Source organism: Diplotaxodon limnothrissa, linkage group LG22, assembly GCF_057381915.1.
Source record: "Diplotaxodon limnothrissa isolate DT_005_m linkage group LG22, D_limnothrissa_male_GT1.1, whole genome shotgun sequence".
Classification (NCBI taxonomy): domain Eukaryota; kingdom Metazoa; phylum Chordata; class Actinopteri; order Cichliformes; family Cichlidae; genus Diplotaxodon; species Diplotaxodon limnothrissa.
Window position 1 is genome coordinate 20,544,191 of NC_140616.1, and position 113,159 is coordinate 20,657,349.

Sequence of the window (113,159 nt, forward strand, 5' to 3'; positions counted from 1 at the left end):
ACCCAAAGCTGGAACTAATATATAAAGAGAACAAACATCGAGTTCCAGAATGTTTGAAGAAAACAAAAAAACCCCAAAAAAACCCAAAAAACCAAGAACTAAACAAGTTTTTTCAGTTTTTGATAAAATAATCGCTGTTCTGTTTTATCTATTTATAAAACGTACATATCAGTGTAGCTTTTATATTTATATTTAAGTGACAGGTGTTTCCTGTCTGTGGTTCCGTTTAACGAACGTTACGCTTCATCGCTGTGGGCGGAGGCTGAGACTCACGAACTCCTAGTAACGGCCCTGGATGTGCGCGCGTGCACTGTTTGTGTGTGTATATGGGTGCATGCTTGCGCGCGCGCCATGGCGTTTAAGTACCCTGGACAGCGCCGTGCGTTGTGCACAGAGGAACTTCAGCCGAACGCTCCTTTACCACAATAATCTCCAACCAGAGAGCCAACGCTTCCCCCACCTCCTTGTTTAAATAGTTTGTTAGCCGCTTCTGTAAGTTCGCTCCTCTTCTCTTTACGCTTGGATACACGTTTTTCGCCTCTTCCAGTCGGATATGAAGCAGTAGAGCAGCGCCGCCCTCGGAGCATCGAGAAGCGGACTCCCGCCTCAGCGCCTCCCTCCTGCTGGAGCTGGAGAGATGCCCGGGGCAGGATGTGCTCCAGCCGCAAGATTCTGTGGAGCCTGCTCCTGCTGTCCTTGGTGGAGGTGGGCCTGGGTGTGGCGAGCATCGTCCTGGGAGCGGTGGGCATCAGCTGGGTCCGGGGCGATCATAAACCGCAGCAGGGAGACGCTTCTCCGGTCTGGAGTGGACTCTGTGTACGTCCTTGGAGCAACTCTTGTCGCTACTTTTTGTCTTTGTCTCACTTTCCCAGAGGATAAGTATCTCCAGGGATCGTGCTGAAAGATGAGACCGTTAAAACTCGAGGGAATTACCTTGCTCTTTATAGAGCCTGCTAGAGACAGCATGCGCTGCATGTCTGTAAGCATTAGAATATCAAAATAAGGGAAACATATTCTGGTCATATAAGGGCTAAAGGACTAGACTAGAACTTTAATATATTTATACACCATAAATTACAGCACCTAGGTTAACACTGATATTTAAAATGTGCAGAAAATCAAAGAAAAATCTGAAAGATTTTTGTATTTTTCCCTCTAAAACTTCTCAAAAAACTAATTGACTTCAAATATTTTTGTCTTATTTAAGCTCCTATCAAATAAATCCATTCTGCTTACAGAAATTCTTTGTTTGAAAAAGTGGAATTTCTGTTCATATTTGTGGTTGTTTTCAAACTTTCAATACCTGGTGTGGTTTTGCTGACACAGCTTCATATGGTATTTGCCTATAAAAGCCTGGCAGACACACAGCCATTTGGCCTGGCGCACTGGAGCTAAAGATTGGCTTTATTAATTGATGCTTGATTTACTGCTCATTGCTTGGAAGGGTCGGAGCTTTTAGACCCATCTACATCCTCTCAGTCTATTGAATGTGTCTGCTCCTGTTTCTGTGCTGCTCTGAGCCTCATTGTCTCGATTTTGCCACAGAACATTTAAAAAGTTTGTTCCTGGCATCTTAAGCAGCCACATACCTTGAATCATCTACTTTACTGTGACAGTCGCTCCAGCGGGGGATATATAGTCTATCTGTCAGCAGTTATAGCTGAGAATTACTATAAATGCCAGGAGCTGAAGCACTATGAGTCATACAGAGTCATCTATAACATTATCATCGGTGTGAGACGGCTGCTTTGAAAGACTGCTTAAGTGTAAATATGTGGGTGTGCATCAGACAGAGGGGAAAAAAAGCATTTACTGATATATCACAGTATATAGGTTCCATATCTGGGCGTGAGTGCACTTAAAGTGCGCGTGATTCCAGCAGTGTAGATGAAGTTCCTGCAAAGATGTTATGCAACGGGTCGTCTGTGAGTTCAACCACGCAGCTGTTGAGCTCTGTCTGCTGAGTCAGCCACCCAGCTGTCCAAGAGTTTCAGTCTTCTTTCGGGACCTGGAAATTATTGTAACCCACTGACCAGTGACTTTAGAGGACACTGACTCTCCAACCTTTGGTGCCTTATTGTGTTGAAACATTGTGATTAATAATTTATCATTTCTGCAACTTTGGATTAAGTTTCAGAACAGTGGAGCAGTTTGGGTTTTGGTTTGTTTTCTTTGCAATGAACAGCAAACCTGAATCGTGAGAGTTTTTGTGAAACAGGAGAATTGTCTATTTAAAAGATCTCCAGTTTTGAAAGCAGGCAGAGCCCTAAAATGATAAAATCATATATTCTAATCTATCTACTGTCTAATTACCTGATTAGGTGAATAGGGCAGTATAGTTATAAAATTGTAAGAATGTTTTTACAGTGAAACAATTTAATGACCTAAAGTACACATGAAGATGTGTGTGTGTGTGTGTGTGTGTGTGTGTGTGTGTGTGTGTGTGTGTGTGTGTGTGTGTGTGTGTGTGTGTGTGGGTGTGTGTGTGTGTGTCAGCTCAACAACTTGATCCATAGGTAGGAGACTTTATAAAGAGCTGAAAGCTCTTGAGGGACTCTAATAAGTGCACCTGGCTCTTAGAAATATTTATCCATCCATTTTCTTCTCCTTATCCAATTATCTAAGGTTGGGGTGGGGCTGGTGTTTATCCCAGCTGCCATAGGGCGAGAGGCGAGGCTAACACGGAGAGGCTGTCTAGAAACATTTATATATTAAATAATAATAACCAGACAGTGTAAATTATCCTGAAATAAAAAATAAGAGGACGTGTCTCCTTTTTCCACCAACATCCCTCTGGAAATGTTATTTTTAGAGGGAGAAAACCACACGTGGATAACTGATTTCAATGACTGTTATTTTCAGCATTTCCCATTGTTGCATCAGGGACGGGTGCCATAAAAAAAAGAAACAGCTAAAAATTTCTCATGACAAACTAACTTGAACTCACAGAGGTGTTAATTTACTTGCTGTCTTTCTTTGTTTCCAGTTTCTGGTCTGCGGGATGTGCGGCGTGCTGTGTGCTCGAAAGAGGACTGGCCTTATTGTAAGTACATACATACTGAATGAGCTCAGTTTATTTCTCCAAGTAATTTCCTTTTAGTTTAGTTAGTGATTCACATTTCAGCAGTTTGTACTGAGCTATTTCCAGGATGGTACCAGTTTCTAGGAATTAGGCAGAGACACCAGGAAATAGTTCAAGAAGGCCTGTAGCCTTTGCTAGAGGTAGAAGGTAGATTTTGTTTTTTTTAGCTTTGAACTGAGCCAGGTTGTTTTCTTGTTTCTACCTTTTATACTGAGCTCAGTCAAGCTAACTGTCACGTGCCTGGGAGCCTTTTTCATTCAGTATTTGCTGGAATTATGATGCAGATGTCTTCTGTTGTGGATGTCAGATGCAAAGTCATCTGTATCAGGAATACTGAACGCAAAGCATACACAGAGTCTGCATATTCGACAACGAAAGAACACCTAAAGGTGGGGGTGTGTGTGTGTGTGTGTGTGTGTGTGTGTGTGTGTGTGTGTGTGTGTGTTGCAGCAGGTGCAGTCAGTATGCTCTGAGAGAGACATCTGAGGAAATAAGAGGAGACAAGCAGTCACCTCTCTTCCCTTTCTGTCACTCTTTCTGTCTTTTTTACAGTCTCTCAGTGTCTCCCAGTCCTGGTGTTTCTCTCTGACTCCCTGTCTCCTGCAGGGAGGAGACTAATGATGGATCAATGTCAGCGCAATCTGCTGTAACAGAGACATCCCTCAACCTTTCTTTCCCCCCATCTCACCCTGTCCAACTTTTGTCTCCCTGTCTATCTCCTCCTACTCATGCTTTTCCTTTTTTTCATCACTATATCTATCCATCTGCCTCTTCCATTCACTCTGTCCCAGCCGTTATGTCGACGCTGCGACTCTCTCCATTTTTCTCTCCATCTTCCTCCAGCGCCCTCCCCATGTCTGCCTGTGGGGTGATGATTGCATTAGGTTGGTTTGGCTCCGGACCCCTGCCAGCCACTTTCCACACTTCCCTGGGTAACGACTGAAATACGAGATGCCGTTTTCCATGTGGTTAAAGGCACTAACGGCATCTGCACAGGGAGCGGTGAAAGAGGGCTTGCACTCCAGATGGAATACAAACACATTCACAATTAGTGGGAAGTATATGAATCATCTGGATTTTATTATCTTGATAAGAAGGTGATGGAAGTCTAACTGTTTTCTCATCAGATTCTACCCAGAAACAAATAAATAAAAAGATGAAAAAATCAGATTCTGAAACTGGGATTTAGTTTTCCTGGTCCCGATCACAATTTCCGGAGAAGTAATCTGTAAAATGCGATTCATTAAACACACAAATCAGACACACACTTTAACACAGACACGCACACACAAATACAGCAAGTGAGTGATGCAAGCATATTTACAAGCCGCACATCGCTCCTGGAACAGGCAGTCGGCTTTGAGAGTGATCCTATTTTATAATGGCGAATGAGATTTATTTTGACTGATAGGCATTACTCATCGCCGCAGCCTCGTTCCAAAACAGCAGAATGATGGAGATGGAAGCTCAGTAGTAATTTGTATATCTCCAGTCTCATCGCATTTTGTCACTTGGTTTACAGATTGGTTGATAAGGTCTCAATTTTGCGGCTCACCCCCCTTGTCTTTCAGATGATCCTCTTTTCAGCGTGCTGCATCTGTGGTCTCATTGCCGGGATCTTAAACGTCCAGTTTGTTCGGGCACTGAACAAACGGCCGGACAAGATGCAAACAATTCACCTGGCTGCAATGACTCTGGCTTGTCTAGGTAAAGATAATAACAAGGACGCAAGACGTAACACAATCTGATGTGACGCAATTGAAAACAACTCATGTCTTTGTCTATTTTTCATCGTAAGATAAGAACGTTATTAGTCTCTGTTCAAGTATTTGAAAGGGACTAAATGTGGGGGTAAAGATAAAGCATTTCTTTATTAGTCACCTGTCAATACTAACAGTATACCAAGCATTTCTTATTACTGCTAATCACTTTTATCTCAACACTATCTCAACAACTCTCCAGTGCTCCTCCACCCTCCCCAAAAAAGCTTTGTCAGTTTTATTCAGAGAAGAAGTGCCTCTTCATTTCTTTTCTGAAGGTCTGCCAGCGTACTAGTCGCTCCATGAGGTTGTGCTTGTGGCTAAATGTTGATGCCAGTGTTAAAATGGATCCTTTAGTAGGTATGTAACAGTTTTAGCATGCAAACCACATTAGGGACATAATATTTGCTAGTTAGCGATACATCAAAGTCATTTTGGCTTAAAGAAATTGTCAGGGATTAAATGCCCTAGAAGTCTCTGAATGGGGCCATAATTTCAAAAGTAATCAACCAGCAACTGAGTCCATAAGCCCATTAGGAGAGAATTTACCGAGGACATAAATCAAGAGCGAGGTAGTTTAATTTTCTCATAGATATTATTACACACACACACACACACACACACACACTCACAACTCTGAATTGGATAAGTGGAAGAAAATGGATGGCTTGATAACTAAATAACTGAAATCAAACGAGGCATTGCAGCGTCGGCTTTACTTGTACCCGAAGGCTACGTCCATCTTTTATGCAGTCCATATACAGACTTTGGCTGAGACATAGGACTTCATAAGTGAAACTCTTTCCATACTAGCACTAAAAAATAGAAATCAGACGATCATCCAGTACAGTATGTTTTATCCTCTGGGGACTGAGTGTTTTTCTGTTCACTTCTGTGTAAAATTTCCTTTTCCGGTCTTATCCAGGGATCTCGACCTGTACCTTATCCACGTGGCTGACTTGTCGTCTGGCAAGCTCGGAGCAGCAAAGGATGTTCTTGGAGAGGGAACACTCGCTACATCATTCCCATGAGATGACAGAGAAGGTAGTAAACTGCATGACTCATCTTTAGCTGCTGTCGGAAGTTTTTTTCCTAAGCAGGTTTGTGTTTGTGTGTCTCTAACAGGAGGTCCTGGACAACTCCAGTAATGGTATTCCTCAGATCTCCTATAATGGACACACCGCGGCATCTCCTTGAGGAAGTTTCAGCAGGAGGTGACTTGCAGACTTAAACAGAAGCAGTTACTAAAACTCGTGCTGTCACGCAGCTAATGCAGCTTGTAGTAGACTGCATTTAACTGTATCCTGACTGCAGGAACTGAACCAAATTTGTCGCCTTGGAACCCGTTTACCTGCTGCCTGATGAAACGGAGAGCATGAAGGAGCCGTTTGTGCTTCTGAATATTATGCAAACATGGGTTCAAATACCTTCGGTTTAAATCTCACCAAAGCCGGGATGGTGAGCTGCGGATTGGATGACAAATGAAGCGACAGACATCTGCGTGAAATCCTCCAATTTGTGAGCGTGAAGGATACATTTCATCCAGTCAGATCAAAGCGATGAGCACAAACCAAGCATGCAACTGATTCACTTGTTTAGAAGAGCTATTTCAGTCTCATCGTCCTTATTCTCTCTCTCTCTGTCATGTTATTGGTTTATGGAAACCAGATCTTGAGATAGCCTTTGGTAAACTGTATGTATCATCTGATAATGGAATGCTTTGAGAGAAAAGTTACAGTGATGCACAATGTACTGTATGTATCCATGCTTGTAAATCAAACATATTTTTATAATGCTTCTTATAAAGTTCATTCAATTAAAGTACGACTAATAAAAGAATTGCACAGTCTTGCATGTTGTTTTACTGTTGCTGTGTTAAATACGTGTTAAGATGAATCTGGTTTTATGATCACAGTTTATGCAGATTAGCCTTTTTTTTAATTATACAGTTGCCAATTTGTGTGTTTATAGTACATGAACACACATGTTTGTGGAAGTGTGTTTGTGTTTGTGAAGTATGTGAGGTTTGAGTAAAAATGTGATGGGAGTGACTTTTCAGTTTGTAAGCCAGATTACAGCATTTTAATCAATACACTACATCATTGTAGGTGATAGTAAGACCCAAAGGTTAAAATAACACACTGAAAAATCGCACACTATGAAGAACCGTATTTAAATGACTTAGTCATATTAACGAGATCCAGGTGTTTTTTAAAAACAAAAAAAAACAAAAACACACACAGAGCAACCATCTCACACCTTGCGGGCTGTCTTCAAGCTCAGGTCCTCTTGAGCTTGAGGGTCCTGCGCAGTATCTTTGCTGTTTCTAGGACTGTGCTCTTCTGTACACAGATCTCGGGTGTTGTTCCTGGGATCTGCTGGAGCTACTTGCCCTGTTCAGAGAGTCACTGCACAGAGTAATCCGATTACCACTGGGACCACTGTTACCTTCACCCTCCACACCCTCCGAGTTCCTCTCTCAGCCAGTGGTACTTCTCAAGCTTCTCATGATCCTTCTTCCTAATTGCTATCGGTATACAGCCGTCTTCCTCTGTTTGTCCACTACTACTGGTTGGTTAGCCGTCACCAGTTTGTCTGTCTGTATCTGGAAGTCCCACAGGATCTTAGCTTGGTCATTCTCGACAACCCAGGGGGTGGGTCCCATTTTGATCTTGGGACTTCAAGGTGATACTCAGCACGGATGTTTCTGTATCCTATGTCGGCCACTTGGTTATGGCATTCCACGTGTGCCATGCCTGTTAGCATCTTGCATCCTGCTGTTATGTGTTGGATTGTCTCAGGGGCATCTTTATACAGCCTGCACCTGTGGTCTTACCTGGTGTGGTAGACCCCCTCTATGGATCTTGTACTTAGAGCTTGTTCCTGTGCTGCCATTGTTGGTGCCTCTGTGCTGTTGCGGTCTTTCAGTCCAGCTTTGTCTACCACTTGTATGATTTCTGGATTTCAGCCACTTCCTCTATCTGTGCATATGCAGTGCCTGTCCTTCCATGATGGTCCTTATTTTTTGTGTTATACCTCATCAGTCACTTATTGCAATAGTAGTTGTATCTTGTGGATGTTGGAGCACTGAAGTTCAAGTTTTGATGTTAGTCTAAATGCTGGGTGTCAAAGAACCCATAGGTCCCACATCTTCATGTAATCCCTGTGTAATACCATCCACCAGTTATCTATTTTCTCTTGTAAACACATGCCTTATACTTGTTCTTCTTTCATTTTATGTGCCATTTTATTTATTGAGTTATTTACAAACTATGTACTTATGCACTATTTCCTCTACCATATTTGTCCCCAATATATTTAACATTTTTAATTTCTTTATCCAGTATGGTTCTTTTATAACTAAGCTATTAAATAATGATACAATCAGTAAATAACAAGGGAAGTTATATTGAAAAATACATAACAGGGGAATTTATAGAGATTGAATTAAATACAAAGAAAATCACAATATCCATGTTGATATCCATGGATATAATGACAATAATATATTTGTTGGGTTGAATTTTAGATTTTAGCAGTTTCAGTCCTTCATAGCATCATCAATTCAGAAAGCCACTGCATTCTTATGAGACCACAGTTTAAGGCAATGATGATGCTGTTCAGGGTTCCCACACTTGTCGTAAAGTTAAGTAACAAAGTAAAGCAGTTTCATAGCACCCGTCAGACCTGCAAGCTTAAAATGCTTCACAGAGGAGGAAGAGCAATAAAAACCTGTTTCCTCCACACACACATGCTTGCACACAAACACAGCTGTGACCTGCTATGAAGATAAGCTCTGACAACGTCATTGCTGCTCAGCACCTCATTACAGTGTTTGCCAACTCCTGAGAGAAGCTCCAAACAGAGATGTGTGTGCATCTGCGTGCATTTATGCATGTTTGTGTGTTGACTGGGGCCCACAGCAGCAGAAGCCACAGGGAGCTAAGAAACCATGCACTATTTATCACCGTGACAACAGACAGGAAAGGGCCATGGCTCCTAACAGAGCACCGGGTCTGCGATTCCTGTGAGAGTGTGTGTGATAAAGAGAGAAACGCTGAATCATGTGACCTCCTGCGGTGCTGCCCTGTCAGAAAACAGTAACACTAGATTCATCTGTGCATGTGTCAGGATATTTTCAGTGCATGCCTGTGTGTATGGCTGGACACGCTGCACTAGTTGCACTAATTGACACCTCAGGTCACCCTAATGATCTTAATGTGGCTCTGCAGGTGAGAATGGGATACAGAATCAATGATCATCTCCTACCCCACGAGCTCCCTAACAGCATCCCTGCTAGGACTATCAGGGCCGAACTTGTAGATTACATAACAAAGGGCATCAGGTAACTTACGTAAGCATCATAACAGCTATATACAACAGCAAAGCTGCATGGTGTTCATTTTAATTTGCTAAAATTTTGTCATTTTGTCTAAAGTTAAAAGTGATGCTGGCAAATGTCTGAGCCTACTTCTGCAGGAGGTTTCTTCCTGTTAAAGAGGAGTTCTTCCTTCCCACTGCCGCCAGGTGTTTGCTCAAATGAAACACATTTATCTGTGGCTGCAGTTACTTTGCAGGGCTAAATTTTATTTATAAATTTAAAATGTGAAAATGAAATAGCCACTCAGAATAAGTTCACCATGTTACACAGGACATTCATTATTTAAACTAACAGACAGTTTGGCCACATGCAACATTTAAATCCATCAACATGTTATGCCAGGAAACATTAAAGCATTACTGCACGCAGACTAGCCATGTACAGCCATTAAGTCTGCAGTCGCTCATTTATAATCGTTAAAGAGTGTAAAAGTGTTTTGATGATGATTCAGTCTGTGCTCTGCAGACAAAAGGGGCAGTGAGTCATACAATTCTTCATATCTTCTAATGCTTTCAAGGATTTTACAATATTTCTGTGTCTAAAAAAACAATTAAACTTATACTTTTTGACAACCATTACTTAAAGATAGTGAATGGGACCTAAAATAAACTATTAAATAAGCTTGCAGTATGAAGTTTGTGGAGGGCGCTTCTCTTCTTCACCAGCAGGGGGCAACAATAACAAATGTTTTTAACAGCAGTTCAACAATCCGCAAAGCGGAAGTCACCTCTTGTTTGTCTTCCGGTCTTTCTACGCAGCATGGCGAATTTGGAGCATGGTGAGGACAATCCAAAACATGTGAGAATGTCCGGTGAAACTCCCGACGTGTCCGTCCCGGACCAGGCGGCCCAAGAGACCCCAGCACCGGTAAACACTGCTGCCGCTCTGCCGTTATCGATCCCGTCGTTCGCCGCTGCCTCCGAGCTGTTGTCAGCGCCTTACTCGTGTCTGGTCGTGAACACCCACCGGAGACACATCGCCCTGCCGCCCGTGTATCTAAACAAGAAGAAGACGGGGATTAAGGAGGAGCTGGAGGCCGAGCTGCTCAAGTTCTCTCAAAGGTGCTTCTTTTTTTTTCCCCCGCCGACGTTTTTATCCAGTCAATGAAGCATTTTGAGCCGGACAGTCCACTTTCCCACGAACACAAACACGCACACGAGCTGTGATGTCCTCTAGCCGCTGAGTTTTCGTGTTGCTGTCTCCTGTGTTGTGAAAGAACCTAGTAGCTACTCATGAAACATCCTGTTAGGTCCTTTATCGGACACACACCTGCTGACGAGGTGGTGCTTTTAGGGGTTAAGAAGGTGGTGTTGGGAGGCTGTCACTGAAATGCAGACTTTTAGCTTTAATTCAGGGCATTGATTGTCCGGAAAATACAGCCAATGTGTTTTTAAATCCTTTACAGTCAATGAGTGCCTAAAGTCTAAAAGTCATGAACGTCACATCACCAACTGCTGTTTCTTCCTTTGAGAAGCTCTACCAGGTCTCTACTGCAGCCACCAGTTGCTGCTTATTTGTGGGCAATAACTGCATTCAGTTGTTTGTTCAGTAACTGAAAACTTGCTGTATTTAGTAGAGCTCAGGTGACTGACTTGGCCATTGACGATTATCTCTGCTCTTTGCCTCGGGAAACCCTTGGGTTTGTGTGCTTCGGGCCATTGTCCATTTGCACTGTGAAATCAGTTTTGCAGCATTTGTCTGAATCTGAGCAGAGACGATCGCCAGGTCGTCCTGCTGTCACATCATCTATAAACACCAGTGATCCGGCTCCACTGGCAGCCATGCATGCTCATGCTTTAACACTTCCTCCACCGGGATGACGGATGATTTTTCTCTCTCTTATAGCTTTACTTTGGTTTTTCAGCCTGATGAAGATCATCTTTGTATGCACTGATATCTCTATGGGCCACATAATGATAGTTCCAGTGAACAGCTACAAAATACAAGTTTAAAATTCTTTATCTGCTTAATTTATTGTTTAACACAGAGAGAGCAGGCCTCTCCTGGCTAAAAACAAACACCTGTTACTGTCCTGTTACTTGTGAGCCTCTGAAACTTGGATTAAACAGTTAATGTAATTATTTTGTTAAACCCCTTGAGTTAAAGTTTATAATCTGAACTTGAATCACATCTTAATTGTTTGTTTTAGAATCCACTGTGGTGCTCTGCGGAGGTAAAAGTACCAACAACGTGTGATTGTCTGCAAAATGTATTTTATGCATGAATCACTGCGTGCGGCCTTTTTAAATCCTTTCATACACCAGTCAGCTTTTAAAAGCATTAAAACCAGTAATGGTAACGCAAAAAGGTTTGGTCTTCTCCTTTAAGTAAAGCATTGTCAGTTTAAATAAACTGTTAATGGACGAGATGACCCTGTTACTGTTGTCTCTTTCAGTCTGAACGGAGTCCCCTTGGCCTACGACAACATCAGGATAGTGAGACACCTCGGAGACATTTACGACGACAGCGGCTACGTCCACGTGGACGTGGAAGCCAGCTTTATTGTTTTTCAGCCACAAAAAGGACAAAAACTACGGGTGAGATTTACATTCACATTATTTAGTAGAAGCAGAGAAGCTGACGGGACCTTACCTGACATAGTGTCTGTTAAGAGAGACCTGCACTTTTCAGTGTTTACTATTGTTATAATATACAAGTGACATATTAAAACCTGGGGCTTTGAGGCGTACCTGTACTTTGTGGGAGTGATAAATTGCCTCTGATAAAATACAATAACTAACAGCGTGTATCACGTATTCGTCTGTTTGTAGGGTAAGGTAAATAAACTGGGAATAAGCCACGTGGGCTGCTTGGTGCACGGCTGCTTCAACGCCAGCATTCCCAGACCGAATCTGGTTACTGTGGAAACATGGAGAGACGCGGGGCCGAGGATCGGATCGGAGGTGGAGTTTGATGTGACAGCGCTCGACGCCGACACTGCTGGGGTGCTGCTGATCAGAGGACGACTGGACAAGACCAGGCAAGTGTGCAGTATCAGTGATGATGATTTTAGTAGCTTCGGGGCAAAGCTAAAGGCCTCAGTATGCTCGCCGCTTTGTGGCTGCCGGTAGCATCATCACACCAGTAGTCACTGCAGTTTTTTCCTGAACAATAGGCGAGCAACTCAGACCTTCACATCAGCGCTGGTATGGCGCTGGCCTATATTGATTGTTTTTGTCTTTGTGTGCCTCAGGGTGCAGGAGCTGCTGGCCATGTGTGAGGGCACAGAAACCAGTGTGCCTGCAGGCGAGGAGGACCCAGAACCCACCCAGGATGCTTCTGAAGAAACCCCGAAGAAGAAAAAGAAAAAGAAGAAAGTCAAAGAAGAGGAGATAGAAGAAGAGATACCAACCATATCTGCATGCCAGCTGGACAACGGTGTAACACCAGAGCCGAATGGGATGAGGGATGAGGTAAACGGCAATGAAGCCGCAGAGAACAAAAAGAAGAAGAAAAAGAAGAAGGAAAAACGTATAAAAGAAGAGGAGGAGGAGATGGATGTCTCTCAGGTGGCGGTCCACGGGAGCGACTCCAACGGTTACATTAGTGACAAGCCAAGCAAGAAAAGGAAACGTGAATCAGGAAACGATGTGACATCATCTTTTAGTGAAGATCCCGACCCGGTGAAACCAAAGAAAAAGAGAAAAGTCAAAATAGAGCAGCATGCCTAAAAAATGGTATCTTTACAAATTAAGTGAAACATTTGGAATAATCAAGGACATACTGAGTGTGTTAGTGACAGCGACGGCCCTGGAGGAATATCCTGACGTGCCTTAATCATTAAAGAGCCTGGCTGTCATCCCAAAGTTGGCTCCTCGCCTCATAAACATAATGTCGGACATGCAAGAGAACATGGAAATGAGAGATCAGGAGTGGGCTTGACAGATTTTCCTCACTTGTAGTTCCAGCCTTCGCCACATGGTGGAGCCAAACTGCTTCTTACAATCAGTCTGGCAGACAAAAATCCAGAGGCAAAAACTCACCAGCAGAGACAGTTTGATCATCTTTTGCTTTGCTGCTGTTTATATGTTTTCTCCTGTTCAGCATTTAAGAAACAAAAGCCAAACGACTAATGCTGCCCAGCTGACTTCTAGACTTTGGCTCATGCTTCCATACAGGTCTTTAACAAATTGTTCTGATTGTGACTGCAAAGCAAGGAGAACATGTTTTACTTAAATCCACAGTATTCAGTGAAAGGCCTGGAAATGAATCAGGCACAGTGACAGTGAAGCCATGGAATATTACTTTCGTGTCGCTCACTTCCTTTTGTCTTTAAATGGATTTTCTTTGACCGAGAGCAGAAATTAGCTGACAATAAAAAAATATATTATTCTCACCCTTTTAAAGAGTTCTTTATTTTGATATTTTGTCATGATGTCTACTTTTCAGTGATGATTTGACACACCTGTGCTTTGTAAACACACTCCTGAACAGCGCTTCGATTTCAGAGAGACAGAAATTCCTGTATTTTTGCAGTGTGCCGTGAAAAGTTTTGCAGCAAGCTCTTTTGCTTTGACCGATGGGAGTCGAGTGATAAAAAGCTGAGAGATAAGACTAAAGATCTAAGTGTTTTCTTTACTCTCTCTCTCGCTCTCTCTCTCACACACACACACACACAGAGTGAGGGAGAGAAATCCTCCTGCTTTTCAGTGGGGAGTCTAATTAGCTGCTAGGTGCTAAGAGTTGGAGAGCTTATCGGAAACTGCCTAAGAGGAGAGATAAGGGGATGCGATTAACTTGGCTCATTTTCATCAGTCACACCTGATCTTACTTTTCTGTCATCTGCATGAGCTGCACCATCTGTGTGTGCATCTTTTTTGGGTGGACAGATCGGAGAACACTGCAGAGAGCCATTCAAATAGGTCTTAAAAAAAAGGGCTGCTTGTATCCAAAGCATCCAGTCTGACAAGAAACAACAGCAAAACTTCATCGTGAACTTTTTTTAAACTGTTTATCAATCATACACTAACAGGAAAAAAAACATTAATAAGAAAAACTTGCGAAATATTTCCATTCCATTTTTCTTTTAAATCTTCAGCTGTCTGTACACAGTGTTGCTTAATTTTATTGAGGCTTGCAGAGATGTTTTTAAGCACAGCTCTCTCACAGCATTTCAGTCAGGTTCGGGTTGGAGCTTTAGTTGGAGGAGGAGAATCAAGGGTTTGCAATGACCGGGTCCTTTCGTTGTAGATTCACTGCTGTGCTTGGGAACATTGTCCTGTTGCATGAATCAGACCGGCTCAAGTTTTAGCTGTCGGACAGATGGTCTCGCATTTGACTCTAGAATGTCCTGTCTCTGCAAAACAAGCCCAAATCAACACGTCTCCACCTCCGTGCTTGACAGCTGCTACTGTATTTGGCTTTTGGTGTTCACCAAATGTGGCGCTGTGCATTATGGCCAAACAGCTCCAAATGGAGATATCTCAAAATCTCAAACGTTTTGTTGTAGGCTCTGGACTTTTACTTTTACCTTGATTCTTTTCTTTTTCAGCCATTGCTGTACTTTTAATCATCGTCCTGTTGCTTTACTAGTCAGACAGATGGTCTCAAGTTTGCTTCTTGAATACTTTGGTCCACAGAGGAGTTCATGGTCGACTGAGTGACTGCCAGGTTTATTTGGTCTTGTCTGACCAAAAGGACTGCTCCACTATTCCTGTAGTTTGTTCAGATCCAACTTTATAAACCCAAACCATGATGTCATGTTCTTCTTATAGAGAAGTTTCTTCTGGCAAGCCTTCCAAACAAACTGTGCTGTCATAAACTTTAAATTTTAATTTGCAAACTGAGATTTGTAGAGTCTGAGATGTAGCTCTACCTTTTGGTTTTTTGTAATTTTTCTGAGCATTGCATGGTCTGATGCTGGGATGAATTTGCTGGGATTAGCAATTGTCTTCAATGTTTTCCACTTGCTAGTGATCAGTAAACTAGGTGCACTTGATTAGCTGCACTCGCTGCTTCTTACCTTCTTAATTCCTATGCTAGCAGTAAGGACAGACCTACTTGTTGACAGAACTGCACAAAGTCACGTGAAAACTTTCTGTCTCACAAGACTGTACCTCACTAATGGTTAACAAGAAAAAAGAAAAACAAACATTTCAGCATAAAAATGTCAGTTACCAACATAAACCATCATCTCCTCAACAGACACAATAAAAACATTAACTCAAACTGTTTGAGGTGTATATGTTGGCTTCCTAAACTGGCACTCAGTCATTAAAACTGTGAGAAACCCTGCAGGTTAAGATAGCATGTCTAAAAGTTACAGTTAAAGACATTATATCATCTTTGTTTAACCTGTGCAAGAACCAAAGTCTAGGAGAAAAGGAAAAAAAAACTGGCATTTTACAGAGAATTATGAGTATCAGACTATTTCTTGGCTGGGATCAGCTACTTCCTGGAGTCTCTGCTGGTTCCCTAGCATTTAATGTAAGCCCAGAAATAGTTCACATTTTTAAATACTTAATCGGGGCATTAACCCTTTACATCCAAACCTCAGCGAAAGGGTAAAGGGGGATATTTCACAACATTTCAAGCTGTTCCTTGAACGAATTGTCAGAATTCCTATTTTTTATGACTTGGCTTGAAAAGAAAATCTTTGATAAAGACATTTTTTACAACTTATCAAGTGTGAGTAAGTAGATAGCGTTGACCCAAAATAACCCGAGTGTTTCGTATATTGAAACACGGGCACACAAAATGCACACATATAAATGCTCACATTACACATATTTCATTCCTCTGCAGAAAAAAAAAAACAACTACTCCATTTAAGTTTTCACCATCTTGCGTTCTTGTAATCACACAGTCATTACAGCGTTCCCAGAATGCCGTGGATGACCTCAAATTGCACAACTGTGAAAATACGCAAAACACTTGTAATCTTAAAGACATTTAGAAACAATTATGTGAGAAGTTCAAGTGATTGTTCGCTGCAATCCGTCCCCCCGTGACGACCTTCGTGCGTCTTCACTTTCATTCGCCCAGTTCCAACCCCAGCCCGGGTGCACTTCTTTTGCACCTGTACCCTCCCCTCCCTCCATCTTCGCTCATTCCTCTTGTCATTCCTCCTATCACTCCCTAAAGCTGACTGCCCCCCTTTCCTGCTTTACCTCTCCTTCTTGGCCTCCTCCTCCTTCTCCTACTTGTCTCCCTGATTTATACGAGGCAGTGTGCAGTTCACACACATTCCACTTCTGACACCCCTCAGCCCACCACCTCCCCCTCCTGCAACTGGACTCTCATATCTGTGCACGGTCATTTATCTTTGTGATCCTCGGATGGGAAGAAGAAGAGGGAGGGTGGGAGAGATGAGACAATAGGAGGAGTGTTGTTTTTGCTGAGGAGGCCAGACTGTCTTTTCATATACTTCATAGACTTCTGTCAGCCTTGATAGGAGTACTATCTGAGTATGTGTGTGTGCTTGTGTGTAAGTGTTAATGAGTGTGTAGGCTGGCTGCCGGCCTCTATCTCCTGTGTCAAAGTTTCCAGGCCTGGCGGCTCCTCACCTACATGAAAGGCCCAGTAGAGTCTTTATGGAGAACAAACGGCACTCTGACGCAATTCTCCAGGTTCGGGACATATGCACACACGCGTGCATGCATGCACACACACACACAACCTGTGCCATACATTCACTGGCTCGCTCGCTAATTCAGTCATGCAGACACACCACATCCACAACCCACAATCCACAAATCCCCATCCTTACACACCTCTGTTGGCCAAGTCTAATTAGTTATGTGGTCGGCACTCTGCTCTATCCCAGAGCCCCAAATGGCAGCAGGTCATAAAACCTTAAGTGTTCCACCAGTCAGAGCCGTGCAACTGTGGTCATATATCCTCCCAACACGACTCAGGCAGGGCCGACTTGTATCAAAGCCCATCTCTCACAGGCCTACTGACATCCATGAAATCTCTTTATGGCATTTTCAAAGGCATTTCTGGGAGATTTTTTGTGGCACTTCTGCTTTGCGTCTCTGCTTTTCGTGCTCGCTCAGGTAGGCGAATAGCCCGCGCTCGCGCCACAGTCGCACCGGATCAAGTGTTCAGATCTTCCTCGAGGGATCTGCACACAAACATATTCAAGCATACGCGCACACACTACTAACACCCAAAGTAAACATCACATATGGTTGGTGACCAGTTTCACTGCCATGCTTAGTTTGTTTTCTTTGGCGCAATCCTGTCCTTAGTAACCTTCACAACTACAGATGTCTACAACTACATTTTGCTCAAGGGAGTGGTTTTGTGTGAGAAGCTGTCTAAAATGAAAATTAAAAAAAAACCAATGTATTTTATTTTACAATAAAACAGAAAACAAAATATTTAAACTGAGAAAATGTGCCAATTTAATAAAAAAAAAAAAGCTAATTTGATGGCAGCAACATGAGGGGGTAACAAGAGGCTGAAAAAGTACTAAAAAAGGAACAGCTGGAGGAAATCGTATTATGTTTATTGGCACCTGATCAGTAACAAGATTAAGTATAAAAAGAGCATCTTAGAGAGGCAATTATAGAATAATGTTACCCTGGTGTCTCATTGTGTACCATTCATAATATCATACCAAGGTTATGAGAATCTGGAGAAATCTCTGTGCTCAAGGGACAAGCCCAAAAATCAGTATTGGAAGCCTTTGATTTTTGGGTCCTCACACTGCACTGTGTTAAAAATGAAAAACACTGCGCGGGCTCAGAAACACTTCCAAAAATGACTGTCATGGAAAAAATGGACACCACATCCTCTGGATTAAAGAAAACAGGGACCATCCCGCTTCTTATCAGGGCTAACTTTCGTAACTTTTGGTAACTAACTTTGACTAACTTTGGTCTTTCTGATGGTATTGGGGTTCATTACTGCCTTTGGATTTGGCAGCTTGCACATCTGGAAAGGAACCATCAATGCTCAAAGGTTTTAGAGAAACATATAGTCACATACAGATGCTGTCTTTTTCAGTCAAGGCCTTGCAAACATTTAGAGCATCATTAAATAAAAATAGGATAAAGAAGACTCAGGACTGCTGAGCGTTAGCTGATTTTCTTGCTTCAGTGTTTAATGAAGGATGTTCAGTTTTAGAATTCACAGAAAGTATAAAAATGTGTAAGCTTGTTTCTTTTAACCCAAAAAGAACAAGTCATTGCAAATCATTTGCAATGACTTGCAAATGATTTGAAGCCATATTTAACTGAAAATGGTTGAGACGCATCACATGTTGCAACCTATATGAACTGAATTTTATGCAACACCTTCCAAAAAGGGTTGGAAAGGGCAAGAAAAGATTTTATTTGAGTGTCTTAGAGCCTGCACAGGGCTCAGTATAATCAGGAGGTAATGGGAGGCTCATAGGCGTCTAGACAGTGTCCAGAGCAGACAGACTATAACTCCTACACCCAAAACAGTGAGAAAAAAAAGCAGGGAAAGGACAACGGGTACATACTGGGAGTTACAGTTAAGATTAAAATGAAGTATGCTGCTATTATGGTGATCTGCAGATACAAAGATAATTAAAAGAAAGAGGCTATAACATATGAGCAGATGAGAATTACAAAACAAGCTGAATTTTAAAATAAATCTTTATCACTCCTTATACCTTTTGTATATAGATTTAAAGAAAAGCAAACATGGAGAGGAGTTATAAGGGGAGGGGTAAGGAGAGGAACACACACAGCATATCATCAGACATTCAGCCCAACCTCCCGAAACCACAGAAAAATAAATAAGCCAAGAGGGGGAAAAAAATTTAGGACTGGAAAAAATGATCTCATGTTTAGTCACATAGCTTTTCAGGACAATACCCAGGACGCAACTAAATGTTTTATTATTGTATTTTAATGACGACCTTGTCAAACTGCAGATGAGACTGAAGGCACTGCTGGGCAACACTGAGATGGGAGTAAGATGAAAAGAAAGTGAAACCTGGGTGGCCTGTACTGCTGGTGATGCGTGCATTTAGAGCCGGATTCTGGAAAAGCACTTACAGGAAAAGTATGTCCCCTGATCAGTGAGCCATCTTCTGACTCTAATGTGCAAACAAATTTTGATTACAGAAAACTAAAAAATACTGCAGAAAGATAATATAGCTATTAAATCATTGCCACTATGATTATGGTGCGAAAAGAGCAAGGATCAACGCATGCGACAGGTGCAACAGCAACTACCGAACATCTCTTTAATAACAGGATGAAGTCGTGTACATACAGGCTGGAGAGGAGTTTTTCTTTTTTCCCCAAAAACAACAACATAATTATTTGTCTTCTTTCACTTTTATTTTAAGTCTGCATCATGGTGCAAGCACATTTTCAGAAGATGATGTATATTCCCAAGAACTGAGGTAAAACTGGAAATTACCAGCCTTTCCAGTGTGTGTTCTCTCAACTTCCAAGAAATCCCAGGCACTCATATTATTCATACTGAGTAAAAGCATTTCCATCTTTTGAATTTTGCCCAGAGCAGCAAAGTGGTGCATCAGGACCATTCTGTTCAGAGTTTGAATGTTCTCCCTGTGTCTGCCTGGGCTCTCTCTGAGTCCCTCGGCTCCTTCCTGCAGTCCAAAGACAGGCGTGTTAGCTTAATGGGTGATTGTAAACCGGCTCTAGGTGTGAATTTAGTGTGAATGGTTGTCTGTCTTTCTGTGTTAGCACTGTGATAGACTGTCCAGGGCGTATCCTGGAAGAGGCTCCAATCCCTGCCACCCAGATGGATGGATGGATGGATGGATGGATGGATGGATGGATGGATGGATGGACAGATGGAGGGATGGATGATGGATGATGGATGGATGGACGGACGGACGGACGGATAGACGGATGGATGGATGAATGGATGGACGGATGGATGGATGGACAGACGGACAGATGGATGATGGATGGATGGACAGATGGATGGATGGATAGACGGATGGATGGACGGATGGACGGATGGATGGACGGACGGACGGACGGACGGATGGATGAATGGATGGATGAATGGATGGACGGACGGACGGACGGACGGACGGACGGACGGACGGACGGACGGACGGATGGATGGACGGACGGACGGACGGACGGACGGATGGACGGACGGAAGGATGAATGGATGGATGGATGGATGGATGGATGGATGGATGATATATACTTGCACAAACACATCTTTTAGTGAACTGTCATCATTTGTGATAGACTAGTGACACTGAAAACTTTCCATGCTTTCTTTTATATGCATACATATACTCTTGTAGCAGATGTTCCTTTGAAACACAGACAACATTTCCACTAATGAGGTCAGTGCATGTGCAAATAATCCCCGCGAGTCAAAAGCTCCGGCTAAGTTTCAGACAGTTTTTGTTATTTTTGTACCCACATGATGGCTTAGAGAGGGGATATCCTTAATATGGTCATTTCAGACACACAGCTTTGCCTGTGAGAACAGCAGTCCCACCAACTCACTGTTCAAACCTTCTGTTTGCTAGGAGCAGCAAATCCACGTGAAGCTGTGCTTCTCAAACGTCTCATCTAATCACTAATAGAAACACTTCAGATAGGATGCAGATGACCAGGAAAACAAATATGGAGTAAAAAACAGTTTAGTGAATATAATATTTTTGAATGGAAAACAAAGAAAAACAAATCTGCAGATATTTTTGTGTTGAGCAAAAGTGCACTTAGAGATAAGCAAAAGGTGGCCTGAACCCCTGCTCCTCCAGTCCACGTGCTGGAAGACCGAACCCCAAATTGGATACATCTCTGTGTGAAAGTTATGTAATGCATCAACAACACAGGAAAAGTAGAGCAGTATCAGAGAAGAGCTATCTGACACTGCATAAAAACACTGAAAAGACTGATGCTGTGTTCCTTGCTAAATGTTAAGGTAGAGTCCTGTGGAAAAAGAAATCACAGGACTGGTCTGCAAACCTCAATGGTGTGAAGTAATGTTGTAAAAAAGAGTGGGCAACAATTCCTTTACAACAATGTGAGAGACTGATAGTCCTACAGAAAATGATTACTTCAAGTTATTGCTTGACATTTTTTCTGCATGATTGTATCTGATGAAACTGGCTGGAAGCCCAGAAGTGCTAACAGAGGTGTAGCTCATGCAGGTCTGCCTATTATCAATAGTTCCCCTGGGAGATTAAAAATGTTATTTATTTGTGTGAGAGTTACTGGCATTTCTCTTTGGTGCTGTGCATATTTTCAAGCTTGTTCGTCCTACAAAAAAAATCCTAATCTGTGAAACACTCAGAAGTTTTTCTACTAACCTGTTCCACATAAATAATCTTGGTGTAAAGAGGAGAAAACAATGTCTCGAGCTACATACAAACAAACCCAGACAAGGGCAAACCCAGAGTGCCGAAGCACATACTCGTTCTGCTACTATCTACGTTGTCATCATCATCATCATCATCATCATCATCAAAGAATAACATCTGTTGCCTAGGAAACTCAGACATCTGAGCACACGGGCTGAAGGTTGAGAATATGACTCTTAAAACAAATGAAACACGGCACCCTAAAAATACACAGTAAAGAGTGGGTGAGAGTAAACACAGACATTACTCAGACAGAACGGGTGTGGGGAGGGCTGGGGAGGGCGAGGGGGGGAGGGGAAAGGTGCTGACATGGGTGAGGGTGGATAGAGGAGTCACGTGGTGAGTGAGCTTGGATTAAAAGAAGGAGGGTTTTTCAGAACAGAGTAACTGAAGGCATGCAGCGGTTTGGCGAATGGAAGGTGTAGATCTGGAGGAGGAGGGGGAGGTATGGGAGGGTGGGGTTAAGAAGATATATTATGTGGTATCAGGGTTTGTCCAAGGCATGAGCCCTATCTTTCACATGGCCACCCAGCTGTCTAAACAGCCCGTGACTGGTTGCTGGCTAAAGGGTCCGGCCAATGGGAGGGGGGAGATGTAGCAGAAGGTGGAGCGAGTGAACAGTTGAGTCAGCTTCAGGATGTGCAGAGAGCCAGAGTGACACAATGAAGACTAGGCACACAGGTCAGGAGTTAAACTCATCTTCCTCACTCCCTCCCTTTCACTTTGACTCTCCTCCCTCTCAGATTTTCAAATTTGAAAATTTGCTTTATTAGTATGTTATGAAATGTTTGGCAGAAACACGATTTGCAGGGTGGGTGAAATTATTCTTTCACACACATGAGTGTAATCCGCACACAAACTGAATAACAACTTTGTGCCTCTGTAAGTAAGAAACGGTGAGTGTCTCAGCATGGATGTGTATTAAATCACCGTTGTGAAAACAAGCAATGAAACAGTTCAGCACAAAAAAACCTGAGAAAGAGACACGGAGAGAGACAGAAAGAAACAGAGCGAGAGAGAGAGAGGTGTCTAGTTTCAGATTTACAGTGGTGGTGGTGGGCGAGATTTGGCCATGCTCTTACAGCACACAGAGGACACAGCCAGAGGAGGAGGAGGACAGATTTACATGGTGAGGACAGCTATGGCTGCTCTGGAGCGGCCATAGCTCCAGAGCAGCTCCAGAGCAGCTTAAAAACTAATATATGGAAGCCATCACCGTGTAAAAATACAACCAAGAAATGTCACCCTCAGAAGTGTGACTTGATGAAATGTGTGATTTCTTAACTGACATGAAACAAAGTATGTTCCTTTCAGGGTTCCCTCTTACATTTACTGCAGTATTATGTTGATTTGCGGACCCCTAATCCGTTAGGATTAAGTGTCGAGATGCTCTTTCTGTGGGGGCCGAGCGACTGTTCATTTACTCAGCACAAACTCCGCATTGATTTCACAAATACTTCAAAATGCGTTAATGAAATTCACGGCACAGTTATACAATCGCTGAAAAACCACCTTCTTCGACTGAGCATCCAGACTTTGTGGAAAGGATTTGGTTTAACACTCAGTTTGTATCTACTAAAACGCCGACTATTTACTTCCATAAACATTTAGTCACACCACAAACTATCATTAATTTCACCCTGTGTAACCAGTAATAACAGAGCAGAGCAGGAAATGAACCATTATGAGTGTCTGTGTGAAGGTCTGTCCTGTCTCACACAAAGTTGGGATAAACCCTTGTAGGTGTGTGTGTGTGTGTGTGTGTGTGTGTGTGTGTGTGTGTGTGTGTGTGTGTGTGTGCCTCTTTTGGGGTTTTACTCCTTATTTAAGACCAATATTTACAAAGTAGCCCCAGGGTGAGATTACCTCATATTCTCCCGCCCAGCTGTGCTTTCTCAGCGTTTCCACCACAACCAGAGGAATGTCCCATCATGTTTATCTGCGTGCCAGGAAAACACAGAAAGAGAGGAAGAAGAGGCAGCAGAGGGAGATGGAGAAGTATGCTTAGGTTGGAGTGTGTATACATGACAGACACTTGTACATTCACACTCTTGGGTATGGAATAATCACACAAGAATGCATAAAAAACTTTAAATAAAAAAAAACTTGTGAGCATGCTCTTGATGTCAGTGTTAACTCAACCAGGAGGACATTCAACATCCTACTGGAGGATTAGCTGTGTTAATCACACTCTTGGTGTTCTACTTTCATGAGAAAAGTCTAAATGCCCACTATGGATTCAAGGTGGGTAAGGTTAAAGTGAACTTAAAATCTATGACAAATATTTATTTTTTATATTCTGCTAGTAAGATGGGAAATATGTGTAGCAATTTTTTTATAAACATTTTATAAATTTTATAAACAAAATTGGAGTTGCTACAATTCTAACAAGCTTAGAAGTCCATATTTGATACGAACACCTTTATTCTTCAACACAGTCTGAACTCTCTTAGGAAAGCGTCCCTTTAAGTAGTCTTCAGGAATAGTTTTCCAGGCTCCTTGAAGGACCTTCAAAGCTCTTCTTTGGATGTTTGATGCCTTTTTTTATGTTCTCTGTCAAGATGATCGCACACCATCAGTAATGTTGAGGTCTGAGCTGTGGGGAGCCTAATCCATGACTAATAGTTTTCCAGTGGGTGTTTTTATTTCCAGGTATGCTTTTACTGTACTGTCAGTGTGTTTAGGATCATTGTCATGATGAAAAATGAAACTATAGCTAGTCAGATGCTTTTGATATGGTATTGCATGGTGGATCAAACCTGATCTCTAAGTGCAACCCCAAACCATGACAGAGCCTCCACTGTGGTTTACAGATGGCTGTAGACACTCCCGTTTGTACCTCTCTCACGACCTCCTCCTGACTTACTGACAAGGATTTGTATGAATAATTTCAAGTTTGTAATCATCACTCCATGAGACCTGTTGTCACTGATTGATAACGTGTCTAATGAGGCTTCAGCAAACAATACTTTCTTAACTGTATGAATTTCAGAAACTGTTCATCTGCTGCTGAAGAAGTTTTAAGCCTGCCACATCTTCTTGTGTTCTTCTTTTGCTCTTTGGGAATCAACTTGTTGCTCAAAAAATACAAATTGTGTTACCTTTGGCATTTTTATGTAGATTCAACTAACGAAATTGGAACAAAGTATGTGTTTTTGCAAGAGACTGCTAGTGACAAAGGATACAATTTAAAATTGGCTCTCTGCTATGTTGTCTGTTATGTACAGACACAACACGGATTCTTCCTTGAGTTAGATGCCTTTTATGCTTCAGTGACTCTTAAATCAGTGTTAAATAGTTAAAACAATAAAACACGCAAACAAACATTCATCAGAAAAAGTGGACAGAAGAGAAAATTAGTGGGAATAAAATAGTGAATGTCCAAAGAAAAACTTTGAAAGTCCACTTTAAGAAATCAGAAGAAAGTCTGGCTTCTTGGAAGAAAAATATAAAAAAAGAGGGGCAGCTTGAGGTCTTTCAGACATAATCAGTGCTCAGCGATACTCCTGAGATGCAATTCTGGGATCCAGAATAAAACCAAACTTTCCAAGATGGAAAAAGAAAAGAAAACTAATTAAAGATTAGCTCATTTTCAGATGATTCATAAAACATCTTATGAATGTTAGGCTGATATAAGAAATGTCGCTGGAACAGCTTGTCAGCATATGAGTTTGCTGCAAAAACACCGGCAAAGCTGAATTCAGCAACTTTCAGACCAGCGCATTCACTTCCCGACACCACAATAATTCCTGTTGCTAAATATGCACATGCAGGTGACCCTTTCTGCTGGCAATTCATTTATGAGGTAAAAGGTAAAACAGCAAATGGACTGTACTTATATAGCACTTTTCTACTCAGCTGGATCTGAATTTATGCTCTTGGTCTTTGTGGCTGGTTAAGGTAATATCACATTAAGCTGGAAAATTTTAAATGATCAAGAAAAATAAAATAAGGGATTGATGCGCCGTTCAAGTGAACGCTCAGATAATGTCAGTGAAAAACACTCTAAACTCACAGAAGTAGGAGTAGAGTAAAATAATGATTTTACTCTTGGAATTTGGGTTATTGCTGTGAATTTATTTAGGTTAGCTGAATACAGTCTGACAAAAATCATTATTTTTAGATCATAAACACAGCAAGGAGCCTCTGGCTTTAAAGCCTCCATCCTTTTGTCCACCCTTATACCTCCATATCTCCAGGGTTTCTCCTATAACCCTGAGCTATTCAAGATATGCTAAGGTAACGTGAATGAGTAAGTATAAAACTGATCTGCAACTTTTAAAATGCCAAAAATGCTGTGATTAAATCAAAGTCATAATGTTATCAATACAGGCATAAAAGGTGTCTGTATAAGTTACAAACCACAAGTGTGCAGTGCAGTAACCTGATGAGTTTATTGGAATTACCTTGCCTTAAAGTGCATTATTTTCTGAGAGTGCAGTGTTTTAGGCTGAGCAGTGGCTCTCTTGTTGGTCCCTGCAGTGTGGACACTGTCCTGCCATGGGAACGGACAGTTATTTGCTTTAATTTGCAACAGAAAAGCTTGTGGTGTGTAGTGACTGTTAGAGAATGTTCTGTTTGGCCTTCTCCTGGCTGGTTTAAGTGATAAAAGTGTCATTATTTAGCCTCTGAGGCAGAGGAGAGAGTGCAAACAAGACTGCATGACCCTCTGTTAAGAGCCCTCGTTCTTCAGATGCTCATTAAAGGCCTCCAGGAGGACAGTGCATCAACTGGCAGGGCCGTCGAGCTTGCCTTTTTTTTTTTTTAAGTCTTTCTCATCCCAGTCACCGGTCGACTGACGGCAAAAATGGGCTCAATTAAGAGCAAGAGGGACATGAAAGATGTCGCGCTGTGAGGTGGTATAGGCGACTTATTAAAACAGCAGGAAGAAGCTCTTGGACTTGGGCCCAATAGGATCTAACCCCGTAGCGCACTGACCGGATTTGGAGAAAGTTGGATTTATCTGATTGGGCGCTTTGGATTCTGTGTCTGGTGAACGACTTTAGTCCGTCTGAGCGCTCTGATTGGAGTCAGTTTCTTAACAGAAAAACAAAAGAGAGACTTTCTCTCAAACTGCAGCGCATTGAAGATGGAAATGCAGGGCCGATTTATTGACTCCACGGTGATGAACATTAATGTTATGGAGTATCCCCACAAATATGCTTTAGCACCAAAGCAGCAGGTGGATGCTGCTCCATCCTGTCCAATCAGCCAAAGACAGTTAAACGAGCCTTCCTGGAGCCGGGAAGCAGAGGACGGTGTGCGCACTGCTCAGGTGGCGATGTGCTCGCCGAGATACTACAGCCGCGGGGCCCGGGGGAACACGAAGGCCAAGCGGAGGAGGATCATCACGGTGGTCCAGCGGCAGGCGGCCAATGTGCGGGAGAGAAAGCGAATGTTCAGTCTGAATGAGGCGTTTGACGAACTAAGGAGAAAAGTTCCTACATTCGCATACGAGAAGAGGCTGTCCCGTATCGAGACGCTGCGTCTGGCCATCGTCTACATCTCCTTCATGATGGACCTGCTGGAGAACACCTGAGACACAACAGCTCAGCTTTATCTATGGCAGACTGAACTAGACTGAAGGCGCCACTCAACCCACCAATGACACGGACATAAATGAGCAGCTGACTTTCCGTGTATGGACCAACAAGAGGGATTCTATTAAGAAATGTCAGATTTTTTGTGGCTGTAAAAACACATACATCGCTGGAGAAAGCTCACTAGGTCAGTGAGAACCGAGATTTCATTAGTTGCATGTGAATCGATGTTGCTTGAAAATAAAAGTACCGCTATGGTCATGTTTGTGTTCTTTGCCTGGACTGCCACGACAAAGAAAGCAAAGTGAAATTTAATTTTGACTAACCTTACTAAAGTTAATAAGACCATAATGTCCGCTTAAATGGACAGTTTACAGCCAGTGTTGGATCAAAACATATTTACACTGTCGCATTTAATAAATCCGTTAAGAGGAGATACACATGAATGTCAGCATCTTATGGTTGTTGTTATACAGCTCTGAAGCGGTGTGGTTTTCAGCACCGTGGAGAGCTACAGAGGCACGCGCCTCACCTGGCCACTTGAAGGGTGTGGCAAAAAAAAAAAAGCAACTCGAGGTTTTCCTCACTCAGAAAGCGAGAGCACATGAATCATGATTGTTTTCTCCTTGATGGCCAAATATCCTCAAAAGAGTTTAAAAGTGGATCTAAATCACAAATCAAGGGCTCACGGCATGAAGCTGCAGATTATCTTTGTCACTAAGGTGTAAATTGAGTTATTCACGGAGGTGAGATGACGGTAAACTGAGTGACAAAAACACCACCCACACCAGATGCCCTCTTTCAGTCCTGGATTGATGGTAGAGGCAAAGCTGTTTAGCGCTGGGGGACCGTGTCTCCACAAGAGAGCGGGGCTGGGCCCTCTGTGGTCCTCTTGTGTCATCCTTCCTCATCAGAAGTGAGGCTTCTCGGTGGGCCATTCACACCACAGACTACCTCCAAGAAGTTGCCAGGTCTAGTTTCAACCACATGAAGACGTATTTTTAGTTTTTTGACTAGGATATTAGATCACAGCAGAGCAGGCCACGGAGCTGGGTGGTCATGTGTAGGTGTTTCGACTCTGTGTGAGCCAGTGAAGTGCTTTTTTCCTCTCTCCTCGGTCCATCTTTATCACGTCCGGTATTTGCGTTGTGCTCCAGCCGAACACCGCCTTTCAGCGTCCCTGCTGTGAGCACGGATCCGCCCTGAGAGCTCCCTGTGACGGGCCGTCTTTTAAACCTGAGCCGCGGTGCCGAGATCCCTGCGGGAGTCAAACCCTTTAAGTGCATACCTCAACCGCGAGGCCGTTGACGGCAAAATAAACACACAGGTCTACTAGAGCAGCGACCTCCTGCTGTGACAGCCTCATGTGTTTTTCAGTGGGCCTGATCGCTGCTCCCTTGTCAAACGCCTGCACAGAAACACTTTAATGTTTAAAACTAGAGGAAGAGTTCTGTTCTGTGTCATTGGCTTTGAATTGTTTTCAGCAAGAGGGGGAAAGCATGAAATTTCCACACACGATGACACAGCGGTAAAACTGCTGGGCGATTTCCATTTGTAAGTTTTATTGTCAGTGACGCAAACAGTGGATAGTCTGTGCAGCAAATTTGGAAAAACAACAAAACCTGCTATTCACACTTTAAAAAATCGAGCCTGAAACTAAATAATAAATAACACAAGAAAACAACAACAACAGGTCTTTATTTAACACTGAGCAAAAAAAAAAGAGCCTGGACATTTAATGAGGTCTGCTCTAATTCAATGTAAAAAATAAAAAATAAAAAGTAAATAAAAAAATAATAATAATAATTATTATTATTATTCTTATAACTCCGCATCTGTAATAAATGCGGTGTGTGTGTGTGTGTGTGTGTGTGTGGGGGGGGGGGGGGGGGGGGGGGGGTGGCATTGTGCTTTTGGGGAAGAAATAATTTGGGGTGGAGCAGAGACAAATAATTTATCTCTATGACAGGTCTTACAGTGCTTGCACAATGATCCAATAGCAAACACTGCCCCCACTACATCCTTCCAGTCTCGAATAAAAAACACTCCATCTCTTAATTCCTAATATTATAGCAAGAACTCTCTTTTTCTGCGGTATTATGTTACAGCCCTCCCCACCCAATCACAGCAAGCCCCAAAATCCTCCTGCCTGCTCCCCGTTATAAGAACTCGGGTCGTCCCAGTCTGGCAGACACCTCTCCCATTCTGTGGCGCACGAGATTTACCGTAATACCAGCTCACACACGCTCCTGTTACCTCTCGTGTTTGTTGATGTTGTGACCGCTTCAGTGGATTTGAGTCAGGGATTCGTGACTCTCTGACAGGACACAGAAAACCTTTCTGAAAAGACAATGCGGGAAGACGACTCCTCCCCAATGGATAGCGCTGGTAACAGTGAGGAGGAGACCGACCGACAGCTGCCGCGGAGAGGCGCGAGGAAGAGGCGGACGGCGCGGAGGAGCACGGACGAAGAGGAGGAAGCGGACGTGGAGAGCCCAGGTCCGGTGAAAAAGAAATGCAGGAAGAGCGGAGACGGAGGAGGAGGCAGCACCGGGAGCGGCGGCAGCGAGGCCAGCAGTAGCCCAGCGCGCTCATTTGACGACCTGCAGACGCAGCGCGTGATGGCCAACATCCGCGAGCGCCAAAGGACGCAGTCCCTCAACGAGGCATTCACGTCGTTACGTACGATCATTCCCACCCTGCCGTCGGACAAACTCAGCAAGATCCAGACCCTGAAGCTGGCAGCGCGGTACATCGACTTCCTTTGCCAAGTTCTACAAAGCGACGAGCTGGACGCGCGAGGGACCAGCTGCAACTACGTGGCGCACGAGCGCCTGAGCTATGCGTTCTCAGTCTGGAGGATGGGGGGCGCGTGGTCCTTGTCGACTACGTCCCACTAGAAGGGCTGCTCTTGGTGGCACAGTACGGTAGGTTGAGCTCCTTTCACTTTTCATCCAGCAGGAACTCGAGCCGTGCCAAAATGTTCCGGTTATGCGCATTTTACGCACAGGCCCAAGATAAACAAACTAATGTATAATCCTCCAGTAGGTCGCTGTAGTTTTTCTGTCTCACTCTTTTAAACTTCCTCTAATATTAATTAGGCTTGATTAATTTCATTATGAAAGAGATGTCAACTACAACTTTATGCGCCAACAGACCAGAGTTATCGCTGTAAACATGGCATTCTCATATCATATTATAGCTACAAAGAAATAGACATAGCATTTCTTCCACGAAATCCAAGCTTCATGTTTATTTTCTTCACCTAAGCCCACAACCAGGTTTTGTCATTTACATACATGGCCAACACGCACCAACATCTTGTTTTCACTTGTTTTAACCAGAGTATTTCTTTCACAGATTACTCAGACTGAGGAACCAGTGGATCAGACAGACTAAAATAGGCCAAACACACCTGGGCCCCAGTCTCGGCTGCTGTGCTTCAGGCCTCAGAGGAAAGCAGCTTTTTTCATATTTCCCTTTGCACGGACTGAAATGTTTGCAAGGGAGCACTTAGGACAGACAGGACGGATATGAAGAAAGAAAGACCACTGCGACTATGAATGTTGTAAAGAAAAAAAACTGACAAACGGCTCCGTTTTGAAACACGAGAGAAAGATGACAGACCATTCCACATTCCCTGTGACACCGCATCACAGAAAATGAAGTATTTTGTATTTATTTTTCTACACAGGTCGGAAACTTCTTCCTCCCCCTATTTCAAATAACGGTTATTTATTTTTGCAGTATCACAGAATTCCAAATGGACCTAGAGTCTTTGCATTTTGAGTGTTGTAAATATTTGGTAATATCTTAAATAAAATTATGAAAGTATTGTACATTCTTCTGGTCTGGATATTCCTTGAAGGTCTAACTAGAGGCTGCGTCAAATAAATTTCATGCCCATCAGCTGAATTTAGAAGCCTCTGTTTTTACACAGAAGAATAAATGTCACTTTTTTAAAGAAATGTTTTTTATTTATTTATTTTTTTGTTAGGGGAAACATATTCAATTTTCATGGTCTTTGTACTTTGAGTCTTTGTAGAGAGCTTATTTTCTTGCTTGATGTTGAATCCCCATGTAACCAAACTACAGTGGAGCGGGGCAAAAGAAAACATCTCATTCCAGTGGCTTATTTCGTAGTGATTTCTTGAGCTTGGGGATCTGGGAAAGTCATAATTAGCCAATGGTCTGTTTGAACAAGGTGAATCTGGAGCTGTGGGGGGCATGCATGATATTCCCAGATGTCCACTGAGCTGCAGGTCAGCATGGGAGTCTCCTGCAGGTGCTGCAGCAGTTATACCCAGAGAGGCTTGACAGATTGATGGGGTGGAGAGAAGTGAAAATGCAAACAGAATAGGCTGGATGGAATTTACAAATACCAACAAGTTATAGTCCACATAAAACACATTGGATTATCAGAGTATTTCTTCTTAACAACAAAACAGCTGATAAAATTGGCCCAAACTGTAAACGTGATTAATTAATAAAACTCCATGTAGCTGTTAAATAACAAAAGCCAAAAAACAAACAAACAAATTGCAAATTATGTGAAAAGGAATAATCGTGGGTTTTTTAAATTATTTTTATTATATTTTTTGGATGGTTTACCACAAGTTTGGACAGAAATAATCTTTCCACCTAAATGCTGAATGTGATATGTCCAAATACCAAATCAGCATCTGGGCTGTTACACACCATTAAAGTCAAGAAGGGAAGGACTAGATTATATTAAGACAAGAAGACTACATGGGAAGTATCTCATTGGCTGATGCTATATCTACCAAATATAAGTCCTGACTGAATGCTTCAAGGCTACAATTTCCCATAAAATAAAGTAGGATTAGGCTATTTTATGAGTGCAACAGGAATATCACTTTGAGATGAAACACACCGATGTCATTCATGACTCACTTAAGGGAGTTCTCTATCTCTCTGTAGGGTTGTTAAGAGATGATGATGGGAGCATCGCTGTGTTTTTGTATCACGGGTTGCGTGCGGAAGGTAAAGCCATCTGCGCTGACCCAAAGCCCTCGCCAGCCACCGGGGGGAATCGATTCCCACCCTTAGATCACCGTGGACGTGTTATCTTAAACTTGAGGCTGTTGCTCTGACACAGAGGAATGTCACCTCTGAGGCTTCAAAACACACACGTGCACACAAACACATATAGGTTAATACACACACACAGGGAGATTTCTCACGCCTACCAAACAGGGAAATACATTTCACACAGAGAAGGAGAGAGAGGGAGAAACTAATCGGGAGGGGGGGGGCTCCTGAACCTCAGCTCCTGCTCGACTTTGATGTTTGAAAGTAATGGGATGACCGCTTGTTATCAGTGTGAAGGCATCTGGCTCTCTAGTTTTAAGTGTGCTATGATTTATAGGCTCTTTGAATACTGACACACACACGCACTCGCTCTCTCTCTCTCTCATTAATCACCGTTTATATCTCCTCGCTTTGAGCTTGCAGTCCTTAAACTGATCTAAAAGCCAAAGGTGCAGGCCTGTGTGTATTTTAGTAACGCCAGGAGCTGTAAATCTTTCCAAACATGGATTTCTCACTGCTATACATGGAAAGCAAGACCAGGTAGTTTAACAGTGGTTTACTTGTCTCCTTTACTTCTTTTAGTGTTGTGTCTCCTTCACTTCCCATCTCTCTGTGAAGTTCCCCATTATGGGGTAACAAGCCCTGGTTTACATTAACCCTCAACACCACAAAAAGACAAGGTGGAGGGGGAGGAAGTTGGGTGAGACAGACGGAGGGGGGGCGACTCAATTTCTAAGTCTGGTTTCCATTAGAGCTAATTATCTGTGTTTCATCGCAACCTGAGGCAGTTAGCATGTGTGTGTGTGTGTGTGTGTAGGTGTATATATGTATTTGTGTGTATGCTGGAGTTTCTTTTTTACTTGTGCTCTGTTGCGTTTTCGTCATATATCTCAAATTAAGATCTGCATAGCATTCTCTGACTCTCTGAAGTGAAATTAAACAAATGGTGCTTTGCGTATCACTCCAACCCTCCATGTCTGCTGGTCAGTGATGTAATATATCAGTAAACTGGACAAAAATAGAGTCCATACACTTCTTTGGTTTTTGCTATATAAGAGTAGTAATGAGCATTTTTAGATTTATTATTGCTTTAGAGTTGCCCTCCTCCTCTGTGCCAGACTTTGTTGTAATCTTTAAAGTGGTCTTGAGCAGTAGGTCTTCAGGCTTTCTGAAGGTCTTTCAAAGTTTGTCTGTGGACATTGGCTGCTTTTTCACTCATTTTTAGTCCAGTTCCTGCATCTTACCATTTTCAGAGTAATGTTTATTTGTTTGTTAAGCCACTTAACACTGACTGATGAATCATTCAGACATGAAAAAAGCACCTAACTCAAGGGATGAGCCAGCGTTTTGTCTTCACACAACACACAGCTTAGCAAAGAAGCCTCATCAGAAATGGAGGACGTCCGCACAGAGGAACGACAGTGAGTGTCAGTCATCTGCAAAAAATGGCGGAGGCTGTGGCATGGTTTGTGGCTGCAATTCAGCTAGTGGTTTTGGAGATTTTGCCAAACTGATAGAATTATGATCACAGAAAAGTATTGACAGATTTCCACCATGCAAAATCATTTGGAAAGTGTTTGATTGGCTGGAAATTTTTCTGTTTGTGAATGATCCCAAACACAGATGCTAATGCAATAAAAGCATATAAAGCGTATAGATGTATTGGTATTCCCAGATCCTGGACCTCTACATTTTTAGAGCAGTGTGAGATCATCTTGACAAAGAACAGAACTAAAGGCAGAAACATCAAAAGAGAGAGCCTAGAGAAGTATTCCTGAAGACTATGACAAGAAACGACAAGAAAGGCTTCCTAAGAGAAGTCAGACTGTGTTGAAAAATAAAGGTGGTCATACCGATTATTGCCTTTCAAACTGTTTTTGCCTTATAAACTGTGTAGCTTCTATTCATGTTTTCACATATTTTAATAAACTGTTGCGTCTATTTTCCATTTTCATGGTAAAATATAAAGAAATAAAGGGTGGATCAAGAGTTTTGCACAATACTGTGCATCTTGTCGAGGAGCGCAGTCTGAAATTTACCAAAGAATAATAAAACCTTCTTAATATTTTAAACTTCCCATGTGTTTGTTATTAAAACAATGTATTCATCTAAGTCAAATAAGAATGCATTAAGTCAAAAATGGTACTCAGTTTTCTTCTGTTTATTTATTTATTTTGCAAAAGAATTTAAGTTTCCTTGTCATGACGTGACAATGTCTCTGAAGTCAGAAAAGAGAAAAATAACCAAATCCTATCTGGCAGGAGGACGAGATGATGTTGAGGTATATAATAAAATGGTTTGTTGTTTTAATGGTACAGGAACAGAGAGTGGCAGGAAGTCCGGGTAGAAACCGTTAATAGAATGAGCTCTAATTCGCACACGTTCCCTGAGGTCGGTGCCAACTGCACCCATCAGTGCTGACCTGTGACCTCTCAAACTGACCCTGTCCCCAGAATGCTGTGACCCCCAAGCTGGACCACGGGCCACCAATTCACCTCCACAAAATGCCCCACTCAGTTCTCTAATACTTGTCAAATGCAGCACAGAGTATGAGAACAGCAAGAAAGATGGAGTCTGGATTACAGTGGGAGGTGAAAAATGAACACGCTGATAAAGCAGTGAGAAAAAGCAAAAGAAGAAGAAAACTCAAGAGGGAAAAAAAAGTATACGCATCCTCTCAGCTCTCTTGCCTAAGGCTGTTTATCTTTCAGACTGAGTTAAACATAAGCCTCTTATAACTCTCCACATACCAGTATAAACATAGGCTCTTTATCAAAGGGCAGCACGACTCATTCAAACATATAGGCTCTTTGTCCTAACTTAATTTACTGCACCCTATACAAAGATCCTTTATTGGATTTAAGCTTTCCAAATGTTTAATGGGGAACTTTGGTGGTGGTGGCGGGGGGTGTCTGTTGATGAAGGTTAAAGGGGCTTCATATGTTTACGTTAGAAAACCACAGTGGTTTCTTATCATGCACAGATCTGTGGACTATCAGTACTGAAAAGGCCCAGTTCAAGCACAACACGTTGTGTGTTATTTCCACAGAGAGAGGGAATTGTCTGACACCACATAGGGCCATTCACACAGATGGGATTGTGGCTTTCTGCAGGGGAAATGCATGTTTCCTGGCTGCGTTAATAGCAGAGATGATAGTTTCAACTCTGTTCACAGTAACCAAGGCTTTTCTGATGCGCAACAGAGTGTTGCATCATCCCGTCTTATATAAAGTTTTCGAGCTTTTCCTCGTTGCAGGCAATAAGCAGAGCGCAGCCGTGGTTTACTAGCGTTCTGGGGGCCCTGTCATGAGTCAGTATGTGCGTGCACACATGCAGAAGGGCAGAGTGAGGGATGGCTTGGCAGTAAGATCGACTCCTGCTTCGGGTGTTGGTTTAAGGAGAGCTGTGCTGGGAGAGAAATAAGATTTTAAAATCTGCACGGCGTTCCCACTGGTGTTCACTGTGGGGTGGTCTCTCTTGGTTTCTTTCCCCACTTTTCAATATTTCTATCTCCTCGGTCCCTCTCTCATTACTTTGAGGTGGTCTGTTTCTGTCTTTCCAGCTCTCTCCAGTTCCCTCTTTCCTAGCCCAAATCCCCTCCACCCACCCCACTCCTCCCTCCTCTTGGTCATATTTGCTCCTTTGATTACTCCTTTTATCATCAAATCATCTCTCTCTCTCTCTCTCTCTGTGCTCTCATTTCCTCGTCTTTCTCAAACTCCTTCCTTTTCTCCTGATTTTGTTTACTGGCATGCACAAAGACAAAAACATCCATCAGGCCTCTATATTTGCTGGCTAAAAATTTGCGTGTGTGTGAGTGTGTGCGCACAAAGCTGGAGAATGTAGGTGAAAGGAATAAAACCACAGCGAGATAAAGAGAACGATTCAGGGACTGCATGAAAACAAAGTCTTGCTGATGCAATGATTATTGTGGGCCAGCATTTTTTAGCCAATTGTGCTCTGAATCTGTGTGTGTGTGCTTTACTCTGTTCAGTATTAGTTTAGTATTGTAATTTTGCTCTTCTGACTGTTGTTTTTCTGTCTCTGCCTCTTCTCCCCCCCCCCCTTCTGTGATTTTATAAGCCTGGAGGTTGGTGTCATATGACCTATTTGCATGTTTTTTCAAGTCCAGTAAAACTGGCCTGAATGCCCCATAATTCTGTTCCCCCGGCTGCCTGGTAAAGGTAAGTGCCAACTTTCAAACCCTCCCCACCCACCCACACTCTTTCTCCACACACACACACACACGCTTAGACACACATGGGTAAACTCTAGACATGGCATACCAACAGGAAAAGTGTAAAGTAACACCGCCTCTTAAAAAGGGGTGGCAAAAGGTCCTGAGACTAAAAGTAGAGTAAAATGCGAAGACAGACATATTAGAGAAACCGTGTGTGTGTGTTTGTATGTGCGTGTGTTTCGAACAAACTCATCTCAAGAAATGATGGCATAGTAAAAATCCAGGCAGTGGGATTACAACAGGCGAGAGTAGTAAAGTTGTGTGTGTGTGTGTGTGTGTGTGTGTGTGTGTGTGTGTGTGTGTGTGTGTGTGTGTGTGTGTGTGTGTGTGTGTGAGTTATAAATAGTTGGATCATCTGGAGTACATTAGAGGTACAGTGTTTAAGTGAACAGGTCCGCTACCTGCAGCCACAGAAACCTCAGAGGAGACGCTGCCAAGCCCTAAGCTGGACACACACGTGCACACAGCAAAGCATAAAGAGAAGAAGAGAGAAAAAGAAGGAAATTAATGAAGAGAGGCAAATTAATTTAACAAAATTAAAGGGATAAAGCAAAGAACTGATCAAAATAAAAAGGTGGGACATCTGAGAGGGAGAGTCTTACGCAATAACAGACCGTGACTGTTGTTAAATCTCGGCTCTGTAGCTTTAAGGTAAACACGGGTTATTAGGAAAGGCACCGCTGGGATATCAACTCTCCTATTAAAAGGTGGGCTGGTGTGAATGTACAGAGGGAGGAAAAACATCATGTCTGAACAAGGTTGTTTAGCTTAGAAGTGGCTAACACTTCCCAAGGCCACACACATGTAATCAGCACCTGCATGGACTAAGGTATACATCCTCATTTTTATCCCATACTTAATAAAATTGCAGGTAAAGAAGCTTAAATACTGATATAATATAGATCCACACTGTTAAAACTTTTTAATTTTTCATATGGTCTATATTTGGTATATGAAATGTAAATGTTTCCATTTGCACTTTATAACCTCTTTTTAAAAATAAATAAATAAATGCTGTCTCTCCAAAGCGTTTTTGGAAAGGGGGTGTAACTTCTCAGTTTATCCCCATTGCACTCCATTATAAATCTACAATAAAGTTTTTTTTGATCTTTAAGAAAATCCTCAACTTGCTGCGTATTGTTCCCAACTTTTTCCATAACCCCTGCAAAAAGCTCAGGAAGCAGACCCTCCCCCCATAGCACATTTACACACTGAAACCTGAGCCACAGGAAGTGGTCCTGCACAGCATCATGTCAGGGCGTACAAATTATTCACCATTTAAAAAATGCACTTTTTCTCATCTCCTGTATTTTCCCTACCTTGCACCCAATACTCCTGCCTTGTCTCCTTCTCTCCGTTTACTGGATTTAATTTCTGGTCCTCTAGAGAGTCACAGTCAGGGAGACAAACAAGCTTTGCTACCTGTGATATCTCAAAATGAGCTGTGCTCTGACTCAAAACGAACCGCCGTTGCTGCTGTTGCTGTGGGTGTACAGGCCCCCAAAATTCCGGGAAATATTCTGCTCTGGTGTTCCCTGAAGACTTGTGGTATTCCTGCCCACAACGCTTTTGTGGAATTTCCTAAATGGATATAAAGCAGGTTTATTTGAACTCTTCTGAACAGTGAAACATTCACAGATCTACCTTATCGCCACAGACGTATTATTTTACTGTATAAACCAAACTGCAAAAAGGGTGAGGGGGAGACTAAAAAGAACTTTTTTGTACTGGTAGGATGAAAATAGAGTTGAAAAGACAATAAAACCACCCGGCTGAACACAAAGTGTGGGCGAATGACATTGTAAAAAATAAGCTCCTTTTAGTGACCTCACCGCTTTTCTTAGCACGTCCAGTCAAAACAGGATGAAAAATACCTTTTTTTCTTTCTTCCTTTAAAAAAAAATATTATTAAAATTAGATACAGAGAGTTTTTACACAAGCCTGATTTTGACTATAAACTGATGTGGGATGAAAATGGTAAAACTGAAACTAGCAAAAATGCTTGGTGGTTTAAATGCTGGTTTAAACTCTCCTGTTATTAAAAGGTGCTAACTACATTTTTGTGGTAAAAAAAGGGACCTTTTATTCTTATTTTCAGATGCATATAATCCTTGGACTCTGCTGCAGTCTGATTCACTCTTTACGTTAAACCTTATTTATCTGTCCCTCGCAGCCACTACTCACTGTTTGAAAAAAAGGTAACTTTCATGTGATATGCTGCCTTTTTGCAAACAGGAGGTTTGAATAGCAGGTGAGTGGGACTTGTACCCACATAGCAAAATCGGTATGGCCCCGATTTGGCCCACACAATGTGCTTACACATGGCCCACATACCACAAAGAATGACGGCCCTTTGGTGGCCCAGATCTGGTTTGCCAGAGGTGGCCCACACATGGGCCATCACAAGGTCAGTTGCAGACACACTGGTGGTCCTGTGCTGGCCCATGTGTGGATTACATCTGGCAAATCTGGGCCACCAAAGGGCTATCATTGTTTGCAGTATGTGGGCCATGCGTAAGTTGTGTGCAGCCACGGGCCAGTTGCAGACACACTGCTGGCCCTGTGCTGGGCCAGATGTCAGTCTGATGTGTACTTTAATCAAGTCATGTAATAAAAACATGTGCTGGAACATAATAGCAATAACATCATGAAACTCTGTTCAGACAGTGAATGGGACTGATTCTTTTATAGCATTTTTCTACCCTCCTGGATTATTTAAAGTGCTCTATACAATATGCCATATTCACCCAATCTCTCTAAACTGAGTGCTTCCTAACTACATTCATACTCTTGACATGCAGACAGGAGGAACCAGGGATTGAACCACTAACCTTCCGATTAATAGGGGACCTGCGCTACTGCCTGAGCTACAGCCACCCAGCGGTAAACATCAGTAAACCCTCACTAGGTTTGGATAAAGTGTACACTCACAAACCTGCTTTTGAAACATTGGCTACCATAGCAGTATAGTATTGCAATATGACATTTGGATCTTCTAACTAAAATAGGAAAATAGGAACATAAATAGTGCCATCCAGACCTGGCCCACATCTGGTTGACATACACTCTGCCATGACACCAGTCAGTCAGAAGTGCCAGCTTGATACCAGATCGGGGCTATACCTGCTTGCTATATGGGTAATTGCGTTTTAACATATCTGCAAAGTGCCTGTTACTAGACATCTTTAAAAAATGCTCAATACATGTTAGCAAGAGTAATTTTTAAATGTGACCTCCTCCCAACCTGTAATGCCTTTTGGTGAGTATGTGGCATTCTCAAGACCTCTGTGCAGCTCTGTGATGTAATTTTGGAGCCTGCTCTCTGCGCTGAGGTGGCATGTGGCTTGTTATTCTGTCTTTGTGCAATATCAAACCAAATGTTATTCAGTGAGAAGTATATTTCCCACGAGGACAGTGAACTAGCCAGCTTATGTTGTGTATGCCTGCCATGGCTACTACTGGACCACGGGAATGTGCACACAGCATTAAAATGAATGCGTTGTTGGCCATTAGGAAGTCTCCACTCACCTCATCCTGCCAAGACTATGACAGTGTGGATTATTATGCTGAGGTTAGGGGGGAGGAGGTCGTGTTAAGTGAAGTTTAGAAGAGCACTGACCAAGCACACTTTTCCCTCAGGCATGTGGTCAAGGGACAATTGAGGGCATACACACGTACGCAAGTGTGCGCGCACACACAAACAGCTTCCTCATGCACACATTCATACCCACAATCTGATTCTGAAATAAACATCTTGCCCCATAATACCCCTGGGCTAGTTGGCCCATTGGCCCATCCTGGTGACCCTTGTTACCATGGTGATTAAATATTGGGAGCCCTCATCTGCAAACATTTAGCCAGTGTCACCCCTAATCTTCCTCATGTCACCCTGCCACTATAACCTACAGGAGATAGCAACACACTACCAAACCAACCAAAACATGCAACCAAAGATCAGCATTGTGCCGCAAAGTTCATCTTCCCCCATCACTATAGACAAGTGCAAAACATTTAAGAACAATATATGTAAAATGTATTTGGAGAGACAAAGTTAATATCAAAGGTATGGAGGGCCAGGACTGCCAAATTAATTCAATTAAATACATTACTAAATGGTTAAATGTGGCCTTGATTAATTAAAACTGGAAATCAATTATTTATAAAATGTTTTAAATGCAACTCTTTGAGCTTCAATTCATTATTTATAGATTTAATTAATTAATTACATATTTATTTAAATAGTTAATGATATATTTAGTTCGTTCATTTTGGCACTTGTGACCCTCCATACAAGGGTGTCTATGGACATTTTATAGTGTCATTTTTGACAGAAACAGTAATTAACAGTAATGTTTTTATTCAGCAACAAAGACATATATCACATATCTATATCAGATTATTTTTTTTAGTCATTACATTACCATTGGCTGTCACATTCCACCTCCTAACCTTTGAACTATGACTTCCTCTAGGCCAAACCATCATGAGTGCCATGGCTCGGGTCACTTGATGGCTTACAAAAAAGAGCAGGAGTGTACTATACTTATTAAGAAGTTAGCAAATCTTTTTTTTTTAAGTAATAATTGTCAAGTTGTATGTGACTACACAATAAGGTTAACTGATAAATGGTCCTTGGTCCTTTCTGCTCTTTTGTAGCTTTAGTGCAATTTTTTCCCTCAACCTGGAAAATCTAGTCTCTCAGAGTCAAAAGTATCTGAGCTATAGCAAGCTTTAGCTTTAGCTTTAGCTCATTTGGGTGTTGGTGATTCAGCTGTCTCATTAGCTTTTTAGTTATGAACATTTTTAGTGTGGTTCTTCTACACTTTAGTTTAGTGAACTTTGTATCTTCCTCACTCACAGTGAAAAACTGACTGATACCCACAGCCAAACGTAAGTGTGTGAGGCGCTGTTTATCTGCACCACTGTGCATGTGTATGTAAAGTACCAATTCATAATCTAACATATGTAAGAATGCCTGACTGGTGGATTTGTGCGTCTCTATTAGTGACACTGTGTATCATGTTTAAAGATGTAAACATAAAAAGGTTTAGATTAGTGTTACAGATTTGGGATAACCTCAGCACAGCTAGCAGCACCAGCTTTGATTTCTTCCATGTTTGTGTCCACATCCTGTTACAGAAACATGCTTGCAGGTGGCAGTTGCTTGCTTATATTCTAGCTTATTCAGACAAATCTGACCTACAGCCAATTCTTTTTTCTACATCAAAGTACCTCAGAACAGTGCTGGTGAGGATAGCTGTCATCTGTTTGCTTTCCCCCTTGCTGGTTTACAGCTTCCATTTACAGATAGAGCAGTGGCACAGCCATCTGTCAGGGCAACAGCCCCGGGTAGTGGGGTGGTGTTAGAACATCTTTGAATCACTAAATGCTGCATTATCATTAATGCAATAATAATAATTAGAAAAGAAGATTAATTTGAATAATAAAAACTATGAATAATACCTTGACTGACTAATATTTCTGTTGCAAACTAACACAGTTTCTCGCCTGTCTAGAAAAGATTGAACAAAACCACTGGAGGGAGGAGGACATAATGAAAATATTAAGGTATATTACACCTGATGCTACCCTTGCAAACAGTGCCACATGCCAAAAGCAACGTCACATCTGCTAGTGTGCTGTAGTGTTGTTTCAGCCAGACCTCTTGAATGGGCGATCATGAACATATACAGTAAAAGATGATCACTGTGATTCAGTGTAATCATATACTAGAACTCACTAGTCCATGATATGCCTGAATTCAGTGAGTCAAATGCTTTTGTTCAAATGCAGAGGAGATTTAAAAGGAAAGAGAATAACTAGGAAGAAGTATGTTGACTGTTAATGACAATAACTACCTTTTCATGGTATCTATTTATGGGATTGATTACCATTTTATTAAATGCGTCAATGTTGTTTTCTACAAACGATCAGCAGGTGATTTTTTTCCTGCAGTTTTCATTTGTTGTTCAAATTTTACAATGTGAATGAAATGATTTGTGTAGGTAACTCATGTGTACGGCAGAGGTGTTCCATCGGGGCACGCAAGGAAAGCAGTGCTTGCCTGACACTTATAAACAGACGCCAACTAAAGATACCAAAGTAAAGTGACTGCTCTCCTTTTCTCTCAGTCTTCTGCCATGCCTGTTCCCATGCATCCTTTACATTACTCCCATCTTTTGGCTGGAGTTGGCTGTTGTCTCTGGAAGCAGGATTAACTCCTCTTGCATATAGAGTGACTAAAATCAGTGTGGGTAAGTGGTCTCAAAGTTAACAGCGGCTGGTGTTTGTCAAGCTAAAAGGCAGCAGCTTCTTCTATTTTTTGTAAATGCATATTGTGAATAAACCTCTGGTCTTTGATGGGAAACTGATGGTAGATTAACATGCTAGACAAGGTGCTGTTGACTGCTTCCACGTCTCTGAGATCAGTTACCATCTGCTTTGTGTGGAAACAGAAGAAGCATTAGCAAGAAAATAAGCACTCACATTTATCATTTTAACAGATAACTATTCTCTTAATAACCACCTTGGCCAACATTTGTGACTTTTAAAAGCTTGTTTAGCCTGTTAGTAATGAAACCTTTAATGACAGAGAGATGAGCTCCTAACATGTCGAGTTTAAAAAAAACAAGAAGTTAAAGAGATGCAGGCTCCACAAACAATTTCAAATTACCAGAAAAATTACTCAATTTCCCAAATGTACAACGCTGTTTTGATACAGCTAGTTATACGCCAACTTAATTTTCCAAAAATATTTGAAGCCTGCTGTTGATATAAACAGTTAACAACATCACACAGTCTATATTAAATATTTTTAATATACTTCTCAAAGATATTTCTGTGTTTCTGACCCAGTTAAAAGCTGTATTTGTTTATGGGTTTGTTTGTTTTTTAGAAACATGTGACTCTCACATTACAGCTACATGGTTTGGGACAGCTACATTACAAACATGTGATGTACTACTGTGGAATAAACAGAATAAAAGGTGTCTACAGCAGTAATAGAAATTATCCATATAACACTGATGTTCTGATTCTGTAGAATAAATACTTTTACTTTTGATACTTTATGTAAAATTTGCCAATAATACATATTTATGCATAGTGAGGTGTTTTCTTTATGCTTTATTGACACTTTTGCTGAAGTAAATGTTGTTCTTGTTCTTGTTCTTGTTTGTTTTTTAAATTTCACCACTCATCATTGTCAACTAATAGTAGATTTTTAGATTATAAACACATAAGTACATAAGCAATTCTTCCTCAGAAGTACAGAAAGGAGTAGACATCCTGAAAATGCGCAGCAAGAGGCTGTCAGAATTGTATGTTTTAATGAGGTCCAGAGTGGAAGATTGAAGGAAAGTTTGTTTGCTTGTCTGCTTGTTTATATTGGAGGTGGGGGTCCTCACGGTTTGCCTTCGTGTAGAAGTCACGGCACACCCCTGGTGTACAGGATGATTTATTTGACACTGGAGTTTCCCCCATTGGAGTTTAACTTGGGTTGACGGTGACATCTAGTGGTAAAGATGCAACAACGTCAATTAGACGCTGCACATGCTGTAGTTTCTGAAGATGCCTCGGTTTTTATGTTTTTTGAGCAAGTGCATTTCATGTGTTTGATGCAAAATCATGAAACAAAGTTACTTTTTGTATTGGCCTTATTATTATTATTTTTTTTAAAAGCCAAGCCCTATGATGCAAACATGAGCATACCTCCCAAACAGGTTGATCAACAAGTGATTGTTATTTTTGTTACTGCATATGATAAATAGCCTAATATTAACCTAGGTGTATCTACACCTTGCAAAGGCACCATTTAGTTCATTACCTGTTTTGATTACAACAGCGGTGTAACTCATAAACCAAGGGTATAAAGTCTACTGTTATTAACTTTCACTGTGCCCGTGTGAGACTGAGAGCAAGCAATCAGCTGACAGAAACAAGAAACAGTAAAGGGATTTAGAGACATAAGAAACATGAAAGGCTTAAGGAGCTCTCTCTTATGTGTTGCTGTGTATTAAAGAATGGATAGTCCGACGTGTGCTCTCTGCTCTCGTGGACCTGCAGGCACCTGTTTTGTCTTCTTTCACCCTTACCTGCTGTGTGACTCAGATGTGGCTGTCACTTCGGAGACAGGTACTGTGACCTAGAACAAAACATAGATCTCTATTGCATCCATCTTTTTTATTCACTCTGAGATCCTTTGTCTCTGCCCCTTTGTACAACCTCCTCCAATGTCCTCTCTTTGCCAGGCAATGTAAGGTAGAGCACAGGTTAATGAAGATCGCAGTTGGGCAATGAATTATGCATTGGTACCATGTTTGCAGGTAGCCACTGCCAAACACGTGATCAAACTGCACACTGATCTTTCTTTGTTATCATGTATTTGATGAGGTTGACTGCCAGGCATATTATTAAACCATACATTTATTAGGGTTAACATACTGCAGTAAAAAATTCTTCTATTTATTAGAGCACTGGAGAATCAAATCAAAACTACTAAATACCACTGAGTGAAAGAAAGTCATGCTAGCATTTAATTATTGACGTTTCTTTAAAATTGTAGCTATTTTGACATGAAATATTATGTAAAACTTGTTACAAATAACATTAAGGAAGGTTTGGCTGTTTCAGGTGCAAAGCCTTAATTAACATTATTAGTGGCACCTCTGTTTACCTACCATTTTCATGTAGTGAAAGAGGTCTGTTTATGTAGGTGGAGCCATTGTTAACTGCTTTGTGTTTTACTGGGTGGTGCAAGCTATGACCTCTGTACAGAATCTTTTGCAGTAAATGAACTAATGCAGTGCCAAGAAACAGTATTTGCCAGCTTCCTGATGTTTTCCTGTTTTTTGCACATTTTTCACACTTACATTTTTCACGTTATTAAACAAATGTTTATACTGATAAAAAATAATCTTAGTAAACCAAACAAAATGCAGTTTTTCAACCAAGATTCTATTTATTAAGGGAAAAGCTATCTAAGCCATGAACTGACTGTGATAAACTAGATTTTCTGGAAAGCTGAGTTCAGTTTAAGTAGCCACATCCAGGCTTGATTACTGCCAGACCTGTTGGGTCAAGAAATCACTTAAATAGAGCAAGTCAAAGTGGAGTAGGCTAAAAGATTTAGAAATACAGCACTTACTGCCACAATCTTAAGAAGCAGGTGAGAAACAAATTCATTGACGTCCCTCAGTCTAGAAAGGTTTACAAAGCCGTTTTTAAAGCTTTGAGACTCCAGTGAACCACGACGAGAGCCATTATTTAAAAATGGTAAAAACTTGGAACAGTAGTGAACCTTCCCAGGAGTGGTCAACCTACCAAAATTACCCCAAGAGTGCATCGATGACTCATCCAGATCACAAAGAACCCAGAAAAACATCTAAAGAGTTTATGATTCAACAATAAGAAAGAGCGTGGGAAAAAATGGCAACCATGGGAGAGATCCAAAGAGAAAACCACTGCTGACCAAAAAGAAGTCAAAGGCTTGACTCACATTAGCAAAAATCATCTTCATGACTTTTGGGAAAATATTCTGTGGCATTACAAGAAAAAGAGCTGAACTTTTTGGAAGGTTTAGATTTGGTTTCATTTGGTGTAAAACTAACACCGCATTTCATAATAAGAACATAAAACAGTCAACAGTCAATCATAGGGCTGGTAGTGTGATGGTCTGCTGATGCTTTAGGCTTCAACGACTTGCTGTAATTGCATTTACTGGAAACTGTTAATGCTGTTGTTAACTTGATGATTATTTTCTCTATTTCATAAGGCCTGGTGCGAGATAACAAGAGATAAAAAAAAAACATTGGCTGAAAATGACTTACAGTTTGGGTACAGTCTGTCAGAAATTTGTGAACTAATAATTTATTTAGGTCAGCCAATCGTGATTATCGCTGCATGTGGCGTCATCGCCTCCCAGCCAATGGCGTGACCACGTCCAGAAACGGGGCACCCACGACGTAAACCTTGCAAACATGGCGACGCTCCGAAGACAGTACGGAGATTGGAAATACGACCGATTTTAACCAAGAAAATCACCTCCTCTTCGCATGTTACAATGTGGTGGGGTTAGCCAGAGCCGCCGCAACTTACAGCCTTTTAGACGATGTTTGCAGAGGTAAGTTATCTCCCGTGAAAAAGTCTCGCGCGTGTTGGTACAGTAGTTTGTGGCTGACATAGCTAGTTAGCTTGGAGCAGCTAGCGCCTAGCCCCGCAGGTAAACACGGGAGCCGGGAGAGAGGACTGTTCGCTGCCGCTGTGTTTTCACAAAGCATGTCAGCTATAAGTGGCAGTCAGCGCGGGATTACACCGTTAACGCTAAGTTAATACGACGGGCTTAGGATATCCGCACTGTCAACACTGCGCTGGAATTAGCTCGACACAGGCAATGTCGGTAGTCTGCGTTTATATTATGAATGAAGATACTCACAAACGAATTTCTACATTACAACGAATACAGGTGAGCTGGGCGTTAGATTGGCTGACGGCTAGAGAGACTAACTAAGGAAAGTTACATTTTTGTATCGGCGCAGTTGCGGTCCACTGTTGATCAATCTGCATTGGATGCAAACATTTATGTCGATAATAAACGTGTTGCGCTGTTACACCTAGATGCAGACAGTGTGAATGGTGTGGGAAATCAATTTTCAGGCATTAATGACTGATGTCAAGTTGAGATGTAGTGGATAAGCTTGTCAGTCATACCGGCTTCTTCCCTCCTTTCATACACATCTAAACGGCCTAACGCAGGCTTGTCTTGAAATATTAATAAAGGCCATTGTTGTTGATCAGTGGTTGCAGAGATTTTTTTTTACATCTCACGGGATGCCCCCCAGTTTAGCGACCTGAAAGGACAGCTAAAAGAGCAGACTGCCCACCTCATCTGAGCTGCAGGTGAGGTGGGCAGTCACGTGTTACACTTAGTTGGCTTAGTTGCTATTTGGAAATGTTAGTCTCTGGTAACCTTAGTAAGAAATCAATGAAAGATATCGCTTTGTTTTATGTAGTCCTTTGTAGTTCAGTTGCTTCTGTGAGTGAGTGGCCTGTCTACACAACTTGATCAATTCACCTTTGTATATTGAGTTTGATGGGAGTGCACGTGTGCTCGTCCACAGCCACACAGCGTTATCTCTGTGCTTTTTAGCACTTGCTAAACCTCGTTAAGCTCCCTTAATCAAAGCTTGGTAGATATTAAGTCCAGCATGCTGTCACATCAGGCCTGCTAGTGTATCTCCTCTTCCTTCTACGTGCTGTTCAAGTTGTTTCCCTGCCAAAGAGGCTCACAGCTCTCATGAATTAAGCTCTGTTCAGACCTGTCTTTTCATCCAGACAGTGTGTCTAGGTCATGCCGAGACACGACGCAGCTCACATGATTAATCAGATTTGGAGTTGTTAACAGTCATGATTACTGCAGCGCCTCGATAAGGCTTAAGTTCAGTTCCCACCGCATGCTCATTGGTTGTGTGTTACAGTTTCAGTTCTAGTTGGGTTACTGCCAACCTGATGATCGCTACTAGCTGAATACATAATGAGTATAAATAACCAGTTATTGCCTTCCTGGAGCTGCTTCTCACTGGAAGGTGAAAAGTAGCAGCTGGGGACACTGTTTGTGACAGAGGAGGGGTGTGGCTTACTTTACCCTCCCCAGGGTAATAACAGTATCAAACCACAACTCAGGGGAACTAGACAAAACAAGCTGGACCATTTGCTCATTCAGTTTTCAGGGTCATTAGTATGCTGTTATTAATTTGTAATAAAGTTCAAATCCTGGAGAGAAGTGAACTACAACATTTCTTGTCCTCTCTGGAAATTAACATCATTACTACTTCTGCCTTTTTGATCCTAAGGTTAATATAGCAGCTCTTTGCATTTCAGTGGTCCTGGTGGATTAGGCCAGCACGATCAGTCAGACCCATTTACTTTCTCTCTCTCTCAGGCATGATCTCCCACAGGAGAGCTTTAATGGGCCTAGTTAACCTTTCACCTAATGACTACACTACCCAGGGTTTGCAGCTAAGCACTTGAGGACTTACATTGATCACAAAAATAGAAATATCCACCCTTGAGTAGTTCTTCATGCGTGTGTGTGCACGTCCATGGTGGAAAGTTAGGGAAAAAATATTCTCAGACACACTGATAAGAGGCTACGTGTGAATATCTGAATGTGCCTGGAGTCAAGGGCATCCAGAGCGTTCTTCAAAACACACTGCCTCTGTGTGTTTTACTCCTTTTAAATTCTAGATTGTCTTCTACTTCTTTGTAAGTAAATTTGTAAGAAATATTAAAACACAAATATATAGATTCATTTCAAAATATTAAATTGGTTATATTAAAGTTTAGAAAATAAAAATATGTCTTTGTTTGAAGCCTAGTAAAGTCCACAATTATATTTTTGTATTTGATCCTTGGCCAGCATATTCACACAGGTAATGATTTTTATCCCTGAGCATCCTTTCAGGATGATGAAGCAGGTTTTGACAGATGTTTTTAAACATGTCTTCTGAAATTCTCTTTGAAGCCATGCTGTAACATCCAGCCACTAACAATTTGAAATGCATGAGAGCGGTACTTCAGTGCCCATCTGCATCTGTGATCTCGCCCAGTGCCTTTAATACTGTCACTTTTGTGTTAATGAGTGTCTGTTTAGTGTGTATTGCATAAGGAATTGCCTAGATATTCAGATGTGAGGATCCCTGATGGGCTTGGGTGTTAATCACTGGAACAGATGGTTCATGTTTTAAGCCCTGTGTAAGCTGTAATGACTCACGAGTGTCAGTTATCATCTCTTCTACAGAGCCAAGCCTCCACAGTCTCATCACACAGTCCTACTGATAGCGTGCACATTCACTGCTGCTTACTAGCACCACTGACGTCAAACATATACTTGCATTTCCCTTTTGAACTACATTCAGTCTCTTTCTCAGGAGTCACAGAATTTTAAAGGGTGTAATTGATCAGACTGTATATGCTTCAGTACGTCTAAAAACACTCTTTCTCATAAGTGTACACATTACTTACCTTTTGTGTTATTTATTAAAAAACATGTTTAAGATGATTAATAAGATGATTTGCCTAACTAACTGCTGGATGCTGCAGTAAGCACAGCATAGCTTGTGGTTTGCTCTGGTGAGTACAGTTACATATGTCCCTGTTTTGGTCCTATTTTAGTATAGACAAAGCACAACACTTTACACTCTGCACCAGCTGGAAGGAAAACACAAATAAATATTATATGTATCTAGGAGCTGAAATGCAAATGAAATGCTTCTAGCTAGCTTCAGTTACGTCTTATGTTGGCTCCGTGTTGACAAGCTGCTGTAGTTTAGTGAAGCCACTTGATAGGGAGGCACCTTCACCAAATACAAAGTCAGTGGAAAGTTGGTTGCCCCTCCACCGTTGGCTAAATTTAGTTGCACTCTGCCTTTATTCAGATGTTAGTCACAAGCATTAGCTTTGCTAACTTTGGACCCGGATCTTGTTTAGCAAAAATCTTTAACAAAATCCATAAGTTACTACTACACCATCACACTGTTAGCGTGTGTGATGGTGATGTATTATAATTGTTCTTTACTACCATCAGGCTGAGGATGTAGATTATGGTAGTAAATATGACTTTGTTGGTTTGGCAAAAAGTTTTCAAACTCTCCTGAAAATGTACCTGCTTGGTTCCCTGTGATGTAAGTGTGGGAGGAAATTGAACAACAGTTCAGACTGTTTCTTTGTTTGCACGGCGGTTTAATTTGGATCTCCTTTAAATGATAAAAGGATTCTGGCTATATGTTATAGTTCTCTTGGTTGTGTTAGATATCAGGACACGTGGATCTGTTTTTGATGGTCACATTTTGTGGCAACCTTTCTGAAAAGCATTCCTCTGTGTTGCTACACTCCTAGTTAAATTGTAATAATGGTTCTCTCTGCTGGCCAGCCCTATTTCTCCTCCCAACCCTGCAATCAGTGACTTTGTTCTCGCCCTTTATGACTTAAGGAAGAGGGTTAGTCTAGCCAGTTTGAACACATTCTGCAGCCTGGACTTCAGTTTATTCATATAAGTTTGAGACATTTTATTATAGTCAATGTTCGCAGTAGTTGATTTCTTTACATCCATATAGATCAAAATTGTGCTTTTTATAATAGAGGCAAGAAATTGAGGAAAAGGTTGGAAATTGTCCTTCCTGTGTTTGTGTAGTCAGTTAAGGTGTTTCAACAATAAGAAAAACTGCAATGTCTTATGCAACCGAGATAGTGAAATTATGTCACCCTTGGTACAAGACAGGGTGAAATATAGGGTGGAGAACTGCATGTACCCAACAGGGTTATTACACTGCATATAAATGTCCTCTAATACTTCCTGCCTCTCCCATAACCACATTTGTAAACAAAGTGACAGGCAGGTATGCAGCATTTATTCCAAGGCACTCTCAAAGATCCTGCTGTTCTGTTAATGTGACCCATATGTCTTGGCCTGCACACTGTCAGTGCCTGTCTAGTTGACTCTGATGAGTAAGCAACATCAGGGTCAGAAGGTCCTCAGTGACAGCCATCAGCCTCAGGTTTTAATTTATCCTATTTACTGTGAAACTAGCCTCAGCTGATGTGGTGAGGAGGGACGTCACAAGTTCACCTCAAGTCAGATTTACTTATGTAACACTATTCGTGCGCATATGCGGTCCAAAGTGCTTCAGAGTAAGACTTTAAAAATGCTTTGCTTTAAGATCTGAACCAGTACTAGTGAAGTTATTGTTTCAAATTGCCCGTTATCAGCTTTTTCAAACCTGATCCAACTGAGAGGCTGTGTTTGTTCTAGTTTTATCTGCTCCAGTTCTGGACCAGGACAAACAATTATGGCCAGTTTTAATAAAGACGTTCATGCTGACAAGGTCAAGTCAGCAAGCAAACCCATCTGAACAATAGCAACCAGTATTAGACTGCTTAAATTTATAATCTATAAATTCAGAGATATTGTATGAAGCAAGTGGGCATTGCATTCTAAAATGTACATATTTCACATTTTTTTAACATGAAAAACATTCATAAACATATTGGGCTCTGTAGTAGACAAAAAAGAGAGTTGTACATTGTACTCCTCACTGAGCATTCCTGCGTCTAGGAACTTTGCTTTGAATGAAAAGAAGCTTCATAATTGTCTTTAAACCTATCATGACTCAGATGTTAGGATACCTGTCCCTTTCTTCTTCTTCTTCAGGCCTGTCCCTGTGGGGACACCACAGCAGATAATCTGCTTCCATCTCACCCTATCCTCAGCATCCTTTTTAGTCACACCAAACCTTTGCATGTCCTCCTTTACTGCATGCAGGAATCTTCTTCTTTTCCTCCCGCTTGGCAGCTCTGTATAAAATTTTAGCATGTTCAACTCTGCCACCTGCAGTTCGGTCTCCTGTCTTTTTTTTTCAGTGCAGCCATCTCCAAGTCGTACATCATAGCAGGTTTTTATGACATCGCTGATGTCATAAAATTCACTGGCTCTTTCCTTTTTCTTTTTAATTTATTAATTTAATTTATTAACTTATTTTTAATTAGAGTTCTGCCATACAAACAAAAATGTCAGGCTGAAGTTTGAAATATCCTCCTGTTTCCTCTAATTACCTCGTAAGTACACCTTGCAATAATGTGTGTACACTTACCTGTGTGCTCTGGGGCTGCATGTGCGACATCAAACTATAGCGAGACAGATTAAATTTATTATGAATGATATTGAGTAATGCATCAGTGGGGAAAAAATACCTCTCTATTGCCTATAGCTCTGACCATTGTTGGTCCTTAACGTCATAATCTGTCAATGCATCACAGCAGCTCCTCCACAGTAGCTTGAAGCTTGATTTATAGTCTTGAACTCCTCCATCGAGCCAATATTGCAGTGGGCAATGTGCTGGTGTTTGTGTATTCTTCTGCTATTACAATTGTCACAAACGTAATGAATATTGTGCGGTTTGTTTTGTTGTCGTTGTTTTAAAACTGAAATGCATAAAACCGGTGACACCAGTGCTAATTAAGTTAATAAACAGATTGGTGCCTCACGGTCTTCATGGGCGGTGGCTGTAGCTCAGGTGGTAGAGCAGGTCTTCTGCTAATCGGAAGGTTGGTGTTCATGCAGCCTGCATTTGTTTGCATGGCACAATATGCTTGGGCAAGATACTAACCCCAAGTTGCTCTCCAATGTGTCTGTCAGAGAATGAATGTGCGTGAATGAAAGCACTTACATAGAAAGAGCATAGAAAAAAGTGATTGTGTGAATTGGTAAATGAGTCAATTAGTAAAGTGCTATGATGAGTAGAATAGTGTAATATAAGAACCAGTCCATTTACCGTAGATATAGCATATTTTTACTCCTAAATTATAATGGTAACAAAATGTGTAACTGGATATTATTGAAAGACCTAACATAGCTTTCATATGTGTACTTTTCACATCAGGCTACAGTGTAGAGTGTACATTTAAGCCAGTACTGTAAATTGAGGTTCATTAATTCAAACATGTTCACTCCTCTTTTATCATCATTTATCTAGATCACCGATTCTGTTCATAGTTGTTATGGCGTAGTCAAGTGGCGGAGGATTTCCACTTGGGTGGTCTCAGAATCTCGTCTCTGCTTTTCGCAAATGATGTGATTCTGTTGGCTTTATCAAGTGGTGGCCTCCAGCTCGCACTGGAGCAATTTACAGCTGAGTGTGAAGCACCGGGAATGAGAATCGGCACCTCCAAGTCTGAGGCCCTGGGGCAGACCTAGAACACGCTGGAGAGATTATGTCTCTCGGGTGGCCCCCGAGCACTTTGGTGTTCCCCCAGATAAACTGAAGGTCTAGGCTTCTGTGCTTGGACTGCTGCCCCCAGAACCAGGCCTTGGATGAACTGAAGAAGATGGATGTTTGGATAGCTAAGTTATCTTTTAGCGTTAAGCAAGAAAACTGTGCATTTGCATGTCTGTGGAGCCACAGATTACTCTTCATTATTCTTTTCATTTGTCCATATGCCTTAATAGTATTTGGCACTAATTAGTAGGGCTGTGTGATATGACCAAAACTCATATCCCGATATAAGACATCTGTCGTCCGATAACAATATAAATCACAAAGTTTTAACATTTTTTGTAAATTCTGTGAATCTCGGGCAGCTCGTCTTGCGTGAAGTGTTTCCAGCTGGGCGTCGTGTACCTGGAGTCGAGTGTTTTAACCGATGCATTAAAGGATGCATTTTTAGACATACGTTGTAACGGCTGCCGTTTTCTTTGTGAGTATTTATTACACAGCGTAAAAGCCTGTTCTAACGTTTGAATCTAAGGTTTATTTTTCAGCACCTGACAGCTCTTTTTTGCTTCTCATCCGTAAATACTCTGCATACTCTTTCACGTGATTCAGTTTATTTTGAAAAGTCTCATCAAGATCTTGAGCTTTATTGTGAAAGGTTTATGTGGAACATAAACAAGCAGACACGCGATGGTTTTACCGTCGTTGTTGCTAACGACAACACATAAAAACAGGCGCTTGCCTGTCCGTAGTGTGGTTATATGAAATATGAGCGAAAGAGAGAACTTTAAGAAATTAATATAGCCACTACAGTGACAATCAAAACAATGAAAAACATTGCGGTAAACAGTTTATTTTGCGACACCACGAAACAAACGATAGCATAAAATGAAACGATAGATGTTTTTATATCGTCATCCGATATATATCGTTATATCGAACAGCCCTACTAATTAGTCTAGCTCTGTATCTACACAGTAAACTGACTGGCCTCTGTTTATGGATGTGACACTGTTGGCAGCTAGTCTAATGTGTGTCATCCGACTGGTGGCAGTCGACTGTAACAGTGAGAACAATGTCTCAGTGTCCAAAGGAAGCTCTGTGTGCTCCTCTCTGGCTCCGTCACAGGATTTGTTTATCTAAGGAACTCTAACATGAACGTAAGGCAGCCGAAGATCATCACCACTGATCGTGATGCCTGTCAGTGACTCTATCTGATGGCTTCACAGTGAGAACATTTTTGAAGGCTTTTTTTTCCTTGAACATTTAAGGATCCTTGTATAAGCAGCTGTAACTCATAACAACACATTCACAGCTATTTTCTAAGGTGCCGCGGCCTGGTTTAATATGTGCAGCAGACCCCTCCTGAGGTTTCATACCTGCTATCATGACCTTAAGCATACACTTAGGGGACATAACTTATCAGTATAGCTTGTGTTTTCATTTGTTTTGTTTTTTAAAAAGCTTCTTCTGTACCTGTTAATATGATAAGGCTAAAAAAGGAGATACTCAAGTAACTATGGGCTAAAGTTGGAGCTGGAAAAGGGTTGAAACGAGCTCTGTTTCCTGTACTGACAACAACAGGAACACCATAGGATGTGATTGTACAGGATTATACACACACACAGTTTCTGTCTGACACTCTTTTATGTAATGTCTTCCTGCGCAGACATCTCCCTCCCCTCTGCTCTGTGGAGGACCATTAATGGTCATTATATGTGTTTATAGAATATTATCATCAGTCTAGCTGAGTATGGGGTGAATTGAATTGTGTATTGAGTATGTGTTTTTTTTGTCTTGTGTGTTTCAGGCCAGTCTGTCCATCTGGGGATGGGGGGGTCTTGGAGTTGTGCTGTTCCTCGTCACTTTTGGACCCTTTGCCATATTCTACCTGGCCTTTTATATCTTCTGCTTCATTGGAGGGTGAGCAGTGAGACGTTTGAAGCCAATCTAACCTCTTTAAGCTTCACAGTTAACCACAACACATCAGGAGCTTGGCTCATAAGTTTTTTGCTGATTTCTAAATTACATTTCTGTTTTGCAGGGGCTTTGCGGTCACTTTGCTTTATGGAAAGATTAACTCGGAGAAACACCTGGAAAAGTGCGAGCACTCGTACTTACCACCCACACAAATTGGTATACTGAAGGTAAAATACACGCACTTCGACCTCGCCTGTGCAAACAGATGACCCGGCCTGCCAGATGTCACGGAGGTCACTAAAGTTTTCTCTGATTACTTTACTCCTGTCTCACTGTGGGTTATGTTTTGTCTCTTTCAGACGTTGGATGAGATGAAGCTGGAGATGAAGCCTATAAAAATTGACAGAAGACTCACAGGCTCGAGTTTCATAGATGAACCACTACAGCAGGTGTGTGTTTATGTGCCTGTCTTTGTGATAGGTCTTGTGATTCCCTGTACATGTGTTTCATAGGTAGGGAAGCATAGATGACCAGTTTTATCGTATGGCATACAACACATGGCCAAAGCTCTGTGTCAGTACTAATTGTATTCATTTCTTTATAAGCACACCTTGCCCCTTTCATCATGTCACTACCACAGCAAGTGCATGTTTACATTTTATAAGATGATTAGCTAATAATTTGCAAGAAATTGGTTGAGTTTTGATAAGTATTATTTTCTAAATTCAAAATTTTATATTACTTGTAATGCCTTGATAGCACTGCCTTTAAAGGAGCTGGGTCTAACTTCAGAAAATGACACTCATGATCATTAAAGCTTCTTTTCCACTAGCATCTACTCAACACTGCTGGACTTTGCTCTACTCAGTTTTGGTTATTTTCTATTAAATTTGAGTACCACCTCAATGTAGGTAGAGTTGTTACAGCAAGGTGGCCCAAACATCCTGCGATGTCATTTGATAATTACACAAAAACGGAATACATGAAGATGTTATACGTGCTGCTCGGTGTATGGCTTTTTGTCAGACTTCCTAAAATTAGAGAGCCAAGGAGGCGGCATGCATGTCCATATTCCTCAGTGCCAGGTTTGATTCTTGTGAAGGAGTCATGATTCATGCAGTGACGCCACTCCATTCAGTCTGTTGATGTCACATTTTTGGCTCAGCTCATTACATTAATGTCTCCAGCCCACTAAAAAAAGGGCCTATTATTACCTGAGTGAGACTAAGTGTCAAAAATCATTATAAGGAATTACATACAAATTAGCCCAAAGGCAGTTACAGGAAACTGAAAGAATTATGGTAGAACACTTTTTTTTACTTGTTTAACATTCAGACATTTACAATAAAAAGTTTTAGCTAATGTGGGTTTAAGAGAGGTTTAATCAGTGCCCACCCAGCTAAGAGTGGGCAGTGCACTTGTGATAATGGGACAGCAGCTACAGGGAGAAGCTTAGAGAAGGTCCCTGCCTGACAAATGCTAATACTCCAGACTTTTTGGATTCCGGCTCCTTTAAATCTCTGTCTGACCCATCAGCTCAGCTGGCCCAGGTCAGTGACTTAATGGCATCAGAGAGAAGTACTGGCTGTCAAACACTGCATGACCCAGTAACGTCTGCATTTCAGGTGTTTTCTTCTGTGAGCTCTGTGTCTTTCTTGTGATGTATTGTTTTGTCAGAGCAAAATTCATTTTTCCAACATGCCAAAAGCAGGAAAATGTGACATGATTCAATTATAAAATGACTTAATTAAATTATTTTGTGTACCAGTGTCGTGCTTTGTAATAGAAACCATGTTGGTGGTACATGTTTCCAGCGGCATTCTTCACATTAAGCAGAATGAAGCTCCTCCGGTGTTGTTAAACGTTTATTTTCTGGCACAGCTTGCAATGTTTTGTCTTTATTTCCCCAGTTTTTATATAAAAATCCTTACATCTGTCACACAGTGACTTTTTCACAGTGAGATTCTTTTTATTGTTTTATTAGACAACTAGTCTGACATCATTGGAAACTCTGTACGATTACACCAAAGCTCTTTGTGTAATTTGTCCTTTGTAAACTGTGGACATTGCAGACTGTGACATGTGAGACATGTGATGCAACAGTGTATGTACTGTTTTTGTTTTTTTTTTAAACTCATCTTGACACATTTGCAAGTTGATCGTCTAACTGATGGTTCCTATGCAAGCATTGCAGAATGGAAAGAACGACTTTGTGGCTTGTGTTTATTAGTCAGTTTCTCTTTCCATGCCGCTCTGTGATTACCACACTTGCAGCAGAAAACTTTTTAGCACGTCCTCAGCAAAGCGGTGTGGCCGGCAGAGTTAAGTGCAGACACAGCAGTTAGTGCCGGTCAGATGACGCTAACGGCTCTAGCATGGCATCTCCTCTCTCCTTGCCCGTTTCTAGGAATTCTCATTTATCTTTTCAGTTCCATGTGAACCTTGAGATCTTGCACAGAGAAATGTAAAGTCGCACAATGCTGAATCTTGCGCCCTGAAATAAATGTGTGGTCACTATTTTCTGACACATTGTCTGGGCATTTTTTTCCCTCTTGTATGTGCTCACATAAGCACTTTTTTCATTAGTCACAGCTCCCTCTCATCCTGTATTGCACTGATTCATATTGTAGCTTCAGCTGATGGGACTTCCACACCCTTTCGTTTTAAAACCTGTAACTTTTTACGTGGTTTATACTTGGCATCCACGGCTCCAGTCAGAAACATTGCTGGTGTAGTTTTAGTTAGAAAAGTCCTGGTTTGTGTTTTATTGCAGAATTGGTGTCCTTTTTTTTTTTTTTTTTTTTTTTTTTGGTAAATGATTTCGCAGACAATCGTGTCATCAAGGAATTTTAGTGTTTGATCTTATCGGTCAGGTTGAGGTTTGGACTTTCTCTGACTTTCTGTCCTGTTGCATGACCCAGTTTGATCCAGGCTTAAGTGGCTTAGTTGTTGGACAGATGACACCTTTAACCAGAATACTTGGGCATGCAGAGGAGTTCACGGTCGACTTAGTGGCTGCAAAACAAGCCAATATCATCACCCCTCCACCACTGTGCTGACACATGGTATGAAGTGTTTGTGCTGATTTGCTGTATTTGGTTTTCGGGGCCAAATGTCTCCACTTTGGTCTGGGCTGTTCAAAGCACATTGTTCCAGAAGTCTTGTGGTTTGTTCAGATCCAACTTTGCAAGCCTAAGCCTTGTTGCCTCACATGGCACTTGATTAGCAGCACCTGGGTGTTACTGACCCTCAATAGCTATGAAAGCAGTAAAGTTGTACTTAGTTTTTGGCAGCTGTGAAAATTACCTTTTGCACATGACTGCTTGTTCCCTTTACTGTAGCAATATATACAGTTATTCACATTGCAGTCTCTCCCAATCTCTTTTATACCACCAAAGCCCTGTTTTCTACCAACTGAGGGGGTAATGTGGTCTGAGTTCAAGTGGCATAGATATTGTCATCAAAGGGTGAATAAAACTGTATCTGTATCCATGTACTCCCATCTGTGCATCCTTAAGAGAGTATAATCCCGAGCCCTATACTTACAGTAACACTTTCATCTCATTTTTGAATTAAACAAAGAAGTCTTCAGTCTTCCATTAATGTTGTGTCTCTGTAATGTTTTGCACAAACAGCCAGCCCTCTGCTTCCTGTTTACTCAGCTCCTGTGTAATTGAGCTGTCGTGAGATTTCTGCTTACCGGCAGTTTATCAGTGGAGATTATTTCAGAAAATGTGATTAAAATGGTCACCTTGGCATTTTGACTTTTAATCACTGTTCTTATCTACTTCCATGTTTGTTCGATGAATCAGAGGGTTATCCAGGTTTGTGTTGACAATTCAGTCAGATCCCTCTCTCTAGTTCTCACTTCACTCAGTCTGAATTGTCTTTACAGAATTTTGCCTAACTCCTCACTTTTTCCTTATGTCTCTTTAGGTGATCCAGTTTGCACTGAGAGACTACATCCAATACTGGTACTACACCCTGAGTGAAGATGAGTCCTTCTTACTAGAGATCAGACAGACGCTGCAAAATGCCCTTGTCCAGTTCTCCACACGGTAACACACACACACACACACACACACACACACACACACACACACACTCAAACGCATTATATGTCTAATATATTTAGCAAAAAATCAAGCAATCTATATTTTGTGTATATTTGTATGCAAAGGTCCAAAGAGGTGGACTGGCAGCCTTACTTCACCACTCGCCTGGTGGACGACTTTGCCACACATTTACGTGTTTTCAGAAAAGCCCAGGATCGCCTCGGTGACAGAGAAGACAAACTAAGTACGTGCATACATCACACTCCCTGCACTTATTAACGTGTTTGCCATGTCTTGAGAGCTGTTTTAAGAATAGTGACGACTGTAACTAAATAGTGATTTCTGAACAGGGGACATAACAGATGATCTGATGGAGTCTTTCTTTGAGGCTGAGGTGGAGATGGAAAGGAAGATTTGTCGAGATGTTGTGTGCACCTCACACAAAGATGAAGAAGGTAAACACGCCTCTGTTTCTGGCCTTACATTTCACAGTTATGAGGAACTTTTTTGTTCTAGCTTGTAACCCTGTTCTGCATGTGTGTGTCAGGGTTTCTTCGGGACTTGTGTGAATTGCTTCTGTACCTGTTACTACCTCCTGGAGACTTCCACAATAAGAATATGAGATACTTCCTAAGGGTGAGTGCATGAAAAAAAACTAGTGTGAGGTGCAAATAAGAGATAAAAAATGCATATGTATGCCATTAACCAGTGTTTGTGTGTTCATCACAAAAAAGCCACATGCCAAATGCTGCCATGTTGGTTGCCAGGCCGCCACGGCATCCCCCTGAATGTGCTGTACAGTGACATGTTTGTAGTGTAAATTACAGCGAGCATGCCTGGAAATACACTGTGGTGTGTTTTTTAGGAGGTGCTAGCGCGTGGTGTGCTGCTTCCTTTGATCAACCAGCTGAGTGACCCAGACTACATCAACCAGTTTGTCATATGGATGGTGAGGTTTAACACCACCCCAAACTGTCCAAGAAACAGTTTAATTTAAGGGTTGGGAGACCAAATGAGATTTGGTGCTGGTGTTTGTAGCTGTATGTCCTGTTTTATGTGTAGATCCGGGATAACAGCTGTAACTATGAAGCCTTCATGAACATCCTGAAGTTAACAGATAAGCCTGCTGAGCTGGAGGCCGTTAGAGACAAGGTGCTGGAGGAGCTGCAGTTTCTCCGCTCCCTGGACACTGCTGGAGACGGTGGGCGCTCGCTTTTTTCTTTCCATTTGCATCAGACACACACACTCAAAACTGATTGTTTTCATTCAGTAACTACAGAATGTTAATTGAAACAGCACACTGCTTTCCTCTTCTGCCCTGATGGCTTTTTGTTTCTCTGTCCTTCAGACATTAACGTGATCAAGAACCAGATCAACAGTCTTCTGTTTGTGAAGAAGGTGTGTGAGACCAGGATCCAGAGACTGCAGTCTGGCAAGGTGAGAAACTGCAGGGGAGTAAACATGCATCGCACAGCCTTGTCTGCACAGGTGTCAGCTGGTTTTGCTCAAAGTCCGCGTTGGTTATGTTAATGCTTTGCTGTCTTCTTCTTTACTTATTCGGTTCCTGTGTTGTGTAGGAGGTTGATGCCTTTAAGCTGGCAGCCAACTTTGGAAAGCTGTGTGTCATCCCGCTGGATCACATCCTCGTCCACAACATAGCCCTGCAGTTCTTCATGGGTAAGTGCATCAACACCTCACGTATCACATAGACGCCAAAGGTCACTGTAGTTATAACTCTGAACTTTTCTGTTAATCATATGTTTTTTAAAGCCCTAACACATGAATGTTAGGGCTTTAGTGTAGGACTCCAGCCTCTGTTTTTTTTTTAGACATGCTCTTTTGCTGTCGCTTATGTCGGTGTGAGAATCTTTAAAGGTTGGAGAATTCCCATTAGCCTAAACATAATGACAAAAACAATACAATACAATACAATACAATACAATACAACTTTATTTATAGAGCACATTTAAAAACCAACGATATACCAAAGTGCTTCACATAAAAGAAAATAAAACATAAATACTATAGGACCATAACAAAGTACCAAATGTGCTAACAGGTCAATGTCACTAACACACAAGAATAGCATAAAATGCATATCAAGTAAAAACATGTTAAAAGCACAAAGCCATAAAAGATATGTATAAAAGGGAAAATAGAGTAAGTGTAGGAATCAGATACAGGCATTAACGAGCAGGAAAGGCAAGGTTAAATAAAAAGGTTTTTAACCATGATTTCAATGATTGGATAGAATCGGATGCGCGGATGGCAATAGGAAGGTTATTCCACAAATCGGGTGCAGCCAAGGCAAATGCACGGTCACCTCGGTTCTGACATAAACGGTAGTAACCAGACCGAAAAGCAGCGCACATTTCAGTGCTTTATTTCGGTGCTTTTTTTTTTCCTGAGATGTCATACACTTTGGATTCTAGCCAATCATTTTACCTTTCCAAGGATAGTAGGCGGGCCCAGGTACGTACGTTCTCTTAGAGCAGAGCTACAGATTAAAAATGCCCAAGGCGAAGCGGTCAAAAGTCTGGCTGTACTTCACAGCAAAAGATGCAAACTCAGCAGCCTGCAACAAGTGCTTTAAGATGTTACCTCCTTTGCACAGTATCACCTGGAATCTGATGAAACACCTGGCGACGCATAGCGTTTTTTTAAAAGTCGAGAAATGCACCGTATTTGATACCTTGCTGCAAGACCTCACACCGAGTGCGGGTGTGGTGCCTGTTATCGGACCCGGAGTTAGCAACATCCCCCAAAAACCCGAAGAGGAGAGTCCTGGCCCCTAGCCCTGTCAGTGTAGCAGAAATGATGACGGATGATGATGGCAGCAGCAGCCGTTCTTCTCTGCGTGAGTAGCTTAATGTTGTTCGTGTGTAATTTACGTTGAGTAGGCTAACCACGTTATTAAATTAATGCACGTAAGGTGAACTAGCAAACACCGTCGTAGTTACATGCGGCTGTCTTCCTGTTTGATGGCAGATGCTCCCTTCACCCTGGCAAAAAAGGCTAAAATGACCAAAGAAAAAGTGGAAAACAGTTAAACATGAGAGGTTTTTGGACAAAGTTTGTGTTCTCCATTCTTTAAGCACCGGTTCGAGCACCGGTTTACGCACCGGCACCGTTTCAAAAGTAGCGGTTTGGCACCGGTATCGGATAAAACCTAAATGATACCCATCCCTACTCTAGACTTCAGCTGAGATCTTGGCTGCACCAAGAAACAAAAACAAAAGCATGCTAACGTTTATGCTGCCTAAAATGTTTTAATTTGTGACACAGCATAGGAAAAGTCAGAATGAAAATCCCACCTGTGCACAAAAACAGCCAAGCAATGCTGCAATTCTAAACAGTTGGACTCTCCGATATCTCCAATATCATAACTTCACCGTCTCCAAATGTCTCTTAGAACTGTCTGACAATTGATCAGTGTCCGATCCATAAACTGTCAATAAATCACTCGCCTTTTTTGCCCCAAATGCTCAATCAGCAAACACTCAGCTGTGAGTAATCTAGAAATTTTGAGGGAAAGACATTTTGTGCTATAGCTTGGTTTTCAAATGCCGTGTAACATTTTTGTACATAGATCAAAGCAAAACTCAAAACTAAACAAGTAGAAGTTTGATATCATAACTTGATCTTTAGAAACGAGGCTGCCAGAAACCAGAGGCTGCCAAAAATACTGAGTATAAAACTTACTGGCCGTGATTGCCGTGTATGTATGTGTAGCCAGAGTCTTAATCATAAGCAGACACCTGTGAGTATATCATATGCATCATATGATTTAGGAGACTAAATGCTGTCTGTCTGTTGACCCAGACTTCATGCAGGCAGCGGGGGCCCAGGCCGAGCTGTTCTTCTGGCTCACAGTGGAGGGATACAGGGTGACGGCGCAGCAGCAGCTGGAGGCCATGCAGAGCTGGCAGAAGGACGGCAAGAAGCAGCCTAGTGACACTAAAGGGCTGCTGAAGGCAGCTGCACTGGGTGTCTATGAACAATACCTCTCTGACAAGGTAGCTGAAAATGTCATGCATCCACAGCCTCCTCCGATATTTTAAGCCAGACTCATTTCAGCTATATTTTACACAGTGTCTGAACTTCTCTTTTAGAAACAGGGACGTTTATTTATAGATAAATTTAAAGAGCTGTCTTTCATTTCTGTAGTTATAAATGTGAAAAGTTAACCTCTTTGCTCTGTCTGCTCTAACAGGCGTCCCCCAGGGTGCAGGTGGACGAGGCATCACTAACAAGGCTTGGGGAGAAGCTACGGAAAGACGACCCCACGCCAGAGATATTTGATGAAATCCAGAGAAAGGTTCCCCCCTCCCTTTGTTTTTGTTTTTTTTTCCTGCTTGCGCTGCATTTTCCCCCCCAGTCTAACAAATACTACTGCTTGTACTTTACAACAGGTGTATGACATGATGCTACGCGATGAGCGGTATTACCCGTCCTTCAAGCAGAGCCCTCTCTATGTCCGCATGCTTGCAGAGCTGGACATGTTGAAAGAGCCAAGCTACCGAGGGTCTGACGATGGTGATGGAGAGTCCTTTAATGGTTCTCCAACAGGAAGCATAAACCTAGTGAGTCCTTTTCATTTAATATTTATGGGTTATCTGTCTGTGCTGTTTATTATTATTAGTTTATGATGATTTGTTTCCTGTGATTTCAGTCTTTGGATGACTTGCCCAATTCCTGCCATGATGAATCTATGCACCTTCATGCCTTCATCTCTGACACAGGTACGCCAACCGAGTGGTTTAGTTTTATATTCTTCTAACATGTTGAATTGTGTGTGTGTGATTTTTCTTTTGGATATTGGGTATCTGTTACTTCCTTTTAGTCCTTCCCTGCATGTTTTCTATCAGCATTTCACCTCTAAGCTCGTTTCATCTGCATGTGCCTGCTGTTTCGTGCCACATTGTTCCAGTATTCTTTATTTCTATCACTCCATTACCTTCACTACTTTTCTGTTTTTCCTTTTTCCCCTCCTCCCTCCCTCACCTTTCCTGCCATTCTGTTACACTTTTCCTCCCTTTTATCCCATTCATACACACTTTTCCCCTCTGCTTGCTCTTTTACTGCCCTATATTACACCTGCAACACTTCCCTTTTGCCCACTTCCTGTCTTTCCGCTGCTCTTTTCAACCCATCCCCCATTTTCCAATTCCCTATGTTGGATGTATTACCGGATCGGGTAGCTGATGCTTGTCTCCCCGGCTTCTGGGGTGCTGCAGGGGTGTGCAATGACCACGGTAAGACCTACGCACTGTACACCATCACTGTGGTTAGACGCAACCAAGATGGCAGTGAGGATGCCTGGAAGACCTACCGCCGCTACTCAGACTTCCATGACTTCCATATGAGAATCACTGAACAGGTGTGTGTGGGACTTAACTCTATTACACCACTTTTACACGGTTTAAAGTAAAAAACAAAGGCCGGTGGTGCCTGGTGGCTGACGTGACCGTATCGCCATATTGATGGCACAAGAGAAAAAAAATGTTGGAGGCAAGTTTGTGAGCCTAAACGTCAGACTCACTGGAATTACTTATAGACACACTGACCTCATTATTTCTATCATAGAAACTTTGGCCTGGCATCCAACATTGTTACGATAAATGTAAACGTGACAGAAAATAAGGGAAAGTCATCAGCTGCATTTTCTTCTTCTGAGTCTCAGTTTGTAATCTTGCTCTGCTTTAGTTTGAGAACCTGGCATCAATCCTCAAGCTGCCAGGAAAGAAGACCTTCAATAACATGGACAGAGACTTCTTGGAGAAGAGAAAAAAAGACCTCAATGCTTACCTACAGGTAATGTTGTTATGTGATAGTTTATATATGTTATTCTTTTTTATTGTCATGCATTTTTCCTTCCATTAATAGTTCTTGGTGCGCATTTGTTGCAGTTGCTGCTGAACCCAGAGATGGTGAAGGCCTGCCCAACTCTGATCCCTTACGTGTATGACTTCCTAGAGAACAAGGCCTATAGCAAGGGCAAAGGAGAGTTTGCACGGAAGGTATTTCCTTTTCTCAAATGCAAATACCTGTTTAACTGTTGTGCAGTTTTTTTTGTTTTTTATTTTAATTACTACATATATTATAGTAGATGTTATATGTAGATATTGTGTTATAACGTTTTAGTATGTTGGAGAATCATTCATTACTGATCAGCTGTTTATTCACCATGTGACTGGCATTTTGTCTATAAAGTACATTTTCTGCTTTTGTTTTATTCCCCCATCAGATAGACACATTTGTGAACCCTCTGCGGAGCTCCATGAGAAACGTGTCCAATGCAGTAAAAGCCTTCCCAGACAGTTTAGCAGAGGGAGTGACCAAAGTCTCCGATAACATGGGCCGCATGTCAGAAAAACTGGGTCAGGATATCAAACAATCCATACTGAAGGTAGAACCGTTTAATACTGCAAGTGTTTTGAGTTAACGTTGTGAAGCACGGGCTTCGCTTGATCCTCTGTAGTCGTTAATCTAACCTCTGATTTTCCCAGGTGCCTCCAATCCTCCCCAAGTCTGAAATCGACCCTGAGCACTGTCGAGTCTCTGCTCAGCTCGATGACAATGTGAGCAAAGTCCTTCCAAAGTTTTCTTGAAATGCCTCAGAGTACAAACATCGGCTCATCAGTTAAATGTGATGAGAAACTGCTTAAAAAGTTCCCACTAAAATGAGGATTTGAAAAGCTTTTATCCTTCTGCCATTATCTTTGCTGTTAGGAATAACCCTGTAGATTTTAATTCAGCATTCTTTGCGTTGACATGTCTCTGCAAAAGTCTCTGATGTGAGTCAGTGTGCTGCTGTTTCATTCCTTTAACCGTGCTTTAAATTAAACTGCTTCCAGGTGGATGATAATATCCCACTCCGGGTAATGCTGCTGCTGATGGACGAGGTGTTTGATCTCAAAGAGAAGAACCAGTGGCTGCGCAGGAATATTAAGAACCTTCTGCAGCAACTCATCAGGGCCACATATGGGGACACAATCAACAGGTGAGTGTCACATTAAACCTGCAAAAAAGACTGACATACAGTTAAAGGTGGGAAAATGTTATCACTTATACAAATAGTAGTTTGAAATATTTAAAGTTTGCTTCTTTCTGTAGGAAAATCGTAGATCATGTGGACTACCTGACGTCACCAGAGCAGGTGGCAGATTACGTCAAGAGGTTCAGGTAACTCATCGCCTTTTGTTTTAAAGACCTCTGATTAGTCAGAGGAGTACTGTATAACTTTTAGTGCTCCGCCTCCGAACAGGGATTCCTACTGGCCCAATGGTATTCTAGCTGAGACCCCGCCCCGCCGGGACAAGAACATCCGCATGAGGACACGAGTAGCTGCCAAAACCAGCCTTCTGGGAATCATGCCAGGTGAAAACACACACACACTCACACTTTATAAAGCTAGCACCTAGCCATAAATAGAGACAACCACATCTACTTACTCATTATCTTTGAAGCATTCATACTTAAAATGAAAAGCAGTTCTCAGTCCCTGCTTGTCCCACTGAATATGGAAGTAAAAGCTGTGAGGAGGGAGGAATCTGTGACATCTTTCTGGGTGTCACCAACAGCTTTTTAATAAAGGGGTTTAATCCACTGCTCTTCTGTGTACTACCACTCCAAACTATGACAAACAATTTCGATGTAAGACGATATCTGGTATGTGTGAAGAAACGATTGAAGTACAGCACAATAGTATTCTAGTTTAGGAGTGAATCTGGAGTAAGTTAGTGAGAACCACCCAGAGACTGACCTCTGTATGATTTGTCCAAGTCTGCTTTTAAGAAATGACTGAAATGAACTCACTGCCCCCCTCTTGTGTCCAGGCGGTATAAATGCTGTTTAACCATCATTTGTTCAATAAGCTAATTATGAGTCAGCGCACTAGAATGAGGCAGAGAAAGCATATTGGAAAACTGAAAGGGTGACATCAAACTAGACCATTTTTGCCAGTTACACACTTTCCTTGATGGTTTGCACCTCTGATAAAGCACAGAGCTAGAAATATATTTGTACACAGAAAATACAAGAATTGAGAGGCTGTATTATCAGGTGTCTATGTGAAGGTAGCCAAGCCCTAATGCGGTGCAGTGAGGACATCTGTATGACTCATGCTCACTTTTCTTTAGTGCCATATCTTTACTTTGTTTCTGCTGTCAGACTAAAAATTCCAGTAATATTAATGCGAACCAAAGGAAAGGTGGAATTCTTTGCAGTGCTGTAAACTCATACAAAAAATCAATTTCATTCAGTTTTAATTATTAAGCGCCAAATACCTGTCGCCTTAAAAGTAAAGATGCTGAAGCGTTAGAGAGAACAATAAAAAACAACAGAAAACTCCCCCTGAGCAAGCATTTGGTGACAGTGGGAAGGAAAGACACAGTTTTAACAGGAAGTAACCTCTGACAGAACCAAACTTGTTCACGCTGCTGATATCTACGTCTCCCTCCCCCTTCTTCCTCAGATGAGCTGAAGCACATCATCGGAGCCGATACCACGAGGAAGGGCATCCTCCGCGTCTTTGACATGTTTCAGTACCAACCCATGAACCGTCGCCTAGTCTACGTTTTCCTGGAGGGCTTCCTGGAGACCATGTTCCCTCAGTACAAATTCCCCGAGCTCTTTGTCAAGCTGCACTCCCGTTCGCCACGCATCCATAGATACAACCAGAAACTGAAATCCACCTCCCTCAAGAGGTGACAGGAGAGGACAGAGGCAGCAGGACAAGGGCCGATAAGATACACAGACTTGAGAGCTGAGGATGTGAGTGGCAGTGGTGGGGATTGATATGACTGTTGTTGAGGGGGGTGTGTGTGTGTGTGTGAGAGAGAGAGAGAGAGAATTCTGCCCTTCCTCTTCCCTCACACATTGCTGAAGGTGAAATCACTCTATTTTATCTGGCTGATTATTTCTGTCAAGACAGAAACGAAGGATGTGTAACACTTGGACACACGCGCAAACACAAATCTCATAATTTGCACCAAGACTGAACTTGGCTGTGTTTTCTTTTTAGTTCCCCTGCTCCATTTGAGACTTTTTTTGTTGTTGTTGTGTTGAGCGTCATTCTGGGCCAGCTGATGCTGCTTTATCATGGTCCAGAGAGCCCAACCACAGGTATCGTTGTTTTTAAACTGCAGGACTCAATAGCATTAGACCCACACCTTGCCTTACCTTCCTGCTTCTATCTGTTGGCCAGTGCGGTCCTCCTCCACGTCAGCGAAGTGGCCGCACAGCTGTAATCAAACCCACCCTCATGCTGTAGACATCTAAGCTGCAAAAATCACTTGCAAACTGTGTTTTCGCAACCAAAAAACGTCGATTGCACTGGGTTTAAGAGCCGCTGTTTTTAAAATGTGACAAATATCCTTTTTTTTTCTCTCCTCAGCCTCAGTGCTTGTCTTGACTTTCTTCCACCCTTTCTCTCTCTCTCTCTCAAGTCTTAGATCACCTGTACTTCCCTCGATCATCCAATCAAAGAACCCTTTTTAATGCTACTCTCATATCCTGCAGCAACCAAAGCTCATGCTGTTCGTATGTGTGTGTACTGTTCTGACATTGGGGAAACATTACTGTGTTTCATATCACGCAAAGAAAAAGAATGCAACGTTGACCTTTAATGACCCTTAAGGTGAGGCTGTGACGACACACTGAGGTGTGTTATTGTCAGGAACTATTCAAGAATGTACTCTCTGGTCTGTTCTGTATCTGGCTTGAGCAGAAGTCTGTGTGTGTGTGTGTGTGTGTGTGCGTGCGTGCGTGCGTGCGTGGTTAGCACAAAGATGCAACCCTCTTCTGTCAGAAACTGTGCCAGTGTGAGCTAGGGGAACCAGCCTTAAGTCTATATACAGTGTACACTGATCAAGAGATGCACGCTAGAGGTAGCTCTCCTTCACATGACTGAACATAACAAGGAAATCAGGACAGAGATATGGAGATGTGTCCCTAACCACCTTTGGTCAGAGGAAAAACGACTTGGATTTGGTGCAATATTTTTTTCTTTTCTTTAAGGCATGTGCATTTTTGAATCATTGTATTACTGAAAATTATTTTAATAGTAGAAAAAGCGAGAGCTCTTTTCCCAGAGATGTCCTCTTACCCCCGACAACTTAACATTCCGTTGTTATAAAAGTACAATGTTTAATTTTACAGACTTGTTTTATAAGTCTGATTTTTCTTTTTTAGATTTGTTTCTTTTTTTTCTTTTCGGTGTGCAGGGGGTTATTTTCCCATTTATCCCCAGCTGACTCTTGCAGAAATAATCAGAGATGATTATTAGACTGTGGCGGGGGGACAGCTACTTCAGAGGTGGCCTTGAACAACTGCTCTTTCTTTCATGCATTGAAGCCTGTGAAGTGTGAAAAGAGGTTTGTTATTATGAACTGACCGCTGAAAAGACACCACCCCCCCCCCCCCCCCCCCCCCAAAAAAAAAATTGGGTGAGACAGGTTCACAGAAGAGCTGTGTCTTGTGACCACTAGAATCACTACTAATAAGCACTTACTGTAGCAAGTGTGGGAGTCCCACTCCCCCATTGACTAAACGGCGCCCCATTCTGCTGCAGTCATTGGACGGAAACTTCCTCGTCTGCTGTGATTTGCTTGCACCGAGCTGCCCCGATGGACTCTGATTGGCTGAGCAGGACAACATGGCTTGGACTGGACTGGAGCCTCGCTTACTGGGAGGTGAATAATGTGTCCCTTATGATGGCGAAGGCGGTATCACCTTTAACTTTCTGCACACCTCTCCATACAGGAAGGCTCATGTTTTTTTTAACCCCAGTATATATGAATATGATAATGAAAATTGTGCATATCTGTGTACAGTATGTGTTAATAGTGTGCCTAAATGTACTGTCAACTCTATTTTCATATTTTTCTTTAACCTAAAAAAAAAAAAGAAAACATCAGGATGTCATGATCATTTTAAGCAACTGAAAAATGACTTTAGGGTGTTTTGGTTTATTTTGGCATCATGCTTATCAAAATTTTCCTTGTGAGCATTGTGCTCAGAACAGTACAACACTAATAAAAAGGTAACTCCGACTAACTGAACAACAGTGTGTAAGTATTTGCTTGCAGCATTTCTTTTTTTGTAAAGACTCCATTCAATTGGAAACGGTATGTAACTGCTATTTTTTTTTTCACACTGCTGAAGGGTTTCCTAACAGCTTCTGGAAGATCAGTCACATGAGGCGGACTTATTGGTGCTCTGGAAATTGGAAAGTCCTGCAACAGGTGTGAAGAGCTTCTGTGTGAGCTGCTATAGTGTGATAAGTAGAGATGGACCGATCCGATATTACGTATCGGTATCGGTCCGATACTGACCTAAATTACTGGATCGGATATCGGAGAAAAATAAAAAATGTAATCCGATCCATTAAATATCACGAAAGCATCTCACAAAACTTGCAACACGCTGTAACTCACCTCAGAACGTTAGCACGTCGGAGCAGTATGCATCACGTGATAGAGCGGCTGTGGCATGCGGGACCTGTCGGTGGTCTGGATAGCATGTGGAGCTTCGCTAGCAACCCGGCATTTCATCTCCGACAAAGTTATCCCCGAGAGAAGTAAAGCAAGTGTGTAAGTCCATCTCTGAATGTAAAGCATTCCTGCGTTAAGCTTAACAAGCGATATATGGAGCGACTGCCTCTCCTGCTGCTACTTCAATCATGAAACTGCTTAATGATCAGCTGATCGGCTTTTCTGTCGCGAGTCCGTGTCTCTTGTTTGTTTTTGTCCCACTTTGCACCAGAAAGAGGAAACCAGCGGCTGAACAACAGCAGCACGTTTAAGCTTGATAAGCTGTTGTTAGAAGTTATTTAATATTACTTTCTACTCGAGGATCTTTTTCTACGTAGCTGACGGCTGGTAACTGTGCAGGGGCGGATCTAGCAAAGTTTAGCCAGGGGGGCCGATAGGGCATGAACAGGGAAAAGGGGGCACAAAGACATACTTTTCTTTCTTATTCTCATTTAAAACGTCTAGCTTTTAATAAATAATTATCTGACACCCAAAGTTTTAATTTGATGTAAAATGAATAGAAGTCAATTACTGTATATAGTGACTATTAAGTCTAATATATATACCCTAGTAAGCTATAGTACTTTTTCCTTTGGGAAGGTACCATCTGTGCAGTCTGCAATTTTGATGAAGAAAGATGTTGAATCTATTTAATATTTCTTGAAAAATAATTGATTTCTGTGCATTTTTTTTCACACTGCATCAAATTAAGGTTGATTACGTCGATTAAGCATCATGAGGTGGAGCGTGAGGGGTGGTTCCCTATTTTTTATTTATTTATTTTTGTTGTTGCTGGGAGTTGGAACCCTATTAGTTAGGTTGCTTAATATTTACGCTAAGTACTCTTTAAAATACCAGAATAGGGAGGATGGTGTAGGTTTAAGTTTATTAGATTGATCAGTATTGCTGAACTATGAAATATTTTTTTTTGCATACAGGTATAACAGAATAGCTTTAGTGTAGTTGTTGTTTTAAACTTGAGTATGAACTTATACAAAATGCAGCAAGATATTTAAAAAAAACAGTTTTGTTGATTAAAACACACTATATCGGATTCATATCGGTATCAGCAGATATCCAAATTTATGATATCGGTATCGGACATAAAAAAGTGGTATCGTGCCATCTCTAGTGATAAGTGCAGTCCTGACTCTTTGGGCACTGTTTCTTTATCAGTAACACAGATGGCTGCCACATGCAGCAAAAAACACAAATGCAAAGTATGGAAAAACAAACACAGGAGCAGTAACTGACAAGAAAGCTACAGAAGTTAAAGTTAAATCAGGGTCATGTGCTTTATTAAACAGAGTTAATTCAGTAATCTTTTTGATAATCACCATGTCGACTCAAGACTTGAACTGTTTTTAATACTTGGGAGGTTGTCCTGAGACATCAAGGCAGTTTGACCTATTTCACTGTTTTTATAGTAACTATTTAGTCACAAACTGTGTACTACCTGCAGAGGTTTTGAACTGTAATCTCCAGGTAGTGTTCCAGTGATATACTAGTGAACCAAGATGCAAAATGGCACGGTTTCATGCACCCACTGTCAGTTTAACCGTGCTTTTTCTGTTTTGACATTTTAAAAAGAGTGAAAAAGGTCAGTCAGTGACAACATAATGATGAGAGCTGAGTATACATACGAGTAGTGTGCATCACCATTGGTTTCACATTTTTGTACTACAATAAATAGTCTTTAATGCAGGTAATAAAACGAGTCAACATTATTTACCACCAGAGATGGGCAGACTGTAATCTGATTACTTTTTTTAAGTAACAAGTAAGGGATTACTATCGCAAAAACGGTAATTAGAGACAGAGAATGGTGCATATAATTTAATTTTACTTGATGCATGAAGTTAAGATTAAAACTGATAACAGTTTTTAATTGTAATTTAAAAAAAATAAAAATAAAGTAATTAATTACTTTTGAAAATAAGTAATCAGTAAAGTAACGGGATTACTTTTGGGGGAAGTAATTAGTTACTGATTACTTTTTTCTAGTAACTTTAACAACACGGTTTACCAAACACGTCTGATGCTGACAAAGAGACTTAAACTCACACATATAGACAAATAGTTGTTTTAATTTAAGAAGTCAGCAGCTTCCAGCAGTAGAGTACATAGCCCAGCCATACAACGTCAGCACACATCCACTGTCATTACAGGTCTCTGCAGGCTGTCCAGAGCAGTGTCTTTGCCTCGGTGTCCGGTGAATGACCCCACGCAGTCCTGAGCTCATTTACACGCACGCTTTCTAAAGAGTCCTCAAGTCTTCCTCTGCGCTTTTCCTACAGGATCCGTGATGACTACTATCCCCCAGGCAGCCAAACCTTGAACACAAGTGCGCATTTGTTCATTAAAAGACTCCTAATGCAGCAAACAGTCAGAAAACTGATTGACTTACTTGCAGCGAAAGTGATCTGTGCCACTGTCCCCATTGAGGTGGGTCCTCCCTGCCGCATCACCTTCCGCGCTGCGTGAAACACATAAGCTCCGGACAGAATCAGCCCACCTCCGGAGATAAGCCTGCAGCTCCAGCAGCTCTTAAACATCTGGCTGGGTTTGGACACGGGGGCATCTGCTCCTCCTGTTGGCGGCTCTAGCCCTGTTGACATTGTACCACAGGGTGCTGCTAATGCTAATGCTAATGCCCTTGGTTATAAACTCCTAGAAACGTCAAACATGAAAAATAAACCGGAAACTGTTCCGGTTTTGTTTGAATGACTCGCCCAAATGAAGAACAAAGTTAGAGACTTAACACAAATGCTATTTTCACTGGCTGAAGAAAGGTCGGATTTAGCAAAGTGGGTCCAGGTCATGGCCCTAATGTTTCCTATCTGGTATTTTCAAAATAAAAGTTGTACTTTACCATTCGGAACAAACGCTGGTCTTTGGGGGGAGGGACAAAGATCGACAGAAAACATAAAAACATTGTGATAAATATTTAACAATTTTCCATTAATAAAAACATATTGTCTTATTTCATCTATTTCTATGAGGAAATTTCTTTCCAAAAGAAGTTGCAATTTCATTTTAAATGTAAACTTACCGATCTAAATAATAATAATAATAATAATGGATTGGATTTATATAGCGCTTTTCAAGGCACCCAAAGGTATATTGAATTCATATTCCGTATTCAGTTTGGTGAAGTGCCAGATCTCATTATACAGGTGCATATGGTAATAAAAGGAAAAGCCTGACTCACAAAAAAATAACTGCCAGACTTATTGAACCTTCTGATAATTGAATCAGGTGCTGCTTACTTAAGAGACCTGCAGCCTTATGTCCATAGAGCTAGAGCTAATGTCCATAGTTTAAGGAATAGTTTGAAAACAACATTTTTTTTCAAACAGCATCGTGTGGTGTAGGTGGTCATCAAAATAGAGAACAGAACTGAACAATTTCCAATAACAAACCTTAGCATGCACTAACATTACACATCTCTAAACAGCAATATATATTTCAAAGTTTTTTATCAATGTATTGACTGTTGCAGTGAACAGGCATGCTGCTTTGAAAATCACGTGCAATGTGTGACCACGATTGGCACACTGTTCACTGAGACCATGAATGCCACTTCTTTGAAGCATTCTTCTTCTTCTTCCATCAAAATGGAAGCAAAAGCAACACGAGATGCTTTGATCTACCGAAAGGAAAAAGCAGAATATCTGAACTCAAACCAGCCAGGTGGAGTCATTAAGATAGAAACAATAATTCAGTGCAGTGTCTCAGGTAGCTCTGTGCGTTATATATAGGCTCAGTACAATGAACAGTCAGTTTCAGGGAACTCCAGTGTCGGTACTAGCGGCTTTTATGATTTTATGTTTGTAGTCATTTAACTTCCATCCATTCATTGAACTTAAGAGGAAGAAATGTCAGGCTGGTTCGGTGCATTTGGTCCCATGCTGTCTTTAACTAAACAACTTAGTTCACTTTGTGGCTGAGCTGTATGTGAGGTTATGTCATGGCAGCTTTGGCTGGAATACCTGTCTCCTCCTAGGCTTAGCAAGTTTCTCCGTGAGTAGAGCTTCTAGCTCTTCTAGCTTCTAGCACATCTGTGGCCGTGCAGGCGGCCTCATTGGAACCTTTAAATAAAATCCCATAAACCTGATATCTAGTGTCAAATTATATCAAAGCTGCTTACTGTCAGAATTGTTTAAAACTGTGACTGCAAATAAATTCAAACAAGTGAGCTTTTCTCAGAGAGAACTGAAAAAGAGAACAAAGCAATCCAGAAGGCAAAGAAGGAAAGGGAAACAGCAAAGAAGACAACTGAAAAAGCAATACTGAAAATGACTGAAGTCCAGAGAGCACTGAAGCAGAAGATAAAAGAAATACAAAAAGTAAAGAAGGAAAGTGAAACAGTGAAGAAGGCAACGGACAAGGAAACGATGGAAATGAAGGAAGTTCACAGAGCCCTAGAAAAAAAACAAAAAGGAAATAAAGAAGCAACTGAAGTAGCATAGCGGCAAGAACAGGTGGCAGAACTCAAGCCCAAGAGTCAAAGATTGAAATGCAAGAAGTACAAATAGAACTGAAAGAGGGGAGAAAGGAAATGGAAAGATAAACATGGACCATCAAACTAATGAAACTAATGGAACTAATGAAACTCCAGAGAGAGCAGAAATAAGTAAAAAATGAATTAGAAGAGGCAAACATGGAAAATCAAAAAGTAAACAATAACACAGACATTGTAAAACAGAAAACTGAAACAGCAAAGAAGAAGTTCCTGGAAATCCAAGAGCCCTTGAAGAAATTTAAAAAGGAATAGAAGAGGAAAAGAGAGAAAATGAAATAACAAAAAAGAAAATGCAACGATTGAAAGAGAAATTGCAAAGATGGCAGCCACAAATGCAAAGAGGGAATAGGCCCAAGTATCCTCTCCATCATCAACAATTCTTTGTCTACTAGTGTTATGCCATCTGTCTTCAAGCAGGCAGGTGGTTGTTCAGCCTCTGCTAAAAATGATCAACATATCTCTAAACTTCAATTCCTTTCATACGTTTTGGAAAAAGTCATTCTTCATTAACTTTGTCCTCACTTACAACAAAACCTTTTTAGAAAGTTCCAGTCAGGTTTCATGGTCAATCACAGTACAGAGCCCGGCCTACTAAAGTTTCTAATCATCTGACCTTGAGTGCTGTTATTTATTTTTGCATGTACTTAAAGTCTTGATGGTACAAAATAATCTTCTGTTGTATGGTAATGTCCTAAATAAAGTTGTTTTGCTCTGTTTTTTTTTTTCAATTTTCCAGCTAATGTAACAAATCCTTGGGTCTGTTTTTGGAAAATCACTCTGCTTGGCACGAGGAGTTTCTTATAACATCTTAACTAGAAAATTGAGCTGAGTCATCGTGCCTCGTGGACGACTTTTGCCCTCTTCTTATAGTGTGTGTTAGCGCACAGCCGGCATGCCTCGTGTGAAGCAAACTGGAAGAAATATGTTGTTCGTCATAGCTGTTGTCAGTGTTTATTTGGCATTGGTCATCAGTCCAACGGACTCCACTGCAGACTCATCATATGTTGCCGCTGTGTACGAGCACAAAGTAATCCTGAACCCAGGCCCCCGCACACCCGTGTCCCGCCACGAAGCTCTGCAGCACATGCAGAAAAACCTGGATATCTACGAGGAGCAGGCAGCCCGGGCAGCCCAGCAAGTATGCACACATTTAAATGTTGTGTTTCATGTTTTTAGTCACATGATAGCATTACTCAATGAATTGTAGCAACTTCTGTTGAGATGTTCTTCAAATGAATGAACTTGTAATGGACAAGAATTAATATAGTTAAGGCTACTGCAGAAGAAAATCAAGACAAACATGATTCAAAGCCTTACAGTAAGGCTTCCTTTATCTCTGACTTTTTACTGAACTGGTAATTGATGTTCATATGCCCTAATATGACAACTGTCCACCCTTTAGTATCACTTTATAGCTGTTGGTCGACAGTTATTAATGCTTCACCCTGTATGAAGTTTACTGTCACTACCAGAGGTGTAGTCCTGCCATAACGCATAGGAGCAGACTATATCGTAAACTATATGTATATATGTCTGTATACACACAACTATATATATATGTGTGTGTGTGTGTGTGTACATACATGCATGTAAAATGTTTGAATGTAAATGTGTTTATAAAACTCTGACTTTAACTTTAAGTTCACGAGAGAATACCTGAGTGAGAGAGATGGAATCAAACGTGGAGAGAGACAGGCAACTTAAAAAGACATCCAGAGAGGAGAGCTGATGAACATCATCACACAGATCACTTTATGTTGTTAAATTCAGTGTGACATTTGAGCAAGTAGAAATAAGTAACTCAAAAGTTACTGCAACAGATCTCATATCTCTCTGTCATCTTCGTTTCACTCTCAGGGTGCCCAGATCCTGGTGTTTCCAGAAGATGGTATTCATGGGTTTAACTTCACTCGGTCATCCATCATTGGCTACCTGGAAACCATTCCCAACCCTCAGGAGGAGAGCTGGAATCCGTGCACAGAGCCGGAAAGACACAACAACACTGAGGTTCACAATCATATATTTAGATTTTGTGATGGCAAGAAAACTCTACTCTCACAACATCTCACTGTGTCTGAATCTCATCATATTTGATTATGTTTGTGACTCAAAGGTTCTCCAGAGATTGAGCTGTATGGCTCGTCGTAACAACCTCTACCTGGTGGCCAACATGCCCGACCTGCAACCCTGTCCCCTGAAGACCAGCCCCTCCTCCACCTGTCCTCCTGATGGGCGCTGGCAGTTCAACACAAATGTGGCTTTCAGGTACATGTTAACTCTTAAAATGGATTTCTAGAGAACGGACAAATAAAAGGTTTATTTTTCTATGACTTATTGTCCACAGATGCAGTGCTTGTGCCTAAATAAAAGAGCAGTTCTCCACTGAAGCACCGCAGCAATTTCCTAATGTTGTAAACCTCAACATCTGGCAATAAACCCATTCTGATTCTGATTCTGATTCTGATTCTGATTTCCATCAAAAAATGTTGGCACGACTGCCAAAAATACCACAGAGTCAAAGTCGAAACTTCTCTTGTCAGTAGCTACTGGAGAAATACCAGCTACACTGAATACAACAACTACAGTGGTGGAAATAATTATTTGATCCCCTGCCGAATGTGTAATTTTGGTCACATCCAATCAAATGAATGGAAAGAGACAAACTATCAACCAAAAATCCAGAAAAAATATTTAGTAATAAATTGATTTTGATGGCATTAAGTTAAATAAATATTTTATCCCCAAGCAAAACTTTATGATTGGCAAAGAAACCCTTTTTGGCAAGCAGTGGTACAACATTTGTTGTAGTTGGTTACCAAGTTTGCAGATTTCAGGCGGGGGCTTTGGCCCACTCTTCTATACAGAAAGCTTTGAAATCCTTTAGGTTTCTTGGCTCCTGCTTGGCAATCTGCAGTTTCAGCTCCCTCCTCAGATTTTCTATAAGACTGAGGTCTGGAGCCTGGCTACGCCACTCCCTGACATTAATGTGCTTCTTCTTCAGCCACTCCTTTGTTGCATTGGTTGTGTGTTTTGGGTCATTGTCATGTCAGGACGACCCATCCACGACCCATCTTCAATGTTCTAGCTGAAGGAAGGAGGTTATCGTCCAAGGTTTTACAGTACATGACCCTGTTCATTGCCCCCTCAGTACAGTGAAGTTGTCCTGTACCCAGACAAACAGCCCCAAAGCAAGATGTTTCCACCTCTGTGCTTGACTGTAGCGATTGTGTTCTTTGGTTTAGAGTTAACATTTCTCTTTCTCCAAGCAAAGCGGGTTGATTTTGGTTTTACATGACCATAGTCATAATCCAGTGACAGTTGTCAGTATTTCCACTGCTGCACAGCAACGATAACGACTGATAATTAATTTGGCAAACTTTACTTTTCAAATTGTAAACAAATATGGCTTAAAACGACATTTCTGTCGTTGCCACAGTGTAACTCGGTTTAACGCAGCAGCCTGAAGTGTCCATCAAACTGAATAATCTCATTAGGAACCCATCCTCCTTTGGGCTCCGCCTTCAAACAAAGTTAAAAGTGAGTTGATTCGCACGAACAGGATTTCTCTCCGAGCGCAGAGAGCTGCCTGCCACAGATTGAAACAGCAGCAGCGCACGCAGAGCAGACATTCGTGTGTGTGATGGCTTCTTTGTGTGTGCAGCTGCAGAGTTCCACGCGCACAGTTGTCGAATTTACGCGCGAGGAATTTCATTGTGCCCGAAATGATTTGCTCGGATTATGTTTTTGCTCGCACTTTTGTTATGACATAAATATAATTCAGTAATATATCCTGAACTGACTGCATCAGTGAAAAAGAGCTGTTAGTGACCTGCGTAAAATATCCTCTTTCATACAGGTCAGACGGCCTTCTAATTGCACGCTACCACAAGCAAAACCTTTTCTTTGAGCAATCCTTTGACACACCTCCAGAAGTTGAAGTCATAACATTTGATACACCTTTTGCTGGGAAGTTTGGCCTCTTCATCTGCTTTGACATCCTCTTTCATGATCCTGCAGTGGTGCTGGTGGAGATGGTATAAAATATAATCACATACGCACTCAGAATATATATCCAACATTGTTGGGATTGACTTTGATATCCATCGTTTCTTCTTTGTGGCTTTTTAAGGGTGTGCGTCAGTTGATCTTTCCAACAGCGTGGATGAATGCGCTCCCCCTGCTGGATTCAGTTCAGTTTCACAGTGCATTCAGTCTGGGTGCCAACGTCACTCTACTATCTGCCAACATTCGCAATGATCAACGCATCATGAAAGGAAGCGGTATCTACACCCCCTTTTCTGCCACCTACCACCATGCCTGGAAGGGAGACCCAGAGGAGGGCAGGCTGCTGGTGGCCAGAGTGCCAGTTTTGGAGCCACTGGAGGTAAAACAAAGTGCAGCCAAAGAGGTGGAGGCTGGTGGTGTTGAGTCTGCATCATCAGTGGCTACAGACTCTGGACGCTGTCATCAAGACAGCTGTGATGATCACTCTCCTGATTCGGTCCATCCCTCTCACTCCACCTTCATCTCATTCATGTTCCACGACCCGTTTACGTTTGTCCTCTTAAACGAGACACAAGGTGACGTTAAAGTGTGCAACGGCACTTTCTGCTGCCGCCTGCAGTACAGGTGGTTACTGCAAGACCATAAAGAGCTCTATGCTCTCGGTGCATTTGCAGGACTGCACACCGTTGATGGACGTTATGCACTGCAGGTAGGAATGAAAGAATTTTTAATATTTATAAACTTTTAGAAACTGACCAGGACCCTGCTGACTTTTATTTGTTACATGTCAAATATCTACAGGTTTGTGCAGTAGTCCGTTGTGCAGGGTTGGATCAGAACTCTTGTGGACAAGTAGTAGAAGAAGCAGAGTCAAAAATGGACTTCCTGTTGGCGGGGAACTTTGACACCAAATACGTGTACCCATCTATTCTGACAAGCCGAATGTTCCTGGAGCAGCCCGAGAGTCTGCAGAAAGCTCCAGACGGGAAAGTGACCATGAAACATTCAAACATGAAGGGTGGCCTGGTCACCACCTGCCTGTATGGACGAATGTACCACCTGGACAATGAATAAAGTTTGGAGGGATCAGGAAAATAAAGTTCAGTGTTATGGATAAGAGCTGTTCTGTGTTCTCCATCTGTATCCATTCCCTTCTACTTATGCTTATCAGGGTAGGCTGGAGTCTGTCCCAGCTAAAGGAAAACAAATGTCTTTAGTCATCTGTTACTTGATCTTTTCTGGGTGTTCCTTTCTCAAGGCACAAATTATAAGGAAGAGAATATTCAAATGAATCATTCAAATTGATTAAACAATGTTTGTCTCATGCAACTTAATGCTAATTGTGCATTTTTATTTAATTCCCCCCCCCCCCAAAATCTTTTTTTTTTTGCACTTTATTTTAAAATGACCTGTGTTAATAACAAAAGCCTATATATGAATTACCCATAAAACTAACCATACCTATGAGCACCATTTCAGGATTGCTCTCACTCTCTATTACACTCCATTTAGTAAATGAGACCCACACCTTACAATACCCGACATCTAAAATTTATAGGCTGAACATCTTTTAAAGTTACATTATTAGACGCAACTACAGTAATGTGGTCACAAAGAAGACTGCTTCGTGTTAAGAGACAGATGGTTAATAGAATTGGTTTTATGGATACTATTTGATTCCGTGCATTAAAATAGATTTTGTTGTTTTGTCCTTATTAGTGGAAACATATTAGTAGTCCTGCACATATTTGTGTAGTTTTTAGTCAAAAGATGACTCGTGTATTTCCATGGACCTGTGAGTTATGAAGGAAAATGTTAAAAGTGTTAAAACTGCCCCTGGTCTGAAACTAACTCATTCACTTCACTGTCTGCAGAGACAGCAGGTGCTCTTGCTTGCTGTAGGAGGTGTGGTCAGGCCCTCGGAGGGGCAAAGTATCATGAAGCTTTGTGCTTGTTGGAGATATGGTGGTGAGTGATGTACTAAGAGCCAGCCCATTCCAGTTACCACTGTTCATGCCAAGTATTACTAATGTGGTCCTTCTCTGCAGTTTGAAATACAGTATATAAAGCAATTCTGCAGGGTTTGAAAGCCACTAATTAGCATGACCACCTTTATTCTTCAATGCGCCTGATATTCTTGTACAAGTTTTCTTGTCATTTCTTTCAGGAATAGTTCTCTCGTTAGCACCATCAAGCAAATGCAAAAAACTTCCAAATCAGACAGTCAGTCCCTGAAACTCCATGGCTCAGATGTAAACATGGCAAATAAATAGTCTCATAACACAACAGTAAGAAATATAATGAAGCTTTTTTTAAATTAATGTCACATAATATATCATGAAATTCTGTCATGGGACCATTCTGTTACCACGATCCCTCACACTCAAGCGATCTTGCTACACAAAGAGGTGATGTTTTTTAGTGTGGACACTGAGACTGGACCCTAGTCTTGTTTTATAGCTGCTGATTGGCCTTTGTCACAGCAGCTGTTTGAATGTGTCCTTGCAGTGTAAACACAAAGTCAATTATTAATGTTTATCAATGCTCTGCTGCACTGAGATAAACTGGTTCACTGGTATGTCCGATACACTTATCAACAATTTATCGTACCTGTGTTTAAAATGCCTTTTGCTAAAAGAAAAATATATTATCATGAGAGCCGTGCATTTTATTAAATGTTCCTGTTTGTGTAGACAATGATTATTTACCAAATTAGTTGACCAAATGAACCCTTATTGTCTACATTTACATGTATTTTGACAGTTACATAACTGTCTCATTATTATAGCCACACTACACATTTACAACAGGAAATTCTTTTATAGATGTTGTCAATTTATTTTACATTTAAACACATCTGTCTAGGCATATTTATTTTAAAAAATCCCAGATTATTATTATTATTATTATTATTATTATTATTATTATTATTATTATTATTATCTCTAGTAAATGCTAATCAAAATCTCTAAAAATACTCAAAACAGAAGGAGCTTAATTTAAAAATGAAAACATTACTTTACCCTGTGATTTATTTGCTTGTTGTTGTTTTTTTTTCTTCTAAAAACGGGATAGTAATTTTGTCACTGGTACATTATACCTGTGCTTACCCCTCTGGGATAAGAGTAAATGGCTGTTGTGAAATGGCCTTTTTAATATAACCAGTCATTTAAGAAGTTACAAATTACAGTGTTGTAGTTGAGGTGTCGAACGGATGGATGGTAAAAGCTGTTTTTGAGTCTTGTAGTCCGAGCATACAGACTCCTGTAACATCTGCCAGATGGTAACAAGGAGAACAGCTGACGTGCTGGGTGGCTGTGGTCCTTGATGATGCTGTGTGCTTTCCGGAGGCACCGTTGAAGATGTCCTGAATGGTAGGAAGCCTCATGCCAGTTATGTGCTCTGCTGCTTTCACGACCCTCTGTAGTGATTTACGGCTGCTGGCAGAGCATTCCGTACCAAACTGTAATTATTGTGCTACAATAAATTACCTGATAATAAATGAGTCTGATAATAAAATGAGTAATAAGATGTTTTGATTTAAGAACTGGGTTTAGCTGAATTATCATAACTTGGTCTAAACTTTAACATAACTCCTCCTTTCACTGGCTGAATTTATCGGTTATGTGCAGACGTTTCCGATGGGATATTTTCAAAATAAAAGCTGGGTGTTTATGTATTTTTTCCACTGAAGTCATGTTTCAGTAAAAAAAAAAAACAGTCCTAACGAATTCAGTTAAAATGTAAATGTTTATTATTATTATTTTAGCCACACTTTAAATTTATAAAAGGAACCCCATCCCCGCAAAAGAAAAAGAAAGTTAAAATTTTTACACATAAACAAACATCTAAGCATACATTTCAAACATTTCTATATTCTAAAAGTAAACGATAAATATATGTAATATTTAGTATTATTGGATGGTTACTTGGTTATTTAAACCACTATAGTTATATATTTCATAGATGAACTTTTCTTTTTCGGTACTAAAATTTTTGTTATTTATTATCATTGAGATTTTAACTGCACTTTAGTCTTAAAGTTACATGTTACATAAATGTTTAATATTTCTTTAACGTTTTTCTGTCCGGTTACATGCCAATAAAGTTATTTGGGAAAAAAATTGGGGGGAAGAGGTCACGAGATAAACCGCAGCGTAACAGGGGCTATTTGTGGGGATATAACACTGTTTGGCACGAGGAGCTTCTTATCACTTTTTAACTAGAAAATTATCGTCTGAGTCATCATGCCTCGTGGAAGACTTCTGACCGCTTATTTATGGTCTGTGTTAGCACATAGGTGTCGTGCCTGACGGTGGAGAAACGATGTTGTTCGTTATAGCTGTTGTCTATGTTTATTTAGCGTCTGTTGTCGGTGTAACTGACTCCACTCCAGACTCGTGGTATGTTGCCGCTGTGTACGAGCACAAAGTAATCCTGAACCCAGATCCGCGCGTGCCCGTGTCCCGCCACGATGCCCTGCAGCACATGCAGAAAAACCTGGATATCTACGAGGAGCAGGCAGCCCGGGCAGCCCAGCAGGTATGCACATATTTAAAACAGTATTACTCATTGACCTTTACAGAATCCTGTTGGCATGTCCTTCAAATTAACGAATGAATTAAATTAAGTCGACTGCAGAAGAAAGTGAAGACGAACAGTGTTCAGAAGCCTTACAGGACCAACCTCTTTTAACCTTGTCACATTTTTCTGTTTTTTATGAAAACTGTCAAACTGTGATCTGTCATAGTCAATTTTTAACAGACTTTTTACTGAAGCAGTCATTGCTGCTTCAGAATAGGTATAAAAGCTGTCCACCCTTTAGTACTACTTAAAACAAGAAATTCTTTATATTGTATCAGCATTATGTTTCTAAGTAAACAACCACTGATTCTTCCCCTGTATAAAGGTGTTTACTTTCACTGCAACAGATTACTGAATCTTCCTCTCTCTCACTGTCGTCTCTCTCAGGGGGCCCAGATCCTGGTGTTTCCAGAAGATGGTATTCATGGATTTAACTTCACTCGATTATCCATCACTAGCTACCTGGAAACCATTCCTGACCCTCAGGAGGAGAGCTGGAATCCATGCATGGAGCCAGAAAGACACAACAACACTGAGGTTCACAGTCATATATTTCAATCTTGGTGATGGCAAGCACCACAGGCTTAACACTGCTGTGATGTTTTTTTTTTTCTTGATCAGCACCATGGACTACTGAGCCAATGTTTGTAGTGGTAAAAGCTAAAGAAAACATCCATCGATCCATTCTTTTCCACTTATCCTTTTCAGGGTCACAGGGGGGCTGGAGCCTATCCCAGCTGTCTTAGGGCAAGAGGCAGGCACAGGTCCCCAGTCTGTCACCGGGCTAACACATAGACACAGACAGCCATTCGCACTCACACCTATAGGCAATTTTGGGTTTCCAATTAACCCAACCCCACTAACTGCATGTCGTTGGACTGTGCGAGGAAACCGGTGTACCCAGAGAAAAGCCACGCAAACACGGGGAGAAAATGCAAACTCCACATAGAAAGACCCCGGCCTGATGGTGGAACTCAGGATTTTTTTTTTTTTTTGAGGCAACAGTGCTAACCACCGTGCCACCGTGCTGCCCTAAAGAAAACATATACAGGATAAATAAAGTTAGACTTACGTTCACAAGATAGAGTGCTGACTTAAACATATAGTGGAACTAATAATTTGTCCACTTTACTGTAATACTCTGAATATGAGAATCCAGTTTAAAGTACAGGAAGAGCACTTTTGATAGTCTTTGACTGGGCACTCTTATCTTCAGGGCCCCAGGGGAGCTGACCCATCTACTCTGTTGGATGTAACATCTCACTGTGTCTGAATCTCATCATATTTGATTATGTTTGTGACTCAAAGGTTCTCCAGAGATTGAGCTGTATGGCTCGTCGTAACAACCTCTACCTGGTGGCCAACATGCCCGACCTGCAACCCTGTCCCCTGAAGACCAGCCCCTCCTCCACCTGTCCTCCTGATGGGCGCTGGCAGTTCAACACAAATGTGGCTTTCAGGTACATGTTAACTCTTAAAATGAAAATGAAGGGAGCGGACAAATAAACACTTCTTTTCTATGGCCTCCTCTCCACAGATGGAGTGCATGTGTTTGTGCCTAAATAAAGACCAGTTCTCCACAATTCCCACAAAAATGATTGACCCTAGTGCCAAAAACACCAAACATTTCCTGGAGTCAAAGTTAACACTTCTTGTTTCAATAGCTATAACAGAAACTACTACAAGAACTACCAAGTATAGTAATTATTACAACTCTGAATCAAATATGTCTTCTTTCATACAGGTCAGATGGTCTTCTGGTGGCACGCTACCACAAACACAACCTATACTTTGAGGCCTCCTGTGACACACCTCCAGAACCTGAAATCATAACATTTGACACTCCTTTTGCTGGGAAGTTTGGCCTCTTCATCTGCTTCGACATCCTCTTTCACGATCCTACAGTGCTCCTAGTGCAGAGGGTATAAAATATAACCACATATGCACTCAGAGTATATATGTAACATTTTAAAATCTTCTCTGAAATTCAACACTTCTTGTTTATGCCTTTTTTTTAGGGTGTGCGTCAGTTGATCTTTCCAACAGCCTGGATGAACCAGCTCCCCCTGCTGGATTCAATCCAGTTTCAGCAGGCATTCAGCCTGGGTGCCAATGTCACCCTACTAGCTGTCAACATTCGTAATGACAGGCTCATCATGACAGGAAGTGGCATCTACACCCCTTTTTCTGCCACCTACCACCACGCCAGGAAAGGAGACCCAGAGGAGGGCAGGCTGCTGGTGGCCAGAGTGCCAGTTTTGGAGCCACCTGAGGTTGAGGCTGGTGGTGGTGAGTCAACAATATCAGTGGCTACAGACTCTGGATACTGCTACCAAGACAACTGTGATGACCCTCCTCCTCCCTCCTACCCCACCTTCATCTCCTCTATGATGTATGACACATTTACATTTGTCCTCTTAAATGAGACACAAGGTGACGTTAAAGTGTGCAACGGCACTTTCTGCTGCCGCCTGCAGTACAGGTGGTTACTGCAAGACCATAAAGAGCTCTATGCTCTCGGCGCATTTGCAGGAATACACACAGTCAACGGACGTTACGCACTGCAGGCAAGAATCACATGAATTTTAATATTTCTAAAAAGGTTAAAACTGACAACTCACTATTTTTATTTGCCACATGTTAAATATCTACAGGTTTGTGCAGTAGTCCGTTGTGGAGGGTTGGATCAGAGCTCTTGTGGACAGGAAGTGGAAGAAGCAGAGTCTAAAATGGACTTCCTGTTGGAGGGGAACTTTGACACCAAATACGTGTACCCATCTATTCTGACAAGCCGACTGGTCCTGGAGCAGCCCGAGAGTCTGGAGAAAGCTGCAGACATGAGAGTGACCATAAAACATTCAAACACGAAGGGTGGCCTGGTCACTGCCTGCCTGTATGGACGAATGTACCACCTGGATAATGAATGAAATTTGGAGGGATCAGGAAAATAAAGTTCAGTGTTATGGTTAAGAACTGCTCCAAACTTCAGCTGTTACACATTTGTTTTATGTCTTATAAAATAAACCAAAACAAATGTCTTTAATCATCTGTTACTTAATCTTTACAATACAAACATTTCACCATGTAGCATTCATCCTCTGTTTGAATGTTGCATATTCCTCAAAAGGCAATATTTGATAGTTTCTCTCTCACACACACACTCACACACACACAGTGACAGCCACCTTCTCTTGTCTCTTGTACACAACACAAACATTAAGAAAGTACAGCATTGCAAGTCATCCATTCCTTGGGCTGCTCATTCAGTTCATCAGTTGTACAGTACATTGGTCTTACATCCACCTGCTGTCACAATCCGCTCTCAACGATTCAATCTCCACCTGGAATAAATACGTAGGTTTCAATATTGACTTTCTCTCCTAGGAATCAAGAAGTCGATCCTAATCATGAATGCAGCATTATAAGTGTCCCAGAGTGACAGTCAGTGGCTGCTGTGAAAGCTCAAAGAACTCTGAATAAAATCTCAAGTACAGTAGGGAAAACGCTTCTTCAGCTGGTCCCATAAGATTGTCCCTCAGTTTCTGTCTTAACAAAGAAAAAAAAAGCAGTCCTCTGAGCTTTTCTTCACCAGATGCTCCATTAGTAAATGTGAATGAAAAATCTTTAAAACCACTCCAGAAAGTATCCTCAAACAGAAAGAGTTCAACATAAAAATAAAAACACTGCTTTAAATTGAAAAGGACGCTGGGCATGTTACTGGTCGTACAGTGATGCCGTGGAGAAAAAAAAGTGGCAAATTATTCTTTATTTTACCAAATTATTACATTAGTGCATCTTTTCCACTGTGTATGCACCTGAAGGAAGCAAGCATGTGGTTCAGACGAGGATTATTTTTAGATTTGAAGAGACTTACCTAAGAATACTCTGCTTGTATTTACTGCCCTGTCAAGCTTTTGTCAGTAATCTATTAAGGCTCCTGAGTGGCTGGCTAACCTGCCAGTATTGAGGTTCCACTAGTCCTCAGTACGTTTCTGAATCTGAGTCGTTCATTTCATCATCTCCAGAAACAGAGGACAGCGGACGTTCTGGCCTGCAGTAGGAGGCGTGGTCAAGCCTCAGTGGGGCTGGAGTATCAAAGGCCACACCTTTGGAAATGTGGTTTGAAATAGGGTGGTGGTTGATGACTGTTTGAGTAAGCGAGAGAGTGGGCAAAGCTGCTATGGTGACCATGGGCGAGGTGGGCATCATTGAGTTAAGGATGAGGGCCAAGCAGTCAGCTACATCCCGATTGGGAGCACAAGCCAAAGCTGGAGTGTAACCTGGGAATAAAAGGAGAAAAGGGGTTCATAGTACACATTAGAATTACACCTGAAGAGTACGTGTGAGTGCAGTGAGATGAAAGCTGACCATTCTCATCCACAGCTAACACACTGGCTCCTTTCACCAGCAGCTCCTGGACCACCACTGTCAATCCCTTCCTGGCTGCTACATGCAAGGGCCTGCAGGTAGAAGAGTGCTACAGTAAGTTCACACTGGGTTTTGGAGGTTATCCTGCTGCTTACAGTAGGTGCAACCTTCAGGTTCTACATACGTCTGCAGAGCAGCGTTGGTGCAGTTAATGAGATTCCTGTCGCTGATTTTCTCCAGAATCAACAAGGCACTTGTCTCGTGACCCTGAGAAGAGCAGAGAGTACCAAAGTCATCTGCAGTGACCACGTGAGATGTGCAACAATCCTGCCTTTGTCAATATGTTAAAGAGATGACGTTCTGAGCTTCACATAAATGTTAATCTCGCGCAAAGCTTTAAAAAGCTCTTTGTGTGACAGTTACAGAGCTCGTGTGTGTGGCAAATATTATTGTTCACAATAATATGACATTCTCCAAATTGTGCCTTTTAGTGATGCAAGTGAAACATGTGATGATGTGGTTAAATGTGTCTGCCAGATGTGTCCAAAGTGATACATAAATGTTCCAAGAGCCAGGGCCAAAACATACACGTCCCACACATTGCAAAAATATAAAATCTGAATGGTAACTACTTTCAACTTAAAATCTGAGACACTGAGACCACAAGAAAATCGCAACATTTTTAATACTGAATGACTAAATAACATTTCCTGTCTCTGAAATGCCTTTACCTTGCTGCAAGCCAAATGCAATGCTGTGTTCCTGTCTGCATCTTGCAGTGCCAAGTCTGCCTTAGCAACGCTCGCCATCACCTCTGTAACACAACACAACAGTGGAGATTAATACAAGTGAAAGGTTAACAAATCAGGGACCATTATTTCCACAAGTTTATCCCTGTATCAGTTAGTGTACTGACCCACAGCATTGGTCTGTCCATTTAGAGCTGCCATCATCAGTGGTGTTCTGTGCATGTGGGTGTCAACAACATTTGCCTGAGCTCCATGGCTCAGAAGAAGGGAAACGCACTCCACATGGTCAGAAAAAGCTGCAGCATGAAGAGGAGTCCTGCATCAACATCAATACAGTTATTGTAAATACGTTCCTGCTCACTAAGAACAAATACAAAAAAACAACAACAAAAAAATCCCTCCACGCATGATTTTAAGTCTGCATCTCTCACCTGCCCTTGGAGTCAGTTGCATTCACAATATTTGCACCCAGGGAGTCAATTAACATCTCTGCCACTCCCTCATTATCGTTTATCCTAAAACACACAACGCAGCCTGTCACACACCCTCAGAGCAAATCGATCCTCATAAACATTCGTGGATATAAACAGACAGAGCCTTACACAGCACAGTGCAGTGGGCTGAATGAGTTCCCTGTAATCTTCCTGAACACCTCCTGATCTAACAACACCTCCACACATGCGTCATACCCTGGAAAACAGAGAAAGACAGATGTAAAAACAGAAGAAAGTACAGTGCTGTGTCTTAAAAAAACCCAGATTGACATGGTTCTCAAACATTTCACGTTGTGTCCCAATACCGTTATAGCAGGCCCAGTGCAGTGGTGTGTAGCCCTTGCTGTCAGTGAGGTTTGTGTGACTGTGTGAAGTGTTGGTGGCCTGCAGCAGGGCACCCAGGGCACCCACACGGCCAGAAGCAGATGCCAGGTGCAGGGGGGAGCGGCCCCGGATGTCCTTTACACTCACGCTGGCTCCCCGCTGGAGAAGGGCCTCTACACATTCCTCCTGGCCTGTCACAGCCTATGTGAAACATACAGAAAACACTAGAGAGTATAAATACCAAAAGAAATTTTTAAAAAGCATATATTAAAATTTAATATGCGATCTCAGTAGACACGTGTGCCTATCTCACCCCTCGGTGTAGTGCTGTCCTGCCCCAGCGGTCCTGATTCTCCACACTGGCTCCTTGACTGAGCAGAGAGTACACACAGTCTGTATGTCCGCTCAGCACTGCCAACATCAGAGGAGTCCTGAACACAGTGTGGAGATCAGGCACAACTCAGTAAGAATATTTAAGTGATCAGTTGAATCGCACAAAACAGTAGCCTAAGATTTATATATTTTTTTATTTATGTATTTAAACACACATGCACACACTCACTGTCCGTTGCTGTCTTGTGCATCCACATCAATGTGTTGGTCATTGTTGTTCAACAGCAGGCGCAGGCACTCTGGGTGGCCATTCATAGCTACAGCAAAATGAAATTTTAACTTTAAAAGCCAGAAAATTCACCCTTTTCACGCGATGGGAAGGCGACTGCCTGCTTATATACCTGCAGTATGTATGGCTGTCTGTTTGTGAATGTAATCCCGAGTCATGGGTGACGCGCCGTGGTGCAGCAGCAGAGACACACACTCCTGATGACCTCTTGAGCAGGCCAGAATGAGGGGGGTGCATCCCTCTGGGCTCCGAACATCCACATCAAGCAGGGATGACAAGAGCACCTCTAAGGCTCCACAGTGTCCATGATAAGCCTGGACAAAGTGAAAAAGCACACACACACACACATTATGTTAAATGGGGTGGCTGTGGCTTACTAATCTGAAGGTTGGTGGTTCAATACCCAGCTCCTCTATCTAACTGTCAAAAGGATGAGTATGTGACATTAAAACTGCTTGAGCATAGGAGAAAGTGCTTGTATGAGTGGGTGAGTGTTCAGATAGAATAGAAAAGCCCTAAATAAGTACTAATCCTTCTTTAATGAATGCAGAGTCAAAGATAGATAGAAAAGAAAACATGCTTTAAAGAAAAAAATCTTAAAACTCACTGCCAGATGGAGTGGACTAATGGGAGCGTGGCTCTCTGAATCACTCAGCATGTCTGTTCCTGATGTCTCCATTAGCTGAAACAGCAATATTACTCATTTCAGATCCAGGTTTGCACAAATGCCAGTATGTGCAATACATATACTGATGGATGAAAATTGGTTGAAAACTGAAAGACTATAAAAGGTAGGAGGGCATAAGATTAGGTAAGGTAAAAGGTAAAACAACATAACATGAGAAAAAAGGGCTTTATTTACATAGAAATGTGTCATGATTTCAAAAAGTACATCAATATATATATATATATATATATATATATATATATGAACAGATTTTAGTTTTGTACAAAATACAGATAAAAACAGCCTTTTTAATTTGATGCCATAATAAGCCAGAGGAGGGTTCACAGCTTTATCTGTTTAGCAGTTGTCGTAGCCACTACACTACAACAGAGGGAGCTCCTCGCAAAGCTCAATGGTGCTACAGTGAGAGACTGAAATTCCTCTTACCACATCAAGGGGCGTCTCAGTTGCCATCTAAAAGAAACAAAGACTTTTTGATATAGTGTCAGAAAACAGATTTATCAGCCTTTATGGCCAATTTTTCCCCATTCAGTGCAGCAGCTGTACACACCAGCTCCAGGCAGAGTGTGCGTCCGTAGGCCGAGGCATAGTGCACAGCACTATAACCCTGTTTGTCTCTCACACCTGGATCTGCGTCATTCCTCAGAAGGTATTCCACACATCTGGGAAAGACAATAGACAGGGTAAGTTTAAAGTGTTTCTTTTATCTCTTTTAAAGAAACACTTTAAACTTGGCATTAGGGATTCTCTGAAACATAATATTTACACTTTGAACACAGAGCAGAACTTACTTCCCATCAATATCAGCAGCAGCAGCGTAGTGCAAGGGGCTACAGCCTCTCTTGTCCAGCTCATTGATGCTTGCCCCAGAGCCCACCAAGGCAAACACACACTGGTAGTTACAGTTGGCTGATGCATAGTGTAGCGGAGCTCTGTGAAGATCAATAAATTAAGTTAGCCACTATTCGCAGATTTAATGTGGTCAAAACTTTACCATTGTCTCCATCTCTTATTTTACTCCATTTCTAGCATCCACCTTTGTGACACCAGCACTGTACTCTTAATCCAATTTTCACATTTTATCTTACCTGCCAAAGTTGTCTTTCCTGTTAAAGTCTGCTCCGATGTTTAACAGCAGGTTCAGACACTCCAGGTTCCTGTGTGGAGAGGGGGACAGCTGTGTTAATGTACCACTCACTGGTACAACAGTCAACTGCATGACATTTACAAAGTACATACACAAACTTTCAGTTCAACCAAAACGTGTATCAGATTGTTGAAAAGAGAAAGAAAGAGTACAATGACAGGAGAATAAGTAAACTAATAATACTGAAGCAGTAAGCAAAAACAATCACCCTCCAGCTGCAGCAGCATGTAGACAGGTCCTTCCAAAGTCGTCGGGAGTGTCTATGACAAACCCTGCACAAATATGCAAGCTGCATTAATTTGGATGTCAACTGGGTGATTCCACAGGCCTGAATGGTGTCAGCATTAATGTACCTGAGGACAGCAGCTTCCTGCAGCAATCTGAGAAGCCGCTGAGAGCTGCCAGGTGTAGGGGGAACATCCCGTGAATGCCTCTCCTTAAAAGACAAGCCATTGCATGCAAGCATTTTTATGACAGAAAAAAAAGATTTTATTTATCCTGACTTAACCGTTTCCAGGCTTAGAGCTGCTCACTTGCATTTGATCCTTTAACACTACTGCACAGATAACATGAAGCAAGAAGACAGACAGATGGTGAATGTCAGTTGTTACTAACTTGGCTGTGTTGGCTCCGTGTTTGATGAGCGCTGTAATAATTAGCTCGTGGCCATAGCGGGCAGAAATGTGAAGGGCAGTGTTTCTGCTCTTGTCCTCACAATCAATTTCAGCTCCTACACCCACATAAATCAGATAGAATTATATTTTCCATTAAAAAAGCCGGAGCAATCTCAAGAAAAAAAAAGAGCATATTGTGCAACATATGCGGCATACAGCACACTCTGAGATCCAAACTAATTTGAATCCATGCATGAGACAGACAGCACTGGGCGAGGGCTCTCACCATTTTGAATAAGAGCCTGAGAGCAGGAGAACCTTCCATGTGTAGCTGCCATGTGCAGGGGAGTCTTCCCATCTTTACTCTGAAGAGAGAGAAGGCAGAGAAAGAGACATTTATTATTGCAAAATGTACATATTACAAATATGAAATCATTAAAACATCAGCTATTCAACTATGAGTCTAACTCAGAAGTGTTAGAAAGATAAAATGAACAGAAGCTATCACAGACGCCACTGTGGACCACCCACACACACAAAATGCTTGAGCAGCTTGCTGCCTTAGGGAGTCTCCCTCCCCCTCCATCATCCATATGGCCTTGCACATTGTTGCTGTAGGGACCCAATATCAGTTTCCATCACTGCTACCAAAGTGCTAAAAACACAGTCCCTCTAGCTTTCAACTAAATTCTGAGCAGGATGCATACTAGTAAACACTGAGGACATACAAGATAAAATTTATCCTTTTTTAATACATAGACATAGGAGCATTATGCACATACTTCCTTCTTTGGAAAGCAAATACTCTCCCTTGGATGAATTTCTAGTTTCAGCTTTTTTAACTGCATGTTAACATTACCTGCAAGTTGATGTGAGCCCCATGGGCCAACAGCAGCTCCTGGCACAGCGCCCCCTGGCGTGAGGAGGAAGCAAAGTGGAGGGCAGAGAAGCCCCTCTCGTTCACCTGAAGCCAGGGGACCAAGTAACAGGATTAAACACACAATTACTATGCACATGCAACGTGGCAGAGAGTGATGCGCACACACCTGGTTAACACTGGCTCCTGCCTTGATCAGCTCACCGACAACCACATCCTGTCCATTGTAACAAGCCAAATGGAGTGGTGTGTTGCCATAGGCATTAGCCTCATTTACCTATGCACAGAGGAACAACATTTTCAATTTAACCATTACTAACTACAGTAAGAAATTTTGGTGACACAGACGGCATTTTAAGGACACTGTCAGTATGTCTGTACTGACGTTAACCCCGAGGCTCAGCAGGTAGTGCACTGTGCTGCTCATGCCACTGGAGGCAGCTGCATGCAGTGGGGTATAAGCCTTCTTGTCCTTACAGTCCACCTCAGCTCCACTGGCAACCAAGAACTTCACTACCTCCAGGTGACCTAATACAGAGAAGTGAGAAGGAGATGAGTCAAATTCACTTCTGTCAAGAACTACATGCCAGCATCTCCCATTCACATCAACACTATGACCACTATGAACACTCTTACCCATGTAGGCTGCCCAGTGGATGGCTCTCCTGTCCTTCTTATCAAACGCATTAATGTTGGCTCCTCTTGACAGCAGCAACTTCACCATCTGACACACAGAATCAGATTGACAAGGAGCTGATGTGTAGTCACCTCTGTATCTGTGTGTGTGGGAGTGAAGAAAGACTGACCTCTACATGTCCACTGAAGGCAGCGTGGTGCAGGGCAGTGCGTCCCGCCCGATCAGATACGTTGACATTGCTTAGCAACGGGACCAAAGCCTCAGCACAGCGTACCGCCTTATTGCTAGCTGCTACATGGAGCGGCGTCTGCCAGTTCTTGTCACGAGCATTCACATCCGCACTGTGCTTTAGTAACACTGCCACAGCATCCTGAATAAAGAGTGAGCAAACATAAGGTCTACTGGAAAACAGTCTCAGTGCTCTAAGAATGTAAGCACCAAGGTTTACAGGTGGCTGTGTGGGTGTTTAGAAAGTTCATATTCTATTCATAGAGGGCTTTCATCCTGAAATCAAAATGCTGGAAAGTAGAAACTACACAAGGGACTATGTTAGTTTGGGCATGTCGCCCAGGACTAAGAAGAATAGGCAGACATTTTGACGTTTATCAAACACAAAGCCATAACACAGGGGTTATTTCCATTTGCCCCTTTAAGGCCAGATTCTGGGAAAGATTCTCTTAACTTTATCACGACAGACCTTTCTCGAAACCTTGTCAGTAAAGCAGCTAAAAGATATTCTAAGCAGAAAGTGTTTGCGAAATCTCCCTTAAAAAAGGATTTGTTTACCATTACTTGTGACAGGGTCAAAGTTGTAGCGGATTCCCCAGAGGTCACATTTGCATGTGTGTTTGTGTAATGTGTTACCTCACTACAAGAAGCCACAGCTCGGTGAAGAGGAGTTAACCACTTGTTATCTTTGGCATTAACTCGGGCTCCTTGAGTGAGAAGAAGAGAGTGAGACAGGGTAAGAAAAAGGAGATGTCAGAGCAGTCACATAGTGCCATACGCAGAATCGCAGAATGTACAAAAAGGAGGGGAAGAGCTAAATATCTTAAAAAATATCTTGTAAAAAAAATAAATAAAAAAGGATTTTATGAGGAGGATGAGCCAACAGTGGCTGGAAGATATAAAATGCCCATGATCCCCTTTTGGCACGACCCGTGTGTTAAAATAGCCCTGCAGCTGCACCTGTTACTTGCTCTTCATTGAGAAACACTGAATACACACACAGTCTCACATTTATTCGCGCACTACAGCACCCTACTCACTCGTGTTACACGTATGCTTACACTCAGGCGTTTAAGTGTAAGCTCCTCCCACTGATGTGCTCAGCTTACTTCACAGAAAATGAAGCCAAAAAAACACTCGTATCAGATTGTTGACAGATCACAAGAGCGGTCACTAGTCACCATGAGACGGTAACTGAGCAGTGAGCACAGCATGGAAATTACTGAGAAACTGCATGTTATGATAAAAGAGATGACAAACAGTCAGGCTTTTATTCCAGTTTAAAATGCACTGAGCTGTATGGAAGTAGGGAACTACAGGGGGGAAAAGAGTAACATGGCATTAATGAAATACAAAAAAAAAAGTTGTCTGTGAAGGTTCTCAGTCATCCAGGTCATCATAGTCTAAGAAGCTTGGAAAGAAAAGCGTCCCTCTTGGGAGGACACTCCCACGAGGCTCTTACAAATTGCACATTTTAATAAGGAGAGAACAGCTAATTATTCAGTATTGCTTTGAGTATCTTACCGAGCAATCAGCATGATGTAAATAACGCTTTTAAGACTTGTGCCTAAAAAATACTACAGTTTGAGTGAAGGGATATAAACATACAGAAGAGGTAATGAGGATACAGACATAACTGTATTTCTCCATCCACCCAGGCATTATAACTAGAGGTCCATAATTAGGTAGAAATGAAATCAAATGATTGGCTTAACAGCAGCACGGTGGCACGGTGGTTAGCACTGTTGCCGCACAGCAAGAAGGTCCTGAGTTCAATTCCACCATCAGGCCGGTCTTTCTGTGTGGAGTTTGCATGTTCTCCCCGTGTTTGCGTGGGTTCCCTCCGGGTACTCCGGCTTCCTCTCACCGCCCAAAGACATGCAGCTTCTGGGGATAGGTTAATTGGTGTGAATGTGAGTGCGAATGGTTGTCTGTCCCTGTGTGTTGGCCCTGCGACAGACTGGCGACCTGTCCAGGGTGTACCCCGCCTCTCGCCCTATGACAGCTGGGATAGGCTCCAGCGCCCCCCGCGACCCTGAAAAGGATAAGCGAATGGATGGATGATTAGCTTAACAGGTGAGCTGGGGTGTAATGTTTACCTGAGAGGATGAGAAGTTCAATGATCTCAGCATCTCCCAGGTAAGCTGCAGCATGCAGCGGGGTCCGCTTCTCGTTGTCCTGGGAGGACGTTACGAAACAAAAACAATCAGTAAAAAATAGGTTTCACTTCTCGTTCAGGACACACATCCTGAGCTGTGACATCATTTGCTGCATGCCAGAACAGAATCAATAGACCTTACAGTGTTGCAGACCACAGGAAGTGCCATTCAGTAAAAATATCTATCATCGTTTCCCTTTTATTCTTCACTTCACTTCATCACTTCAACACACATCTCGCCCTTTCAGTACAACTGAGACCAATCAGTGAGGTGGGGCTATAAACAAATCTCATGTGACTGGAATAGGCCTGGGCTAGTGTAGCTGGCTCCAGGGAGAGCTGGTGTTATGACCCCACCATTATAGAACCACAGAAATCACACTGGAAAAACACGCTCAGGAAGACTGGGACACAGACTGAATGAAATTGGGGAAAAAGGAGAGAGCCAGTGAAGGTCGTGTCCTTTCTCATCTGAAAGGTTAGAGTGTTACAAACAGTTCATATGTCCTGTCTGGCTGGCAGCTACATAGGATGCAGAATACAGAAAGCTGCCAAAAAAGCACTCCGCCAGCCAATCGATAAACCCAGATCAGCTGTGGGCTGCCGGCTGCCTGCTGCTCCCCTCGCTGTTGTTTATGTGCCCTGTGGCAGTGAAAGGCAATGCTAATGTGTTTGTGTAAATTATTCTAAAACTAAACGACCTGAAGCAACAAAAGTGTGTGATTTACCTGAATGTTGACATCCTCTTTCTTGAATATGAGGGCGCGAACTTCATCTGGGTCCACATTGAAGATGGCTCTCAACAGAGATGGCTATAGAGATTAAAAAAAGAAAGAATGATGAGAAATGCCAGCGTATAGCACTATTGGAAAGGCAGTAATTTTCTATGCTGACAAGTGTGTTATCAGAGAGAGTTATGAGTGTTTCAGACGGAAGAGTCTTGCACACACACAGAGTATAATCCCAGGCTGGGACAGAGCCATAGGTCACATATGGCTGTATATCACCTATTTGTTTATGAGTGGCTGTTTTGGCACAAAACTGTTCAAATCTGGGTTAATCCTGAGCATTCTTGCCACGTTGTGCTGCAACAGAAAGTAAATAAAATGTAAATATAGAATAAAATAAAAATGAATAAAATACATTTATGAATAAAGAAGAATTTTGAGTACATTTCCTAAATTTAAACAAGTTATACAAGGTCCTCCTCAAGAAAGAAACTGTGAATGAATGACAGGCACATGGTTTATCTTTAGCCTCCGTTTAATCTATGCTCACGGTCATAAATGTAAACAGCTGCCATGAGGTTGACAGCATACTGAGCAGGATTTGTAGCCAGCGATGCCCTGCAGTCATGATAAAAGTAAGATTAAGACAAAAACAGCATCCTCCTTTTCCTTGCATCAGCCTTTATTTTAAAACTGCTTTCGGCTTTCAGAAGTGATGAATTCATAATAAAAGGGTAATTTGTCATCTCTGAGATTTAACTGTTTCTGTGTTTGATAGAGAAAAATAACAAAACTCATGCAGCACAGCAGACATTTGGTATTATAATAAATCGCCTTAAAGACTCCCCTAGTGAGCCTCATCTTTGTTACCAAGATTTGAGCAATGTAGAAATTTTAAATTAATGCTACTGTTCTCTAATTGCAGCTTCCTTCTTTCAAAACCTATAAATAAAAAAGTGTTTTTCATTTGCTGCAACAGTAGTGAAAGTGCCTAACGCTAATATGATGGTGCTGATTTTGGCGAGGCTCTAATCTTCAAATGCTGCCGTTCACTCTTTTGCAACCTATCAAGTATGTCTACTGAGGCTCCATGTCTCTTACTGACAAACCTTTTTTGCTAGAGTGGCTCGTCATGGTCAAACACTGCTGTTCAGTCTATACTTAGTACGATCTAGTGTTAATAAGCACTACAACAAACACTTCAGCCTTCTTCTGTTTTCCCCAACCTGCTCTCATTACCTCCAAACTAAAAATAAGTAGGGCTGTCTAGCATGCCGGCATCCATCTCTTGCCTATTACAATGATGACCACTAAGCTAATGTAAGTGACTGAAGGAGGTCCCCATGCATAAACCCTGTCATCACAGCCGGCACATCTTCTTTGGCTTCACCCTCTTCAGTGCATGCTTCAAAGAGCAGTCATCATAAGTTGAAAAGACTTATTAGCATGTTCCAGCAGAAAGCTTGCCCTTTATACATCCAACAGCGGAGACTACAAAGACCAGGGCTTGCTTTTAATCTATACAAACCAGAGCAGTTCTCATGTGGCAGGACAATACTAGCGCTATATTTAGTGGCACAAACCATGTGCTGAAAGTGCACTGTATTTTTATAGAATGGCACATGAAACAGTACAGGTATAAACATCAGACCAGAACTAAAAAGTGCAGTGGTCTACCTTAAATCCTAGTTAATGCTGTCATTTACACACAAAACTGTAGATGGTACCCTCATTAAAACCAGCAATTTAGAGATTCAGCAAACAGTCCCATCTCACCTTGTCATCCTCAGCGACTACCTTTCGAGAGGCATGATGGGATCTGCGGTCTGGGGATGATTTGGGCCGTGGAGGTGGGGATGAAGAGCAGGACTCATCCTCCTCTACCTCCTCCAGTACCACAATACACACACGGCTAGCCCGCTCAGACCGCATCGGGAACAAACATTCACACGCCACACAATCACTCACTCACTCACTCACACACACGCTCTGTCACTCACGCACATGAATACAGAGTGTTCCTTCTCACATATGTGCACAATTCAGCGGCACAAAGGTCAGCAGTAAATCCCGCACACATAGTGTTTTCCTCGTAAACAAGCGCTGCACATCTTCGCAGAAAAAAAACCACTCTGAAATCCGGCTCTGTCCTCTATCTGTCAGTGTTGCTTTGCGGCATGTCTTTTTATCCTCCTCCTCCTCCTCTCTCGTCTCCACACTCACACTCTGTGAGCGGCAGTAGCGGAGACGGCAGGGAATTCCTTTGCGTAATGGTGGCAGTAAGAGGCATGCGGCAGAATGAGCTGCGCACAGGAAGCTACATATCCTCGCTGCTGTGCTGCAGCCAGGAGCACATACGCAACTGATGCAAACACACACGCGTGCGCACACACACAGATTAGCATAAACGTGGGAGGGGGCAGCAGCACCTAATGTATGTGTGGGTATGCATCGCTCATTTCAGGCAGACTGCTGAAGCCAGCTCTTTCAAAAGAAGAGAGGGATAGGAGAGGGAAAGGAGGGGGAGGGGAGAGGAGAGAGAAAAAGAGAGCCAGGGAAGAGAAAGAGAAGGGAGGGAAAGGGGAGTAGAGATAAAAGGGGTGAGAGACAGAGAGAAATAAAAAGAAAAGGAGTGGGAATGGGAGGGGATGATTGTAGGCAGGTACCTGGAGCACTACAGAACAGCTGTGTAAGTTGACAGTGGAAAAAAAGAAGAGCAGATAAAAGAGAATCAAGTTATAAAAAGAGTGACGAGAGAAGTAAGATTTACTGGGACAAAGGACAGCTATTTGATGCGTCACTGTAACCAGGTCACTTCCTGGTCAGGGCTTATCCTGACTGTCCAGCTAACGAGTATGACAATACTTCCACTGTTTTAACTGTAAGAACAAAAGCGAAAGTCTAATAATGCTTTTAGAGTAAAAGCTTCCCTCTCAAGGAACAGAAACCATGCTGTTTGTTGGACGTTTGAGCTCGGTCCAGATCCCTGCTTGTTTACAACTCTACCTAACTCAGTCTACCCTTTGCCTTATCATTAAGTACCGATGTAATAAAACTCCTGTGTCTGTTATTGCACATTAAAGTAATAATGTCAAAGGCTGCTCATATTTTGTTAACTGGCCAGGCATCTTCAGGGATCTTAAAAGCTATATTCAACATAGATTGTTAAAAGCAACAACAACAACAACAAATACACATACACACTTAAATGTAGTGCTGTTTTTAGCTAAATGGGGTGTAAATTATCTGCATTTTATAAAGCTGGTGCTACAATAGAAGTCCCCTTTCATTTTGTATGCTGAAGAATCAAAGAAAATGAATACCACATTGTTGTTGTTTTAGTTTGTGTGTGTGCCCCTGTCCTCTTTGGTGTACTGGTGGCATAGCTTTAGAAGTTCCCATCTCCTCATTATAAAACTGGAACCAAATGGCTTTGCCAGAGAATGTGAGGGTAGCTAACAAGACCAGTCTGTGCGTGCAATACTGTGTGTGTGTGTGTGTGTGTGTGTGTGTGTGTGTGTGTGTGTGTGTGTGTGTGTGTGTGTGTGTGTGTGTGTGTGTGTGTGTGTCTGTGTCTCCTTCATATTCAACGCAGATCCTAAAAAGAGCAATCTTGCCAAGCCACACATCCCTATTAACTCAGTGGGAGGGACGGCGCAAGGCAAATGAGAGAGAGCGATTCATTTAGAAAGAGCCTTTGTGCAGGCCTAAATTTTAAGTCTAATGGTTTTAGCATTTAGAAACATAATATGAAACACAACATACAATTTCTTTTTTCCTACAGTAATCACTCTGCCATTACAGATTTGCATCAAAAGCACAAACAAAGAATGATTTTCACGAAGCAAAGCATGTAAACAACCAGCGTTTTGTCTATCCCACTTGCTAGCACTGGGGAAACTCTAAGCAGAGCAGCCCGAAGATATTTACAAAGCAAATTTGTTGTAATCCGCTAAACAGAAGTGAGTATTTCTGTCTGTATCCACCCAAACTCAAAAGCAAAGCCAAAGCAGTGGATGTGGAACAGGCTGGAAAACTCCAGATACAGTAAAATGAATGATCAACATCATGTGAAAAAACAATCTAACAAATAAATAAACATTTTGTTAGGTTGGTCTTGTGTGGTATGAAAAGTCCAGTGTGACTGCAGCTACTTCATGAGAGACCTGGCGTGACAGTGTGCATGTGTAAGAGAAAGTATGCAGGCCTGCACTGACCTCTGCTCTGACCCAGCAATAGGATGCACGGTGTGTGTAACATAATCTCAGAAACACAAAGGGCAGTGCGTGAGTGTGTGTGCTGGCACAGACAGCAGTAATAAACCTGCTGATATCAGCTGATACCGTGAGATATATTAAAAGGTTTCAACGATCATCATGAGATCATCTGTAGTATAACTTTGCTGTTTTGATGTGTAGCCAGAGCCATCTAGAGCTATTATATCTCTAGAAAAACTACAAACAGAGCAGCAAAAACTACAAGTGGAAGATGGCGATTAGTGCAGCTGCTGCGATAGCTCTCCCCTGACTCATTATGTATGAAAGTACTGTGCGTTGCTATCCTAAAATACAGGTTACCATTTTGCTCAAGAAAGCTGATATTACCGTTATGAAATCATCTGTATGATAGGCTGAAATGTTTGTAATGGCTAATGTTGTAAATTGCTTAAGCTAAGATAATCTAACTAACTTTATACCTCATAGTATCGTTAACCACCTACTCTGCATCCATTCAACACTTTAATCTGTCTCCCATCAACAAATTATTTAAACATTTTAAATAAATGGTCTGCTACCATCACGTCAGTGTTTTAATACAACTTTTGAACTAGTACGCGGGATAGACTTTTTTAATTATCCGGTTGTTCAGTCTGACGTCACTAGCCGTGTCTGGGCCTAAACTCCGCTGCAGGTCCATATATCAAACGATCACTATGGCATTACTGAGAGTAGAAAAACTGCCTAAAGTCTTTCATCTTTAATAAAATGATCAGCGTTCTGCTCTACCAGGTGTAACAATTGAGTTTAACATCCAGGCATCCATGAAAACGGAATTTATGACATTTAACGAGTTAGAAGTTAGCAGGGAGTTAGCTCGCTAGCTTCTATCTAAATACAATATAGCATGTCCTGACTGCGGGGTTTTGGAAACAAATTACAGCTCTGTTATCACTTCCAGCATAAATGAAGACAGAAAACTAAACAGCAGTGACGTTTGTAGGGTTACTGAAGTTGGGCTAGCTGGTATATAATGATGTGCTACGTGACCGCTAGCGACACAGCTATGTTAGCATAATATAAACAAGCTAACTTTTTTTCCACTCGATAAAAGTTAACGTGAGTGTTCACGGTGGTCAGGAACAAATGTAATCGCATGGCAGGATGCTGTAAAAGGACCAAACTTCAGCCAGGAGAACAACTGAGATAATCCATCCACAATACGAGGTTAGTCATTCATATACTGCTGCATGGGCTGGGCTGTAGTTACATCCTAAGGTTTTAAAAACTGAGCTTAAATAAATGATTAGCGGTAATAAAAGCCGAGGGAGGTCAGTGATCACTGACTGTTTTAGGAGCTTTTTGAGATTAAATAGAAGAAAATACATAACATTAAACATGTTAACAACACAAAAGCCATATTAAACGCAGACTACTACCGGAAGTAGGATTCGTCGTGTCATCACTGAACAACCGGATTATTATTACTGTGATATTGAACTGGCCTCAAGATATTGATAACGATTACTAACTTACTGGTAATGCGACACAACTGGTATGATGTGTACTAGGTATGTCACAATGACTGCGCTGACAATAACTGTGATATTTAAAAATGAAATATCAATATTGTATCAGTGACATTCATATGAATCTAAATAACTCTGATTTGGCTTTGGGCTTTTTTTAAATGTAAGGTCACAGATTCTCACCATCTCTTTGACTTTAATTCATTTTCCAAAAAATACTAAACAAAAATAAACAGAGTTAAAGAATTTGACTGATTCAGTTATTGCTTTTTAAAATATTTTTGGCAGATTTTCTATAGCACTGGCAATTATATTGTTCTGATTAATTTAGTTTTAAATGGATAATTGGTTAATTGTTTAGTGAAAATCTGATGTGATGTGAAGTTCTACCTTTTTCTTTTAAAATCCTTTATTTGAACTGTAAGAAGAACTCTGCAGATTTATTTTAACACCATCTAACCTTGAGCCAAGATCATCTTTAATGTATTGTTAATGCGGGAGAAACAGGAACGCCGATAAAAAACAAGAACACAGAACAGTCAGTTTTAACCACTGGGTCAGCTTACGCTTTGATTATACTCAGACACAGACACGGACAGCTGGAGACCCAACAGACTAGGAGTTATTCCCGTTATAATTCTATGAACTATGCCTAAATTCCACTTCCTTGGGCGCACGTGTAGTTGATGTCACTCAGACACAAGCGGCCTCAAGCGGACCCCAGCTGACTCGCAGATCTGCAAATTCTGATCAAACTTACACTAACTATGACTAAATAAACTAAAACAAACTGTGACTCCTAATGGTTTTTCTTGTATAAGTCACTACTTTTAGCCAGATTAACCTAGAATAGACTACATACTCTCCAGGACTATAAAACTGAAAACTAAAGCAATAAAGCAATTAAGCTGTATAAATTCTGCACACACTGCACTTATCCAAACAACTTGGTGCATGATGGTCAGAAGCTCTCTGGTGACCGGCTATTGCATCGCACGATTCTGCTGAATAGAGACAGTTCTTTTGAGAAGTCGCAGGCCAGTAAACACATAGAAGGAGAAACATTTGAAATACTAATGATAGTATATTTAAAAAAAAAAAAAAAAAAAGGAGAAGAAGAAATGATTCAATCACTTCTTAGTAGGGCTGCTCAATTAATCGAATTTTAATCACGATTACGATCTGGGCTTTCAACGATCATTAAAAATGACTGAGCCGATTATTAGCCCCTCCCTCCCTCGTGCTTTACTCTCGCGCTGCTCCGTGTGGTAAATCGAGCGCACCTCTCTGCATTTCGAACACGCATCACAACAATTAAGAGGACCCGAGGAAAGCTCGGAAAGCTAAGCAGAAGTTATTTGGACAGGAGAGTGACTGCCGTTGGTTGAAAAGAGAGGTAAAAAAAAAAAACTTCAGTGGTGTGGAAACATTATGGGTTCGCGGAGTCAGACGTGGATCAAGTAGACACAGTGTGTAAACTTTGCTATGGTGTAGTAGCTGCACCACAGAGCAACACTGCAAAGTTCACTAAACATAGATGTTTACATTTTTCATTTATTTCTTATATTGCAAACATTTGCACTGTTATCAGTATTTGCACACTATTTTATATTATTTTTTAAAGTCATTATTCAACACATTGTTATTATTAACCCTTTAAAGCCAGTCAGAGCAGCATGCTCTGTTTTGTGTAACTATTTTTAAATCCCTGTAGAACCTGAACCATGTAAGCTAGCGCAATAATTTGTTTTGCATATGAAACCAGAGGAGTTGTACTTACATCTTATGCCATCAGCTTGTCCTAAGTCACGGTTTGCTTCCACATAAAGCTTTGCAAAAATTGCATAAAAAGCACTTGCAGGAACAAAAACATAATATTCCAGAAACACTTTGCCGATCTGATCAGCTGTTCTTAACACTTCCCACATTGAAAAAGACGTCAACGTGAACTGTCGCATTTCCTGCCCGAAACCGGAAGTGACGTCATTTTCGCGGAAAATGTAGTTTTTTACTTGTAGGCCTTAAAAGCCTATACTGGTGTTTTTATAAGTCATGTTTGACTTTTCTGAATAGATTCCGTGATGCTTAGAACTCGAATTGCACTGCTAGAAATAGTTTATTTTGATGCACATGCTGTTTTCTTTGCAAATTTGCATCATAGGATTGTTTTTTTTTGTTTTTCCTGCAGTATATATAAAAATTGGTGTATCTCCAAAATAAAACTATGAAGACACTCAAAATAAATTTCCTGTTGTTGTAAACTATTTTTTGCAACTTTTTTGTATTTAAAGTTTTGAGGGATAAACCTCTTAAATATCTCCAAGTAGAAATATATGTAAAAAAAAACAAAAACGATTTTCAATTTTTTTTGTAGTTTATTGCGCTTTTTTGCAATTAATGTAATTACTATGGACTTAATGCAGACATATTATTAAAATTTGGGCTATAACAGTTGTATTGATGTATAGCAACTTGAAATGCTCCCACAAATGGCACTACAACATGTAAAAAAATAATATAAGCTCTGGCGGACTTGGTTCTATGGTAGGTCTTAAAGGGTTAAATAAATATCGTCAAATAATCGTGATCTCAATTTCAGTGAAAATAATCGTGATTATCATTTTTGCCATAATCGAGCAGCCCTACTTCTTAGCTGGGTCAAACAGCCTGGTTTCTAAGCAACAGGACGCCCTCTGCAGGACAAACATACGCCGTTGCCAAGAAAAATGACATTCTCGTCTCCACTTTGGCCCTCTGAGCACTCTAAGTGTGACTATTTTTGTCCCTTTGTCAACTTGTCAGCAAACAGCACAGAGAACAATAGAGAATAGAGAGGGAGATCTGACCACACACACTCTTCCGCTCGTTGCGTGCTTGATGTAAGACTGGAAGACTGTTCAGGCCAGGACAGGACACTGAGCCCCACAATACCTGACCCACTTTTTCTTGACCAAACTCATCAGAGCTTCAATCAAAGCCAATTGTGACTCAACATATAACTGAATTTCTAAGCAGTCAGTGTCACTATACTGAACCCCTGATAAGTCATTAAGAGCATAAAACATAAATTTAAAAAATGAAAGAGTTAAATCGATAATTTTAGCCTAATGCAGTTTCATCATCTTTATTATAAAATGTATTATTTAAGAAGTTTAGCACCAGCACTCGAACAGAAACACAGTACTTTGACTCACGGTGTAAAAGTCTGAGTCTAAGTTAACCTGTTCTTTATGTATGTTGACAAATCAACAAATTCCATGCCAAAAAATATTCTGTCTTTTAAATAGATTGCTCCACAATACTATTTTCTTTTTAAATATACATATATATAATTCTATTTTTATTTCTGTTAAGTAAAATGCATACATGTATATGAGCTTACACACTTGATTTCCTAATTTATTACATCTATCTATCAACCAATCAACCAACCAATTTTCCTTTCAAATGTTATATAACATACAAACTGCTGTTAATGTGGCTGGCTTCCCAGTGGGCCAAACGTGGAATATAAATAAATAAATAGTGTGTGGCAAAAACATTAATCCGACCTTTGGCTAATGATCAACCCGCCCACTTGCTATCACCACCCTGAAGACAGGAGCGTTTCCAGCAGCTGATCTGAGGATAATGTCTGACCGGTGAACACAGCTGAGCAGACTTGAGGGCCAGCACCAGCTGCTACTTCCTGTGACAGCCTTTCTTATCTCCAGCAACAGGTGACTGCCCGAAGCTGCCCTCGGGGGCTGAGACGGACAGCTGACAAACCTACTGGGCAACAAATTCGATCTGCAGTCTTTTAATTTGGAAGGTGCAATCCAATCCACGATATCGGCTAACTTTTACGTTATTAACCTGGCAAGGTGTACCGCGCGTTAAGGATTGCGGTTGCTTATTCACATTTAACAGGGCGCAGGAGTTAGCTAGCCACCCAGATAACCTCGTAGCTATCCAGCTGTGTTCATCGGTCCATCACCACCAGCAACACACACACAAACAGTCAAAAGCACCGAGCCTTTGGCATGAAACTACTTTAACTGGACAAAGTTAATGTAAGGCAACAGATGGCCACACGTTAGCATACTTCTTGCTTTTTTTTTTTTTTTTTTCTGTTTACGGCTATAGCTAGTTAGCTAACATGTTAGTTGACTTAATGATAAGAATGATGCAACATTAGCCTAGCATTTAGACTTTTATTTCAAAAATAACATTTGCACGGCAGGCTTAAGTCACTATCGACAAACCTAATAGTTTTATGTTACACAAGTTTAAGGAAAAATAAGCAGTCGACGTGACACGCCGCTCCTTATCTCCATACTGTAAAAACTCGAGCAAACTGGCGTTAATCAGTTTTCCTCAAAAGTGTCGAGCTGACTACACCCCAACTAACTGAATTCATAGGTGAGCATTACCTGGTCTTGTATCTTCAACACAGCCATATTCCTTGAGTTAAGACCAAAGGAGGCAGCAACTCGCACGGGAGTTACTGTAAATTACCCGGGGTAGACTGAAAGGGAAAAGACGCTCCGCGGCGGCTTCTCCCTCTTCCTGTCACGGACGCACTCACTGGGAATACACAGCATCAACTTCCCCATATTTTCACTGTTATGTATCCCACTTATCAGGGAAATCATCATCTTGTTTCCCATAAACACAAAACGCAGACTCCAGCGCCCTCGCCATATGTCAATATGAATTGTATACTGATTGAAAATAAAGTAGTTTTGTATTAACTACGCTGAGATAAATTCAAAATCACATTTTTTCCTGTTTGTACAGAGTAAAAACAATCATTGTGCCACATAGTGTGAAGGCATGAAGCAACTATAGACAAACATATGAAGTAAAATATTTTTTTATTTAATTTTCAGCGTTCAGTATTATAAAAACATATAGTTAGGTCAATATATAATTAACAGAAACACAACACCATTTTTAAATTTAATTGGTAACAGAAGCTTATTATTATTATTATAAAATGAATTTGAGAACGGAACACCGGCTTTAGTTTAAGGGTAATCACATCATTGTATGTGTTGCATTTGTTTTCTTGAAGGTGAGGAAGTGGAATATTTTGGAATGACTCGTTCTCAACTCAGTCAGTGGGGTGAAGGTGAGTCAAGTGGAAGAACGGAAGTTGTCTTAGATAGTGCCAGTGAATTTCTGGCCTAACTGCTTTATTTCAAAATTTTAAAGTCTTAAAATCATCTTTAATTACTTTCAGAAATAAGAATTGAGTGCACAAGTTTGAATTTAGTTTTGGATTTTGTCACACAGGCTCAAATATGTACATACACCCCCACAAATATTTGGTTCTTCAAGGGGACATTGCTTTTAGTAGTCATCAAAAAACCTCTCGGCATAATTCTGTTTGGACCACTCTTATTTGCAAATTTAGTAGAATTCATTAAGATTGGTTTCTTTCCTTGCACAGACCCGAATTTCAAGCATAGTCCATAAATTTTCAATATGGTTGAATCCATTCCAGAAGCTTAATGTTAGCCTGCTTTATCCATCCAAATATGCGATGTGTTTCAGATCACTGTCCTGTTAGAACAGCCAATTGTATCCAAGTTTCAGTCGTCTTGTTGTTAATTTGAGGTGACGCTGAAGAAGTTTGAGGTATCCCTTCTTCTTCTTTACTATTCCAACCACTTTTTTTTTTACTGACATGATGCATGTGAGGCATGATGCTACCACCAGCTGGCACAGTGTTCTTAGTTTTAAAGCCCCACCTTTAGTCCTCCAAACATACCACTTATCATTGAGGCATCTCAAATTCTGTGTCATCTGAGCATAAAACCTTCTCCCAGAAGGCATTTGGCTTGGCTATGTGGGCAGCTGCAAATTTCAGTACATCTTGAAGGTGTTGATTTTGAAGCAGGGGTGTCTTTCTTGGTCAGCACCCTCTCCGTCCCTGGCAATATAAAACTCACTTTATTGTGGACAGTCATGCTGTTTCAGCAGTTTCCAGTTTCTTGCAGGCTTGAGCCTTGGTGGTTCCTGGGTTATTCCTGAAAGTCCTAACCAAATTCTTCTCATCTGAGGGTGAGAGTTTGGGTCTTCTCACAGACCTTGGGAGAACATCTGAATAATAACTGATTATCTAAACAGTTTCTTAGAAATTTCTCCAAAAGTTTCTACAATTTTCCTTCTTAGGTATTCACCAAGTTCACTGGACTTTTCTGTTTGGTCAATCCACCGAGTGCTGTCAAGCAAACCCTTATTATGCTGGCAAAGAGAAGCTACCAGTTGTAGTCAATCATGATCACTAAGAAGTGAATAGAGCTCATCAAGTTGGATGAACAATATGTATACATATATCTGAGCCTGTATGTATACTTTTAACTCTGTGTGGATTAGAGAAAATCCAAAATAAATTCAAACTCATGCATTAAATTCTTGATCTTTTAAAGTCACTAAATATGTATGCTTTACGGTTCAAATAAATTAAAAATACAAAACGACCATTACCTTTATGTCCTTGATAAGTCCATGTAAACTTCTGAATACAACTGTACATATCATTACAATTCTGCACAATCTTTTAAAACATATAAATGTGTCCACTGCTTCATCTCTGCAAACGTGCAAAAAGTTTACTGGCACTCACCGAGGCAATCAGCGTCTGGTTGCTGGGCATAACACAAGCATATCTCGGCTATGAGTCGATTACAACTTGTAAAACAAACTACCGCTACCAGATATTTACAATAAACAATGCATGCAATGATGTTGATGACAGCTTTTATTTTGAACACATAAAACAAACAAACCAATAAATATGCACATATTGTTTCTATCAAACTGGATGTTTTCCAGTCAGTAAATGTCCCTATAGTGATCCATATACCAAGACACGACAGGTTTTCGTGCATTAACAGAATTCCATCCAGCTATAACATTCACGGTGATCACATGGGATTGAGACCCTTTGGTCTGTAAAACCTCCTGCACCGTTCTAGATGGGAATTACTGGAAAACTGTTTGCCGCAAGTACTGCACTTGTTACTCTTGGTCTGGCTTTGCAGGTGTTGAACTAAACTCTGCAGACGGTAAATGTCTCCCACAGATTCCACAAACATGGTTTTTATCCCTTATACAGTATGTGTTTGCACATGGGCTTTCAGTCTGTACATGTAATGGAAAATCTTCCCACACAGGAATAGGAAACTGGAGCTTTGATTGGTCGATATCTGGCTTCACAGGAGGTAACAATCTTTTCACACACAGCTTTGTCTTTGATCTGAGCGCATCTGAACTTGAGCAAAGTGTTTTTGTGTCCTTTGACTTCTCAGTCTTGCTGCATCTTCCATCTTTGGAACCTGCACTGATTCCAGTAGAGTGCAGAGTTTCCCAAGTCAGTGCCGATATATCACACACCATGCATTTGGGAAGAGATTCCATTGCCTGAGCTGAAGGTGCAAAAAGAGAGAATCCCTTGCTGCTTTCACTCATATTTCAAATAAAACTGTTCACATAGTCAATGACGACAGAGTCCTGGGGGCGGCTTGGCTCTAGACTTTGTTCTCTCATTTGATTGCTACCTTTTTCCTCGTCTTTGATCTGCAGTTGTGAGCACTGCGTCTGATGTGTGTCTGTCACTCAAAGGTTTAACAGCTGAATTAAAAGCCTTCACCTTTTCAAAGCTATTTAAAGTCCAGTTTAAAACATTAAAAGCACAACACAATAAGACCCAGACATACTTTCCCCTTGTTCATGAGTGAGGGGAGAGTGACAGACAGATTGGTGTGATGTCAGCAGTGATAAATGAGGTCACATGAGGAGAAGACACACAACAAGTCTGGAAAATAAATGTGAATTTGAGGATTTAGTTACTAAAAAAGACACTGCAACAGTAGTCAAATGTTGATGGAAGGTGTAACCGGACAAACATTAACACAGCAAGTGCTGGATGATCTGCTTGCGGGCAGTTCATAATCATTTCTGGTCAGAGATTTGTTGCATGTGTTGAGTTTTACTTGAATTTGTTTCACTGAGGAGAATAATTTAGGTGACCAGTACAACAAGGGAATATAATCTGGAGATAGGGGTATTATTCTGGTATAGCAGCAAAGTATTGCCTAAACCTCAGTGACATATAAATGTGAAATCTTACACAACCAAATACAATAGCGCCACATTCAATGAAAAATTACATATAATTTAAAAAAAAAAAGCAAAGCTTTTACATTTTTTTGCTCTGGACTTTGGAGTCTGAGACATGATTACCCAGCGATGTACTGGTCTGCATCACATTTAAAGGCACTACTAACACAAACAATGTCTTTTTACATAAGGGCAAAACACACACTCATTATTGTACTAAACAAATAGTTTCATAAAATATTTTGCTGGTACATTAATTATGGCTACATTGTGACATTATTTTCTGAGCTGTCATTGTAGGAAAAGCACAGAAAGCTACAAATGAGAATCAGCAGCTTGACCGGTATGTTAAAATCATACACCAGTCACGTGAAAGCCTTTTTTCTACTCCAATGTGTTCTCTATATAGTTTCTGTCAACCATAACCTTAACTCTTAGTGAAACAGTGAAACTGAGAGTTGAGGAAGGGTAAAAAAAAACAAAAAAAACTAAACTAATAAACAACAACAAACAAACCCAAAATCATATATTGGATATAAAATTTGTTTTTGTGATATTAAAATCAAATTCAATAAAACAAACCAACACAAAGATGTATGCCCAGACCTAAATCCTACAGAAAATCTGTGGGGTGCCCTGAAGAGGGCTGCGCACAAGAGATGTCCTTGCAATCTGAGCTGACACCAAAAAACACTGTCACACTGAGCCGAAACAGTGCAAATACAAAAATTTGTGCATCCCCCCCATTAAATACATCTTGATCGTGTTACATATTATTTTACCAATCCGGTAAACTGATATTCTCACAGTTGGTGATGTGCTTTGAAAGTGAGGAAAGTAAAGCCTCCTCACAGTGAGGATAAATACAGCTGCTTAGTTTAACACTGGTGTCAGATACATGGAGCAGTAAAACAAACAAACAAACAGCTGGACTGGTGCACATTCCCTTTAAGTGTTTATTTTCTGGCGCATTTATCATCTGCTAGTTCAATGAACCAATCTGAAGCCCCGGCTAAGTTGGATTTGATGATATTGTCCAGCGGCAGTGTTGGTCAAGTTACTTGAAAAAAGTAATCAGTAACTAATTACTGATTACTTCCCCAAAAAAGTAATCCCATTACTTTACTGATTACTTATTTTCAAAAGTAATTAATTACTTAGTTACTTAGTTACTTTTTTAAAACACGATTTACAACCTGAAGAGGTGATAAAGCGATAGATCTTTCAGTCCAATTCTACTTTTTCTACATAATCCATCATACAAAATGTAATCAAATGGAAAAGTCTGTTTTTTTTAACTTGTTTTATCAGTTTTAATCTTTTAACTTTATGCATCAAGCAAAAATTTAATTATATGCAACATTCTCTGACGTGAATAAATTAGTTTAACATTTAAAGCTATTTTCTACACATTCCAGCACATGAAATAAAATATTTTTTGTGTTTACACTCACTCTTTCAAATAGATGCAAGTAAAACACAGCAGAAAATAAATAAAGTCAAAGACTCAGCGGTCCTTTTGCTCTATTTTCACCTGTAAAGCAGGACTGCGGTAGGCGGAGGTTTACCCTGGTGCAGGTGTGCCGCAGCGGTCAGTGGAAGAATCCGCGAGTTTCTCTGTGAATTTCTCATTACGTCGTTGCGCACTCGGTGCTTACTTGGAAGTTTAGGGGTTTTTTTCGCTGTAAAAAGAAGAAGTTTTCTTCCCACGCACAACGGACACTAATGTTTTTGTCACTTTTTATGGAATCAAACTCAAAGTAAGGTCAGTACTTCCACACTTTAAACGCTGCACCTCATACTCTCTCCCACAATCGATATATGATCCATTGTTGATCTGCACACAGCTGTTGTCACTAACGGCGCACTCGCTTACGTCACTGTCGTGAGACATTCTCGCAAAAAAATCACGGTTTTAGTAACGCAGTAACGCAGCGTTCCTACGG

The 113,159-nt window shown here is 41.4% G+C and overlaps 9 protein-coding genes across 10 annotated transcripts; 7 read left to right on the top strand and 2 right to left on the bottom strand.

The window, feature by feature from the left end:
* Positions 1–651: 651 nt before the first annotated feature.
* On the top strand, positions 652–6,039 carry tmem196 (transmembrane protein 196). The gene is made up of 5 exons (XM_085346757.1): positions 652–816; positions 2,987–3,043; positions 4,654–4,789; positions 5,768–5,886; positions 5,968–6,039. The coding sequence occupies exons 1-5, from the start codon at positions 652–654 to the stop codon at positions 6,037–6,039; spliced, it is 549 nt and encodes a 182-aa protein (XP_085202883.1).
* Positions 6,040–9,971: 3,932 nt separating this feature from the next.
* Positions 9,972–13,734, top strand: polr1f (RNA polymerase I subunit F). The gene is made up of 4 exons (XM_085346368.1): positions 9,972–10,284; positions 11,619–11,760; positions 11,995–12,203; positions 12,417–13,734. Exons 1-4 carry the CDS (start codon positions 9,983–9,985, stop codon positions 12,892–12,894), a joined length of 1,131 nt encoding a protein of 376 aa, XP_085202494.1. The 5' UTR covers positions 9,972–9,982; the 3' UTR covers positions 12,895–13,734.
* A 12,861-nt stretch (positions 13,735–26,595) lies between these two features.
* On the top strand, positions 26,596–27,045 carry LOC146609871 (protein Fer3-like). Its single transcript, XM_085346858.1, has one exon. It carries the CDS (start codon positions 26,596–26,598, stop codon positions 27,043–27,045), a length of 450 nt encoding a protein of 149 aa, XP_085202984.1.
* A 2,352-nt stretch (positions 27,046–29,397) lies between these two features.
* Positions 29,398–30,770, top strand: twist1a (twist family bHLH transcription factor 1a). Its single transcript, XM_085346019.1, has 2 exons — positions 29,398–29,973; positions 30,407–30,770. Exon 1 carries the CDS (start codon positions 29,398–29,400, stop codon positions 29,944–29,946), a length of 549 nt encoding a protein of 182 aa, XP_085202145.1. The 3' UTR covers positions 29,947–29,973; positions 30,407–30,770.
* Positions 30,771–46,314: 15,544 nt separating this feature from the next.
* On the top strand, positions 46,315–69,495 carry snx13 (sorting nexin 13). Of its 2 annotated transcripts, none has more exons than XM_085345875.1 (25): positions 46,315–46,458; positions 54,912–55,024; positions 55,146–55,248; positions 55,381–55,470; positions 58,958–59,079; positions 59,202–59,320; positions 59,427–59,531; positions 59,624–59,712; positions 59,942–60,025; positions 60,139–60,277; positions 60,425–60,513; positions 60,654–60,753; positions 62,899–63,092; positions 63,290–63,394; positions 63,489–63,659; positions 63,749–63,818; positions 64,278–64,456; positions 64,783–64,890; positions 64,986–65,096; positions 65,324–65,485; positions 65,586–65,657; positions 65,934–66,079; positions 66,193–66,261; positions 66,344–66,456; positions 67,553–69,495. In XM_085345875.1, the coding sequence occupies exons 1-25, from the start codon at positions 46,447–46,449 to the stop codon at positions 67,786–67,788; spliced, it is 2,901 nt and encodes a 966-aa protein (XP_085202001.1). In that variant the 5' UTR covers positions 46,315–46,446; the 3' UTR covers positions 67,789–69,495. The 2 variants fall into 2 exon arrangements, with proteins under 2 accessions (XP_085202001.1, XP_085202002.1); XM_085345876.1 differs by having other exon boundaries at positions 64,314–64,456.
* A 3,139-nt stretch (positions 69,496–72,634) lies between these two features.
* LOC146609874 (distal membrane-arm assembly complex protein 1-like) lies at positions 72,635–73,422 on the bottom strand. Its single transcript, XM_085346676.1, has 2 exons — positions 73,018–73,422; positions 72,635–72,943 (listed from the first exon to the last, which is right to left on the bottom strand). Exons 1-2 carry the CDS (start codon positions 73,226–73,228, stop codon positions 72,879–72,881), a joined length of 276 nt encoding a protein of 91 aa, XP_085202802.1. The 5' UTR covers positions 73,229–73,422; the 3' UTR covers positions 72,635–72,878.
* Positions 73,423–76,027: 2,605 nt separating this feature from the next.
* On the top strand, positions 76,028–80,239 carry LOC146609875 (biotinidase-like). Its single transcript, XM_085346314.1, has 6 exons — positions 76,028–76,273; positions 76,993–77,142; positions 77,249–77,400; positions 78,992–79,169; positions 79,265–79,849; positions 79,942–80,239. The coding sequence occupies exons 1-6, from the start codon at positions 76,028–76,030 to the stop codon at positions 80,212–80,214; spliced, it is 1,584 nt and encodes a 527-aa protein (XP_085202440.1). The 3' UTR covers positions 80,215–80,239.
* Positions 80,240–83,301: 3,062 nt separating this feature from the next.
* On the top strand, positions 83,302–86,707 carry LOC146609876 (biotinidase-like). Its single transcript, XM_085346962.1, has 6 exons — positions 83,302–83,682; positions 84,112–84,261; positions 85,033–85,184; positions 85,469–85,646; positions 85,743–86,291; positions 86,379–86,707. Exons 1-6 carry the CDS (start codon positions 83,467–83,469, stop codon positions 86,649–86,651), a joined length of 1,518 nt encoding a protein of 505 aa, XP_085203088.1. The 5' UTR covers positions 83,302–83,466; the 3' UTR covers positions 86,652–86,707.
* Positions 86,477–99,706, bottom strand: ankrd28a (ankyrin repeat domain 28a). The gene is made up of 29 exons (XM_085346961.1): positions 99,135–99,706; positions 97,359–97,442; positions 96,572–96,650; positions 95,109–95,179; positions 94,414–94,614; positions 94,244–94,331; positions 93,993–94,135; positions 93,777–93,884; positions 93,590–93,694; positions 93,017–93,095; positions 92,732–92,846; positions 92,470–92,552; positions 92,325–92,388; positions 92,058–92,126; positions 91,761–91,901; positions 91,520–91,631; positions 91,396–91,422; positions 90,889–90,963; positions 90,394–90,595; positions 90,222–90,309; positions 89,973–90,090; positions 89,641–89,860; positions 89,444–89,531; positions 89,273–89,356; positions 89,009–89,157; positions 88,824–88,906; positions 88,277–88,359; positions 88,093–88,184; positions 86,477–88,004 (listed from the first exon to the last, which is right to left on the bottom strand). The coding sequence occupies exons 1-29, from the start codon at positions 99,288–99,290 to the stop codon at positions 87,706–87,708; spliced, it is 3,306 nt and encodes a 1,101-aa protein (XP_085203087.1). The 5' UTR covers positions 99,291–99,706; the 3' UTR covers positions 86,477–87,705.
* Between the last annotated feature and the right edge of the window lie 13,453 nt (positions 99,707–113,159).

Coding starts and splice junctions, on each gene's coding strand:
- snx13 (XM_085345875.1), top strand. Junction 65,486..65,585: donor TCAAACAATCCATACTGAAG/GTAGAACCGTTT, acceptor TGATTTTCCCAG/GTGCCTCCAATCCTCCCCAA. Junction 66,080..66,192: donor TATGGGGACACAATCAACAG/GTGAGTGTCACA, acceptor TTCTTTCTGTAG/GAAAATCGTAGATCATGTGG.
- tmem196 (XM_085346757.1), top strand. CDS start 652: ATGTGCTCCAGCCGCAAGATTCTGTGGAGCCTGCTCCTGCTGTCCTTG. Junction 3,044..4,653: donor GAAAGAGGACTGGCCTTATT/GTAAGTACATAC, acceptor CTTGTCTTTCAG/ATGATCCTCTTTTCAGCGTG. Junction 5,887..5,967: donor CCCATGAGATGACAGAGAAG/GTAGTAAACTGC, acceptor TGTCTCTAACAG/GAGGTCCTGGACAACTCCAG.
- twist1a (XM_085346019.1), top strand. CDS start 29,398: ATGCGGGAAGACGACTCCTCCCCAATGGATAGCGCTGGTAACAGTGAG.
- LOC146609871 (XM_085346858.1), top strand. CDS start 26,596: ATGGAAATGCAGGGCCGATTTATTGACTCCACGGTGATGAACATTAAT.
- ankrd28a (XM_085346961.1), bottom strand. CDS start 99,290: ATGCGGTCTGAGCGGGCTAGCCGTGTGTGTATTGTGGTACTGGAGGAG. Junction 95,180..96,571: donor TGAACTTCTCATCCTCTCAG/GTAAACATTACA, acceptor TTCTCACTCAAG/GAGCCCGAGTTAATGCCAAA. Junction 94,332..94,413: donor CCTTCAGTGGACATGTAGAG/GTCAGTCTTTCT, acceptor TCTGTGTGTCAG/ATGGTGAAGTTGCTGCTGTC.
- LOC146609876 (XM_085346962.1), top strand. CDS start 83,467: ATGTTGTTCGTTATAGCTGTTGTCTATGTTTATTTAGCGTCTGTTGTC. Junction 85,647..85,742: donor CAGTGCTCCTAGTGCAGAGG/GTATAAAATATA, acceptor CCTTTTTTTTAG/GGTGTGCGTCAGTTGATCTT. Junction 86,292..86,378: donor ACGGACGTTACGCACTGCAG/GCAAGAATCACA, acceptor AAATATCTACAG/GTTTGTGCAGTAGTCCGTTG.
- LOC146609875 (XM_085346314.1), top strand. CDS start 76,028: ATGCCTCGTGTGAAGCAAACTGGAAGAAATATGTTGTTCGTCATAGCT. Junction 76,274..76,992: donor CAGCCCGGGCAGCCCAGCAA/GTATGCACACAT, acceptor TTTCACTCTCAG/GGTGCCCAGATCCTGGTGTT. Junction 77,143..77,248: donor AAAGACACAACAACACTGAG/GTTCACAATCAT, acceptor TGTGACTCAAAG/GTTCTCCAGAGATTGAGCTG.
- polr1f (XM_085346368.1), top strand. CDS start 9,983: ATGGCGAATTTGGAGCATGGTGAGGACAATCCAAAACATGTGAGAATG. Junction 11,761..11,994: donor AAAAAGGACAAAAACTACGG/GTGAGATTTACA, acceptor GTCTGTTTGTAG/GGTAAGGTAAATAAACTGGG. Junction 12,204..12,416: donor GGACGACTGGACAAGACCAG/GCAAGTGTGCAG, acceptor TGTGTGCCTCAG/GGTGCAGGAGCTGCTGGCCA.
- LOC146609874 (XM_085346676.1), bottom strand. CDS start 73,228: ATGTCAACAGGGCTAGAGCCGCCAACAGGAGGAGCAGATGCCCCCGTG. Junction 72,944..73,017: donor ACAGATCACTTTCGCTGCAA/GTAAGTCAATCA, acceptor CTTGTGTTCAAG/GTTTGGCTGCCTGGGGGATA.